Genomic DNA, 144,179 nt, shown 5'->3' with positions numbered 1-144,179 from the left:
GCGGTGCCGCACAGACGGACGCCACTAACCACCCAGGCTTGGGTCAGGAAAGCGCAGAGCAAGCGCACGGCGCCGTACAGGTGGACACAGCAACTGGTAGCTGTAATGTGTGTTACGTGCTGTGTAGCTGTAATGTGTGTTACGTGCTGTTGGATAAGTCGGGCGCTAGATAGCAAACATACACCTTCCGCGAACAGACATTCAATAGGGAGGGTTATTTAAAGAGCGACTTTCACTCACAACACACACACACATATTTACAAGACAATACTAGCGCATGGCCGTGCGGTCATGCGCAGTTTATATAGCTGCAGCACAGGAAACAGCTACAGAAGTTTTGCCCTTTCAGGACCTGCCAAAAGGACCAATGGGATGTGCTGCAGTACCTGAGCATGTGACCCTCGATCTCCAACAGGAGATCTTGCCCTGGGCATGCTCAGTGTGTGCAAATAAGGACAGATCCAGAAACGTCCACTCGCCGCTGCCCAGCACTGGCTTCAATGGCAGAAGCAGGAAAAGCAGCAGTAACTCTTCGCACAGAGTCAGACTGAGCGAGACGCTGGGATTGACGTCCCCGCTGAGCAGACTCCACTGCGGCTGGAGGAGAATGGGAGACCGCAGCGGAGACGGATCGAGATTCCCCCTGTGCAGCAGAGGAAACTCGACTCCTAACACACGAGGCTTTAAAATGTTGCACATTAAACTTCAATTGCAGAAAAATAAAATTAGATTTTGTACTCCACCAAGGGAACGCGACAATGTTTTGCGTTACTTTGGAAAGGCGCAAATAATGAACTAGGAGGCTAAAGCACCTGGATGAGAAGAATCAGACCCACATTGTTAAAAAAAAAACAAACAGAAGAAACCAAATAAAGTTAACTGAAAAATGCACAAATTAAATAATGAATTAAGAGCAAATTTAAAAAAGTATTAGCTAGCACTATTTTCACTCCCCCCCAAAAAAAAAAAAAAGCGAAAGATCATGATGAATATGGGCCAATAAGTGTAATCTCCCTCTGGGATGGCACATACCAGGGCACGTGTTTCGATGAATCCTTGTATGGTACTTGTCTTCCGGTACTTTAATGGTGCAGCTCTAGGAGACAACTACTGCCCCTGTACAGTTTAGTATCTGATACTGTTTATTACATTTGACACTTTTTATGACGATATACTGTAAATGTATATTCATTGGTGCTTTTTACATTCCGGTAGAATGTACCGTTACGGTTATATCGTTGGTGCTGGCCGTTATGTCTATTCTTTTAAGGATTTTGAAACACATTCATCAACACAGATGAAGAAAAGGGGTAGAAATATAATAATATCGTGAAGGCAGCGCATTAATCACTGGGAAGGACAAAATAGGAGAGGTGGTCAGTGTCACCCTTGGAGAGAATCGCCGGCCCAGAAAAATCAGAGCCCACTGGAATAATTCATGTTGGGCTGCAATATGTGCTCAAATGTGGAAAATGTATCATTAAGTATACTGCATAAATGTTAATTAATCACTATCCAAATCAATTTGGATATAACTAAAAGGGTTAAACTACAGACCTCCAGGAGCAGACCATTGTGATATTAGTTGCCATAAGGATGAAGAGCTTGACTGTGAGATGGAATTTTTGAGGAATTTGCTTATTAAGGAAAGCTTGTATGGGTTTTTCTTCAAATTAGTGGAGGTAATTAAATGCGTATCCATAATCTTAACTTTGGGACAAGTTCAACAAATGTGATACATGGGGCCATCAGTAGTGCATCCACAGAAGCAATTAGAGGACAACTGTGGAAAGAATTTGAGTAGTTTATAGAGGGGACCATGTACCATCTCATGAGTAGTTTAGCCCCTTTACCCCTCAAGCCCGTTTTCACCTTCATGACCAGCCCAAATTTTACAATTCTGACCAGTGTCACTTTATGTGGTAATAACTTTGTAACACTTCCAACGAATCCCACAGATTCTGAGCTTTTTTTTTCCCGTGACATTTTGTACTTCATCATGGCCGCAAAATTTGTTCGATATAACTTGCGTGCGTTTGTTAAATATCAGAAATTTGGTAATTTTCAAATTTTAAATTCTTATGCCCTTAAACCAGATAGTTAGGTCACACAAAATAATTCATAAATAACATTTCCCCACATGTCTACTTTGCATCAGCACCATTTTTTTAAAACATTTTTTGTTAGTGGATCGCCCCCGTGGGGGTACTCGGTATGGGGTCCTTCGGTTCTCAAGGGGGATGTCACAGTGGCTGACCCGGTCCGTGGCCCTCGGGAGGTCCGTTGTAAAGGGGAAAGGTCATTAAAGGGGAAATGTTTGTGACGCCACCTGTGGTATTCGGTCAGGGTGACCGATGCTGCTTAGGGGTCCGCTGGGGTGATGCTATGGCAGCTAGATGGTATACCTTTCCACAGGTGAAGTGTGTCCCCAGGGCTTCCCAGAGTGTAGATGGTGGATGGTGTGAGGTGCAGTGAAGAACAAGGACACAAGGTTGCAGTCTCTTTACCTTTTTACTGAAGGCTTCAGCATCCACAGTCCAGAGCACCAGATCACAGGGCAGGCAGAGTCCGTCCGGTTTGGAGTCCCCTTATCCAGGTGGAAATCAGTAGCCTTCTCTCTAGCGCCTAGGTGTTGTAGTACCTTACTGCTGAGCCTCTCATAAGGTCCTCACAACTGTTGTAGATGTTCTAGATGTTATGTCTCTTTCTCTGTCCTCCAGATGGATAGGACAAACCCGTATGACTTGTGGCCTGAGGCTTTTTACAGGGACTCTAGCACGCCCCAGCCCCCCACAAGTTGCCACCGTGTCCTGGGTATAGGGCGGATGAGTAACTTGAAATTAGCTGTCCTGCTGGTCTCTGGGGCAAGGCATAAAGGACTGTTGCTCCCTCAGTGTTCCGACTACCGGATCCTGCGCCTCAGAAGGAGGCAGCCTGTGCAGTGCAGAACTCCTTCTGGTTTTCTCTCCTTTTGCTATGACTTCTTCTCACTCTCTACAATACAGTTCTCTGTTCGTGTGAAATGTGTTGTGTGTTGGTGATACCTGGTAGTGAGATCTCCTTTATTGCCTCCAAACGTAACATCACTCCCCCCTAGAGGAGTATGATATTACTGCAATGACCAGGACCCTTGGGTGCTGCATTAGCAAGTTAGAAGGGTTAAAATTTGACCAGCAATTTCTCATTATTCCAACAATATTTACAAAACCATTTGTGAAGACACGGGGGTCAGCGGGTGCTCTAGTCCGCTGGCTCAAGACAGCATGGACCAGGGATCATTCAACTGAACGCACGCTCTCCTTCTACCATGGGTATAATACTGCTCCGACAACAAAAGGGTGAGGGTAAAACAGCATAGCAATACTTTGTTGAACCATGAACCAACAATAACCCATAGAACAGTCCCAGCAAACTAGTCAAGATGTTGAAAAATTACAGAGTTTCACCTTTCCGCTGACTTGCTGGGATTAAGCAGCTGCGACTTCCAATACAAACTACCCCCACCTGTAGCACACACAGACAGGAGGAAACGACAAGCTGAGGAAGCAGACAGTTTATTGAGGTACAAGGCCAGGTGACTGGAGCGTCACAACCTGGCTTCTCTGAACAACTCAATGAGGCCAAGTGACTGGTGGGTCCCAATCTTGGCTTTCCCAAAATGTATCAATGGGGCTCAGGTGACCGGTGGGTCTAAATCCTGGCTTCCCCAAACGCATCCATGGGTTCAGTGATGGTCAATGGAGCAGATCTGTATTTTTGCAGCAGGTGCCGTGGTCCCCTATGCTGGCATCCAGCAGAATGTCAAATCTGTGTCCCTTGTGATGGAGCAATAATGTCCTGGCCGCTGTCCTGTAGAGTGTTTCTGGCTATGGTTTTGTAAAGAGTCTCTGGTTCTTTGGATCTCTTGTCTCAGAGGCATATCCATCTTATATAGTTGTGAACGGTTGTCCTTCAAGTCATCATGCAGAGGTCAAGAGGAAGGTATGATGAGATTAAATACTCAAACAGTGCAAGTTAATCAGTTTGCATAGCTTTTCCCCCTCTGTTTTGTAAAGCCCCCGTCACACATAGCGAGATCGCTAGCGAGATCGCTGCTGAGTCACAAGTTTTGTGACGCAACAGCGACCTCAGTAGCGATCTCGCTATGTGTGACACGTACCAGCGACCAGGCCCCTGCTGTGAGATCGCTGGTCGTGTCGGAATGGCCTGGACCGTTTTTTGATCGTTGAGGTCCCGCTGGGTAGCACAGATCGCTGTGTTTGACACCTTACCAACGACCTCGTTGACAGGACGTCCCATTGAATCATCATGAAATAGCATCGTTGTACAGGTCGCTACAGGTCGCCGCATCGCTGCTGCGTCGTTGGGGAGATCGCACTGTGTGACATCTCACCAGCGACCACATAGCAACGCAGCAACGATCCCTGACAGGTCGTATCGTTGTCGGGATCGCTTAAGCGTCGCTATGTGTGACGGGGCCTTAAAGGGACTCTGTCACCTGAATTTGGCGGGACTGGTTTTGGGTCATATGGGCGGAGTTTTCGGGTGTTTGATTCACCCTTTCCTTACCCGCTGGCTGCATGCCGGCTGCAATATTGGATTGAAGTTAATTCCTGTCCTCCATAGTACACGCCTGCGCAAAGCAATCTTGCCTTGTGCAGGCGTGTACTATGGAGGACAGAGAATGAACTTCAATTCAATATTGCAGCCAGCATGCAGCCAGCGGGTAAGGAAAGGGTGAATCAAACACCTGAAAACTCCGCCCATATGACCCAAAACCAGTCCCGCCAAATTCAGGTGACAGGTTCCCTTTAAGTCAAAAAGCCACAGGGTACCACACAATGGTCAATCAACATATTATCAAACATCTACTGCTCAATTACCCTATGTTTCTATGCCTCAAAGACAGCAGAAAATGAGCTTGCAGCAAAACAAAAACAGATTCATATTCAGGCTAGTATGAACTATAGTCTGTTTAAAAGGAACGAACACAAATTAAAAAGTCAACATAAAGATAATAGTCTATGCCTCCTGACTTAAGGTACCGTCACACTTAGCGACGCTGCAGCGATACCGACAACGATCCGGATCGCTGCAGCGTCGCTGTTTGGTCGCTGGAGAGCTGTCACACAGACAGCTCTCCAGCGACCAACGATCCCGAGGTCCCCGGTAACCAGGGTAAACATCGGGTAACTAAGCGCAGGGCCGCGCTTAGTAACCCGATGTTTACCCTGGTTACCAGCGTAAAAAAAAAAAAACAGTACATACTTACATTCAGCTGTCTGTCCCTTGCCGTCTGCTGGCCGTAAAGTGAAAGTGAAAGCACAGCACAGCGGTGAGTCACACAGCGGTGACTCACCGCTGTGGCTGTGCTCTGCTTTCACTTTACGGCCAGCAGTCAGTGCAGGAACCAGACGGCAAGGGACAGACAGCTGAATGTAAGTATGTACTGTTTGTTTTTTTACGCTGGTAACCAGGGTAAACATCGGGTTACTAAGCGCGGCCCTGCGCTTAGTTACCCGATGTTTACCCTGGTTACCAGTGAAGACATCGCTGAATCGGTGTCACACACGCCGATTCAGCGATGTCTACGGGGAGTCCAGCGACGAAATAAAGTTCTGGACTTTCTTCCCCGACCAGCGATCTCCCAGCAGGGGCCTGATCGCTGCTGCCTGTCACACTGGACGATATCGCTAGCGAGGACGCTGCAACGTCACGGATCGCTAGCGATATCGTCTAGTGTGACAGTACCTTTACAGAAAATAGACGTGTGAATAATTAAGATTAAATGCAGTATTGTCACATCATTATTTTTAGGGACCACAGCACATTTGAAGTGACTTTGAGGGGCCCATATGACAGAAAATATAAAAAAATGACACCATTCTTAAAACTGCACCCCTCAAAACCACATTCAAGTGTATTACCTCTTCAGGTGCTTCACAGGAATTAATGCAATGTGGAAGGAAAAAAAATGAATATTTACTTTTTTTCATAAAAATGTTACTTTAGCCACATTTATTTATTTTCACAAGGGTAACAGGAAAAATTGTACCCCAAAATTTGTTGTGCCATTTGTCCCCGAGTATGCTGATCCCCCATATGTGGATGGTTAACTACTGTGCGCACGGCCGGGCTCGGAAGTGAAGCAGTACTCTTGATTTTTTTTTTTTTAAAAGCAAAAATGGCTGGAATGGAAGGAGGATACCCTGTCATGTTTGTAGAAACCCTGATGTGCCTAAACCCTCAGTCTTGAAAATAAAGAAATCACATTTTTCGCCAAAAAATGTTTTTACTCCCATTTTATTTTTATTTTCACAAAAGGTAAATTGGACAAAATAAAGACTAAGAATGTAAACCAAATCCCAAATTTTGGTCTCCAATGTATAAGAAGGATAAAACTGAACTAGAGCGGGTACAGAAGAGCAACCAAGGTCATTAAGGGAATCGGTGGACTGCAAGACAGGTTATCAAATTTGGGGTAATTTATTTTGGAAAAATAAAGGCTTAGGGGCGATCTAATTACAATGTACAAAGATATGAAGGGACAATAGAGATCTTTCTAATGATCTTTTTAAACGTAGGGTGCAGCGATCACAAGGAGGCATCTTCTACATCTAGGGAAGGAGGTTTACACTATGGGCAGAATTATTAGGCAAGTTGTATTTTAGAGGATTATTTTTATTATTGATCAACAACTATGTTCTCAATCAACCCAAAAGACTCAAATATCAAAGCTTAACCCCTTACCGGCATCGGACGTACTATACCGTCCGATGCCGGCTCCCCTGCTTTGATGCAGGGCTCCGCGGTGAGCCCGCACCAAAGCCGGAACATGTCAGCTGTTTTGAACAGCTGACATGTGCCCGTAATAGGCGCGGGCAGAATCGCGATCTGCCCGCACCTATTAACTAGTTAAATGCCGCTGTCAAACGCAGACAGCGGCATTTAACTACCGCTTCCGGCCGGGCGGCCGGAAATGACGTCATCGCCGACCCCCGTCACATGATCGGGGGTCGGCGATGCTTGTGAATGGTAACCATAGAGGTCCTTGAGACCTCTATGGTTACTGATTGCCCGTCGCTGTGAGCGCCACCCTGTGGTCGGCGCTCACAGCACACGTGCAATTCTGCTACATAGCAGCGATCAGTAGATCGCTGCTATGTAGCAGAGCCGATCGGGTTGTGCCTGCTTCTAGCCTCTCATGGAGGCTATTGAGGCATGGCAAAAGTTAAAAAAAAAAGTTTAAAAAAATGTGAAAAAAATAAAAAAAACATAAAAGTTTAAATCACCCCCCTTTTGCCCCAATCAAAATAAATCAATAAAAAAAATATCAAATCTACGCATATTTGGTATCGCCGCGCTCAGAATCGCCCGATCTATCAATTAAAAAAAAGTATTAACCTGATCGCTAAACAGCGTAGCGGGAAAAAAACTCGAAACGCCAGAATTACGTTTTTTTGGTCGCCGCGACATTGCATTAAAATGCAATAACGGGCGATCAAAAGAACGTATCTGCACCAAAATGCTATCATTAAAAACATCATCTCGGCATGCAAAAAATAAGCCCTCAACCGACCCCAGATGATGAAAAATGGAGACGCTACGAGTATCGGAAAATGGCGCAATTTTTTTTTTTCTTAGCAAAGTTTGGAATTTTTTTTCACCACTTAGATAAAAAATAACCTAGTCATGTTTGGTGTCTATGAACTCGTAATGACCTGGAGAATCATAATGGCAGGTCAGTTTTAGCATTTAGTGAACCTAGCAAAAAAGCCAAACAAAAAACCAATGTGGGATTGCACTTTTTTTGCAATTTCACCGCACTTGGAATTTTTTTCCCCGTTTTCTAGTACACGACATGCTAAAACCAATGATGTCGTTCAAAAGTACAACTCGTCCCGCAAAAAATAAGCCCTCACATGGCAAAATTGACGGAAAAATAAAAAAGTTATGGCTCTGGGAAGGAGGGGAGCGAAAAACGAACACGGAAAAACGAAAAATCCCCCGGTCATGAAGGGGTTAATATTTTTTGAAGTTGAAGTGTTTTTTTTTTTTTTTAGATTTGGCTATCTTAGGAGGATATCTGTTTGTGCAGGTAACTATTACTCTGCAGAATTATTAGGGAACTTTATAAAAACCAAATATATTCCCATCTCACTTCTTTATTTTCAACAGGTAAACCAATATCACTGCACAAAATTTAGAAATAAACATTTCTGACATGAAAAAACAAAACCCCAAAAAATTAGTGACCAATATAGCCACCTTTCTTTATGATGACACTCAGCAGCCTTCATCCATAGATTTTGTAATTTGCTTGATCTGTTTACGATCAACATTGCGTGCAGCAGCCACCACAGACTCCAGACACTGTTCCTAGAGGTGGTCTGTTTCCCCGCCCTGTAGATCTCACATTTTATGAGGGACCACAGGTTCTCTATGGGGTTCAGATCACGTGAACAAGGGGCCATGTCATTATTTTTTCTTCTTTGAGACCTTTACTGGCCAGCCACGCTGTGGAGTAGTTGGGGGCATGTGATGGAGCATTGTCCTGTATGAAAATCATGTTTTTCCTGAACGATAACGACTTCTTCCTGTACCACAGCTTGAAGAAGTTGTCTTCCACAAACTGGCAGTAGATCTGGGAGTTGAGCTTCACTCCATCCTCAACCCGAAAAGGTCCCACAAGTTCATCTTTGATGATACCAGTCCATACCAGTACCCCACCTCCACCTTGCTGGCGTCTGAGTCGGAGTGGAGCTCTCTGTTCTTTACTGATCCAGCTTCTGGTCCATCAAGAGTCACTCTCATTTCATCAGTCCATAAAACCTTTGAAAAGTCAGTCTTAAAGGGACACTGTCACCTGAATTTGGAGCGAACAATCTTCAGCCATAGGGGCGGGGTTTTCGGGTGTTTGATTCACCCTTTCCTTACCCGCTGGCTGCAATATTGAAGTTCATTCTCTGTCCTCCATAGTACATGCCTGCACAAGGCAATCTTGCCTTGCGCAGGCGTGTACTATGGAGGACAGAGAATGAACTTCAATCCAATATTGCAGCCAGCGGGTAAGGAAAGGGTGAATCAAACACCTGAAAACCCCGCCTCTATGGCTGAAGATTGTTCCCTCCAAATTCAGGTGACAGTGTCCCTTTAAGATATTTATTGGCCCAGTCTTGATGCTTTATCTCATGTTTCTTGTTCACAGGTGGTCGTTTTTCAGCCTTCCTTACCGTGGCCATGCCCCTGAGTATCGCACACCTTGTGCTTTTTGTTACTCCAGTAACGTTGCAGCTCTGAAATATGGCAAAACTGGTGGCAAATGGCAGCTTGACGCTTGATTTTCCTCAAATCATGGGCAGTTTTTTTGCTCCTTCTTTGGCCGAACACGCTTCTTGCGACCCCGTTGGCTATTTGCCATGAAACGCTTGATTGTTCGGTGATCACGCTTCAAAAGTTTGGCAATTTCAAGACTGCTGCATCCCTCTGCAAGACATCTCACAATTTTGGACTTTTCAGAGCTCGTCAAATCTCTCTTCTGACCCATTTTGCCAAAGGAAAGGAAGTTGCCCAATTATTAAGCACACCTTATATAGGGTTTTGATGTCATTAGACAACACCGCTCCTCATTACAGATATTCACATCACCTGATTTACTTAATTGGTAGTTGGCTCTCAAGCCTGAACAGCTTGGAGTAGGACAACATGGATACAAAGTATCATGTGATCAAAATACAACTTGCCTAATAATTCTGCACACAGTGTAATCATCAGACGCAAATTCTTTACTGTAAGAGCAGTGAGACTATGGAACTCTCTGCCACATGATGTTATAGGAGATAATTCACTACAACAGTACAAGGAGATATATACATATTAATCCAGTTGATCTAAAGCCACAACAGGCTTGGTCACATTCCGTAGACTAATCATATCAACAAGAGCCATGCAAAAAAATGACACGTGGCTCATGGAATGCAAATATATCAAAATTTATTAATAGTTACATAAACATAATAATAATAATACCAGAATACCTCAAAATGCAACAACACACCGAATGCTAGGGCATTACAATATTGCTAACTTAATGCTACATCTTGCTACTATTGACCAATCTATATACACATCACACTACCTGATGCTAACAATAGTGGCCCTTACTACCCCAGCATAAACTTGAACCAATTGGACCATCTGGACCTAAATGGGAAAAGTGCTGGAGGAACACTACGGTACCAGGACTGATATGCTTAAAGTCAATAGACCAGGCAAGACTCCTGTTGTGAATTCTGTGGCTGAGTTCACTTCTGTGGTCACAAGTGGTATTGCAGTCTCTGGGCTTCCTCCCTCAGGTGTTTTGGTGAGCTCGTTGGCTGCCTTGCTATTTAGCTCCACCTGAGTCTGTCTTCCTTGCTCCTTGTCAATGTTCCAGTTTTGGATCTGAGCTACTGCATCTTTCCTTGGGCCTGCTGCTCTGCTAGATAAGTGCTTCTAGTTTGTTTTCTGTTTTTTCTGTCCAGCTTGCTATTAACTTTTGCTGGAAGCTCTGAGAAGCAAAGGGGTGCACCGCCGTGCTGTTAGTTCGGCACGGTGGGTCTTTTTGCCCCTTTGCGTGGTTTTCGTTTAGGGTTTTTTGTAGACTGCATAGTTCTCTTTGCTATCCTCGCTCTGTCTAGAATATTGGGCCTCACTTTGCTGAATCTATTTCATTCCTACGTTTGTCTTTTCATCTTGCTAACAGTCATTATATGTGGGGGGCTGCCTATTCCTTTGGGGTATTTCTCTGAGGTAAGTCAGGCTTGTATTTCTATCTTCAGGCTAGTCAGCTCCTCAGGCAGTGCCGAGTTGCATAGGTAGTGATAGGCGCAATCCACTGCTGCTTATAGTTGTGTGAGGATAGATCAGGTACTGCAGTCTACAGAGATTCCACGTCTCAGAGCTCGTCCTATTGTTTTTGGTTATTGCCAGATCTCTGTATGTGCGCTGATTACTGCACGCTGTGTTGCCTGATTGCCAGCCACAACAGTACAAGGAGCCACACTAATGATTCCCAATAGAGGGAAAAAAGAAATCCTGACATCATTTTTTTTTCTTAGCTCTGTCTTCAGTCTTTTTTTTCCCCTAGACATTAGAGTGCTTCAGGACACAGCTGTGGACATGGATATTCAGGCTCTGTGCTCCTCAATGGATAATCTAGTTGTAATGTACAAAAGATTCAAGATACTATTGATCAGAAATCGATGCTAGAACCAAGAATTCCGATTCCTGATTTGTTTTTTGGTGACAGAACTAAGTTCCTGAGCTTCAGAAATAATTGTAAGCTATTTTTGGCCTTGAAACCTCATTCTTCTGGTAATCCTATTCAACAGGTTTTGATTATTATTTCTTTTTTGCGCGGCGACCCACAGGACTGGGCGTTTTCTCTTGCACCAGGAGATTCTGCATTGAGTAATGTTGATGCATTTTTCCTGGCGCTCGGATTGCTTTACGATGAGCCTAATTCAGTGGATCAGGCTGAGAAAAATCTGCTGGCTTTATGCCAGGGTCAGGATGATGTAGAAGTATATTGTCAGAAATTTAGGAAGTGGTCAGTACTCACTCTGTGGAATGAATCTGCACTAGCGGCTTTGTTCAGAAAGGGTCTCTCTGAAGCTCTTAAGGATGTAATGGTGGGATTTCCTATGCCTGCTGGTTTGAATGAGTCTATGTCCTTGGCCATTCAGATCGGTCGTCGCTTGCGCGAGCGTAAATCTGTGCACCATCTGGCGGTATTGTCTGAGAGTAAACCTGAGCCTATGCAGTGCGACAGGACTATGACTAAAGTAGAACGGCAAGAACACAGACGTCTGAACAGACTGTGTTTCTATTGTGGTGATTCTACTCATGCTATTTCTAATTGTCCTAAACGCACTAGGCGGTTCGATAGCTCTGCCGTTATTGGTACTGTACAGTCCAAATTCCTTTTGTCCATTACCTTAATGTGCTCTTTGTCATCGTATTCTGTCATGGCGTTTGTGGATTCAGGCGCTGCCCTGAATCTGATGGATTTGGATTATGCTAAACGTTGTGGATTTTTCTTGGAGCCTTTGCGGTGTCCTATTCCGTTGAGAGGAATTGATGCTACACCTTTGGCCAAGAATAAGCCTCAGTACTGGGCCCAGCTGACCATGTGCATGGCTCCTGCACATCAGGAAGTTATTCGCTTTCTGGTACTGCATAATTTGCATGATGTGGTCGTGTTGGGGTTCTGGTGAGGGTTCGGTGACCCCTCCTCAAGGGGGGGGTACTGTTGTGAATTCTGTGGCTGAGTTCACTTCTGTGGTCACAAGTGGTATTGCAGTCTCTGGGCTTCCTCCCTCAGGTGTTTTGGTGAGCTCGTTGGCTGCCTTGCTATTTAGCTCCACCTGAGTCTGTCTTCCTTGCTCCTTGTCAATGTTCCAGTGTTGGATCTGAGCTACTGCATCTTTCCTTGGGCCTGCTGCTCTGCTAGATAAGTGCTTCTAGTTTGTTTTCTGTTTTTTTCTGTCCAGCTTGCTATTAACTTTTGCTGGAAGCTCTGAGAAGCAAAGGGGTGCACCGCCGTGCTGTTAGTTCGGCACGGTGGGTCTTTTTGCCCCTTTGCGTGGTTTTCGTTTAGGGTTTTTTGTAGACTGCATAGTTCTCTTTGCTATCCTCGCTCTGTCTAGAATATTGGGCCTCACTTTGCTGAATCTATTTCATTCCTACGTTTGTCTTTTCATCTTGCTAACAGTCATTATATGTGGGGGGCTGCCTATTCCTTTGGGGTATTTCTCTGAGGTAAGTCAGGCTTGTATTTCTATCTTCAGGCTAGTCAGCTCCTCAGGCAGTGCCGAGTTGCATAGGTAGTGATAGGCGCAATCCACTGCTGCTTATAGTTGTGTGAGGATAGATCAGGTACTGCAGTCTACAGAGATTCCACGTCTCAGAGCTCGTCCTATTGTTTTTGGTTATTGCCAGATCTCTGTATGTGCGCTGATTACTGCACGCTGTGTTGCCTGATTGCCAGCCACAACAGACTCCATCGCAAAAATAAACAAACATACACGTATTTACCAGTGGTTTGCCTTTGCCTCGGTGAATGTCCCACCCCGACGCGCGTTTCGCCTGTTCTTCTTCCGGGGGCGTGTATAGTAAGGGAGGTAGGCGGTCTATTTAAATACCCGGTGGCCAATGATCATTAGTGTTTAGTGCGCAACAGTATCTAGGCAACCAAGGGGACCAATCACCGGTTGGCGTTGTTACTGACGGTCACCAGCTGTCCAGTGTGAGTCACCGCTGCCGAGCATGACGGCGCATCCGGCCCTGAGTCCGTCTCCTAATGGGAGCGTCCGAGCACCGGTCAAGGATACACTGGGTTCCGGAGAGCACAATCGCTCAACAGAAGTCCGGCGCCTCCCCATAAGACCGAAGTAGGACGCTCCGGAGCGGTCCAGAGTGCACGCATGCGCACAGCCCGGCAGGGCAGACTTATAAAATTTCCTAATATCTGGGAAGGGGAACAAAATTAAATAGTGGGGCAACGTGCAACGAAAATATTCTACGATAAAACCATGAATAATAAAGTGCGCAGTGCATTATTAATCGCCATAAATGGCTAGCATCCTAATCACTTCATATGTGAATATTACAACACTGGGATAATAGTTTACCCTTAACCGACCAATATAAGATATAATATATAATATATAAACAATTGTGCAAAATACAATATATATACATACACATATATAGATGTGTATATATATATACATTTATGAACACCTATACATATACAATACAATACAATAAATATACAACAACAATAAAACTACCTGACCCCATATGGAACCGAAGATCAGTACCACCCAAAACACCCATATATACTGTAATAATAATAACCCACACATATTATTGTTTCTTGATTTTTCATCTGCTTGCTTATCTCCTCGTAGTTCTTCATTATAATTTCACTGTAACACCTTTTCACAGGAACTAATAGAGGTATGATTGAGCAATTTGATGAAACCGTCACCACCAGGTAATATAGACCGCACAAAGAACAACTCTAGAAAGATAAAATACTATTAATGCACAGATAACCACAAATAAACCAAATATACATATACATTAAAACAACCCCTCCCCTAAAAGCCTTCATATTCCCAAAAAGGAGACCACAAAAACTAATGCTATTTCCCTACAAAAAAGATCCAAAGCCGAAGCTCTCATTAAGGCCCTGTGGTGCAATTGTGCCCAATCGATAGATCCAACGACTTTCCATTTGTGCCAACACTTTGCCAACATTCCCCCCTCTAATTCCTAGGGATACCAAATCTATACCTTTGATTTTAAGACCATGTGGATTACATTGATGGTACTGTCTAAAATGTCTCGGCAAGGTTTTTAATGCTGACACCTCCTGTGCCGTTTTAGCATTAATAATATCCCTATAGTGTTCCCGCGTCCGAATCTTCAATTCCCGTGTAGTCAGCCCTATGTAAACTTTGTTACATGGGCACGTAGCATGATATATAACACCACGGGAAGCGCATGTGATTCTTTTTCTAATGGTGAACGTCTTTGTGCCATTGAAATTAGAGAAGTTTTTAGTTTTAATGTGGTTTCCACAGGCCTTGCACAGGCCACATGGAAAAAAACCCACTGTCAGTGTTCCCTGTGGGATTAATGCCTCTCCCCGGATCATATAAGCTGTGGACCAGAATATCCCGTAGATTTTTTGTTCTTTTTGCCACGATCATGGGTCTCTCAGGCAAAATTCTCCTCAGGACGGGATCAGATTGTAAGACATTCCAATGCTTGTTTAAAATCTCTTTAAATTGATGCCATTTGTTATGGTAAGGGGTAATGAAACGTACCGTGTTTGACCCATTGGCTTGCTCAGAAGCTTTCCGTTTATATAGAAGGTCATTTCTGTCAATCTTTGATGCCCTCTGGTATCCCCTCCTTATATTTCTCCTGCTATAGCCTCGCTCTTCAAAACGCCTACTGAGGTCCACTGCTTGTAACTCAAAATCTTCCAGATTTGTACAGATTCTTTTTGCACGTAAAAATTGTCCCCTAGGGATTCCTCTAATCGTTGCTGGCGGGTGTGCAGAGGTAGCATGGAGGAAGGCATTTGTAGATGTAGGCTTTCTATACAAATCTGTAAATAGAAAGCCTTTATCATCAGTTTTAATAGATAGATCCAGAAATTCAACACTTCTGCCGCTATGGAAAGTAAGCTTGATGTTCAAATCATTTCGATTCAGTACCTCCATACAGGTGGATAGTTCTTCAATGGACCCCTCCCAAATAAACCAAATGTCATCAATATACCTCATCCAGCCTGAAATCAGGCTGGCATGAGGTATAGGATCACAAACAAAAATTTGTCGTTCCCATGAACCGAGAAATAAATTGGCATACGATGGGGCACAACAGGCCCCCATTGCTGTGCCTTGACATTGCCTGTAGACCACACCCTTAAAAACAAAAATGTTATGGGTGAGTACAAATTCCAGCAACTGCAGCAATAAAGCAACAAGATCACCATCTAAATTCGTAGTTTTTAAACTAAAAAAATCAAAAAATATCAGAGGGATTTGACAGACTATGAGGAAAATAGAATTTTCCGCTGGCAATTCAAAAAAGAAGCAGTGAAAAGATCAAGGCCACGGGAGTCATCTTTTAGCTCAACATCATCCGTGTCAGAACAAAATATGTCTGGCAATGAACGTGAAGTATACCCCTCTACGAAATACAATACCCGCAATGGGGGGAACAAGAGACCGGTGGACTTCTTTAACAAAGGGTTTAAGAAAGGGAAGAATGATCACCTAAAGGTAATCAATTTGTCAAATCATGAGTTAACTAAAACCCAAATTGCAATTCTTGAAAAGGGTCTAACTTTTTCTCCTTCAAAATATCCAGACCCCTTTATAGCTATCAAGGACCTACACCTATTTTCAAGGAAGGTGATTCTGCAGAGGTTACATTCTAAATCTGGCATTGAAGGAACATCGTTATCTGATATGGAAAGGGAGACCTTGGATAACCTGGAGGCATTGGCGGAGGAGAGTGAGTATCCAGTGGCGAGTCAGAGCTTCCCTATGTCTCTTATTAATAAGTCCAAAAAATTTCCCCCACTAAGCATTTGTCCGGCGGTGGAGGTATACACAAGATTGGTCACGGAGGATGTTGAGAAATTGTGCCGTAGTGGATATGGAGCAAGCAACTGTAGCGGGGAAGAGCGAGAGGCCATTTTGAGTTTACAAAATCTGAAAGATGTGGTTTACAAGCCCTCAGATAAAGGGGGGAACCTAGTAGTATGGCCCAATGAAATGTATGAAAAACAGGCATTTAAATTATTGGGTGATAAAAATTGTTATCGCAAGTTGCCATCTAACCCTCTTCATGCATTTCATGGGGAACTAATTGGGATTTTGGAGGAGGCTTTTGAGAAAGGGATAGTCCCCCAAAAAATGGTGGAAACAATTAGAGAAATGCATCCCCGCCTCCCAACACTATATTTGATCCCAAAGGTTCACAAAAATGCCTTGGACCCACCCGGAAGACCCATAGTGTCGGGTAATGAGGGTCTCTGCGAGGTCGTCACCATGGTCATTGACCATTATCTTAAACCATTAGTTAGTGAATTGCCATCATATATCCAGGATACTAACTCTGCATTGCGCAGACTGGATAATGTACATTTAGGTGATGGGGCGATCATGGTGACGGCCGATGTTGAGGCCCTCTATACCTCTATACGACACCAAGATGGTCTAAGGGCGGTGTCCTGGTATTTAAAAACTACGAATTTAGATGGTGATCTTGTTGCTTTATTGCTGCAGTTGCTGGAATTTGTACTCACCCATAACATTTTTGTTTTTAAGGGTGTGGTCTACAGGCAATGTCAAGGCACAGCAATGGGGGCCTGTTGTGCCCCATCGTATGCCAATTTATTTCTCGGTTCATGGGAACGACAAATTTTTGTTTGTGATCCTATACCTCATGCCAGCCTGATTTCAGGCTGGATGAGGTATATTGATGACATTTGGTTTATTTGGGAGGGGTCCATTGAAGAACTATCCACCTGTATGGAGGTACTGAATCGAAATGATTTGAACATCAAGCTTACTTTCCATAGCGGCAGAAGTGTTGAATTTCTGGATCTATCTATTAAAACTGATGATAAAGGCTTTCTATTTACAGATTTGTATAGAAAGCCTACATCTACAAATGCCTTCCTCCATGCTACCTCTGCACACCCGCCAGCAACGATTAGAGGAATCCCTAGGGGACAATTTTTACGTGCAAAAAGAATCTGTACAAATCTGGAAGATTTTGAGTTACAAGCAGTGGACCTCAGTAGGCGTTTTGAAGAGCGAGGCTATAGCAGGAGAAATATAAGGAGGGGATACCAGAGGGCATCAAAGATTGACAGAAATGACCTTCTATATAAACGGAAAGCTTCTGAGCAAGCCAATGGGTCAAACACGGTACGTTTCATTACCCCTTACCATAACAAATGGCATCAATTTAAAGAGATTTTAAACAAGCATTGGAATGTCTTACAATCTGATCCCGTCCTGAGGAGAATTTTGCCTGAGAGACCCATGATCGTGGCAAAAAGAACAAAAAATCTACGGGATATTCTGGTCCACAGCTTATATGATCCGGGGAGAGGCATTAATCCCACAGGGAACACTGACAGTGGGTTTTTTTCCATGTGGCCTGTGCAAGGCCTGTGGAAACCACATTAAAACTAAAAACTTCTCTAATTTCAATGGCACAAAGACGTTCACCATTAGAAAAAGAATCACATGCGCTTCCCGTGGTGTTATATATCATGCTACGTGCCCATGTAACAAAGTTTACATAGGGCTGACTACACGGGAATTGAAGATTCGGACGCGGGAACACTATAGGGATATTATTAATGCTAAAACGGCACAGGAGGTGTCAGCATTAAAAACCTTGCCGAGACATTTTAGACAGTACCATCAATGTAATCCACATGGTCTTAAAATCAAAGGTATAGATTTGGTATCCCTAGGAATTAGAGGGGGGAATGTTGGCAAAGTGTTGGCACAAATGGAAAGTCGTTGGATCTATCGATTGGGCACAATTGCACCACAGGGCCTTAATGAGAGCTTCGGCTTTGGATCTTTTTTGTAGGGAAATAGCATTAGTTTTTGTGGTCTCCTTTTTGGGAATATGAAGGCTTTTAGGGGAGGGGTTGTTTTAATGTATATGTATATTTGGTTTATTTGTGGTTATCTGTGCATTAATAGTATTTTATCTTTCTAGAGTTGTTCTTTGTGCGGTCTATATTACCTGGTGGTGACGGTTTCATCAAATTGCTCAATCATACCTCTATTAGTTCCTGTGAAAAGGTGTTACAGTGAAATTATAATGAAGAACTACGAGGAGATAAGCAAGCAGATGAAAAATCAAGAAACAATAATATGTGTGGGTTATTATTATTACAGTATATATGGGTGTTTTGGGTGGTACTGATCTTCGGTTCCATATGGGGTCAGGTAGTTTTATTGTTGTTGTATATTTATTGTATTGTATTGTATATGTATAGGTGTTCATAAATGTATATATATATACACATCTATATATGTGTATGTATATATATTGTATTTTGCACAATTGTTTATATATTATATATTATATCTTATATTGGTCGGTTAAGGGTAAACTATTATCCCAGTGTTGTAATATTCACATATGAAGTGATTAGGATGCTAGCCATTTATGGCGATTAATAATGCACTGCGCACTTTATTATTCATGGTTTTATCGTAGAATATTTTCGTTGCACGTTGCCCCACTATTTAATTTTGTTCCCCTTCCCAGATATTAGGAAATTTTATAAGTCTGCCCTGCCGGGCTGTGCGCATGCGTGCACTCTGGACCGCTCCGGAGCGTCCTACTTCGGTCTTATGGGGAGGCGCCGGACTTCTGTTGAGCGATTGTGCTCTCCGGAACCCAGTGTATCCTTGACCGGTGCTCGGACGCTCCCATTAGGAGACGGACTCAGGGCCGGATGCGCCGTCATGCTCGGCAGCGGTGACTCACACTGGACAGCTGGTGACCGTCAGTAACAACGCCAACCGGTGATTGGTCCCCTTGGTTGCCTAGATACTGTTGCGCACTAAACACTAATGATCATTGGCCACCGGGTATTTAAATAGACCGCCTACCTCCCTTACTATACACGCCCCCGGAAGAAGAACAGGCGAAACGCGCGTCGGGGTGGGACATTCACCGAGGCAAAGGCAAACCACTGGTAAATACGTGTATGTTTGTTTATTTTTGCGATGGAGTCTTGCCTGGTCTATTGACTTTAAGCATATCAGTCCTGGTACCGTAGTGTTCCTCCAGCACTTTTCCCATTTAGGTCCAGATGGTCCAATTGGTTCAAGTTTATGCTGGGGTAGTAAGGGCCACTATTGTTAGCATCAGGTAGTGTGATGTGTATATAGATTGGTCAATAGTAGCAAGATGTAGCATTAAGTTAGCAATATTGTTATGCCCTAGCATTCGGTGTGTTGTTGCATTTTGAGGTATTCTGGTATTATTATTATTATGTTTATGTAACTATTAATAAATTTTGATATATTTGCATTCCATGAGCCACGTGTCATTTTTTTGCATGGCTCTTGTTGATAACAGTACAAGGAGGCCTGGAGGCCTTTCTTGATGCATACAGTTGGAACCAGAAGCTTACATACACTATATAAAGACGCATCTGCATGTTATTCTCAATATCGGACATGAAATCAGAATACCTTACTGGACAAAAAGTGCACTGCATGGTGGAACCATGTTGCTATTGCCCGTAGGCATTGCTCGGGCAATAAACGGCCGTCATGCTCTGTATATCAATACTGTGTAGACCCAGCCCAGGTAACATGGCAGCTATGGATTACAATGGTTTGTAATAATTTATATAGTGAGGGAAGCATCGATGATCACTTCTAATCCCTCACTTACATGAAATGTTGAATTCTGCCTTTGCCAAAAGTTACTAAGGACACAGTTTTTCGAAAATCAAGATGATTTAATTATCAGAGTATGCAGCGATAGACTGTCATTAACATTCTGCAATAAACCGCAGGGGGCTTCACAGTTTCTTTACAAAAATAATTAAAATATTTTTTTTAGGAACGTTCTTGTAATCAATGAGAGCCACCAAGTGGACAAAGTGTGAACTGCATCTAACCTGGTGGGGCACTTTTATTTTCTGCTTTATAAAAAGTGTGCATCACTTTTCTCTGTGCAATCAATTATATTAGAGCAGTTATCGGATTAAAAGAAAAAATAGAATCTAGTTTTTTTTTTTTGCATTAGCCATTTTTAATATTTGTAGAACACCGAATATATTTATACACACATTAATGTGATATACCATACCTCTCTGCCGTAGTCATGGAGCAAGGATGAGCCTTACCTTAACACCATGGCCACAATTCATTATGACTGGTGATATTTTTGCCGGTCTTGATGAATGTGGTAGTCAGATGCTCCCGCTTCATGAGGGATTCAAGCTTGAGGAGGCTAATTTGCATATTCCAGGTGCCTTCTGGGAAAAGCGAAGTCTCCCTAAGCTAGAAGATCGTTGGGTACAGCCGGGACCAGCTGCTTGGAAAGCATCGCCAAACCAGGGATTCAAGCTTGAGGAGGCTAATTTGCATATTCCAGGTGCCTTCTGGGAAAAGCGAAGTCTCCCTAAGCTAGAAGATCGTTGGGTACAGCCGGGACCAGCTGCTTGGAAAGCATCGCCAAACCAGGGATTCAAGCTTGAGGAGGATAATTTGCATATTCCAGGTGCCTTCTGGGAAAAGCGAAGTCTCCCTAAGCTAGAAGATCGTTGGGTACAGTCGGGACCAGCTGCTTGGAAAGCATCGCCAAACCAGGGATTCAAGCTTGAGGAGGCTAATTTGCATATTCCAGGTGCCTTCTGGGAAAAGCGAAGTCTCCCTAAGCTAGAAGATCGTTGGGTACAGCCGGGACCAGCTGCTTGGAAAGCATCGCCAAACCAGGGATTCAAGCTTGAGGAGGCTAATTTGCATATTCCAGGTGCCTTCTGGGAAAAGCGAAGTCTCCCTAAGCTAGAAGATCGTTGGGTACAGCCGGGACCAGCTGCTTGGAATTTTTGCCTGTAGGATATTATTGCAAGAGAGCTTGGCTGAGTAGATTACACAAGAAGGAAAACACGCAGCAAGTCAGCAGGATCTAGGAGCAACATGGCAGATGTGACAACCTACACGGTGAGCTGCAGCATGTGCTACATGTTCACAGACCGACCAGAAGAATCAAATTTCACCTGTCAGAAGTGTAGACTAGTGGCCCTTTTAGAAGAAAAGGTGCGGTGTCTGGAAGAAAGAATAGCAACTTTGAAACTCATCAAAGAGAATGAAGACTTTCTAGACAGAACAGAAGCATCTCTACTGGTCACAGAAGGTGAAAAAAGTGTCAGAGAACCTCCAAAAGCAGATGAGTGGAAGCATGTGACCAAAAGAAGCAAGAAGACCATGGAGAAATCACCAACCACACAACTGAAGAACCGATATCAAATCTTTGTAGAGGATGAAGATGGCACACCTAAGAATGAAGCAATACCAGCAAGCAAAAAAGAAAAGGGCACACAGCAACAAGTGACAGCAAAAAGTACAGCCAAGAAGCAACGAAGAGTGGTGGTGGTGGGAGACTCACTACTGAGAGGCACAGAAGCAGCCATCTGCAGACCGGACATAACTGCAAGAGAAGTATGCTGCCTTCCAGGTGCGATGATCAAGGATGTGACCGATAGGATACCAAAGCTCTTCAGCTCCAAGGACGTCCACCCATTTCTTCTGATACATGTTGGCACCAATGACACGGCAAGGAAAGACCTACCGACAATCTGCAAAGACTTTGAAGAGTTGGGGAAGAAAGTAAAGGAACTGGATGCACAGGTAGTTTTTTCTTCTATCCTTCCAGTAGACGGGCATGGCACCAGGAGATGGAACAGGATCCTTGATGCAAACAACTGGCTAAGACGATGGTGCAGACAACAAGGATTCGGATTCCTGGACCACGGTGTGAATTACTGGTACGATGGACTCCTCGCCAGAGATGGACTACACCTCAACAAACCTGGGAAACACACATTCGCCAGAAGACTCGCTACACTCATCAGGAGGGCGTTAAACTAGAAGAAGAGGGGACGGGAAGAAAAACATTAGACTTGAACAAAGAAGACCCAGGAAAACATACTCAGATGGGAGGTAAGAACATTTCTAAAGCAATCCACAGCGAGGAGATTGGAACAAAACAAAATCCTCTAAACTGCATGCTCGCAAACGCCAGAAGCCTGACAAACAAGATGGAAGAACTAGAAGCAGAAATATCTACAGGTAACTTTGACATAGTGGGAATAACCGAGACATGGTTAGATGAAAGCTATGACTGGGCAGTTAACTTACAGGGTTACAGTCTGTTTAGAAAGGATCGTAAAAATCGGAGAGGAGGAGGGGTTTGTCTCTATGTAAAGTCTTGTCTAAAGTCCACTTTAAGGGAGGATATTAGCGAAGGGAATGAGGATGTCGAGTCCATATGGGTTGAAATTCATGGAGGGAAAAATGGTAACAAAATTCTCATTGGGGTCTGTTACAAACCCCCAAATATAACAGAAAGCATGGAAAGTCTACTTCTAAAGCAGATAGATGAAGCTGCAACCCATAATGAGGTCCTGGTTATGGGGGACTTTAACTACCCGGATATTAACTGGGAAACAGAAACCTGTGAAACCCATAAAGGCAACAGGTTTCTGCTAATAACCAAGAAAAATTATCTTTCACAATTGGTGCAGAATCCAACCAGAGGAGCAGCACTTTTAGACCTAATACTATCTAATAGACCTGACAGAATAACAAATCTGCAGGTGGTTGGGCATTTAGGAAATAGCGACCACAATATTGTGCAGTTTCACCTGTCTTTCACTAGGGGGACTTGTCAGGGAGTCACAAAAACATTGAACTTTAGGAAGGCAAAGTTTGAACAGCTTAGAGATGCCCTTAATCTGGTAGACTGGGACAATATCCTCAGAAATGAGAATACAGATAATAAATGGGAAATGTTTAAGAACATCCTAAATAGGCAGTGTAAGCGGTTTATACCTTGTGGGAATAAAAGGACTAGAAATAGGAAAAACCCAATGTGGCTAAACAAAGAAGTAAGACAGGCAATTAACAGTAAAAAGAAAGCATTTGCACTACTAAAGCAGGATGGCACCATTGAAGCTCTAAAAAACTATAGGGAGAAAAATACTTTATCTAAAAAACTAATTAAAGCTGCCAAAAAGGAAACAGAGAAGCACATTGCTAAGGAGAGTAAAACTAATCCCAAACTGTTCTTCAACTATATCAATAGTAAAAGAATAAAAACTGAAAATGTAGGCCCCTTAAAAAATAGTGAGGAAAGAATGGTTGTAGATGACGAGGAAAAAGCTAACATATTAAACACCTTCTTCTCCACGGTATTCACGGTGGAAAATGAAATGCTAGGTGAAATCCCAAGAAACAATGAAAACCCTATATTAAGGGTCACCAATCTAACCCAAGAAGAGGTGCGAAACCGGCTAAATAAGATTAAAATAGATAAATCTCCGGGTCCGGATGGCATACACCCACGAGTACTAAGAGAACTAAGTAATGTAATAGATAAACCATTATTTCTTATTTTTAGTGACTCTATAGCGACAGGGTCTGTTCCGCAGGACTGGCGCATAGCAAATGTGGTGCCAATATTCAAAAAGGGCTCTAAAAGTGAACCTGGAAATTATAGGCCAGTAAGTCTAACCTCTATTGTTGGTAAAATATTTGAAGGGTTTCTGAGGGATGTTATTCTGGATTATCTCAATGAGAATAACTGTTTAACTCCATATCAGCATGGGTTTATGAGAAATCGCTCCTGTCAAACCAATCTAATCAGTTTTTATGAAGAGGTAAGCTATAGGCTGGACCACGGTGAGTCATTGGACGTGGTATATCTCGATTTTTCCAAAGCGTTTGATACCGTGCCGCACAAGAGGTTGGTACACAAAATGAGAATGCTTGGTCTGGGGGAAAATGTGTGTAAATGGGTTAGTAACTGGCTTAGTGATAGAAAGCAGAGGGTGGTTATAAATGGTATAGTCTCTAACTGGGTCGCTGTGACCAGTGGGGTACCGCAGGGGTCAGTATTGGGACCTGTTCTCTTCAACATATTCATTAATGATCTGGTAGAAGGTTTACACAGTAAAATATCGATATTTGCAGATGATACAAAACTATGTAAAGCAGTTAATACAAGAGAAGATAGTATTCTGCTACAGATGGATCTGGATAAGTTGGAAACTTGGGCTGAAAGGTGGCAGATGAGGTTTAACAATGATAAATGTAAGGTTATACACATGGGAAGAGGGAATCAATATCACCATTACACACTGAACGGGAAACCACTGGGTAAATCTGACAGGGAGAAGGACTTGGGGATCCTAGTTAATGATAAACTTACCTGGAGCAGCCAGTGCCAGGCAGCAGCTGCCAAGGCAAACAGGATCATGGGGTGCATTAAAAGAGGTCTGGATACACATGATGAGAGCATTATACTGCCTCTGTACAAATCCCTAGTTAGACCGCACATGGAGTACTGTGTCCAGTTTTGGGCACCGGTGCTCAGGAAGGATATAATGGAACTAGAGAGTACAAAGGAGGGCAACAAAATTAATAAAGGGGATGGGAGAACTACAATACCCAGATAGATTAGCGAAATTAGGATTATTTAGTCTAGAAAAAAGACGACTGAGGGGCGATCTAATAACCATGTATAAGTATATAAGGGGACAATACAAATATCTCGCTGAGGATCTGTTTATACCAAGGAAGGTGACGGGCACAAGGGGGCATTCTTTGCGTCTGGAGGAGAGAAGGTTTTTCCACCAACATAGAAGAGGATTCTTTACTGTTAGGGCAGTGAGAATCTGGAATTGCTTGCCTGAGGAGGTGGTGATGGCGAACTCAGTCGAGGGGTTCAAGAGAGGCCTGGATGTCTTCCTGGAGCAGAACAATATTGTATCATACAATTATTAGGTTCTGTAGAAGGACGTAGATCTGGGGATTTATTATGATGGAATATAGGCTGAACTGGATGGACAAATGTCTTTTTTCGGCCTAACTATGTTACCATGTTACTGAATCACCTCCACGCCACAAATCTTACTCCGGTCTCTGACTTGAGTAAGGAAACTCCACGCCCCGTCATGAATTGGATGAGGGTTGGCGTCACGCCCCCAGTGTTCCCATTTTGGCGGAGTTGGGAGAAACCAGTGTGAAAGCGTCAGAAGATGCACAAAAATTGAGAAACTTTTCAAAACATTTAATGTCAGTATTTTTCTGAAATTGCTTTGATGAATCGGGGCCTGTATGTTGCGCTCATGGCAGGAGTGACCTTTTATAATAGACAATTTACTTTTTGTGGAGGCCAAGTGAATTTCCATACACATCAATGTCAGCCAGATTTTCCCAGATCGGCCAACTAATGCCATTTACCGGGTTTCCCAATACTTCCTAATGGTAGACATTAAGCGGAAGGAAGATCAGACAACATAGATGGTCCCGTCCTGAGTATAGCAGCACATTATGCCACGGGTGCTTGACCAAGATTTGGGGAGTCAGAATAGCATTGGTCTGACAACTATCCAGAATGTATGACCACCTTTTACCTACAGCAATAACTAGACATGTAGAGGATGAAGGATTCTGCAATATACTGTATATTTTTATGTCCCCATTGTAGTGTCAACAGACAATTACAAAACTGAAAATTAGTTCTACCTTTCCATAGCATGTATATTCGCCATCCTGGAGGGTGTGGAGCCCACTCCGGATAAAAGTGCTGGACAAGATCATACAGGACTTATCTCTGAATATTATACAAGAAAGGCAATTTCCACATTAAAGCATAGTGGCCCAATATCAATATCTATTGGCCTCCATTCAGAAATAGAGATAGGAGAATCCGAACAGTAAAGTACCAAACACCTACTGTTCCGGCACGGAAGCCAAACATGGACTTCACAAGGAAGTCCGTGTTATTGTTCCGGTTCGCCCCCCCCTTGAACACCGGGTGTTTCTCACACCGTTATGTGCATGACAGAGCGGCAAACACGGACTCTGATCATCGGTAAAAATCACTACCTTCGGTCAGAGAGCCGCGGTTTCCACACTGTCAAATGACGTGAGCCTGCAGCTGTGATTGGAGGTATAAAGGTTACCTCCGGTCAATGGGACTACTACTCCCATCAGTGTACGCCTGCTGCCACTAGTAACAGTGATAGATGACAGCTGATTGGAGTATAGATGAGTGGCTGCCTATTCTCAGTGTTATTAGCAGCAGCAGGCATACGCTGATGGGAGCAGTAGTCCCATCAGCCGACAACGTCAGTGACCGGAGGTAAACTTTTTACCTCCAATCACAGCTGCAGGCTTACGCTGTCATTTGACAGCATGGGGACCGCGGCTCTCTGACGAAGGTAATCATTTTACCGCTGATCAGAGGCAGTGGTTCATGCACGACAGCGGGGCAAACACTGGATGTTCAGGGGTCCCATTCAAGTGAACAGGGTTTAGGTCCGGGTACTGTTTAGGTACCCGAACCCCAACTTTTTTTTTTTTTAAACTGTTCGCCCAAACATCCATGGGTTCGCCCCTCTGTATTCAGTAATCTTCCTATTACGGCTCACCTGGTAAATTGAACCCACTAAGCCGCAGGTCCCGGTGGGTACGCAGGTCCTGACCGTTGGTGCATGATGACACATGGAGAGCGAGGACGAGACACCCTAAATCCTGGGAAACAGCGGGATGGTTGCAGTGAAGTCAGCAGGGATAGAAGCCAGTAACGGGTGTGCACAGGAGGACAGTAACAAACTCAGGTCTTGAATGACAATCCGGAGACACAGGTGTGTCCTAATTGGCTTACAAAGCCGAGAAACCTGCAAAATCCAACGTGGAGTACAACAGAGAGCACCGGACTGGGGCGAAGGGAGGAGAACTCGGACCCAGGACAGGTGTGTAACACTTCCAATTAATCATGATCTGCTGTATAGCCACCCTGGTCATGCAGTGTAACAACCCCACCCTTACACCCCCCCCCCCCCCCGAGCTATAGACCATAACCAGTCTCCAGGTACTTGGTAACAGAGTTTATTGTTACATGAATAACAAAATAAAAGGCACATAACATTAATTTGGTGTCAACAATAGTGAAAGGGAGAAGGCCTTGAAGTCACCCGCTTCCAGAGTGGTTTGCTCTGCAGTTCTCTGGCAGGCTGGTGAAATGGTGAAGAGACACCTGCGGCCCCCGGCTCTGGGGGACCTTGCGGCATATTAAGTGTTCAGGTCTAGAGATTAATGCACAAAATGTACCTGAGTAAGTGAGCAAGGACCAATATTAGGCTTCTCATTATAACATCTGTTTGTCAAAGGTAGCTCATTGCAGTTCCTGAAGCCATGGCAGTATAGCGACAATATTCTACGTCACTAAATGACGGCATGCAGACATGGAGGTCCATTTCCTTAGCATTCAATAGCTGGCCCGTGTCTCTATGGCACACAATCTGAACACTGCACTCATTCGCTTTGCACTTTTATATCCAAAGTCATCTATTTAAAGTAAGGGATGACCACAATGTCCATAAAGAAAACCGTGAGCGTATCTGGACCAGAGGTCACATCTGTGGGACGCTAGTTTTCTACAGTAATTTACCATCTCTCACACTGCATAGAATGAAGCACATGGCTTTTATCACTCACATCAGGAGACCATAGAAAGTGTTTATTTTGCAGCATACGCTTCCTATAAGTGCTGTCACTATGGTAAATGCAGAATCTATACAGGCACACGCTAACACCGCCACCCTAAGAGGCAGGAAACTGGTATATGGGCATGACATATGGTAACACCACCATCCTACAAGGCAGGAAACTGGTATACATGGGCATGACATACGGCAACACCGCCATCCTACAAGGCAGGAAACTGGTATATATGGGCATGACATACTGCAACACGGCCATCCTACAAGGTAGGAAACTGGTATATACGGGCATGACATACGGCAACACGGCCATCCTACAAGGCAGGAAACTGGTATACATGGGCATGACATACGGCAACACCGCCATCCTACAAGGCAGGAAACTGGTATATATGGGCATGACATACTGCAACACGGCCATCCTACAAGGTAGGAAACTGGTATATACGGGCATGACATACACCAACACGGCCATCCTATAAGGCAGGAAACAGGTATATATGGGAATGACGTATGGCAACACGACCCATCCTATAAGGCAGGAAACTGGCATATATGGGCATGACATACGGCAACACCGCCATCCTATATGGCAGGAAACTGGTATATATGGGCATGACATACGGCAATACCGCCATCCTATATGGCAGGAAACTGGTATATATGGGCATGACATACGGCAATACCGCCATCCTATAAGGCAGGAAACTGGTATATATGGGCATGACATACGGCAACACGGCCATCCTATAAGGCAGGAAACTGGTATATATGGGCATGACATACGGCAACACCGCCATCCTATAAGGCAGGAAACTGGTATATATGGGCACTACACACACAACACTAAATTCAGCAGAGCTGTATCTATAATGATGTAAGGTGTAGAAATATTCATTCTTTATATACTAAAAAAAAAGGCTGAACCCCTATAGGACAGTGGTGCTTCAGTCATGATAATGAGTGAAGCGTAGCTGTCGTACGACTGAGCGCCTGTCATGTCCTCAATATACAGAACAAATACAGTGGGTACGGGAAGTATTCAGACCCCTTTAAATTTTTCACTCGGTTTCATTGCAGCCATTAGGTAAATTCAAAAAAGTTCATTTTTTTCACATTAATGGACACTCTGCACCCCATCTTGACTGGAAAAACCCCCGAAATGTAGAATTTTTGCAAATTTAATAAAGAAAAACTGAAATATCACATGGGCATAAGTATTCAGACCCTTTGCTCAGATACTCATATTTAAGTCACATGCTGTCCATTTCCTTGTGATCCTCCTTGAGATGGTTCTAGTCCTTCATTGGAGTCCAGCTGTGGTTAATTAAACTGATAGGACTTGATTTGGAAAGGCACACACCTGTCTATATAATACCTCACACCTCACGGTACATGTCATACCAAATGAGAATCATGAGGTCAAAGGAACTAGCCAAGGAGCTCAGAGACAGAATTATGGCACGGCACAGATCTGGCCAAGGTTACAAAAGAATTTCTGCAGTACTCAAGGTTCCTAAGAGCACAGTGGTCTCCATAATCCATAAATGGAAGACGTTTGGGTCCACCAGAAGTCTTCCTAGACCTGGTTGTACGGTCAAACTGAGCAATCATGGGAGAAGAGCCTTGGTGAGACAGGTAAAGAAGAACCTCAAGATCACTGTGGCTGAGCTCCAGAGATACAGTAGGGAGATGGGAGAAAGTTCCACAAAGTCAGCTATCACTGCAGCCCTCCACCAGCGTGGCCTTTATGGCAGAGTGGCTCGACGGAAGCCTCTCCTCAGTGCAAGACATATGAAAGCCCACAGAGTTTGCTAAAAAAAAAAAAAAAACAAACAAAAAAAAAAACACACACTAAGGACTCCCAGACTATGAGAAATAAGATTCTCTGATCTAATGAGATGAAGATAGAACTTTTTGGTGATAATTCTAGCGGTATGTGAGGAGAAAACCAGGCACTGCTCATCACCTGCCCAATACAATCCCAACAGTGAAACATAGTGGTGGCAGCATCATGCTATGGGGGTGTTTTTCAGCTGCAGGAACAGGATAACTGGTCGTCATTGAAGGAAACATGAATGTGGCCAAGTACAGAGATATCCTGGATGAAAACCTCTTCCAAAGTGCTCTGGAAATCAGACTTGGCCGAAGGCTCACCTTCCAACAAGACAATGACCCTAAGCACACAGCTAAAATAAAGGAGTAGCTTCAGAGCAACTCTGCGACCATTCTTGACCGGCCCAGCCAGAGCCCTGACCTAAACCCAATTGAGCATCTCTGGAGAGACCTGAAAATGGCTGTCCACCAACGTTCACCATCCAACCTGACGGAACTAGATAGGATCTGCAAGGAAGGATGGCAGAGGATCCCCAAATCCAGGTGTGAAAAACTTTTGCATCATTCCCAAGAAGACTCCTGGCTGCACTAGCTCAAAAGGGGGCTTCTACTCAATACTGAGCAAAGGGTCTGAATACTTATGATCATGTGATATTTCAGTTTTTCTTTTTTATTAATTTGCAAAAATTTCTACATTTTGCTTTTTTTCCAGTCAAGATGGGGTGCAGAGCGTACATTAATGAGAAAAAAAATGAACTTTTTTAAATTTACCAAATGGCTGCAATGAAACAAAAAGTGAAACATTTAAAGGGGTCTGAATACTTTCCGAACCCACTGTATATCTCAGCTTTATTCACGACGTCCTGACCAATCTCTCAATCATCTATTCCAAGGTTCACAGTTTTGCTCAGTATGACGCTTTTTCTGCACAACATTTGAAGATTTTTGTATTACAGGAAAAGTTATTCAGCAAAACAGCGACCTGTAACCTTCCACTGTAGGATTTGAACGTGACCTTGTTGGATGACATATTATATGGCTGGTAATTAGACTGCCCTTCAGTATTGTAGTGTACAAGTCGCTGCAGATATCGTACATCACGTTATTGTAATATCCTGAAGGGAACCACATGGCGACATGTCACAGAGAAGGGTTTTACAGGAAACAGTACTGGGCACAAAGGAAGGAGTAGTCTGGGCAGCTCTAGTGAGAAGCTTTCTATGAAGCCAAATTATGGGCTCAGAGACTAATGTATGGACTGGCTGCAGCTCTCCCAACAAAAGATGGATAGCCTCATAGAAATACATGAAACTGCCGCGCTCGAGTTCGGAGAGCCACGTCCAGTCCATGCATTAGCGGTCCGACCTCGAACGACACAAAAGACAGATTCCCTTTACAAAGGAAACACAAAGTAATCTTCAGAAGACACATCTGCATGTGTAATGTGATCGAGGCCTTGATTTCCAAAAGGGAAGGGAGCTACAGACCAAGAACCTATTGTGAAGAAGTTTCCCTATCTTAAAATTAAATGGCATTCTGTGCATTCAGATCAGTGAATTTGCTTTGAACAGTTTTGAAAAATTTCAGTAGCGAAATCTCTGAATAGTATCAAAGTGGTTTTCATCTCTCTATAAGCTTTTATCAGATGTGATCAATGAACACAAGACTTCCGCAATGTGACCTTCACACATGAATGTATGACTTTTCTGAAGATTAATTTCTTCCTGGATTTCCTCTTTACTTACTACTTTGGAAATAAAAGGTAATAAAAAAACAAAGTCCAAAAATTACGGGACGTAACACCACAAACTTGCCTCCGTGTACTGGAGGTGAACAGTGACATGTAAACTACCAACACATGGAAATGAGCGCGTTCATCTGCCACCTACCGGGAGGAGGGCATGATCATGGCGGTCTATCTGACATCATAGCTGGTTATTCTCTACATAGAATCTAAGGGATATCTAAACATCCAGAGTAGAGACGCTCTGCAAGGATATCACACAGGATGTACAGAATAAAATAATATCACCCGTGCAGGGGGTACCCATGTAGACTATTTGGCTTGGAGGAAATTTCGGCACAATCAGAAAGCCTGCTTGTGTTTGCAGCACATGGGCAGCCGGGTATCAAATTCACCCTCACATGCAAGTAAAGTTGGGCAAGTTGCAATACCATAAGTCACCAAAAGGCAAGAGTGGTGCTGTTTTTGGAATAAAATTGCAAGATCAGCATTAATAGAGATCAACCCGACTTAAGTATTCTAAAACACATACTCAAAGGCACTAAATATTAAAATAATGGTGTCAAACGTCACTTGTTAAAATGTAAAAGAACCAATAAAATAATTACCAAAAGAGAATGGGTGGGTCTAAAAAAAGAGTGCCGAGAAGCCCACAGCTGCCATTACTCGCTTGCCTCTCAAACCTACGGTACGTAAAAAAAAAAATAAAGCTGGGTTTTGATTGGCTGCGATGGGCACTAGTTTTCCTACATAAGGCCTAATACAACAGAAGGCACTAAATAGGTACAGAATAGGCAGTCTTAATTTTAACAGTCAGATCTCCTAAAATACAGGTGTAATATTTAAGGATGTGTATAGAATTTATTCTGAGGTCAATGCAAGATGTTGAATCTCATTGGGATGGATTCACACACTGAAGTCATAAGGTACCGTCACACTCCGCAACTTTACAACGAGAACGACAACGATCTGTGACGTTGCAGCGTCCTGGATAGCGATCTCGTTGTGTTTGACACGCAGCAGCGATCTGGATCCTGCTGTGCCATCGCTGGTCGGAGCTAGAAGTCCAGAACTTTATTTGGTCGCCAGGTCGGCGTGTATCGTCATGTTTGACCTCAAAAGCAACGACGCCAGCAACGTTTTACATGGAGCTAACAACCTGCGAGAACGAGAAGTGAGTCGCCGTTACGTCACTGGATCGCTCCTGCATCGTTCTGGTGTTGCCGTGTTTGACGTCTCTACAGCGACCTAAACAGCGACGCTGCAGCGATCGGCTCATTGTCTATATCACTGCAGCGTCGCTGAGTGTGACGGTACCTCTATAAGTTTGCAGTGAATATTTGCAAAACTCTCCCACTTCTCCACCTAAAAAAAACAAAATACACAGCGCACAATATGACCACAATGTGTGAATACAACACTAAGAACCTGTCTATTATTGTAAGTGCACTGCACCTGTAAATGGATGTCATCCAGATAAACAATAGGCATTCTTCAAAGGGCTTTATCCACCCAAAAAAATGCATTTTGAGTCCGAGGTTTTTTTTATCCTTTATGCTGGTTGATATATGCCTCTGCAATCAGGTTAACACTATTAAGGCTATGTGCACACGTTGCGGATTAGGCTAAGGGTACATGTCCACGTTCAGGATGGCCGGCGCTTTGGACGGAGCGGAAAACTCACTCCGCCCCCTTCTGGGGACGCGATGATGCCTGATGTGTTCATAGCACACATCGGGGATCATCGCACCCCACACACCTGTGTTATACCTTGAGGCGGCGCAGCGTCGCAGCAAGGTAAATGGACATGCTACGATCTAAAAAGACGCGCCGCATGTCCGGAATCGCAGGGCCGCCGGATGCGTGTTACCATGCATAGTGGAGACGGGATTTCATAAAATCCCCTCCACTATGCTGTAACATCTGGACGCTGCGGATTGAACGTTGCGGCTCCACCCAGCGTTAAATCCGCAGCTAATCCGGATGTAAAACGGCCCGTGGACACATAACCTTAGGAATTTCTGGTCCGGATTCTGCCTCTCCTGGCAGAAAACACACCTGCGGATTTGTCGCGTTTTTTTGTGCGGTTCTGCAGCGTTTTTTTGTGCGTTTTTGCTGCGGTTTTCTTGCGGATTTGCTGTGTTTTTTACCCCTGCAATTTTCTATAATGGAATGGGTAAAAAAACTCTGCAGATTCACAAAAAAGAAGTGACATGCTACTTCTTTTAAACCACAGCGTTTCCGCATCGGGTTTTCCGCAAAGTGTGCACAGCATTTTTTTTTTCTCATTGATTTACATTGTACTGTAAATCAATTGCGGATCTGAAGCGTTTCTGCACTGCAAAAAACGCTGCGGATCCGCAGACAATCCGCAACGTGTGCACATACCCTAAAAGGGAACCTGCCAGGAAAATTTTACTATCGAAATTAGTGGTGTGGCTGTACAGGTCCTAATACAACAATGAAAACGACGCCTGTCTTGTAGTAATCCGATGTGCCAGCGCTGAGAAATCAAGCTTTGGAGCCACATGCAGATTAATTAAAGGTTAATAACCTGCAAGTGCTTTAGGGCCAAAGTGCTTTAGGGCCCCCAATGCTCCTCAATGCTAATCTGCATGTGGCTTCAAAGCCTGATATCTCAGCGCTGGCACATCGGATTACTACAAGACAGGCATCGTTTTCATTGTTGTACAAGGACCTATACAGCCATACCACTAGTTAGAGTAGTATAATTATCTTGAAAATTCCCTTTAAACAAATCGGGACTCCTACCAATAAAATAATAATCTACGCTGTCTTTGGTAGAACTCGTGAAAAATAAAATTCTATATAAGGTCTGTAAAAATGTAGGAAGCGGAGGACAGGCCTGATCATATAGAACACTAACGCATTCTTACTTCTGTTATTGGAACACTTCGGATTATTGAAATGCTTAGTAAAATAAGGTCAATTTTATTGTTTTGACACATTTCCTTATACATTCTCCTGAATTTTATGGTTGTAGATGTGAAAATTGTGACCAAGTGATTTCCTAATGGGACCACAGTCTTCCTGTGAAACCTGTTTGCTATGCAGACGTAGACCTGCTGCACAGACAGAACCGGCCTATTCCTTAAGGAACAAGCTCGGACGTTTATTCCATCGCTGCATTCACACATCCGTTTTCCTCATTGTGTTGCTCATTTTTAATGTGGACAGCACATTGATCAATTTAGTTTAATGGAACCGTTCATACATCCATTTTTTACTTAAACATCAGTTTTCCACTGATTTATTGCAGCGTGACAATGGAAAAAAAACAGTTCCGTTCGTTTCCATCAGTTTTTTTTTGTTTAATTGAACAAAACATGGGAAAAACCAGATCACAAACTGGAAAGGGATGTGTGAATGCAGCCTTAGACTCATGAGCAAATCCAAAACCGTGACATGACCGCTATGCCCGACCCCGGGATGATACACTGGCATTTAAGTGCTACGATTAAAGTCTGCCAGTTATGACAAATTGTATTTTCCGACTAGAACAAGTATGGCTGAATGACCCGTCATCTCATTAGCAGCTTTATAAAACTCACGGTGTCTAATAGCAAAATGTTTTCAGTCATTCAAAATTTTTAATCTAATTTTAAGAAATGTCCATCTTTTCACACCATGATTTTAGGTTTAAAACTCTGTACTGGGTAAATGCTAAATGTTCGATATGAAAGAATCAATTTGCAGGACAATGGTCCGGTATTTGGTGAGCGCTGCGCCTCTGCCAATTAGCCAGATTGGCAGCAAATTGATTTTCTCGTCACTAATAAATGTACTTTAATATGAATTAACCGTCATTTATCCACGATATGGGGCTCACGATCCCCAGTACTGACACTGCTTGATTAAAGGGTTATGCCCCAGACATCATTTAGCTAGTCACAGAATAAATTGATGGAGATCTGACTGCTGGGACCCCCACTGATAACAAGATGAGGGTCCCATAGTCAACTGTGTGAATGAACAGGTGGTACGCATTGCTGCATTCACTTCTGTTGGTCTATGGGAACGGTAATGTGCGGGTATCATCGTCACTCCCATAGATCGTGAATGAATCCATTGTAGAGCGGAGCATAAAGGTTTGCAGGATCTCGGCCCAGCGGCCACGGTCCGATGATGTCCCGCCGAGGCACTGGGAATGCCGGCACGTAGTTGGACGTTTGTAGGGCTCTAGTCCGGTGGCCACAGACAGGGTCTGGTGGATCTTTTTGCTCAATTCTACACTGCTCGGCCCTATACACACACGCAGGTTTTGGGACCCTCATAATGTTAATCATTGGGGACTCAGCATTCAGAGTCTTTGCAAAAGGTCTATAGATTATTGTGGTCATCTGGAATTCTCTAAAACTATTTCCACAGAAGACAATGAGATGAAATAGAAAAAAATAAATAAACCTATTGCTCATGTGTTATATTTGTCCACCACTTCGGTGTTGAGCTCATTATTTGCATCAGCTATGACTGCTACATTTAAAGCACGACCCCGCTGTGTCCATGTGGATGTGTGTGCAAGACTGGTGGGGTCCATGTAACAGGCGAGCAATCGGGATTTTATCACATTGCCTGCTGTTAGGATAATAATCCAAAAGTCCCAGAAATCCTTTAACATGTGGAACCCATCTCCACCCCTCTAGCTGTGGTTATGGGTAGCCAGGAATAGCAGCTGTAAGTGCAATAACATCATGTAAAGTAGGTAATGAGCTACAGCCTAGGGCCTACACAAGAGAAAACCCAGACATAAAGGGTCAATGTGCTCCACTTAATAGGGATCCACATACCAGCTTTCCTCCAGCACACACTAGTAAGGCCGGGTTCACATGGTGCGATCGAGCCTATTCAGACAGGCCGACCACACTTTTAGTGCACAGAACGATCATTCTGTGTGGTAATTATAGCAGGCCATGAGCGGCTTACAGAGGACGATGTAATGCTCAGAACGACGATTTTTAAGCCGGCTTAAAAATCATTGTATCTGATGAATGCGCATTTTGCTGGTTTGTTGGGGATTTGCCGGCCTGCTTAGACAGGTTGATAATCAGGGTACGAGCGTTCCCTCCTACTAGCACTCGTTTCTAGATGATCAGCACATGTAAGCGGGACTTAAGCCCCTGAATGCTACACTTAATGCTTAGACGCTAAAATAGGCCCAATTTCAGGATACAACCAAAAAAAGTCCTTAGGAAATCTGCTCGGACCAATAGGGAAGGTGTGCATTGGGGGATATGGACAGGACAAAATCTTGGGGCGTAAAATGCCAATTATAAAAAATATTTAGTTCTGCAGATAAAGTAGTCAAGGACTTAATACACAATGTAAAACTATAAAGAGGCATTTCTCTATATTACTAGCTCCTAGTTTCTTGGCTAGGAGGATTCCTAGTGTAGTCAGTCCGGTCTACACAACTGCACAATCGTGTGAACGCGCTGCGTAACTGCAATCCGACATCACTTACCTTGTTTCTGCTACTCAAATAACTAGTATTTCCCAATATATAAAATCTGCATCAACCATCAACACCAAGCGATTTGCTGCAAAGGATATCTGGGTTTCAACAATGAAACGTCACTTGAAGACTGTAAAACGCCCAATACAGACAATGTAGTGTTATCCCAGGAGGGAGAATAGACTGTGTGCCTGTCTCAGCAACGACACTGGCGACATTACCACGATAATGAGACAGCTACAGGAATCTGCAATCTCTTAATTCACAAAGAAACTGGCCGAGACTGCAGGCGGCGGCGCGCACACGAGACTGCAGGAGGCGGCGCGCACACGAGACTGCAGGCGGCGGCGCGCACACGAGACTGCAGGCGGCGGCGCGCACACGAGACTGCAGGCGGCGGTGCCCACATGAGATTGCAGGCAGAGGCGTGCATATTACTCATCTTATGCTCTGCATGTTATGCTGTAAACTACTAAGGAGAATGCTTAGATGATGAACTGTTAATGTTACCTTGTGAACCTGCAAGTAAAACTATAGCAAAGTTTAGCAAGATGTCTCTGCGAAAGGTCCACGTGACTGCATAGAACAATACCTGAAAGAGCTAGAAGCAATCATAGTACTACATATTAGGTGCAAAAACTTCACTTTTTCCATACAGGACGATGTAAGAGGCACATGAAGCCAGCCCTCTACTCGACACGGAGAAGCCTCTGGTTGCCGTTTCATGGGGCAATGAGAATAAGCTAGTGCCGTACCTACAGTACATGGAGGAGGAAGTCTCTCCTATAGTATGGACTCCTCCTCCTCTGTGGTCATGTCTGATTCATACAAGTCTATCAAACAAGGTGCCTCCTCATTGCACGCTAAATCCCAAGTCACCCCAGGCATGGACTTTTGGAAGACTATGAAAAGGCTGCACCGATGGTTATATTTAGTGTTAAAGTCGCTGCAGAGAGACCAATCTTCAAGTTCGAGGAAGAAAATCTCAGGAGCATTACTGGAGGAGAGGAAGACTTGCAGATTTGCCATGAAGCATTACATGTGGACATCACTTTGATCACTTGGCTGTAAAGCTTTCCCTCTTGGTAAGTACAGAGCGATTGTTCCTTGGTCTCCTCCTCACGGTGTGGGACTGCTCATAGGTTTTCCTCTGGTGTCCATCCAGCACCAGGCTGGGTTCCAGGACCAGAGAACGCTCCACTATGGTCTCCACGTAATGCAGAAAGGCAACTGCGCAATAAGGCCTCATCTGTAATGAATGACTGAGCAACACTGAAATGCCGAGGACAGGTAAAGTATGGATGGCACTGCCTTTTCCAATGAAGTAAAAATTGTAGTAGTAAAATACGGAAAGGGTTTCTCAGTAATATTCGGTTACACAAATGGAGCAGAACAGGGATAATGCTCAGACAAGGAGCACCAGGGAAAGAAACCCCCACCCTGCTGGCACTGAAATGGTAAACCTGCGAGCTGTCGTCTATATACACCACGCAGCGAGCGGCAGGGTGCGTGACCTCGGACATGGCTGTTAGTGCTTGAAGCCCTTACACCTTTTGTGTTGAGGTTGTTGATTTGACCTGATGGGATCTGAAGATTAGTGCTTTAGCCACTTGATGTCCGTGTACTAAAAAATGAAAGAAAAAAGTTTCTAAACACCCTTTACCGAACTTTAAAAACAAATATATATAGGTATATATATTTCTTATTATCCGTATCCGCCCGTTCTGTGCTGGGGCTTAGTTATTCTGCTCAGTCTTTGGGGCTGAGGCATCCCGTGGGTTAGTTCTAGGTATACATGGAGTAGATGCATCATCTACTCGCTGCTTGAGACTGTGGGGACATGATGACGTGTGACTGTAGAATCTGACTGTGGCCGTCTGTCCTTTGGCTGGCCATCTGCGTGAGCACTGAAGTGGCCATGTGTTCGGCTGGTGAGCGGAGCCCATTGGGGGAGGCAGAGGACAGTGAGCTGTGCTGGGAGACGGGGGCTGGAGACCCTCTGCTATCACAGCTGTCTTTGAGGTTTTCTGCACAAAAGAAAGAAATGGAGAAAAAGAAAATGAAATCCAGGACACACAAAAGGAAAGTACCAGAGCCCTGACCGGTGGGGCAATCACTCTCAGATGAAAGCCGGCCGCATCCATGCAATCCCACACCTGAGCCATTTCTCCATTCAGGCACGGCGAGTCCCACATGTGTTTTACAGACACCAGGATAAAAGGAATAGTATAAAAATGGTCAGGGGCTAGAATAGATGAGCCCTGCCCCTGATGAAGGCAGACGCCAAAGCGCGTGTCGGGGCAGGGCACATCCTGGGGACTCTGAATATACATGCACAAGGTAATTAACTGGGTGGCTATTGAACGTACTTACTCAAGTGTACTTTCGCTATGGATGTATACATATGCTTTGCAATTATCAGCTCTATTCTAGCCCCCTTATATGATTGAATATGTGTATCTCACTTTAAGGCCGGGGTCACACTAGACCGTAATACGGCTGAGTGCAATGCGATAAAAAAATCGCATTGCACACGGACCAATGTTACCATATGGGGCCGCTCCCACCAGCCGACTTTTTGTCGGCCGTTTTCCTCGGTCCGAGACAATCACAGCATGCTGCGATTGTCTCGAACCGAGGAAAACTCTCAGCTCACTCGCACCCATATAAGCCTATGAGTGCGAGTGAGACAGCACACACCACTCGGATATTATCCGAGTGATGTGCGCTATAAGCGGACCCCAGCAATGGAGGAGATGGAGAAATTCATTTCTCCGCCTCCTCCGCAGCTGTGCTCCGATCCTCCCTGTGCGAGGGAATCAGAGCACAGACGTATGACACTCGGCTCCTGCTCTGCTGCGAGCAGGAGCCGAGGGTCATTAGCATATCGCATCCGATGATCTCACATCAGATGCAATACGCCAGTGTGACCACGGCCTAACTCTTAATATGCCAGTATACATTTTTTACATCTCTTTCTCTTTTTTTGATTAGATCTTGTTGTTTTTTCAGTTCTGTGGCATAATGATTATCTGTTTGGATTTCCTTAATATAACTATATCATGGTATAATATTTTGGCCACACCATATTGAGGTCTAATAATCATTGTCCCCTACGTTGTTCCCTCTTTCTTTGGTATTTTCCCACCCCTCCCTATGGTTTATGAATCCTTAAATAAACATTTTTCTTTATTTGAACATTGGATATCTGTTCGGGTTCTTTTTCGTTGCTAGTTATCTCAATTTCTAAGTTGTCCATTTGCATTGTCCATTTGTGCACTTAGTACAACATTGTCTTGTATCTTTATATTTACCTATTCATTTTTTACATATGTGCACTTTGCCTTGGAATTTGTGTATTTAATATTACCAGCACAGAGGATGGGTTTATAGAAATCCCATGCCCACCGCTTCTATTTAACGCTGCGTACACTCACCCGCAGTGCGAGTTCATGAGCTGCAGCATGTCAGTTTTCTGCAGCATGTCAGTTACTAGTCTCACCCATAGCCATTCACTAGATGCGGCAAATCCGCATGGCTCACTGGACACATGAGGATTAACAGGCACGATTAGAACACAGCATTTGGATGTAGCGAAATACACTGCGTCCAAAACAATGCTATTTACGGATCGTGGACATATAGCCTAAGTGTTTTTTCATCAGCAATAGGTATAATTCTCCTTTTACAGTGCTAAATCCTTGGCTACCCTTCACACAGTACATGAGAAAACGATGCTGCATGCAGTCACCACCAGGGGGAGCCCGATGCACTTGAACTTTTACTTCTGCTATTGAACTCAGTGGAAGCTATGAAAATCTTTATACAGAGCTCCCTCTAGTGGCAGCTGCAGGGAAATGCTATGCCTTTGCAGTGGTTTAGAGCTGGAACCAATTCATCACCATGGGCAGCACACAGTGAAAAATAAAGGTGCCTGGCAGCGGCTTATTTCCCTACCCACATAAAAAACATGCACACTTGTCCAACCCAAGCAGGCATGTGTACAGAAGAGACTGGGAGAATAGCTGTAGGCTGACAGCTGGTGAAGGTACATGAGCATCTCAAAGGGTTATTCCCAAGACTGTAAATTTACCCTAATCCATAGCTTAGGAGATAACGCACTGATAACTGGGGGTCCAACTGCTGGGGACCTCCTGCAATCCCATGAATGGGGCTCTGTAACCCAGGAACCAGGTTCTGCAGTCCCTCCTTGAATGAAGTAGAGTCGCACATACTCATCCTCAACTCCATTCATTGTCTATGGAGCTGAACAAAGCACTCCGTCAGGCCCATAGACCATGAAAAGGTAGCAGGTTGAACATGTGCACCTCTACTCCATTCATTGTGTATGGTAGTGGTGGAGAAAGCTGAACATTGTACTACGCTATTTCCGCCAGACCCGTAGACCATGAACAGAGGGCAGGTTGAGCATACTCATCCTTCACTACATTCATTGTCTAAGGTAGTACTGGAGAAAGCTGTACACAACACTTCACCAGACCCATAGACCATGAACAGAGGGCAGGTTGAGGATGTGCACCTCTACTCCATTCATTGTCTAAGGTACATAGTTACATAGTTATGAAGGTTGAAGGAAGACTATAAGCCCATCTAGTTCAACCCATAGCCTAACCTAACATGCCCTAACATGTTGATCCAGAGGAAGGCAAAACAAAAACCCATGTGGCAAAGAGTAAGCTCCACATTGGGGAAAAAAATTCCTTCCCGGCTCCACATACGGCAATCAGACTAGTTCCCTGGATCAACGCCCTATCAAGGAATCTAGTGTATATACCCTGTAACATTATACTTTTCCAGAAATGTATCCAGTCCCCTCTTAAATTTAAGTAATGAATCACTCATTACAACATCATACAGCAGAGAGTTCCATAGTCTCACTGCTCTTACAGTAAAGAATCCACGTCTGTTATTATGCTTAAACCTTTTTTCCTCCAAACGCAGAGGATGCCCCCTAGTCCCGGTTTCAGGTCTCTGATTAAAAAGATCATCAGAAAGGTCTTTGTACTGTCCCCTCATATATTTATACATTAAAATAAGATCACCCAGTGTAATAACCTATCTTGGTATTGCAGACCCCCCAGTCCTCTAATAACCTTGGTCGCTCTTCTCTGCACCCGCTCCAGTTGAGCTATGTCTTTCTTAAACACCGGAGACCAGAACTGTGCACAGTATTCTAAGTGTGGTTGAACTAGTGACTTGTATAGAGGTAAAATTATATTCTCCTCATGAGCATCTATGCCTCTTTAATGCATCCCATTATTTTATTTGCCTTTGTAGCAGCTGCCTGACACTGGCCACTGAATATGAGTTTGTCATCCACCCATACACCCAGGTCTTTTTCATTGACGGTTTTGCCCAGAGTTTTAGAATTAAGCGCATAATTATACATCTTATTACTTCTACCCATGTGCATGAACTTACATTTATCCCCATTAAAGCTCATTTGCCATTTATCAGCCCAAGCTTCTAGATTACATAAATCATCCTGTAATATAAAATTGTCCTCCTCTGTATTGATTACCCTGCAGAGTTTAGTGTCATCTGCAAATATTGAAATACTACTGGAGAAAGCTGTACACCACACTCCACCAGACCAGTAGACCATGAACAGAGGGCAGGTTGAGCATACTCATCCTTCACTCCATTCATTGTCTAAGGTAGTACTGGAGAGAGCTGTACACCACACTCCACCAGACCCATAGACCATGAACAGAGGGAAGGTTGATGATGTGCACCTCCACTCCATTCATTGTCTATGGTAGTGCTGGAGAAAGCTGTACACCACACTCCACCAGACCCGTAGACCATGAACAGAGGGCAGGTTGAGGATGTGCACCTCTTTTCCATTCATTGTCTATGGTAGTGCTGGAGAAAGCTGTACACCACACTCTGCCAGACCCATAGACCATGAACAGACGGCAGGTTGAGGATGTGCACCTCTACTCCATTCCAGACGGTACTCCAAACCCCTGCTCTTGAGTTTTGGAGCCCCATTCAGGGGCTCAATGAAGGTCCCACTGTTCAAACCCCGCCTCCACCCATTATTAGTAAGTTATCCCCCATCCTATAAGCAGGGGATGATGTTCCATCTTGGGAATAAGCCCTTAAGGTTAGTTTTGATACATCTGCAAATAACACAATGCACAGTAAGGAATGGATCTAGCTTACCTAGTTGGAGTTTTCCCCGTGGATTCCCTAGAGATACAAATGATCAGTCACTGGGACAGGCCACATAACACATCTACTAATGAGAGAAGCCCTAATAACACTGAAAGTGAGCGCCACAGTAATATTCTACATGGGACAGGCAGCGGACGTCCGCCACTACTCACCTAGATAGACCTGGCTTTTCTTCTGCAGCGCAGTGACAGGACAGTCTTTGTGAGCCAGCAACAACTGCTTTAACTGGGCTACTTCATTTCTCAGAAGAGTAACCTCATTCTACAGGAGGAAATTCAGACAAAAGCATGGTGAGCCGAGCCCTCTGGGTACTACGGACCCTCGTTCACGTCTGCTGGACCCCGGAACTTACACTAAGCTGCACATTATGAGTGGTCAGTTCTTCTGCCTTTTTCTCCAGAGAGCAGACCCAAACCTTTCGCTTCTGACGACACCGCGAGGCGGCAGCTCTGTTTCTCTCGAGGAAGCGCTGGCGACGTTCGTCTGGGTCCTCATCTGTTGCCCTCCGCCTCCTGCCCCCAGTGCTCGGAGTGGGCTGAGCAGGAGAAACCTGCAAATAAAAAGTGCAATCAGAAAAGTAAGCGATAAGGGCCGCTGCGCACATTGCGGATTTGTCGCATTTTTTCTGTACAGAAGTCACAAATCCTGAAGGGCTCCCGATGCCTCAAAGTGAATGAGATTCCTGATTCTCATACCCATGCTGCTTATATGGGACTTTACTGCAGATGTGAATCTGTGTGATGTCAAATCTTTCAACGGTTTTGCTGCAGAGTCCACTCGTTCTAATGAGTGGGGGAAAATCTGCAGCAAAAATTCATGTAAAAAAAAAAGCATCAAAAGTGTGAACAAAGCCTTAATTCCCCGATGACCAGAGAGGTAGCGGCAGCAATTCTCAGAACTTCTATACCAGGGAATGGAGGAAGTCGCACACGTGTGGCCAACTTTCCTTTCCTGGATGATGCCGGACAGCTTCTGGTTTCCGCCGTCAGACATGTAGGGCATATCCCTGTGGTCATAATTATAGGAGATGGAAATATCCCTTTGCTGCATTGGTGTCCATCAACTGGGACAATTTCTGAAAATGGGATGGTTTTAGCCCCATCTCCGCACTGACAAATATATGGTTGTGAGGCTTTAATCCCGCAGCAGACATAATACCATTCATTCCAATGACATGACAAGTGTGCAAGAATCTAATTGTTGGGGAAAATCACCTTGTCTTTTTCAGGACACTCACCTGGGGCTGTGCAGGCGACGGTGCATCTGGGTGCTGAACCAATATCTGGCTCTGCTCTGGTCGCGATGCTACCATAGCCATCCCTCCGTTCAGCGAGGATGGCACTTGTTGAGTAAGGGAGGCTTTAAGTCTCTGGGGAAGTAAACGGAAAACAGAAATACGATTTACAACGAAGGTCACATATTTAACTACATGGTGGAAAAAAAGCATCTGATTTGAGAGAGGGGCCCTAACGCACGTGGTCATCAGAGGAGAGGTGGTCCGCAGTCCCAGACACATGCACGGCTCTCTGGCTGCAGCTGGATGCGAGGAGTATCGGTGGGACCTGCATTTACCATACAATTATGGCATATTCTGTGGATAAGCCATTAATGAATAGGTGGGACTACGACTTATGGATATCCAACACAGGTGGTACACACTTACCATGAGAATACCTAGTACAAAGAATATGAAGAATTATAAGTGGTATTCTAGAAAGTAGGGGGCTGAATACCTTATATCCCATCGCTCAGCAGCAACTTTTGGTAGGGGCTTCCATTTTTGAAGCTTCCACGAGCCATATTTTTTAATCTACATGTTAACATACTAAGTGTGAAGGCTTGATTTTCTTGCAGGGTGAGTTGCGGTGTTAAAGGGCACGGGGAGACCAGACAGGTTACCCTTAAACCTACTATATAATATATTCAAAAAGGTCCACCCCTCCGAGTATCATGGAATAAAAAAAATAAATTACTCAATTTGATTTTCTTATTGTGACTAGTAGGATCCCTGGAGGACATAAAGCAAATCTGTCAGCAGGTTCTTGCTATGTAATCTGAGAGCAGCTGGATGTAGAGTCTGAGACCCTGATTCTAGCCACGTGTCACTTATTAGTCTGTGTATTGTGGTTTCAATAAAAAAAAAAAATCAAAAAAAAAAAATCAGTGTTTTATCAGCAGGAGATTATCACTAGAGGACTAGGTGTCTCGTGCCTCCTAGTCAACTCCTCTGTGTAACCCTGCCCCCAACACTGATTTGCCCATGTAGAGTGTACACAGAAAGGTGCCAATCAGTGATATAGGAGGGGTAATACAGAGCTCAGCATTCAGAGAACTGCTAGAAACAGAGAAAGCTGGGATTGTATCAAAATGACAGCGTGAAGATCAGCAATTGACATATCGCTGGACTCAGGGCCCCCTACATCATGCTGCTTTCAGATTACATAGCAAAAACCTGGAATTTCTTCAAGAACAAGTCATTCAATAACTTGGCAGATTTGGGGGCCTTTAGTATAAACACATTTTTATGCATTAATTAAAAAATGTATATTTACATCAAACTGAAATTGTTTCACAACGCAATTATCAGTAAATGACTATTCTCACAATTTACGCCGATTACTATACAGAAACTCACCAATTTGGCTTCTGCATGAGCTGAAAGGCCAGAAGGAGATATATGTCCTGCACCGCCAATTATCGGGGGCCCGGGTATCCCTGGAATATTGGGCACCATGTGCATAGGTCTTGCCAACTAAACAGAGAGCACAAAGTTGTCAGTGGTCCACCGGCTTTTCCCACATGGTATGAAACCACAGCCCGGAGAGATGTCCTTACCGATATAACTGATGGCATCTGTACATGAGGACCCGGGAGGAAAGGGACCGGCGGACCATTGCCCAGATGCATCATAAGGGAAAGAGAGCTGCCCGGGGAACTGAAACGTAGAGGAGAAAACATTCAAAAGGATAACTGAGGGCAAACACTTAAAGCAAGAAAATGAAGCTTAAAAATTGTGCAAGTGGTGTTCACCTGCATTCACCACATGTAGTATTCACTGTGCAGACAGCGACAAGCAGATAGAGATTTCATTGATACTGATGGATTGGTTAATCGAGGCAACAAATGCAACACTCGCACTCATAACAGAAGTCTTAAAGGGGTATTCCTATCTAGACAGTTCCGCTTTCTCGTTAGGATATGCCATTACCTATTGGTTGGGGTCCAATGTCTGGGACTCCCCAGATGTGGAGAATAAATGGGAGACTTTGGTCATTTTGCACAGCGAGGCTCCAGTCACCGGTGGAGCGGGTAATTACAGTTTAGCCAAGTGATCGGTGCCGGCTGCAGCGTTCTGCAAAGCTGCATGGACAGGCGCGGCACTGGCCAGGGACAGCGGACACGGCTCGTTACCAGAGCTCAGGTCATTCTAAGGTTTGGTGACTGCACCAAGTCAGACCTGACATGATCGCAGACTGACGGCATATCCTAGCAATGGAAGATGGGAATACCCCTATAAAACCGATTGATAAAGGCCGATGGAGAATGATATACTTCAAGAAAACAGTAAGAATAATAATCTGAGATTAGATTACAACAAGCAGAATGTAGGATGGAAGGCTCGCACTATAAAAACAAACAAAACATGACAATTGTGGACAGGGAGAGAGTAGAGAGGAGTTAGGGGTCTCAGGCGAACACCACGAGCAGACATTTGCAGACAGTGCAGCTACTGCTTCCTTACCCTAGCTGTCTGTTGGACGGAGGGGCCTGAGTGATGACAGATGTAGGTGAAGGCAGTGTGGGGTGCAAAGGATCGTATCCCAAATGGAGGGGCAGTGAACCAGGCCGTACTATTGTTGGAGTGGGTGTAGAGCTGACCTGAGGCTTCGCTGGAACCTTAACCAGAGTGACAGAGTAATAATCAGCACTCAAAGGACTGAACAACGAGCAAAGTCAACCTGCGTGAGACGGACACAAAGCACCTGCAACATTTTCTCATTACGATTGCACATTCATATTGGATAAAATATGCAGAACCCCGCCTGGTCCTGATGACTGCGATCACCCACACATTAGATAAAAAGAAGGTAAGTCTGACGTTCCCATGGGCCTAATGTCTGGCAAGTGTCTGCCTACAGTTTATGTAAAGTTATGTGCAGCAGACTGTGGGCAGAGAGAGGACCATGGCCAAAAACCTACACCATGAAACGTATGCTCTTTATGCAAAACCAGGCCTAGATCATAGGAGCTGCTACCCCGACAGGGGCCACAAAAGCAGGGAACGTAGGTGAGCGCAATTTGCTGCATTCGTCACTTGATAAGAAGTGTTCATTAGCTGACGGTTCAGCAGTGCGCATGCACATTTTATCTGTGGCACAATATCTAACAGTGGGTGACGGGCATAAAAACACAGATTCTTTAATGAATCGGACATCTTCCGAGCAACAATACTACTTTGGTTGCATCCAAACACTATAGTCTGACATGTTCTTGGACGGGTAAATCATACGATTGTCTGAGCATATAACAACCCACCAGGGAAGTGGTCATCTTTCCACCAACCCTTATGGCACTTGGTAACTACCACAACCCCCCATACAGAATGATGTCCCCACACAGCCCCCCACACAGTTTGCCTGGGTCTGATAAAGAGGCACAAAAAGCGCCTATGGCTCCATATACCTCTCTACAGGCTTCCATGGAGTAATAATCTATATGCTACAATAAAAAAGTATATTTCAAAAGTATCAAATACGGGTTTATCGGAAAGCTTTACTTGGGCATCACTGCCACGTACAAATAGGCATCACTACCTTTTCCTCTTCTAATGAGCTAGGACTGTCTGGAGGGGAGGAATCCACATCTACCGGGTCTTCCTCTTTGATTTTAATATCGGGTGTTGAGGGTAAAGACATGTCCAGTGGTCCCGCACTCTGCAGAAGACAAGAATAAGGAATAAACATCCGACGCCTCACAAAGATTTCATGTACAGACAGGTCTTCATTTTTAATTGTAAACACATTAAAACTGAAAATCTACACAACGAAACTAATTACAGTGGGTACGGAAAGTATTCAGACCCTTTAAATTTTTTACTCTGTTTCATTGCAGCCATTTGGTAAATTCAAAAAAGTTCATTTTTTTCCTCATTAATGTATACTCTGCACCCCATATTGACTGAAAAAAAAAATGTAGAAATTTTTGCAAATTTATTAAAAAAGAAAAACTGAAATATCACATGGTCATAAAGTATTCAGACCCTTTGCTCAGTATTGAGTAGAAGCCCCCTTTTGAGCTAGTACAGCCATGAGTCTTCATGGGAATGATGCAACAAGTTCTTCACCCCTGGATTTGGGGATCCTCTGCCATTCTTCCATGCAGATCATCTCCAGTTCCGTCAGGTTGGATGGTGAACGTTGGTGAACGCCATTTTCAGGTCTCTCCAGAAATGCTCAATTGGGTTTAGGTCAGGGCTCTGGCTGGGCCAGTCAAGAATGGTTACAAAGCAAAAAAGAACCCTAGACCTCTAAAAATTAATCTTTATTTAAATATATTTAAAAAGGTATATCATATAAAAGTAGTTATCCAAAGAGTGCAAAAATAAACAAATTTAAGTAGGAGGGGAGTGATAACTAGGGCTAATCTCTCCCTAGACTGACCCTAATAATAATAATAATAATCTTTATTTTTATATAGCGCTAACATATTCCGCAGCGCTTTACAGTTTTGCACACATTATCATCGCTGTCCCCGATGGGGCTCACAATCTAGAATCCCTATCAGTATGTCTTTGGAATGTGGGAGGAAACCGGAGTACCCGGAGGAAACCCACGCAAACACGGAGAGAACATACAAACTCCTTGCAGATGTTGTCCTGGGTGGGATTAGAACCCAGGACCCCAGCGCTGCAAGGCTGCAGTGCTAACCACTGCGCCACCGTGCTGCCCTAAACAGCAATTAAGGACCATAGCAAAGTCTGAGGTCCAAAGCACTGTTTAAGAGGTTTTCATCCAGGATATCTCTGTACTTGGCCGCATTCATATTTCCTTCAATGGCAACCAGTCATCCTGTCTCTGCAGCTGAAAAGCACCCCCATAGCATGATGCTGCCACCACATTTCACTGTTGGGATTGTATTGGGCAGGTGATGAGCAGTGCCTGGTTTTCTCCTCACATACCGCTTAGAATTATCACCAAAAAGGTCTATCTTCATCTCATCAGATCAGAGAATCTTAATTCTCATAGTCTGGGAGTCCTTCGTGTGTTTTTTTTAGCAAACTCTAGGTGGGCTTTCATATGTCTTGCACTGAGGAGATGCTTCCGTCAGGCCACTCTGCCATAAAGGCCCGACTGGTGGAGGGCTGCAGTGATAGTTGACTCTGTGGAACTTTCTCCCATCTCGCTACTGCATCTTTGGAGCTCAGCCACAGTGATCTTGGGGTTCTTCTTTACCTCTCTCACCAAGGCTCTTCTCCCACGATCAGTTTGGCTGGACGCAAGGTCTAGAATGACTTATAGTGGTCCCAAACTTCTTCCATGTAAAGATTATGGAGGCCACTGTGCTCTTAGGAACCTTGAGTATGGCAGAAATTCTGTTGTAACCTTGGTCAGGTCTGTGCCTTGCCACAATTCTGTCTCTGAGCTCCTTGGCCAGTTCCTTTGACCTCATGATTCTCATTTGGTCTGACATGCACTGTAAGCAGTGAGGTCTTATATAGACAGGTTTTGCCTTTCCAAATCAAGTCCCATCAGTTTAATTAAACACATCTGGACTCCAATGAAGGAGTAGAACCATCTCAAGGAGGATCACAAGGAAATGGACAGCATGTGACTTAAAGGGAATCTGTCAAAATCGTATATGAGCTAAGGCCACCGGCATCAGGGGCTTATCTAGAGCATTCTGTAATGCTGTAGATAAGCCCCGATGTATCCTGAAAGGTAAGAAAAACAGGTTATATTATACTCACCCAGGGGTGGTCACGCTGCGGTCTGGTCCGATAGGCGTCGCCATCTGGGTCCGGCGCCTCCTATCTTCATACGATGACGTCCTCTTCTTGTCTTCCTGCTGCGGCTCCGGCGCAGGCGTACTTTGTCTGCCCTGTTGAGGGAAGAGCAAAATACTGCAGTGCGCAGGTGCCAGGAAAGGTCAGAGAGGCTCAGCACCTGCGCACTGCAGTACTTTGCTCTGCCCTCAATAGGGCAGACAAAGTACACTTGAGCCGTAGCCGCGGCAGGAAGACAAGAAGATGACGTCATTGTATGGAGATAAGAGGCGCCGGACCCGGAACCGCAACGCCCATCGGACCCAGACCTTTCCCGGGTGAGTATAATATAACTTGTTTTTCTTATCTTTCAGGTTACATCGGGGGCTTATCTACAGCATTACAGAATGCTGTAGATAAGCCGGTGGGCTTAGCTCATGTATGATTTTTGGGGTGACAGATTCCATTTAATATGAGTGCTTGAGCAAAGGGTCTGAATACTTATGACCATGCGATATTTCAGTTTTTCTTCTTTAATAAATATGCAAAAATTACTACATTTCTGTTTTTTTCAGGCAAGATGGGGTGCAGAGTGTACATTAATGAGAAAAAAATAAACTTTTTTGAATTTAACAAATGGCTGCAATGAAACAAAGAGTGAAAATTTTAAAGGAGCCTGAATACTTTCCGTACCCACTGTAAAGTGCTATAGTATTTAGTACATAGCAATCCCGATAAGAAATTTGTGGTAGATGTAAATAATGTGTTACCCGTCCAAAAGTTTAAGACCTCCCAAAATAGAAATGTAAACACTGAGCCCCCAGTTCCAAAAATTGGACCTACAGTAAAAATATTTTTTCCTATAATTCCTGTCAATGGGAGCGATTTTATAATACTGGTAGCAGCAATATCTCGCCCCACAAAGTGTGCAATACACTTACCAACAGGACACATGGGGCTAAAAGTAATGCCAAGCCGGACCCATAGTTGTGTTCTGCCACATTTATAAGTAGGATCTTAAAAGACAATCTTCGAAAATTAGTCAGGGCAACTCTAAAGCACAAGCCACTTTACCCAAGGTACGTGAGTGCATTAAAAAAAAAAAAAAAAAAAAAAGTGCAAAAGATTAATAAACCCCCCCCCCCCCCCCCCAAAAAAAAAAAAACAGGTTCTGATTTGAACATAATATTTTCAATGTATTATGGCCACAAATCTGCCACACCTAATCTAAGGCATCAGAACTGGCTAACAGGAAAACAGATATTGGGGCCCAGAGCAACCAATCACAGTGCGGCTTTCATTCTACCACAAGAGTTTAAGACATGAAAGCAGAGTTCTGATTGGTTGCTATGGCTAACAATACTATCTGTAACACTTTTAATATGTAAGGCCTATTATTCTATATATCCTTTAACAAGTTCAGGACCAGTTACCTCGCCAAGACTTCCTGACTAGGTCTATTTTCGGGTTATGGTCTAACATCACAAGACTGCTGGGTCCAGAGGAGAAAGCAATGTCAGTGATTCCTAATCTATATACACAGTTCTTTTTCAGCGTGGTGTATACTAGGAGGCAGAGATGATCATAAACCATGGCTGTCTTCTCTATGGGGAGGCCGGCTGTGTCTGACAGCCGACTCCCCATCCCTACAGCTAAACAAACATGTTCCAGAACATCAGTGCAGAGTAAAGTGCTAAATGCCCGGACATATAAAGTCTATGGGTGGTCAGGAACTGGTTATTAGTGATGAGCGAATATACATGTTACACTCGAGATTTCCCAAGCACGCTCGGGGGTCCTCCGAGTATTTTTTAGTGCTCGGAGATTTAGTTTTTCTTGCCGCAGCTGGATGATTTACAGCTACTAGCCTGCTGGATTACATGTGGGGATTCCCTAGCAACCAGGCAACCCCCACATGTACTTATGCTGGCTAATAGCTGTAAATCATTCAGCTGCGGCAATGAAAACAATCTTCGAGCACTAAAAAAAATACTCGGAGGTCACCCGAGCGTGCTCGGGAATTCTTGAGTAACGAGTATATTCGCTCATCACTACTGGTTATACAAAGTGTAGATCACTTTTACATCTTCACTTTTTAAAACAGGCATAAAACCAGGAGGTTCAACAATGAGTAATAGTTAATGGCAGCCATCACCTTTTTGTCATCCTCCTCTTCGGTGCCTTTCTTGAACTCATGTTCAAAAGAGCTGGCTAACTCATTAAATAAACCGACCTCCTCGCAATTCTTCAGAAAGCGTGTAGGAGTGGGAGTCTGATCTATGAAGAAGGGAGAATTTTTCATATCAGACATTCAGCAGGTATAACAGTCATTAAAATCTAAATGCACTGCAATAAATATTAAAATATATTAAGGGAGTTGTCCAGGACTGGCATATTGATGACCTCTCCTTTGGAGAGGTCATCTCATCAATATCAGACTGCTTGGGGGTCTGAAAATCAGCATCATGAAAGATCAGTTGTTTGCACCTGACACCGATACTGGGTGTAGACGGTGTATGGAGCCGGAACTTCGCAGCTCAGTAAGGTCTGCCCTCGGATCCCCACTGATCCGATGTCCATTAGCTACCCGATCAACCCATTTACACCAAATCTACCCTGTACACTGGGGTTACACCTCAGAATGGATTACTTCACTCCCCTTTAAGGTACATTTAGTCACCGTAGTTTTGTTGCAGACATTTTTTTGTGGCTGAAAAATCTTTGCCATACATCTTAATTCTCTATTTGCTTTAAATTCTAGCAAAAAGAGAATGGAATTTTGTCTGAAATTTTGGGAACAAATATGCTCATAGGACCACCGGGGCATACAAGAAAATTCACTATGAAGTTCCATTCCAGTGGGCTTTTTATTTCACTATATATTTTCTATAAATAATCAATATTTAACGTAAACATTGCTAATTATGCAAATTGTTTCTTCAGAGAAGAAGAGAGCTAGAACTCTAGTGCCACCTATTGGACGGTAGCAATCCTACAAGTCAATGTTGACCCTTTAACCAGCCTTGTCACATTACTTAGGATAATAGCCACACCAGAATCTCAATTTGCAGACACTGTGTTTCGTGGTACTGCCCCTCATCAGTGCAAAGCAGAGATCTGGTTTGGCTGAATGAGAGGCATCAGACCGTTATCCAAGAAGCATCATTTCTCCTTACAGAGTCCGACATGCTAAGCATGCCAAGATGAGGAGACTTAAAGCCGCAATGCTCCTCTGGGTAATATGCTAATTATGCAAATTGTCTCTTCAGAGAGGAAGAGAGCTTGAACTCTAGTGCCACCTATTGGAGGATTGAGAGATCTCCGCTTTGCACTGACGAGGGGCAGTACCCCGAAACACAGTGTCTGCAAAATGAGATTCTGGTTTGGCTATGATCCTAAGTCATGTGACAAGGCTCGTTAAAGGGAACCTGTCACCCCAAAAATGCAAGTTGAGCTAAGCCCACCGCCATCATGGGCTTATCTACAGCATTTCAGAATGCTGTAGATAAGCATTCTGAAATGCTGTAGAAAAGCCCCCGATGTATCCTGAAAGAGGAGAAAAAGAGGTTAGATTATACTCACCTGGCGGGCAGTCCGATCCGATGGGCGTCGTGGTCCGGTCCAGCGCCTCTCATCTTCTTGCGATGATGTCCTCTTCTTGTTTTCACGCTGCGGCTCCGGCGTACTTTGTCTGCCCTGTTGAGGGCAGAGCAAAGTACGGCACTGCGCAGGGAAAGGTCAGAGAGGCCCGGCGCCTGTGCACTGCAGCACTTTGCTCTGCCCTCAACAGGGCAGAGAAGTACACCTGCGCAGGAGCTGCAGCGTGAATATAAGAAGAGGACGTCATCCTATGAAGATGGGAGGCCTCGGACCGGACCGCGACACCCATCGGACCGGACCGCAGTGGGACCGTCCCTGGGTGAGTATAATATAACCTCTTTTCTCATCTTTCAGGTTACATCGGGGGCTTATCTACAGCATTACAGAATGCTGTAGATAAGCCCCTGATGCCGATGGGCTTAGCTCAACTTCCATTTTGGGGGTGACAGGTTCCCTTTAAAGGGTCAACATCGACTTGTAGGATTGCTACCTTCCAATAGGTGGCACTAGAGTTCTAGCTCTCTTCAACTATGAAGAGACAATTTGCATAATTAGCATATTAGCCAGAGGAGCACTGCGGCTTTAAGGCTACTTTCACACTAGCGTCGTTTTGAATATGTCGCAATGCGTCGTTTAGGGGAAAAAACGCATCCTGCAAAGTTGTCTGCAGGATGCGTTTTTTCCCCATAGACTAACATTAGCGACGTATTGACACACATCGCAACCGTAAGGAAAAACAGTACTTCTTGGATAACGTATACATTAAAATTCTTACCGGTTGCTGTCTTCTGCCGTTTGCAGCGCTGCTCCGATCCTCTACTGCCTCCTGTGCTTGCAGTCCTTTCTGCCCAGCTCACACCACATACCGTTAGCTCCTTTCTTAATATAAGTCTATGATAGAAAGTGACGTACAGCCATACATGAAACGCTGCAGTGATCTGGCTGCTCACCACTGCGGCCACGTGATCCAGGAGAGGACCGGAGCAATGCTGGAAATGGCAGAAGAGCGCGAATGGTAAGCATTTTAATGCATTGTACAAATGTGAGACCTGCACATACTTCACTAATATCAAATGGATGGGGAAATAAAAAAACAAATCTCTTCACTGGGACTTTAAAATTGTAGATTCTGTTGTGAATAGGAACAAGAGTGTGATGTGAACATGGCCCTACCTGGCACATGAGAAAACTGCATATTAAGCAATTGCATAAAAAACGTTGAATCAGGTCTGTTAGCTTAATATTGTGCCCTGATACAGTGACCGGTCCGCTCTCCTGCAGCACCGTTTGGCTACCAGGAGCACTGAGTCTGGACTGTTCAGGAGGAGAGCGCCTCGTTATAGCGGTCTATGCACAGATATACAGAAGTCTGACCGCCATCGGCCTGTTAGGCAGGGGGAGGTGGGACATAGGTGAAAGGAGCGCGTCCCTCACTACACTGGACAAACTATGTGCCTGGTGTAGCCTTTCTGCCCTTCTATAGGGCAGCATATTAAGCCGACAGACCTCCTTTAATGTTCTAATACATCCCAAATCACATGTATCCTGAATGGCAGCAGGTGAGGGCAGCCATAGTGAAGACTGTGTGTATTCTGCCACTGGAGGAGGCGGAAGAGCTTCCCACCTGCTCCAGGGATGGGCAGACACCACAGGGTCCCTGTGTATGTAGGATATTGCCCACTCCCTGCAAATACACACCAGTCCTTATGAACGGGCTCACTGAAGTACGGGACGGCCAATTCGTTAAGAGGCGCTCACCACTTAATGAATTTGGTGCACCTCCTAACTAGCGTGCATTGCCACTTCAAATGTACTGCAGCCAGGAACTGGAGTACGTCACTGGTGACATTTTCCCCACTAAGGCGTCAAGTTTAATTAAATAGATATGTAGGCTTTGTCACACTTGTCCTACCCAGACTCGGCCCATATTGGAGTAGCTGGCAACACTAGTGTGAAAAAGGCCAAAACACAATATCTTTGTACAACTTCAGAGTTGTGCAAAAATTTCATTACTTAAAGGGGCTCTCCGAGAATTAGATAAAACGGCAGCCCACCCTAGTCACACCGAAACGTGACGATTGAATTATATCCAATTTATCTCATTCTTGTAAAACCCCTTTAAGGCGTTATACTCTATAATTCTGGAGTAAAAACGTTAATGAATCCAACCCTTAATTCCCCACGACTCAGTCCCATGACAGTTTATGCAGACCTTAGAAGACCACTTACCGTGGCAATTGCGGGTGACCATCAGAATGAATTATCACTGCAGCTTACTATACACAGACCCTTAGGACAATCCGCCATTAATAGTGGGCCATGAAATTCATTATCTTCATCCTTTATGAGAAACCTACTAGTAGAAGCTTTTAAGTAGCCATGGGCTCTCCCCCCTGCTGGGTCCTTGGCAGCACAAAAGGTATAACCTGCGGCAGTCCATTACACAAATCACACCGGTAAAGAGGGCACTTGGCGAGATAAACATTTAGGTGAATAATTAGTACAAGAATCTAAGAAACCTGCCCAACTGTCCATGGCAGCCAATCTGAGCTCTGTTTCCATTTCTTAGACCATTCTATAAGAAATATATAAAAGCAGTGGTGGGTTTGGCGACATTACCTTGGATGATCACGGAGTCGGTCCTTGCAGGCCCAAACTTCAGGGTCATCTCATGCTTGTGTTTGTGTACAGCCAAATGGTCTTCATTCGTGAAGCGCTGCAATAAATGGAAGAAGCGATTAATAGTAATAATGGACCTAGACATAAAAGAAAGCAAAAAATATGCAAAACTAGTGCTGCCCAACCTATGCCACAAAATACGCCACTATGGCCTGAGACCGAGTTTGTAGCTTCTGTATCTCTGCAATACGGACATGAGGCATCTCACTATGCACCGAGACCCACAGACTGGACAGTGGGTGGGCTACGAGTCTACGCTAGGACTCGCACAGCGACCCCGGCAGCTACCACTGAACCCATGGTTACATCAGACGAGCGACTCCTCAAGTGTGACACTTCCATTAGCATTACAGGGAAGAGGAGACTTCAGGCGCATTTACATCAAATGCTTATTGAGAATTGCTGGTTTCCCAATAATCGGGCCATGTAACTAGGCTGCTGATCACCTGACGAACAAGCAAAAATGCATGTTCGTTGGGTGAAATTATATTTTTGGGGTTGCCTAATAGATCATCGTTCTTGACAGCACATTCCCTGTGTATGTAGGACTTGAGCTGCGGTGAACAATGGCTGCCTATGTGCACTGAGCGATCTATTACACTGTTCTGTATGCATCTGAAGTGCGGACTACCAAACCGGCTATAAAACGTCAGCTAAACGGAAAACATGTCGCCGGTTGGCAGCCATTTAATACCACACTGTGCAATGTGCCACATGTCCGATTTGGCGTGGGTAATTGTTCTGCTACTCTAAGGATATGTGCACACGTAGCGTACTTATCTCAGATTTTGTCTGCAGCAAAAATACACACTCATTTGTGTTTTTCCTCCCTTTCTTTTGAATGGGGGAAAAATATTGTAAAAACGCTGAGGATTTAAAAAAAAAAAAAAAAAAAAAAAAAAAAAGCTTTATAGTCCATATATGTAAGGAAAAAATAAGCAGTATGTGCATGAGATCTCAGGAATATTCAATCTGCTGGTGCTGTAAAATGCTGCATTTTTTTCCTCGCTGCAAAAACGTGCGGAGAAAAACAGGACAAAAGCGGAGTGTAAGAACACTTCATTCACATCTCATCCACTTTGCTACTAATCGGCTCCACTTGAGACTGCTGGTCCTCAAAGTCGGGTGAAAAATGAGATGCAATTCTGTCCCTAAAACAAAGTGAATGTACAAACTGGAGATGAATGGCTGCCAAACAGAGCAATGAGCGGCTGTAGACAAGTCTGCTGAAGGGAGGAAAGGAAAATTTGCTCAACAATTGTACAATTTTTAGTGATCGGTCAGCTGGGCGAATGCTGTGACTGCCTTTAACTTAAATATGGAATATTAAAAACAGATAGGGGAAGCAGTTGTACAGCAGCGTCGCACTGATAACTTGGGAGGGGGATTGAAAAAAAAAAAAAAAAGATGGGGAGTTCTTGCAACAGCTGAGAAATGCATTCCAGCAGCCAGGAAAAGTGAATAAAGGGCACCGCACCCCCTCTAGTCCCGAGCTTTAGTGCCAAAACAACCTCAGGAAAACTAGGCCCCTGGAAGCCGTGTCCAAGCCTGGCACGCACAGCCTGCGGAAACATGAGAGCTATGGGATTACTGCACACATACAATCACACAAGCATGTTCCTCCACTTCCTCTGGGCTGGAGGAGAGCGAGCATATGTGTGCGGGGAGGGGAGGCAGCTGGGGAACGAGGAAAATGCCCGATAGGATATTATGTGTGATCATCACCCACTATTCAATGAGTATAAGGAATTACAGGGTGGGGGCTTCACCCCCTAAGGAAAAGGACAAGTTTGGACCTAAGGACCACAGGAATGTTTCTTTTCCTCTTGGCATCCTAATATTTTCACATCCATTCGGTTTAGAGGCATGTTGATTTTGGAACGTTTTACTCACTTTAGACTTAATTTTTAGGGAAAAAATTGTATTACTATAGTATTTCTTGCTAGTGTTGTACACGTGTAGTTACTGCTATGGGGACACTGAACATTGCCTATATCATATATCAAAGCAGAAATTAATTTATGCTAAAATGAGACAAAGAGCCCCTTAATGGGGTTTAGCCCTTCTAAGGGGAGATTCAATGCTCTTTCAATGGTCACTTTGCATAAATAAGTAGCACTGGTGAATCTAAGAAACACTGTAAAATATCTTATGAGAAAAAACTCCTTTCTCCATTTACAAGCCACTTCTTTCTTCCCCTACTTGGGAACTCCCCTTACACCCACAATAAAAAACCCCAAACAAAATAGTTCAAATCTGCATTGAGAGCAAGACGTGGACTGTCAGCGCAGTGAGGTGCCAGGTTACAGGGTCTTTTAAACTCAGGGGTGGGGAAGGAGGAGAGAGGAACAGAGTGGATAAACAAGAAGAGGCAGAGTGTGCTATAGTTAGTGATTGATTTACCTAACACAGAGCTGGATTCACATCCACACCACTCAGTACTGCTGTCTAAATGCCATGTATGCTGTTTCTCTTACTTCTGAACATGTCCCTAAAATAGTAATAAAGTCAGGAATCTGTTTCTGTGCATAAGAGACATCCACCATAGCAGCTAATCTTCATCCAACAGGAAACTCAAAATTAAAGATAGAGCTTGCAGAGGAGAAAGCTGGTAAAAAATGCAGAATACAAATCATATAATAGCCAGAAATAGTGCTATTCCTCATGTAAGCACATGACAGCTTATCACGAAAAGTTACCTGAAATGACAGCTAGGCCACATTCACACACTCAGTATTTGTAAGCCAAATTCAGGAGTGGGACAATGAGAGGAAAGGTATAATAGAAACAAGTGCTCCATTTCTACATTTTTCACCCACTCCTGGTTTTGGATTTAAAAAAAACAGACGTAAAATACTGACCAAATACTGAATGTGTGAACGTGGCCTTACAATTCCATGCTGAGGGGAGTCACACTTGTGAGCAGTCTGGTTACACTTGTTGGTGACAGCAGGGGGCACGTTATAAAAAGGAAATACTCGGTGCATCAGTGGGTATGACTCAGACGAGTACCGCGTAACCTAGACATGGCCACCATAAGGAGGACTGTGACTCATCTCGTCAGTGAATGGTATCCCCCGTCACTTCTAGTCCCACGCAGTCAGACAAGATCAGGATTTGCCTAAATAAGAATAATGATCCTCTTTAGTGCGGTGGCGGTGAGTGCGCCCCTGTACAATAGAGCCGGCTTACATAACGCTGGAGTATAGTACTCGTCACATCATGCCACAACAAATCACAGAATTGACTGGAAGGATGCAGAATTTCATTGTGTTCGACAAACATCTTGGCAGATGTATCTGTAGTTTAACAAACCAACTGTTTAAAAAAAAAAGGAAGAAAAAAAAAAATCTAAAAGAACAGTATGTAGGTTTGGGCGGACATGACGATTCTTGCCGCTTGTGATGAGTCATTACACATGTGGGGCTGCGGAGTATGTGCACACGAGCTTTACCGCACAAGTGTTGGAAAGTCCCTACGTGGAAGAAGGGAGCCGTGAGACGAATGGTGCGTCTACACCAGCCGATAATGGTTTCATGGGAATAGTCGCTCCCAATTATCCAACGGTGTCAGCAATCTGTCGGAGGAGTAAGGGTATGTGCACACGTTCACATTTTTTCCCAATGCATTAAATAGCGGGAAAAATGCGAACAATCCGCAAAATTAATGAACATGCTGCTTTTTTTTACCGCGATGCCTTTTTTTCGCGGAAAAAAAACGCATCATGCGCACAAAAATTGCAGAATGCATTCTAAACGATAGGATGCATATGTATGCGTTTTTATCGCAAAAAAAAAAAAAAAACGCAAAAAAAAGTGAAAATTCAATCTTGGGGGTAAATTAATCCCCATAAAGTTGAAACTATTTGATAAACTTGTATATGAACTGTTGAATTGTAAAGTGCTGTGCAATTTGTTGGAGCTATATAAAGATTATTATTATTAATATTTTTATTAAGCTTGGGCTCCGGTGTCCTTCTGCTAGGACCCCGAGCAATGAGTTGGTTAGGCTACTTTCACACTAGCGTCGGAATCTCCCCGTCGCAATGCGTCGGGGAGAGATTCCGACGCTAGCATTTAACGCATTGCACAATGGAGGCAGCGGATGCATTTCTCCGGCGCATCCGCTGCCCCATTGTAAGGTGCGGGGAGGTGGGGGCGGAGTTCCGGCAGCGCATGCGTGGTCGGAAAAAGCGGTCCACCAGGAGCAAAAAACGTTACATGTAGCGTTTTTTGCTCCCGACGGTCCGCAAAAGCACGACGCATCCGTCGCTCGACGGATGCGACGTGTGGCAATCCGTCGCAAATGCGTCGTCAATACAAGTCTATGGGGAAAAAACGCATCCTGCAAGCACTTTTGCAGGATGCGTTTTTTCTGCAAAACGACGCATTGTGACGGATTGCAGAAAACGCTAGTGTGAAAGTAGCCTAAGTCTGACACAGCGCTCCTGTTCTCATAATGGCAGCTACTGGTGGAACATGTGAACGGACCTGTGAACCAGTCTCCTCCAGTAGAAAAGTAGCTAGGAGCAGCGGTGTTGACTTGCAGACAATTAGCGGTGACACCGCGCTCGTAATTCATGTTCTCCCATCCACACGATCGCGGTAACAGGATTACTGGGACGGCTAGTCTGGAGAAACCAGTGCCCTCTCGACTAGTCTGAATGATTGAAAATGTATGATACTGTACAGAGGGTTTGTTAGCCAGGGTTTTACCAAAGAAAAACACATGCTAGAAGTTGGGTCGTCAGGTTCTCTTTAAAGAAAATTGACAAATGTGTTGAAAAATCCATGGGAGCACTACCTGGAGGTAGGTGGGATGTTCTGTACACTGCTCCATGGTTTAACGCAGAAATGTTCTCACCCTCGGTAAAACCTGTTTGCATATACTTGCTGAGCTCTATGGGGAGGGATCAGCATATACCTGGCTTTGTATCACATGAAAGGTGCCCAGGATCTGACGAGACTTGTCACAAACATCTCATGCAGCAGCGATGGGATTAAAGTCAGGATTTCTATTCACCAAACACAAAGGATCATTCGTCCAACAGAAAAGCCTTATCATTCGTATCACAGAAAAGCCTTACTGGAGGATGAGGATTGTTCCCCGATGTTGTAGATGAAGGTTACATAGGAAAAACGTCCTAATCCCTTAATTAAGGAAACAGGCAGTTCTCATTTTTTGCGTTTTCATTATTTCCTCCCTTTTTCCAAGTAGCTGTAACGTTATCTTTTTGCTGACGCAGACGTGCGGGGGATCGTTTCTTCACGTGACAAGGTATAATTTTGAAAGACACCATTCAGGTTACCATGTAATGAATGGAAAAATATAAAAGGCGAGGTAAAATGGTGAAAATTGAAACATTATTACGCCATTATTTTTTGGTTTTATGGTGTCAATTGTGCAGTAAAAAAAAAATGACCAGAGATCAGGATTCTTCAGGAGAGTATGATTACAGCAATAGCAAAAAAAATTGGTTTGCGTCCCCATTTTCTGAGACCTGCACATTTTTTATTTCTCCATTGATGTTGCCATGCAAGGGCTTGGTTTTTTGTTTGCCGAGCTGTAGTTTTATTGGTGCCATTTTGGGGTAAATACTATGTTTTCAACGTATATTACTAGATTTTTTGTGAGTTGTGGTCATCAAAAAACAAAAACACCACCATTTTGGACTTTAGATTTTTTTTCTCCTTTTCTACACAATTTAAAGGGAACCTGTTAACCAAAAAAAAAAAAAAAAAAACCCCCGCTACTAACCTGCAGATATGGGGTTAATAGAGTTATTAACCAGCCTGATGCCCACACTTTGAGCCCCACTGTGGGAGAAAATTAACTTTAATTCCCTTGGTAGTGCTCCGGTTTTAGCTATAGGGGCGACGCTGGTCCTGACAGAGCCGGCCCCAATGCAGAGCGAGAGTCAGTCAGGGCCGGGGCGCGGTTACAGCGGTCACTCAGCAGGCTCATACTGAGAATGGAGACTGAACCAGCACCAGTGCCGCCCACATAACCAAAACGCTGATGGGGATACACCAATAAAGATCATTATCTCCACACAGGTTCGGCTAAGTGCAGGCATCGGGTAGGTTAATAACTAGTGATGAGCGAGTGTACTCGTTGCCCGAGCTTTCCAGAGCACGCTCGGGGGTCCTCAGAGTATTTGTGAGTGCTTGGAGAATTAGTTTTCATCACGGCAGCTGAATGATTTACAGCTACTAGCCTGCTTGATTACATGTGGGGATTCCCTAGCAACCAGGCAACCCCCACATGTACTCAGGCTGGCTACTAGCTGTAAATCATTCAGCTGCGGCCATGAAAACTAAATCTCTGAATATTAACAAATACTCGGAGGACCCTCGAGCAACAAGTACACTCGCTCATCACTATTAATAACACTATTAACCTGCAGATTAACCCCATACCTACAGGATAATAGCATTTTTACAGGTGACAAGTTTCCTTTAAACAACTTCAAGCTTTGCTAGATTGGATATTCAGGACCATGGTAATAGCAAATATATTTAAAGGTCTTTACTTTTCATTAGGTAATTAGATTTTTTTTTTGTTTTTCAGAAAAAAATTTTTTTTTATTTTTTTGTTTTATTACTCCTTATAGTGAACTTGTAACCTGTGGATATATGGAGATATATATATATATATACATATATATATATATATATATATATATATATATATATATATATATACACACATACACACACACACAGTACAGACACACCTCATTTAAAGATTTTTCTGTATTTTCATGACCATGAAAATTGTACATTCACACTGAAGACATCAAAACTATGAATTAACATAACACATGTGGAATTATATACTTAACAAAAAAGTGTGAAACAACTGAAATTATGTCTTATATTCTAGGTTCTTCAAAGTAGCCACCTTTTGCTTTGATGACTGCTTTGCACACTCTTGGCATTCTCTTGATGAGCTTCAAGAGGTAGTCACCAGGAATGGTTATCACTTCACAGATGCACCCTGTCAGGTTTAATTAAGTGGGATTTCTTGGTACTTCACACTAAGCGAGTTCGCTAGCGAGATCGCTGCTGAGTCACAAGTTTTGTGACGCAACAGCGACCTCAGTAGCGATCTCGCTATGTTTGACACGTAGCAGCGACCAGGCCGCTGCTGTGAGATCGCTGGTCGTGTCGGAATGGCCTGGACCTTTTTTTGATCGCTGAGGTCCCGCTGGGTAGCACACATCGCTGTGTTTGACACCTTACCAACGACCTCGTTGACGACTCAGACACCGACACATAGGCGTGCATTTGCGTTGCCTTTTCCCCACCCCTCCGCTCCGATTGGTGGTCGCTACTGCGTTCTGATTGGCGGTCATGCCTTCAACAGAAGGCGACATAGTAGCGCTTCCATCCTTTGTACCTGACCGCGTGGTGGTTTGCAGATCGTTGTAGAGTTCTCCGGCCTGCGACTCCTCTTCGATGCATCTATTCTTCAACGGTTCTTCTGACACCTATATTTTGTGCACGGTAGGTATCGTTTGGGGTCTCAAATGCGTTTCCATTTTTTCTTAATCTGCAAACCACCAATCGGAACTGAATGGGCGCAGAAAAGGCAACGCAAATGCACGCCTGTGTGACTACAACGTCACACAGGACGTCCCTCATCGAGGTCTGAATCGTCATAATAGCTGCCATGTGACAGGGTCACAACGACCAACGACATCGTTTTACAGGTTGCTACAGGTCGCCGCATCGCTGCTGCGTCGTTGGGAAGATCTCACTGTTTGACATCTCACCAGCGACCACATAGCGACGCAGCAACGATCCCTGACAGGTCGTATCGTTGTCGGGATCGCTTTAGCGTCGCTAAGTGTGACGGGGTTGGGACCATCAGTTGTGTTGAGCAGAAGTCTGGTGGATACACAACTGATAGTCCTACTGAATAGACTGTTAGAATTTGTATTATGGCAAGAAAAAAGCAGCTAAGTAAAGAAAAACGAGTGGCCATCATTACTTTAAGAAATGAAGGTCAGTCAGTCTGAAAAATTGGGAAAACTTAGAAAGTGTCCCCAATTGCAGTGGCAAAAACCATCAAGCGCTACAAAGAAACTGGCTCACATGAGGACTGGCTCACATGAGGACTGCCCCAGGAAAGGAAGACCAAGAGTCACCTCTGCTTCTGAGGAGAAGTTTATCCGAGTCACCAGCCTCAGAAATCGCAGGTTAACAGCAGCTGAGAGAGACCAGGTAAATGCCACACAGAGTTCTAGCACCAAACACATCTCTACAACAACTGTTAAGAGGAGACTTTGTGCAGCAGGCCTTCATGGTAAAATAGCTGCTAGGAAACCACTGCTAAGGACAGGCAACAAGCAGAAGAGACTTGTTTGGGCTAAAGAACACAAGGAATGGACATTAGACCAGTGGAAATCTGTGCTTTGGTCTGATGAGTCCAAATTTGAGATCTTTGGTTCCAACCACCGTGTATTTGTGCGACGCAGAAAAGGTGAACGGATGGACTCTACATGCCTGGTTCCCACCGTGAAACATGGAGGAGGAGGTGTGATGGTGTGGAGGTGCTTTGCTGGTGACACTGTTGGGGATTTATTCAAAATTGAAGGCATACTGAACCAGCATGGCTACCACAGCATCTTGCAGCAGAATGCTATTCCATCCAGTTTGCGTTTAGTTGGACCATCATTTAGTTTTCAATAGGACAATGACCCCAAACACACCTCCAGGCTGTGTAAGGGCTATTTGACCAAGAAGGAGAGTGATGGGGTGCTACGCCAGATGACCTGGCCTCCACAGTCACCAGACCTGAACCTAATCGAGATGGTTTGGGGTGAGCTGGACCGCAGAGTGAAGGCAAAAGGGCCAACAAGTGCTAAGCATGTCTGGGAACTCCTTCAAGATTGTTGGAAGACCATTTCCCGTGACTACCTCTTGAAGCTCATCAAGAGAGTGCCAAGAGTGTGCAAAGCAGTCATCAAAGCAAAAGGTGGCTACTTTGAAGAACCTAGAATATAAGACATAACAAAAAAGTGTGAAACAACTGAAATTAAGTATATAATTCCACATGTGTTAATTCATAGTTTTGATGCCTTCAGTGCGAATGTACAATTAGTTTAGGGTCACCCAGACAATTTTGTGTTTTCCTTGAAAACTCATACTTTTATTAATCAAATGTTGCCAAATGAATTTAAAATCTAGTCCAGACATTGAAAAGGTTCGAAAAAATGATTTTTATTTGAAATAATAATTTGCTCCCTCAAACTTTGCTTTTGTCAAAGAATGCTCCCTTTTTAGCAGTGGCCGCGCTTAGTAACCCGATAGGGTCATTCCATATCAAGTGATCCAAATATGAATATTTTTTTTACCCGACGTCTTTAGATTTTTTTTATTTTTTGTTTTTATGAAGTACAACTTTTGTTAATTACAAATTAAAACTTTAGAATTTTTTTCTTCATCAGTTAATTTTTTTTTTTTTACAGATTTTTAAAGATTTGAAAAAGTGCGGATTTTGGCCTGGTATGGCTTTTACATTTTTTATCATATCTCGGGCTAGAATTAAGATAAAGAGGTGGGAGAGGCATCATTGTTCTCAGAACGGTGCCAGCTTTCATTTGATATGTCACAAGACTATGTTTCTTGATATTTCGTTTTGGAAAAATCAAATTAAAAATTTTGATGCGCAATGGTGAAAAAAACGTATGTTTTAAAATTGTGAAAACATGCATGTGTGTTACTTGTGTTCTTGTTTATATTTGCACAGGGATTCAACTTGGGATCTATCAAATTTGTATTTTTTTAAGCCTTGAATTATCTGATTTTATGTTTGTGCGAGTTTCTTCCCATTTTCTTTTCAAATTACAACGTATTGAACTCAACATTTATATGTAACAATAAAGAAACACAAAAAACAAATCCCGAAGTGCCAGAATAAATACATCTTAATCATCAAAACACAACTTGCTCAGCATTTTCAACCTGAATTCATTGAACAAACCAAAAGAAAAAAGGTGATCATATCCTCAAGTGTGATTTTCCAAATACAGTCTCATCCTAATTATATGTTAAAAACAAGATTAAAAGAACCAATATTTTTACCACCTATTTATACATGGAACAATTCATCACTAAACATGTCATTTATGAAGTGTTTAAGAAGAATAGTACAGTAGTTAAATCCTCGTTCTATAAAATATGAACTAATCAAACAATTAATAGTAGGTTTTTACACTGGCCTTTTATCATCAATGTGTCCCTTGTAGTGGGTGAAATGTCATCTTGTCCATAAGCGCTTACTAGCAATGGCCGTTTCCTTCTGTGTCAGAGTATGTGCGGACGGTCATGGTGCTCGGCTCTACCTGAGTTATATCTGATTTTTGCTCACTTTTACAATGTCTGGTTTTCTTGGATACACAAAGGACGGCACTGGACCAGAAAGTGCAGAAAAGTCCTTTCTACTTCTTCATTTTCACAATCTTTGGAGATTACAGTAGCCGCCACCAGCGCCAGTCATATTCACAGGTCACATAGCCAGTTATGCCATCCATTGCCGATCTTGTGCCGCCTTCTACCACTCTCTTTGCTGAATGAAAAAACTCTTGTTTTTATTTCTGTTTCACTACATGGGATGAGAGTCCGATATTGCCGAGTCCCTGTGATGGGTTCTGCTTCCTGTAACTGAGGTTTTCACAAACTCTCCTCCTCCTCTTTGTAGTCCTGGTTTGTACAATACATGAACTGGATGGTAAGAATATTTTTCTCCCTCCATTTGAGGAGTTTCCTGGGTGGTAAGATTTGGTGTGATTGTGGCCTCTGGAGGCTCGAGCTGCCGGCCAGTCATCTGCTCTGCAGTCACCGTCTACCCATGGTCATTCTCAGCCCTAACAAAGCTTCTCCTCTGTCCTCTCCTGCTTCTAAGCTGTAACATAATAAAATAATACAGTAATATCCAGCAATCATGGATTATTTGGTAAATATACACCCCACACTGTTAGACCACAGGCCGAACTGATCTGAATGCGAGATTTTCGAATTGACACTTGTATTTGGTACAGATGTGGCTAGGAGCATAGCAGGCACATGTGCAGTTTTTGAAATTTTTAAATTAAACGTTTTTTCGGAAATGTGTTTTAAAGTTTTGCACTTGCGTTCGCATAGGTAAAATATTATCAAAGATACTCTTGTGACATATCTGGTGAAAGCCTGTACATTTCTGAGTAGAATGTTGTTTATTTTGTATCTCTATCTCTTTTCTAGCCTGAGTTATGGGGAGAAAGGTAAAGGCAGGCAACACCGAAATTCGCACTTTTTCCGAACTTTGAAAATCAATAAACAAAAACTAGAATTTTTTTTTCAATCACAATTTGCATTCTCTGACACACTATTACCAAATAACAAAATCTCAAAAGAATTAAAAATATAGTGGTAAAAATCATTGGTTCACTTGACATGGAATGACCCGATATTTACCCTGGTTACTATTGTAAAAGTTAAAAAAACAAACAAAAAAAAACAGTACATACTCATATTCCGATGTCTGTCACGTCCCCCGCCGTCAGCTTCCCGCACCGACTGTCAGCGCCGGCCGTAAAGCAGAGCACAGCGGTGACGTCACCGCTGTGCTCTGCTTTACGGCCGTCGCTCACAGTCAGTGCAGGGAAGCTGAAGCCGGGGGACATGACAGACATCAGAATGTGAGTATGTACTGTTTTTTTTTTTTTACTTTTACAATGCTAACCAGGGTAAACGCAGCGTGGCCCTGCGTTTAGTAACCCGATATTTACCCTGGTTACCAGTGAACACATCGCTGGATCGGCGTCACACACGCTGATCCAGCGATGACAGCGGGTTATCAGCGACCAAAAAAAGGTCCTGATCATTCCCCAGCGACCAACGATCTCCCAGCAGGGGCCTAATCGTTGGTCGCTGTCACACATAACGAGATCGTTAGCGGGATCGTTGCTACGTCACAAAAAGCATGACGTTGCAACGATATCGTTAACAAAATCGTTATGTGTGAAGGTACCTTAAGTGGTGATCCATCAGTAAGAACAATAGAGATACAAGTTGGTAGCTGTCGCTGTGGCCATGTAGTAAGTGGTTAGTGTACACAGGCAATCTCCGTGCAGGAGAAAGTGCACAAATGATCCCTCTTTTCCCCCCATTGGAATTTTGTCAGAGACAACAAATTCTAATTCCCTTTTTGTGATCTTTGAGCAGAATCAACAGACAGTGTAACCTGAGATGTAGAGGAAAAGGTCAGATACCGGCGCTGTTAAAACATACACATGCTAAAAATATTGTCACCGCAGCCTGATAAGAGAAGGGCGCAGAGCAGGCGCATGACGGACAGCGCACCTGGATGTTTCCTCCTACACGCGACATGTTGGGGGAGCTGAGGAATATACACAACGAGCCGCTTGTCAGTTTTATAAAGAATCCAAATCCTGGCCGAATTCTGCACTGTATGTGGTGACATGACTGTGCTTCCTACAGTCCCGGGCTGTGAGCAAAAGTCGCATAACATGTACGTGTGAAACTCGTAATGTGACAGACGCAATACTAAAAAAGTGCAAATGTAGAGGGTTTGTAGGAGAAGGAATCTGAGATATGTGGAATAAGCCCATTATGCAGCTTTTGTGGTTACACATTCTTGACTTGTAAATGAAACACCCATTCTAAAAATATTGTATTTTTGTACTTGCTGAATTCTACTAGATTATGCAAGTAGACATTGCCTTAAAGGGAATCTGTCCCCAGGTTTTTTCTCATCTGAGAGCAGCATAATTTAGGCAAAGAGACCCTGATTCCAACGATGTATCACTTAGATTACTGGGTGCCGCCATTATGACCCAATCAGAGCTTTTGGATTTAAAGGGACTCTGTCACCACGTTTTTGTGACATGTAAAATTATCATTCAATTTAGGGTCCCTTATGCATTATACCAGTACTTTTGATACCCCTCAACTCCCCACCTATGATCCATAAATACCGTTTATATTCCTACCGCGGTGTATGTAAATCTGCTCGGTCCGGTCCGATGGGCGGGACTTATTGTCCGTCTCTTCCCTCCCTCCTGGCTTGCTCTAAGCATTTCTTTTGGGTAATTCCTGAATTTGCATAGAGTTACCGCGCGTGCGCATTCAAATGTCCTCTCGCGCATGCACAGTATGCTTTGCCCAACTGTGGGCAAAAGCATAAAATCAGTATTGCGCTTGCTCCGGCATACGCCATTACGTTCTATGGCCCGGTGTAAAGTGCAGGACTTTTGACAGACTTCTGGCGTGAGGAAACACACAATTTGCATCACAATACTTCCGGGCCATAGAACCTAATGGCGTATGCCGCAGCATGCACAATACCGATTTTATGCTTTGCCCACAGTTGGGCAAAGCATACTGCGCATGCGTGAGAGGCCATTTGAATGTGCACGTGCAGTAATTGTATGTGAGCTGTGAAATTCACGGAAAATAATACATACAGCGAGCTGAGGAGGGGAGGGGGGGGGGGAAACGGACAATAAGCTACTCCCATCGGACTGGACAGAGCAGATTTACACCACGGGAGGAATACAAACCCTGGCAAAAATTATGGAATCACTGGCCTTGGAAGGCAACCTTCTGGCTTTAAGAAACACTAAAAGAAATCAAGAACAAAAAATTTGGTAGTCAGTAATGGTTACTTTTTTTAACCAAGCATAGGGGAAAAATTATGGCCGGTGATTCCATAATTTTTGCCAGGGGTTGTATAAACGGTATTTATGGATCAAAGGTGGGAAGTCAAGGGGAGACAAAAGTACTGGTATAATGCATAGGTGACACGAACTTGAAGGATATTTTTACATGATATCCCCAAAAAAGTGGTGACAGACTCCCTTTAAAATGAAGCGGAGCTGATAAAGCTAACCCCGCCCACATCACAGCTAACCCTGCCCCCATCAGTCTCTCAGTGCACATAGCCAATAGACAGTGAGCTTCTTATCACGGGAGGGGGCGTAGCTGGACTAGTGTAGTTCTTAAATGATACTCTCTTAGGCTGGTTTCACATTTGCGGTTGGGTCCGCAGCGTATCGCAAACAAAAACGCCTGCATACGCAGCAGTTTTTAACCGCATCAACTTACGCATGACGCCAAAAAAACTCAGCATTTGCATGCGTTTTTTGCATGCGTTTGCGCTTTTTATGCGCATGCGTTTGATATTTCCAGGAGGGCATGTCTCAATGAGAATATCTAAATCAGTTTCTGGACATGCGCAGTCCGAAGTACGCAAGCACATCGAACGCATGCGTATGCAAAGACATGAGTACGCAAAGACATGAGTACGCATGCGTTCCCATAGACCGTAATGTGTTTAACGCAATCATCAGCATACGCATGCCTGCGCATATTTGACGGAAATTTGCAGCCTCAAAAATTCCAACATGGTGCATTAGTCGTGCCCGCCGCACACCGTAAAAAAACGCATGTGTAAGCAAAGAACACATGCAAACGCATGCACCTGCGTCTACAATGTTAAAGATAGGAAATCAAGATGCATGCGGATGTATGCGTCAGAAACACTGCGGACACAACAGCAAATATGAAACCGGCCTAAGTGATGATATATACTTCAGTTAGTAACCAACAGCAGCACTGTGACAAGTGACACATCCCTGAATTCTGTGCCTCAGCCTCTATCTCCTGCTGTCTTCACATTACATAACAAAAACCTGTTGACAGATTCACTTCCAAAGGAGTATTCAGCTTTCACTGGCAGTCCCATAATCAACAAACAGAGCGGAGGTCGGACATGCGCTCCTCTGTACAAACCAGATATCTGGATCACTGGAGGTCGCTGCAGTTAGACCACCGGTGACTAGCAAGTTCTCTCTTTTCCTATGGAAAATGAGTAACTTTCAACTGTGGGGCCACCCCTTTAATACAGTATTCCTCTCTGAAACTGACAGTATATGGCTACTACTGATCATGGGGAAGGAGGTGTGAGGCCCTCACCCCCTGCCCCCAATTTTTTCCTGCACAGCGGCATCCCTTGGGGAGCTGTGGCAGACCCCAATCACCTGCGCAGGGTTGTGGTGCCCCTGTGCTGCAGTTCCCCTTGCACAGTACACAGGTGGGCACCACGGTGTGGGGAATGACTGGCAAGAGGGTGTAGTGCTGGATTAGATCTGTTGCCCTATTATTTACTAGATGGTGGCCCGATTCTAACGCATCGGGTATTCTAGAATATGCATGTCCTCGTAGTATATTGCCCAGCCACGTAGTATATTGCCCAGCCACGTAGTATACTGCCCAGCCACGTAGTATACTGCCCAGCCACGTAGTATACTGCCCAGTCACGTAGTATACAGCACAGAGCATATTGCCCAGCGACGTAGTATATTGCCCAGTTACGTAATATATTGCCCAGTGAGGTAGTATATTACACAGCGACGTAGTATACAGCACAGAGCCACGTAGTATATTGCCCAGCTACGTATGTCACAGGTTAAAAAATATAAAATAAACATATACTCACCTTCCGATCCGAGGGCCCCTTGTAGTTCTGTCGCCAGCTTCCGGTCCCAGGGTGTGATGATGTCGTGGTCACATGACCGTGACATCATGGAAGGTCCTTGTCGCATACCATCCTTAACACCCTTAGGGTACCGTCACACAGTGCAATTTTCATCGCTACAACGGTATGATCCGTGACGCTCCAGCATCGTAACAATATCGCTCCAGCGTCGTAGACTGCTGTCACACTTTGCAATCTACGACGCTGGAGCGATAATTTCATGACGTATGTGCGATATAGAAGCCGTTGGTTACTATGCGCACATCGTATACGATATATGTTACACCATGCGATCATGCCGCCACAGCGGGACACTAGACGACAAAAGAAAGTTTCAAACGATCTGCTACGACGTACGATTCTCAGCGGGGTCCCTGATCGCAGGAGCGTGTCAGACACTGCGATCTCGTAACTATATCGCTCGAACGTCACGAATCGTGCCGTCGTAGCGATCAAAATTGCACTGTGTGACGGTACCCTTAGACAATTATATAATAGATTGGTGAGGTCCCAGAGATGAGACCCCCAACAATGAAAATGATAGCAGATCTTTTCAACATTTTATCACTTTATTGCATAGTAACACTGTTTTAACAAGGCATGTGACCATCTTTCCTGGAGAAATCCCAGTGGTTGGAAATGCTTGTGGCCCAGCAAGACGACTAAACCTGCCTCAAAGCAATGAGGTCAATGCCGTCAGCCATGGAGTGAAAAGTCTGTTGCCCGGTAAGAGCATGTAAACTATTCTTGCTGATCTATTCTGAAGTGTCCTTTCAGGAGTCTACAGCAGGATGATCAGTGAGTGTTCGGCCTGGGGGACGTGACACCACACCGCGCTCCACAGTACAATATAGGACGTGTCATGCCCTAGGTGACGGCACAATGTATGTGATCCAGCACAGTAGGACAATTCACAATAGCTCTCATTTACCTGACTTTTTTTCCTGTGCTTAAATAAAGTGTCTTTTAGTGCTTCGGTCATTATTTACAGTGACAATTAAAAATTACAACTTGATTGGTTGCCATACACACATTCTCAACTTTCCTTTGCACAAGTCTGGAGATAAAGACCTTTTTTTTTTTTTAACACTTTCCACAGCATAAGTGAGAACCTACAGATTGGTGAGTGCCCGACTGCTGGGATCAGAGTTTATTGGCAGAACAGAGAACTTTTATCCCCGTTACTAAATGCTGCTGCCGGTCGGATGTCTGGTTGCGGCTCCATTCATTCTCTAGGTGCTGCTGGCAGAGTCGAGTGCACGGCCCGGCATGGGCATCGACTCCATTCTAATGAGGATAAAAAGCCACCCCTGCTGCTGATCGGTGCGGGCCCAGCGGTCAGACTCCCACCGATTAACAAGTTATCACCAAGCTTTTGGACTGGTGATAAAGGGTTTGTCTGGTGAAAATACATTAAGGGCAATTCCCATGAGTTATGATCTGTGATTAGTTTCCGTCAGAAGAGCGGATATTAGGACAAGGGCCCATGTTAGGGGTGTTATTTGGAGCACAAGGTGAAAAAGTTAGAAAGATTTAATAGTATTTCTTAGAAGTGGAAACTTCAGATGTCTTTGGTAATGTGGTGGAATTAGGAGTCTCCTCCAGGTTTTACAGCGCAGTGATTGGATTCATCCAAGACGGACCCTCGACACAGTAACACGTTATGGGGTCTGTTCTCTCCAGTTATTTGTACAGTTTGTACTTATTTCATTCAAGGTTTACTATTAATGTTCCCATCAATATTGGCTCTCCAGTGTAGGTCGCTGTGACCAGCCCAACATTAAAAAGGATATTTTATACTAGCAAAGTAAAAAATGACTGATGAAAGTCACTCCGCCATCCTATGTGCAGACTTCTGCAATCATGAAAAAAAACTTGATAAAAGCTTTTGGAAGTCACATGGGGACAACCTTAAATGGAATCTGTCATCCCATTTTAGGCCTATAAGCTAAGGCCTCCGGCATCAGGGGCTTATCTACAACATTCTGTAATGCTGTAAATAAGCCCCCGATGTATCCTGAAAGATAAGAAAAAAAGGTTATATTATACTCACCCAGGGGCGGTCCCGGTGCGGTCTGATGGGCGTCGCAGCCGGGGTCCAGCACCTCCCATCTTCATGTGATGACGTCCTCTTCCTTGCTTCTGTCGTGGCTCCGGCGTACTGATTTGCCCTGTTGAGGGCAAAGTACTGCAGTGAGCAGGCGCTGGGCCTATCTGGCCTTCCCTGGCACCTGCGCACTGCAGTACTTTGCTCTTCCCACAACAGGGCAAATCAGTACGCCTGCGCCGGAGCCGCGACAGGAAGCAAAGAAGAGGACATCATCACATGAAGATGGGAGGTGCTGGACCCGGACCACGACGCCCATCAGACCGCATCGGGACCGCCCCTGGGTGAGTATAATATAACCTGTTTTTCTTACCTTTCAGGTTACATCGGGGGCTTATCTACAGCATTACAGAATGTTGTAGATAAGCCCCTGATGGCAGTGGTCTTAGCTTATAGGCCTAAAATGGGGTGACAGATTCCCTTTAATCAATATAGACAAAAAACATCCTTTGGAGTTGGAAAGGGCCATAAAAGAAAAAGGTAGCCATCTTTGGTCTTTGTATATTGAGTGGTGGCAAATTTGTAACTATTGAATGGGGTCCAAAGATCATTAAAAACTAAACAAAAAAAAACTATATCCCCTGCAGCAACTACTTGTCAGTGACACACGACTGCTGCAGCCAATCCCCCACCTCCGGGATGCACAGTACCAGACCACTGACGTCAGCAATCGGCTCCAGCGGTCACATGTGCACACTGGCATATCACTGCTGCAAGCAAGGAAACAAAGGCTAAGTGATGGAGCAACAAGGATATAGCTTTCACTATTGCTTTCATCACATACACTGCATTTGGACAATTTTTTTATGCTCTTGGGAGAAGTCCTAGAAGAGGATCCTCTGTTCTATGGGGCTCAAATGGCTAGAAACTACATACAAAAAGTGTCAATCTTAGTAGCCGCCACTAGGGGCATTTTTCTGCAGTTGTCTGCTATTGAGATCAATAAATCGCTTCTATGTTGCTCCACTCGATCTCAGAAGATTTCTGGACAAATCTATATACAGGTGCTTCTCACAAAATTAGATCATCAAAAAGTTAATTTATTTCAGTTGTTCAATAGAAAAAGTGAAACTCATATAGAGTCATTACACACAGTGTGATCTATTTCAAGTGTTTATCTCTGTTAATGTTGATGATTATGGCTTACAGCCAACGAAAAACCCAAAGTTATCTCAGTAAATTAGAATACTTTCGAACACCAGCTTGAAAAATGACATTAAAATCCAAAATGTTGGCCTGCTGCAATGTATGCTCAGTGAAAAAGCACTCATTTACTTGGTTGGGATTCTTTTTGCATCAATTACTGCATCAATGCGGCGTGGCATGGAGGCGATCAGCCTGTGGCACTGCTGAGGTGTTATGGAAGCCCAGGTTGCTTTGATAGCAGCCTTCAGCTAGTCTGCATTGTTGGATCTGGTGTCTCATCTTCCTCTTGACAATACCCCATAGATTCTCTATGGCAGAGGTGTCAAACTGCATTCCTCGAGGGCTGCAAACAGGTCATGTTTTCAGGGTTTCCTTAGTATTGCACCAGGTGATGGAATCATTCTGTGCAGGTGATTAAATTATCACCTGTGCAACACAAGGAAATCCTGAAAACATGACCTTTTTGCAGCCCTTGAGGAATGCAGTTTGACACGTCTGCTCTATGGGGTTAAGGTCAGACGAGTTTGCTGGCCAATCAAGCAGCACAGTGATACTGTTGTTTGTAAACCAGGTATTGTTACTTTTGGCTGTGTGGACAGGTGCCAAGTCCTGCTGGAGAATTAAACTTCCATCTCCAAAAAGGTTGTCAGCAGAGGGAAGCATGAAGTGCTCTAAACTTTCCTGGTAGACGGCTGCGCTGACTTTGGTCTTGATAAAACACAGTGGACCTACACCAGCAGGTGACATGGCTCCCCAAACCATCACTGATTGTGAAAACTTCACACTAGACCTCAAGCAGCTTGGATTGTGGCCTCTCCAGACTCTGGGACCTTGATTTTCAAATGAAATGCAAAATTTACTTTCATCTGAAAACACCTTGGACCACTGAGCAACAGTCCAGATCTTTTTCTCCTTGGCCCAGGTAAGACGCTTCTGACTTTGTCTATCGGTCATGAGTGGCTTGACACAAGGAATGCGACACTTGTAGCCCATGTCCTGGATAACTCTGTGTGTGGCGGCTCTTGAAGTAATGACTCCAGCAGCAGTCCACTCCTTGTGAATCTCCCCCAAAGTTTTGAATGGTCTTTTCTTAATCTCGTCAAGGCTGTGGTTATCCCAGTTGATTGTGCACCTTTTTCTACCACACTTTTTCCTTCCACTCAACTTTCCATTAATATGCTTGGATACAGCACTCTATGAACAGCCAGCTTCTTTAGCAATGACCTTTTGTGGCTTACCCTCCTTGTAGAGTGTGTCAGTGACTACCTTCTGGATAGCTGTCACGTCATCAGTTTTCCTCATGATTGTGGAGCTACTCAAACTGACTAAGGGACTTTTCAAAAAATGCTTAGAAAGCCTTTGCAGGTGTTTTTGTCAATTATTCTAATACTAGATGGTGGCCCGATTCTAACACATCGGGTATTCTAGAATATGTATAGCAGTATATAGCACAGCCCACGCAGTATATAACACAGGCCACGAAGTATATAACACAGGCCACAAAGTATATAACACAGGCCACAAAGTATATAACACAGGCCACAAAGTATATAACACAGGCCACAAAGTATATAACACAGGCCACAAAGTATATAACACAGGCCACAAAGTATATAACACAGGCCACAAAGTATATAACACAGGCCACAAAGTATATAACACAGGCCACAAAGTATATAACACAGGCCACAAAGTATATAACACAGGCCACAAAGTATATAACACAGGCCACAAAGTATATAACACAGGCCACAAAGTATATAACACAGGCCACGTAGTATATTGCCCAGCCACGTAGTATATTGCCCAGCCACGTAGTATATAACACAGGCCACGTATTATACAGCACAGCCACATAGTATATAGCACAGCCCACGTAGTATATAGCACAGCCCACGTAGTATATAGCACAGCCCACGTAGTATATAGCACAGCCCACGTAGTATATAGCACAGCCCACGTAGTATATAGCACAGCCCATGTAGTATATAGCACAGCCCACGTAGTATATAGCACAGCCCACGTAGTATATAGCACAGCCCACGTAGTATATAGCACAGCCCACGTAGTATATAGCACAGCCCACGTAGTATATAGGAATGTGGGCACCATATTCCTGTTAAAAAAATAATTAAAATAAAAAAAGTTACATACTCACCTTCCGGAGGCCCCCGGTTCCAGCCCAGGCGCTTAGCGATGCTCCTCGCAACGCTCCGGTCCCAAGAATGCATTGCGGCAATAACACGTGAGACCGCTACGTCATCATCTCGCGAGACCGCTATGTCATGTCCGGTCATTGCCGCAATTCGTTCTTGGGACTGGAGAGTCGCGAGGAGCGGGAAAGGCGCCGGAAGGTGAGAATATAATGATTTTTTTTATTTTTATTATTTTTAACATTAGATCTTTTTACTATTGATGCTGCATAGGCAGCATCAATAGTAAAAAGTTGGTCACACAGGGTTAATAGCAGCGTTAACAGACTGCGTTGCATCGCGTTACGCCGCTGTGTAACGCAGTCCGTTTAACGGACTGCTAAACCGCTATGGGGGCACTGACTGGGGAGTAGGGAGTGGGCACTGACTGGAGGGGAGTAGGGAAGGGCGAATTCGCGGCCGGACTGTGTCCGTCACTGATTGGTCGCGGCCGACGCGGGATTTCCGTTACAGACAGAAACAGATGGAAGTATCCCTTAGTCAATCGGGTATTCTAGAATATATATGTAGTTTATTTATGAAGATTTTAGAATAATACACTGAATACACAGAATTCGGCAGGCCGGGCGCGACCATTTAGTGAAGCGTGGTTCAAATCCCGCGCCAATTCGCGTCCGGAGTGCACCTGTCGCTGATTGTTCACGGTCGGCAACGTAGTATATAGTACAGCCACGTAGTATATAGCACAGTCACGTAGTATATAGCAGCCCACATAGCGTATAACACAGCCCACGCAGTGTATAGCACAGCCCACGCAGTACACTGCACAGCCCACGCAGTACACTGCACAGCCCACGCAGTACACTGCACAGCCCACGCAGTACACTGCACAGCCCACGCAGTACACTGCACAGCCCACGCAGTACACTGCACAGCCCACGCAGTACACTGCACAGCCCACGCAGTACACTGCACAGCCCACGCAGTACACTGCACAGCCCACGCAGTACACTGCAAAGCCCACGCAGTACACTGCACAGCCCACGTAGTACACTGCACAGCCCACGTAGTACACTTCACAGCCCACGTAGTATACTGCACAGCCCACGTAGTATACTGCACAGCCCACGTAGTATACTGCACAGCCCACGTAGTATATTGCACAGCCCATGTAGTATATAGCACAGCCCATGTAGTATATACCACAGCCCAAGTAGTATATACCACAGTCACGTAGTATATTGCAGAGCCGACGCAGTATATTGCAGAGCCGACACAGTATATAACACAGCCCACGCAGTATATAGCACAGCTGCGTAGTATATTACACAGCCACGTATTATATTGCACAGCCGATGTAGTATATAACACAGGCCACGCAGTATATAGCAATGTGGGCACCATATCCCTGTAAAAAAAAAAAAAAAAAAAAAAAAAGAATTAAAATAAAAAAGTTACCGGTAGTACACTGCACAGCCCACGTAGTACACTGCACAGCCCACGTAGTACACTGCACAGCCCACGTAGTACACTGCACAGCCCACGTAGTACACTGCACAGCCCACGTAGTACACTGCACAGCCCACGTAGTACACTGCACAGCCCACGTAGTATACTGCACAGCCCACGTAGTATACTGCACAGCCCACGTAGTATACTGCACAGCCCACGTAGTATACTGCACAGCCCACGCAGTACACTGCACAGCCCACGCAGTACACTGCAAAGCCCACGCAGTACACTGCACAGCCCACTGCACAGCCCACGTAGTACACTGCACAGCCCACGTAGTACACTTCACAGCCCACGTAGTATACTGCACAGCCCACGTAGTATATAGCACAGCCCATGTAGTATATACCACAGCCCAAGTAGTATATACCACAGTCACGTAGTATATTGCAGAGCCGACGCAGTATATTGCAGAGCCGACGCAGTATATAACACAGCCCACGCAGTATATAGCACAGCTGCGTAGTATATTACACAGCCACGTATTATATTGCACAGCCGATGTAGTATATAACACAGGCCACGCAGTATATAGCAATGTGGGCACCATATCCCTGTAAAAAAAAAAAAAAAAAAAAAAAAAAGAATTAAAATAAAAAAGTTACCGGTAGTACACTGCACAGCCCACGTAGTACACTGCACAGCCCACGTAGTACACTGCACAGCCCACGTAGTACACTGCACAGCCCACGTAGTACACTGCACAGCCCACGTAGTATACTGCACAGCCCACGTAGTATACTGCACAGCCCACGTAGTATACTGCACAGCCCACGTAGTATACTGCACAGCCCACGTAGTATATTGCACAGCCCATGTAGTATATAGCACAGCCCATGTAGTATATACCACAGCCCAAGTAGTATATACCACAGTCACGTAGTATATTGCAGAGCCGACGCAGTATATTGCAGAGCCGACGCAGTATATAACACAGCCCACGCAGTATATAGCACAGCTGCGTAGTATATTACACAGCCACGTATTATATTGCACAGCCGATGTAGTATATAACACAGGCCACGCAGTATATAGCAATGTGGGCACCATATCCCTGTTAAAAAAAAAAAAGAATTAAAATAAAAAAGTTACCGGTATATACTCAACCTCAGCCCAGGCCTTTCCCGCTCCTCGCGCGCCGCTCCGGTCCCAAGCAGCAATAACACGTGATGATGAAGCGGTCTTGCGAGATCGCTACGTCATCTCCGGTCATTGACGCAATGCATTCTGGGAATCGGAGCGGAACGCGAGGAGAGGGAAGGGCCGGGGCTGGATCCGAGGGCCGTCGGAGGGTGAGTATATAATGATTTTTTTTTATTATTATTAATTTTAACATTATATGTTTTTACTATTGATGCTGCATCAATAGTAAAAAGTTGGTCACATACAGAGTTAATGGCAGTGTTAACGGAGTGCGTTACACTGCGTTATGCTGCGGTGTAAGGCAGTCCGGTTAACGCTATGTGGGCGCTGTCTGGGGGGGAGGGGGAGGGTAGGCACTGACTGCAGGGGAGGAGGGAGGGGCCAATTCGCAGCCAGACTGTGCCCGTTACTGATTGGTCGCAGCTGCGACCAATCAGCGACGAGGGATTTTCGTGACAGACAGACAGACGGAAGTGACCCTTATACAATTATATAGTAGATAGATACTAAGATAATGACTTTTGGGTTTTCATTGGCTGTAAGCCATAATCATCAAGATTAACAGAAATAAAAACTTGAAATAGATCACACTGTGTGCAATGACTATACAGTCATGGCCAAAAGTATTGACACCCCTGCAATTCTGTCAGATAATACTCAGTTTCTTCCTGAAAATGTTTGCAAACACAAATTCTTTGGTATCATTATCTTCATTTAATTTGTCTTAAATGAAAAAACACAAAAGAGAATGAAGCAAAAAGCAAATGTAGAAGGACGTAGATCTGGGGATTTATTATGATGGAATATAGGCTGAACTGGATGGACAAATGTCTTTTTTCGGCCTTACTAACTATGTTACTATGTTACTATGTAAAACATTGATCATTTCACACAAAACTCCAAAAATAGGCCAGACAAAAGTATTGGCATCGTCAGCCTAATACTTGGTTGCACAACCTTTAGCCAAAATAACTGCGACCAACCACTTCCGGTAACCATCAATGAGTTTCTTACAATGCTCTGCTGGAATTTTAGACCATTCTTCTTTGGCAAACTGCTCCAGGTCCCTGATATTTGAAGGGTGCCTTCTCCAAACTGCCATTTTTAGATCTCTCCACAGGTGTTCTATGGGATTCAGGTCTGGATTCATTGCTGGCCACCTTAGAAGTCTCCAGTGCTTTCTCTCAAACCATTTTCTAGTGCTTTTTGAAGTGTGTTTTGGGTCATTGTCCTGCTGGAAGACCCATGACCTCTGAGGGAGACCCAGCTTTCTCACACTGGGCCCTACATTATGCTGCAAAATTTGTTGGTAGTCTTCAGACTTCATAATGCCATGCACACGGTCAAGCAGTCCAGTGCCAGAGGCAGCAAAGCAACCCCAAAACATCAGGGAACCTCCGCCATGTTTGACTGTAGGGACCGTGTTCTTTTCTTTGAATGCCTCTTTTTTTTCTCCTGTATACTCTATGTTGATGCCTTTGCCCACAAAGCTCTACTTTTGTCTCATCTGACCAGAGAACATTCTTCCAAAACATTTTAGGCTTTTTCAGGTAAGTTTTGGCAAACTCCAGCCTGGCTTTTTTATGTCTCGGGGTAAGAAGTGGGGTCTTCCTGGGTCTCCTACCATACAGTCCCTTTTCATTCAGACGCCAATGGATAGTACGGGTTGACACTGTTGTACCCTCGGACGGCAGGGCAGCTTGAACTTGTTTGGATGTTAGTCGAGGTTCTTTATCCAACATCCGCACAATCTTGCGTTGAAATCTCTTGTCAATTTTTCTTTTCCGTCCACATCTAGGGAAGTTAGCCACAGTGCCATGGGCTTTACACTTCTTGATGACACTGCGCACGGTAGACACAGGAACATTCAGGTCTTTGGAGATGGACTTGTAGCCTTGAGATTGCTCATGCTTCCTCACAATTTGGTTTCTCAAGTCCTCAGACAGTTCTTTGGTCTTCTTTATTTTCTCCATGCTCAATGTGGTACAAACAAAGACACAGGACAGAGGTTGAGTCAACTTTAATCCATGTCAACTGGCTGCAAGTGTGATTTAGTTATTGCCAACACCTGTTAGGTGCCACAGGTAAGTTACAGGTGCTGTTAATTACACAAATTAGAGAAGCATCACATGATTTTTCGAACAGTGCCAATACTTTTGTCCACCCCCTTTTTTATGTTTGGTGTGGAATTATATCTTATTTGGCTTTAGGAAAATTCTTTTTGTGTGTTTTCATTTAAGACAAATTAAATGAAGATAATACCAAAGAATTTGTGATTGCAATCATTTTCAGGAAGAAACTGAGTATTATCTGACAGAATTGCAGGGGTGTCAATACTTTTGGCCATGACTGTATAATACATGAGTTTCACTTTTTGTATTGAAGAACTGAAATAAATTAACTTTTTGATGATATTACAATTTTGTGAGAAGCACGTGTACCTGTAACTAGAATGGAAAGAATGGCTTTATTCGATCATAATAGCAAAAAGGTCTACCATGCATGATTAAAAAATAATAACTAGATATAGAAAGATGTTACAAAAATGTTTATAACTGTCCTATATAATGTGCAATCAGAACTGCTGCACACATTGGCAGGCAAAGAGATATGCTCTATGAATAGACTACAGACACCTATAAACTAGTGTGCACTCTAAAAGGGGATAAATTATATATTAAGGTGATAAATGATATAAACTGAGCTAGAGGTTGTTAAAGGGTATCTCTGTTAGAGGGTCTTTGCTATGTAATCTGAGAGCAATATGATGTAGGGGCACAGACCCTGATTTCAGCGATGTGTCACTTACTGGGCTGCTTGCTGCAGTTGTGCACTGTTTTCTCTGCTGCAGATCTTGCAGTTCTCTGTATGCTGAGCTCTGTATAACCCAGCGCATACTACTGAATGGCAGCTTTCTGTGTACACTGTGCATAGGCAGAAAGCGGACAATCAATGGCGTGGTCGGGGCTATAGAGGGCTCAGCATTCAGAGAACTGACAGATCTGCAGCAGATAAAACAGTAATTGTAACAAAAGTGCAGCAAACAGCCCAGTAAGCGATACATTGTTGGAATAAGGGGCTCAGTCTGTACAATATGCAGCGCTCAGATTAGATGGCAATACCTTAATGACAGATTCCCTTTAAGCACCAGGAGGAGTTTCTTTTTTCTTTAAACCAATTTTCCTTTTCGTTCCTTAAAAAAAACAAAGCACATCTCAGAAAACACGAAACTCATTGAGGTCATCGATGATGGAGGTGAAAATCCTGGCAATTGCCTGACGCTGTCTAGTCACTTTGGTGCCATACAGTCCATTAAACTGCGGTTATGCTTGGAAAAGATAATACCAAGTTAAATAAAAAGAAAACAAAATCCTGTGTATTGCACCGTTCATAAGACGTGGTTGTGTCCGGTTCATTTCATAGCATGCAAACCCGGATTTTATAGAAAGAATTGTGCAATCTTAGTTTCATTAACACATTCATAACTACAAGGGCTTACAAGTTTTTTTAGAACTATACTTCGCTATTTTTTGCATTAGGGTTTGTAAGGAACCCAACCCTTCATTCTGTTATACAATTTACAGATTACATTCTAGGAAATGCAAAGATTGAATTTGTCCTCACTTTAGAGGATTAGAAATCTAATTAGTGACATTGATGAACAGTTATACATATTTATGGATATGGTGGAAATGCTGGTGTAGGACACACAGGAGGGGACATTAAGGGCTGTTGTAGACACGGGTTGACTGAGGTAGGATTGCTTTGCTGGTGATCGGAGAGCCAAGTCCAAAAATAACAGCAAGAAGAGACCTAGCAACCATAAGATGTTTATATCTCTATCCAACACTGCCCTCCTCAAGGGACAAATGATCAGAATGTTCTGCGAAGAACCAGGCGGGAGGCAGCGAAAATTCCAAAACTTTCACCCATCTTCAGCGCCTGCACCCGCAGATACAGTTTATTGGATTTACCTACACTTTATCCTGCAGCGCAACCAGTATAAACCCAACAAAAATATATTGTTTTCTAACAAAAAAAAAACATGTATACATTCTTGTATTAATAGCCATCACTAATCTCTATAGAACAGGTGTTATATCCACCGTATACTAGAGGTGAAAAGTTGGTTATGCTTATGAATCTGAGGAAATCATAAAGTAGGGACAGAGACCCCGACTCTAGTGGTGCGTCCTCTACTGGGCTCTTGTTGCACTTTTGATAAAATCAGAGATTTAGGCTAAGTTCACATTTGCGTTGTGCGGTGCTGCGTCGGCGACGCAACGCACAACGCATGCAAAAACGCATGCAAAACGCAGCTTTTTGTGACGCATGCGTTCATTTTTGCATGATTTTTGGCGCAGAAAAAAATGCATCATGTAGCGTCCTCTGCGCCCTGACAGTTGCTCCAAAATGACGCATGCGTCACAAAACGCAAGACAACGCATGTCCATGCGCCCTCCATGTTAAATATAGGGGCGCATGACGCATGCGTCGCCGCAGCTGTGCCCGACGCTGCCCCGCACAACGCCAATGTGAACGTAGCCTTACCTGCTGCAGCTCTGCTAGTCCTCTCAGTGATGAGCTCAGCCTAACCTTGCCCCCCACCATTGATTGACAGCTGTCTGCTTGTACTGTAAGAGGCAGAAAACTGCCAATCAGATATGGCAGGACAAGGATAGCCGCAGTTCATAATTACCAAGGACATCTTAGCGGGAGCTCATCACCAAAAGGACTAGCAGAGCTGCAGCAGAAAAAAACCCCCAGGGTTTTATGAAAACTACAGCAATAACATCAATAGGTGACCCAGCATTAGAATCAGGATCTCTGCCCCTACTTTAGGTGGATCTGAGATGGGGCAGGAAAAACCTGGTGACAGATTCTCTTTATATAATATAGAAAATAATTTAGATTGTGAGCCCCATTGGGGACAGCGATGATAATGTGTGCAAACTGTAAAGCGCTGCGGAATATGTTAGCGCTATATAACAATAAAGATTATTAATATTCACAAACCAAGATAATGAAAATCTTGTATGAATCAAAACTCGACGGTAATGTTAGGTGTCATTTCCAACAGCGCTACAAAAACTAGCCAGGTAATCAATATAGTAACACTGTAAAGCACTATTCCCATCATATTGCTAGCATACGTCATAGCATTCTGACAGGTGGGAGTCCAACCGCAGGGACCCAAACATATCCTGAAAACAATGGCACGGAGGTCCCTTCACCAGGTCTCCTGCACAATAATGGTGGGCGCCGGGAGCTGCGCCATGGCTCTGTTCAAGTGAAAATGAGAAATTCCATCGCTATTCCCAGGAGACTGAAGACACAGATCACTGATGCAATAAAAAGAAATTAGCCGCTACTGTAGTACGGCTCATCTGAACACGGCCTCCTGGGGCTGCTCCGACATCAGCCGGGCTGGGAAGGCCTCGTATGACTACTAAGTGATCCACACCAATCACACAAGACACAGGTCTGGCCACTCCTTATGGCTAGTATGGCCAACCAGGAAAATTTTGAATCTGTAAATGGTAGATGGATATTAAGAAGATCAAAGCTAAAAGTTACTTAAAAGGGCTATCCAGGACTTTGTTTTCTTTTATGACTATGGGGCCAAGAACTTAGCAGGTACTGTAGTTGCCATCTACCTACCTGTCATACGACGACTGTTCCAGTTCATAGTGGTCATGGACGGTTCCTGCTGGTGATTCCCATACTTCCTTTGACCGCTCATCAAAAGAGCAGCTCTATCACTTCTTCTCTGCTGACGTCATGCTGATTGACAGCTAGCTCCTTCACATTTAGCGACGCTGCAGCGATACCGACAACGATCCGGATCGCTGCAGCGTCGCTGTTTGGTCGCTGGAGAGCTGTCACACAGACCGCTCTCCAGCGACCAACGATGCCGGTAACCAGGGTAAACATCGGGTAACTAAGCGCAGGGCCGCGCTTAGTAACCCGATGTTTACCCTGGTTACCATGCTAAAAGTAAAAAAAAACAAACACTAGATACTTACCTAACGCTGTCTGTCCTCCAGCGCTGCGCTCTGCTTCTCTGCTCTCCTCTTGTACTGTCTGGGAGCCGGAAAGCAGAGCGGTGACGTCACCGCTCTGCTTTCCGGCTCACAGCCAGTACAGGAGGAGTGCAGAGCGCAGCGCTGGAGGACAGACAGCGGTAGGTAAGTATGTAGTGTTTGTTTTTTTTTACTTTTAGCATGGTAACCCGATGTTTACCCTGGTTACCAGTGAAGACATCGCTGGATCGGTGTCACACACGCCGATCCAGCGATGTCAGCAGGAGTCCAGCGACGAAATAAAGTTCTGGACTTTATTCAGCGACCAACGATCTCCCAGCAGGGGCCTGATCGTTGGTCGCTGTCACACATAACGATTTCATTAACGATATCGTTGCTACGTCACAAATAGCAACGATATCGTTAACAATATCGTTATGTGTGAAGGTACCTTAAAGGTAGCGGTCAATCAGCATGCTGTTGGTAGTGATCCCCCGTCAACACAGCAGAGCAGAAGAAAATAATCTGATGTCGACATGACTTCATAGGAAGTGGGAGAATCGCCGGTAGGAGCTGTCCATGACCACTGTGAACCGGAACAGATCGGCACAGAGCAGAACATGCAGGTAGTTAGGTATATCATATCCTGTTGCAGGGGAAATTCAGCTTCTTGGTTCCATAGCAGATCTGACCGGACCTCGTAAAACCCAGCAGAGTCCAGAGTGCTTCTGACTGTATATACAAGCACTAGAGCAGTGCTTTGTATACAAAGATCGAAAAGGTAATTATGGTAATAAACATGGCTTGTCTACCCTGTGGGGAGTCTGGCTGTGTCTGACAGTCGGCTCACCAACTGCTTATAATGCACCAAGATTTTAGCATCTCAGTACGGAGTAAAGAGTGGACTGCCTGGATGTTTATATAGTTTTTGGGCAGTCCAGAAGTAGTTAAAAAAGTATATACATCACCCATACCAAACAACATCTCATCAATTGAAGCTCATTTGATGACAAGATTACGTCCGGGATTAAGAATGGTCTTAACAAATGTCACTATCACCTGATAAAACAATGGATGTTCTGTCACGGATTCATATGAGGAGAACAATAGCAATGAACTACGGAGATGTGAACAGAACCTACGTTTAATGCTGCAGCAGGGAAAAGTGATGAATGGCTGGACATGTCGCACCTATATTAACAATAGTACTGTCCCTTTATTAAAGTGGACCTGTCACTAGGTCAACAGTGGGCTGATTCTGCTCTTATTTTATTCCCACCACTCCTCTCAGTAATAAAGGAGGCTCACATGAGTCAGGCGGAGGGGTTAAGGCCCATAACTAGGGTATCATATGGCAGGAATGGGATAAGAGTAAAAACTGCCCAATTTGACCAGGTGACAGGTCCGTTTCATAATTTCTGAGCAATGTGAATGGTTACTAAGCCTGTGGGAAGCATAACAGACAAGGAACCTCTTCATCAATCACAAACAAAAACTACAAATAAAAAGAAGTGAACAGTGTCTCTTACCTGTCCGCAGCCCGGGGCGCTGCACACAAAAGGACGATCGTCTCCCATTACTTTTTCTACAGAGGGAAAAAAAAAAAAAAAGAAATAGTTAACTACAGTGTGTAAAATAAAGTATCACTTTCCATAAAGAGCGCTGCCAGTACAGATCCAGCTGTAATTTAGAATAGTATGGAAAACTATAAAACGGCATGTTCACGCTCTTTTTTTATTACATTTTATACGTTGGTTGAGTCCAGTGATTGATTTATTACTGTAGTCATGTGCTGAAGTTACAATGTCAATGGCAGGACGATTGTAACATGAAAAACCCTTTAATTATAGGTAAAAAAAATAATCAACTTTCATTTCATAATGAAGCTTTGCAGTAAGTGAATATTACTTTCTGCTGATACATCTGCAGCGCATACAACGATCATATTAAGGCCCAATTACACAGGCTGACTATTGGGGAACAGGCATCTGGAGGGAAACCAAATGGTGTTTGATGTTCTGCTGAAAACATGCTATTCTGCCAGCAAAGAATGATCATATTAACCATCGATCATGGCACATAAAATTCTGGTCAACTTGACGAAACTGGCCAGCAGACGGCTGACAATCGGCTTGCGTGGAGCAGATCAGTGGATCGCAGATATAAACTCAGCAATTGAGAGTTGAAGAACAAGTAGTTATACAAACACAACGTCACAGTTATAACCCATTTAGACAAGCCCATAATTAGGAAACAAATGTTTGTTATTAGACAGCTCGCTCCCAACTTTCAGCTTATCTCATTTGACAAGCAAACAAAACGCTCGTTTATCAGGTGCGATCACTTTAAAGAAGGCTTAAAATAAATCATGGTTCTCCGCACCACATCATCCTGCACGCACAGAACTGTCCACTAGACAGTCTACCACCAGTCGACTTGTATATAGCAGATCGGTGGCTGATCAACGGCGCGGATTGTGCCACGTAGACAAAGTATTGTCCGCCCAAACAGAGTACACTAAAACACAGCAGGATAGGACAACACTTGCTGCAGGAAACAAAGAATGGCCGCAGAGTGTACTCGCCTTATTCAAGCTTTTGCTATCTGGCGTCTCATTTCATAAAGGGGCATGTGGGATCAGACTTGTCCTCGGCTAAGGTCCAAGTGCCGCAGTGATGAGCGCTGTACAGCCACTCAGGAGATCTGCCCAGTCAACCTTGTTTGGGGTCAAACAGGTGGAAAAGTTGGAAGTCGCTCACCAATCATTTCACCACCCTCACTGTTGCCACTAAATGCAATCCTATCAGCTCCTAACTCATTCCTCCTGCCTTCCATCTACCAGTAGTTGTCATCTCCAAGGAACAATCTTTGACAGCAAGATATCACATTAACTTAAAGTGAACCTGTCACCAGGTTTGGCCAATAAGAGATACGGCCATCACCTTTCAGGGCTGATATATATCATTCTATAATGCTGTATATCTGCCCCCAACCCGACCTGAAAGAGAAGAAAAATAACTTTTTATACTCACCTGTGGGGCGGTCTGGTGGGTGTCGCAGGTCTTGGTCCAGCACCTCCCATCTTCTTACGATGCCCGTCCTCCTGCTTGCTTCGTGTGGATAACGCGTGCCTTCGTCATTCACGCAGTCTCCACGGCACAGTGCTCCTGCGCAGGCGCATGTAACTGCCCAGTCGAGGGAAAAAGCGCAGTGCCGAGGAAACACGTCATCCACACGAAGTAAGCAGGAGGGCGGCATCGCAAGAAAAAGGGAGGCGCCAGACCAAGAAGAGCAACGCCCATTGGATCAGACCGTCCCCACAGGTGAGCATAATAGAAGTTATTTTTTCTTCTCTGGCAGGTCGGGCTCTGAAAAGTGATGGCCGCATCTCTTATCGGCAAAACCAGGTGACAGGTTCACTTTAAAAGGGTTTTCCGATGTCAGGAGAAAAGTCTGCAGGCTCTCTATGTGACTGCAGAACCAGGACAGTGTGCAATGCCTACATAGTCAAGATCCTCCTGCATTCCCAGTGTCATGTGACTGCCCAGCCATGCCAGGAATAGAGAGGAATGATGACAGTGTGCAAATGTGTATACTGTCACAATTCAGCTGTCTGCAGACTTTTCTTCTGAGACTGGACAACCCTTTTAAATCGAACATCTGACCATACAGAAATCCGGATAATCTGCAGATAGTTTCTGACACAGAGCTCTTAGGTCTCACATACCCCAAGTAGCCACGCAGAAGACTCCACTTTTGAACAACAGAAGAGGTTATTTCCAAATTAACAATTTAACCGCTGAGATACCCATGATATCGAGAAGAGGTGATGTAGAACCCCATCCTAGACCTTCGGAAAAAGCAAAGTAGAGCTTTCTGCCATTCAGAATGGAAAAAAGATAACTACGCTGTAAGTAATCATGTAGACGCTTTAATGTTATCTTCATTTCTCTTAGGCCATGTTCACACCTTGCGTCGGGTCCCTGCGGGTTCTCCCGCAGCGGATTTGATAAATCTGCAGGGCAAAACAACTGCGGTTCTCCCTGCAGATTTATCGCGGTTTGTTCCGCGTTTTCCGCTGCGGGTTTCCGCCTATACTATTGATGCTGCATATGCAGCAATATGCAGCATCAATAGTAATGTTAAAAATAATAAAAATTGGTTATACTCACCCTCTGATGTCCGGATCTCCTGGGCGCTGCACCCGGCGGTCCGGTTCCTAAGATGCTGTGGGAGAAGGACCCTTCGTGACGTCACGGTCATGTGACCGCGACGTCACCGCAGGTCCTGGTCGCACAGCAACTCTGACCGGACGGCCGCGTGCAGCGCCCAGGAGCTCCGGACATCAGAGGGTGAGTATAACCAGATTTTTTATTTTTTAACCCCAAATATGGTTCCCAGGGCCTGGAGGAGAGTCTCCTCTCCTCCACCCCGGGTACCACCCGCACATTATCCGCTTACTTCCCGCAACGTGGGCACAGCCCCATGCGGGAAGTAAGCGGTTCAATGTATTCCTATGGGTGCAGAATCGCAGCGATTCTGCACAAAGAAGTGACATGCTGCGGGTTGTAAACCGCTGCGTTCCCGCACGGTTTTTCCCGCAGCATGTGCACAGCGGTTTGCGGTTTCCATAGGGTTTACATGTTACTGTAAACGCTATGGAAACTGCTGCGAACCCGCAGCATCAAAATCGCGGCGGTTCCGCGGTAAAAACCGCTAAGTGTGAATATAGCCTAAGATGTTACATCATGTGTTCTTCTATACTCGCATCAAAGGCAAAGAATAAATAACGAGTAATCAGTGTACGACTTCAGATAAAAACAAACATCCAATTAGGCCTTTCGAACATCTACATACTGTGTACCACCGATTTCATATGGAGTTTTATTTCTCTCAGATTCCAAACGAAAAGAAATGGAAAGCAGTGAGTACATAACCATTCTCCTCCAAGTATTACTGGTTCCGGGGCGAAACAGTTGCAGGAGCGGAGAATAGCTCACTATGTATGGCACCTGATAAAGCATTTGTTTGATGGCACTCAAGTCCCTACAGAATTAAAGAGGCCATCCCATGAACAAAATACATTTTAATTAATAGATCTTAGAACAATAAGCTCCACAACTGGATGTGTTAAAAGTAAAAAGTTCAGGTCAGGAAGGGAGCCATAAGTCGCTTATGATAAGTAAGTATACATACAAAGCAGCAGGGGCTCTCAGCTGCTGCTTTCTGAGATAACATTTCCCTGCCTGAGGTAACACATATACGGAGACTGCTGTTTATACATCACATACGATGCACCAAAACTGCTATATGTACATCATAGGGTCTGCGGTATACACATCACGTAGGACACAGAATGCAATGTATACAGTACATAGGATGCAATGCGACCGCTATATGTACATCATAAAGGATACACAGACTGCTGTATATACATCACATAGGATACATTGAGACTGCTGTGTATATATTACATAAAAGGAAAAAAAGGTTTGGTACAGCGTTAGCCAGTTGAAAAAAAGTTTGCTCAGTTGGAAAAACAAAATAGTCTTGTAATTATACCTTTTAATGGCTAACAAAAATGAAATAAATTATGTTGCAAAGCAGGCTTTTGAGACTGCTTAGGTCTCTTCATAAGGCATGGTACAAGTGAGAGAATTATGTCCCCTCTCCGGAGATGTCATTATGGATTTTACAATTTTTCTCTACAACACAGGTTTTTTTATTTTAATGTCCAAATAAGCCGCAAAATGATGCAAACTTGACAAAACAGTTACCGTAATAAAAAAATGATTTTGACTGACTATATCTTTCCCATTTGTCTATGGATACAATGCAAAATACTTCCCACAACATAGAAATTGCATCACGAAGAAGGAAACTTTGTTCAACTATTAAAATCAGAAAATCATGTTGATATGCAAATTATCAAAAAATGGAAACAAAATGTTTAAAACATCTGAATCTATTTAGCATCAAGTATGAGCACCACATGCAGAAGTCCCTGCATGGACAAGGATATGTCAGTAATGTAAGTAGTGGACAACTTCTTTAAGGCCACACTGTTTGCTCACAGTAACACGAACAACATGCGACCTTGTGTTACTGTATTGAAAAATAGCTCCTGAGACACTTTGGAGAGAAGATCGTACCACTGGTTCCACCATCAAACCAAAGAAAGGCTGAGCTGCCCGTGCACCTAGAATGAAGACTAAAGGGGTCTGACTCCCATACATTATGCCACCCCACATCATAATCCCAGGAGTAGGACCGGTGTGACATTCTCTCGTGAAGGCCTCTTTATGTCATTGTCCACATGGCCTGCAACCAGAGGCTAGAATGGAGGTTGATCCTTCTAAGCAAGTAGTCCCGCTTTTGCCTTGTACACAATGGCAGCCAAAGACTGGTCTGGAGAGACCACATTAGACATTAAGAATGCCGTGAGGACAAATTTACAAGGGATCCTACGCCAGGGATTATGGTGTGAAGTGGCATAATGTACAATAGCCGGAACCCTCTAATGTCACACTGATCCTACTCCACGGATTATGGCGTGGAGTGGCATAACGTACAATAGCCGAACCCCTCTAATGTCACACTGATCCTAGTCCTTGGATTATGGCGTGGAGTGGCATAATGTACAATAGCCGGACCCCTCTACTCTTCTTTCCAGGTGATCTAGCAGTTTGGAGTTACATTTACTTTGACGTGGAACCAGTGGTACAGTCATTTCTCCGTGTACCAGGACCCGTTTTTCAACACACCACCAGGCTGCATGTTGCTCATGCTGTTAGCAGCTTGCGTGGGCCTAAATGTGCTACCATGGCCTACAGCATCTGTGGACTTATAGCCCATCACCCACATCTGGGACATCATCGGTTGGCAATTCCAAAGGAAGCTGTCAGCAATGGATCTTGATGAATTTTAAAAGTGCAGAATATTACTCACACAACCATTAATAACCTAACTGATAGCAGGCAAAGGTGTGTAAGTGGAGGGGGGGATTACTTGATACAAGATAAAATCAGGAGGTTTTGAAAATGTTATTTCAATTCTCTTGATCATTTTCATGTCATATACATCCAGATTTATTCACTGTATAAATGAAGAACCGATTAGAAGAGGCGCGTTAGGGAATTAGCAAGCTTGTTTAATTATTATTTAGAGTCTGCAGAATGTTGTTTTTTTTGTTTGATGTATAAGCAATTTCAAGGTTTGAACAACCCCTTTAGTTAAAAGCAACTCCAGAGCTTCCTACAAGTAACTTGTAACCATCCTAGACTAAACAGCATTTTAGGTGGTAACCCACTAGGCCACCAGGGCTTTCATCAGTAATATTATCACAAACTCCTAAACCACCGAATCCAAAAACAAATGATGCAGTACAAGTGAGCGTAGTGGTAGCCTAGGCATCGGGCCATGTTTGTCATGGACAACAACAAAATTAGTGAGGTCCCTTTGTAAATCTTGCCATGCTATAATGCCTGGATATTAGCTGTAGCATGTACTCATCCAATCTCATCAGCAGAACGGCAGGAAAGACACACATGCACAGCAGCCAACATGAGTTCTGCACATTTTCAGAACGGAATGTAGTAATCATCTTGTCTTACAAGCCTCTGTCCCCCAGCATTTCCTGGGAAAGGCTGGTGGCCGCAGTAAGGATTCGGAGCCCATAAGACGTGCATGTGTATCTTTTTATTATTATTATTTAGAAATGAAGCGTGAAGGGAAAAAGCAATTCCACTCTGCAGCAGCTCGGAGCCTGGGACATGGTCCAAGTCGGCAGCAATCCACTCAGTGGATCTGCTGGGAAGCCGAGATACACTATGAAAAGCCGTCGTGTCAGCAACGGGCCTCAGGCAGAAGGTTTTACTCTGTATAACTGGAAGCTTTTTAGCCGGGGTGCACTGCAATCAGACTGGAAATCAGAAGTAATGTTATGCTTGGAAAGTAGTTTAATACGACATCTGCTCATTTCCACACTGGCCTCCCAGTGGGCCTGGGAAAACTGGCAACGTGTAGCTCTGTATCCCCCCAAAAGGTGCTGTTCTTGGAGGTGAGGATGGACACCTTCCTGAGTTACAAATGCAATGAAAAAATACTAGTAGCTAAGCTAATTTAACTCTGAAAATTGAGGTACAACTCTGGGCTTAAGGGCTTTTGTCCTCAATTTTGGCATCGCTGAAGGATTTCGTTTTGCCTTTCAGTAGAGCCGTATACCACAATACTCAAACTATGCTTACGTCTGACCATCGCTGGTCGACCAAGCCAGGTAGAAGTATGTCTATCTGGGCTATGGCTCAGCTAAGTACTACGTTCTGTAATCTGTTTTGTGCTTTTCAAGAACACGCACTTGGAGGATGACGAAAATTGCAATGTGTGCGGCACCTTGGGAAGGCTGTAGGCCTCAACTGAATACAATAACCTGAGCTGTTGAGGGACGGCTCAAGAAACCTCTTTTAATCAATTTATTTGTAGAGTGCTGAAAATATTACCCAAGACAGTCCAAATCAAATAACCACCTAAACACGTACCACCCTACACAGGTTCAGACATCATTGCACCCCAAGAAATTCTTATTATGAAGTACCGCGGTCAGCTCAGTTTGTGTAATAGGTGGCTCCTTCAATCAGTAATGCCCCCAGGCATCAGATGTAAGAGTTGCTGATACTTGTGATTCTACATTCAGGCAAGAAAGGTCAGACCCACATGAAGGTTCCCCATCTGCTGATTCCAGGAATCCAATGCAGTAGAAAATAAGAACTATTCTCCGATTGTGAAGACGTTTGAAATAGTCGCCAAGAGGACAAAGGCCGACAACGATAACATTTTGGAATCTAGACAAAATGTCATTTTTAAACACTTTTTAGAGTCTGGATAAATAGGAATGTGTAAGAAGGAGCCTGCAAGCTCTACAGATGTGATGTCCTGTTGATATGTAGGAAAATGACTACTGAGGTTATTATTTATTTATACATCACCATTAATTCCTTGGTGCTGTACGTGTGAAAACTGAGGTTATAAGTATCTAGAATATATTTTATGAATTAAAAAAAAATAAAATTTAGATTTCTGAGATAAAAAAAAAATTCTCTTTGATTTGCTGAATGATAATGTGAACAGACTCAGGGGTGTTATTCTGAGTTTATTTTATATTTTTCACATGATATTTAGGCCACAATTATCAAGTTTAGTGTTTTGCATGCCAGTCTTGACATAAGGTACTCTGGAGTAAGATGTGCCAAATTCATTCAGAGACATGCACCTCTTGATGAATTTGACACATCTTCCAGTAGCCAAGTGCCAGTATGAAAAGTTTACTCCATTCAGGGCTGGAGTACATTTCAGTGGTCATTCATGTGGTGTAAATTATGATGAATTTGTAGGTTGTGTTTGGACACCACCCTCCCTGCCAAACTCCACCTGCTTTTCAAAGAGTAGCAACAAAAAATGTTACAACATTTCAATGAGTTTTAAGCCAGAATTCTGGCAAGAGACATGACTTTTGGGTCTGAATGATGAGCTGTGAAATCTAATAAATTGTGACTACCATATCCAGAGCGGTCCTTGTGCTGCTCGAGTTTCTCATTAAATCTAAATGCCAGGAGAAAAGTTCATCTCCGTAAAGGGAACCTGTCACCCTAACCCCCCCCCCCAAGGCGGTTTTAACTGAAAGAGCCACCTTGTGCAGCACTAATGCTGCATTCTGTCAAGGTGGCTCTTTTAGTTCGGGTTCCTGCAAACGCTGCAATAATCGCTTTTATGATTTGTCCCTGATACCTTGAAATAGACCTGGGGGCAGGGCTTTCCCCCGGCTAGCCGTCACTCAAGGCCTCTGCGCATCGGGCGCCGCCTCCTCTTCCTTCATTAGCGTCTCCGGCGCCGCCAGCGCTGGAGCTCTACACCGTGTGGGTTCCATGTCCTCAAGCGACTTAGTACGCTAAACAGCCCCAAACCTGCATATTGCCCACTACTTTGGTGACAACCCACTTCATCAGGGAGACCAATTTACAGATTATACATATTGACCCAGCCATCCAGATAAACTGAACTCTTCTGAGGAAGGTCCACTTAGGACCGAAAACGTTCAACAACTATTGGTTCTGTGTCTGGACGCAAAATAAATTGAAAATTCTTTTCTTCACAAATGATTGAGTGCCAAGATATTTTTGACATTTGCTATTAGGGTTGGATACCCTACTTGGGCACCAACTTCTACGTCGCTGCAGTGTGCCGTATTTGTGCTAATCATCTGATCTAATGTCATTTTAAAAAAACACCGCTTGAAACCATTAAACACAGCGCAACGATCCTCTGTGCCCTGATATATATTGACAAAGACTGAGTAAGGTTGAAATATAAAATTTACACCTGTACACCTATTGGATTTACCAAATAAATTATCACTTGTACCAATATACCCTACTGGATAATATTTTGTGCCGACTCTAACCTCTGATATTACACGACACTGGTCATTTCTTCTAAGCACAATTCATCTATTGGAAGTAGTACAGTACTAGCTTATCTGCCAATAAGAGTATGTTAACGCAAAGTTTTTTTTAGGTGCTAACAATAAGCAAAAGAATAAATTAACTTCTATGTAAAAACAACTTACTGTTCATATGTTCAGCAGCTTGAGCGTCTCTTAACGGATTCAGATTTGTAACCCCCTTCCGACACATGACGTACAGTTATATCATATGCCGGCTCGCTGACTTTGATGCGGGCTCAGGATCTGAGCCTGCATGTTTACCGACAGATGATGACTGCGATGCTCCACCTGCGGCTGCTAACCCGCTAAATACCAGGGTCAATCTGTGACAGTGGTATTTACAGCATGTCGGCTGTAAAAAATATATAAAAATTAAAAGCCACCCCTCACCACCACCTCCTTCCCTCTATAAAAACTGAAATAAAAAAAAAAAACACATGTGATATCGCTACAGCTGTAAAAATCCAACCTATCAAAATATAAAACGAATTAACTCGATCAGTAACTATCATACCAAGGACGTGGGGAGGGGGAAACAACAAGTGAAAACTGTTTTTTTTTTCCAGCTGCTGCAACATCACAAAAAAGGAGGCGATCAAAACACTGAAAATGGTATCAATGAAAAATGCCTTGGCCCAGCTTCATCACCTGAAAACGTTACAAGACCTGGAAAATGGAGATTCAAGCAAAATACTATCTGAGTTTTTTCACCATTTAAGAAAAAAAAAAAAAACTATGCAATGTCTGGCATCACTGTAATCCTACTGACCTGGAATATTATATATTTCAAGAACATTTTGACTGTATAATAAATGCAGTAAATAAAAATTAAAGAAAAAATTCTGGAATTGCACTTTTTTCGCTATTTCACTGCACTTGGTATTTTTCTCTCCCTCGCAATCCAGTATGGATGGAATCAATCAAAACGCGTCGTGCACAAAATAAACCCTGAGGCGCGTAGGTCAACGAAGAAAAGGTTATAGCTCTTGGAAGAAGGGGAGGAAAAAAATAAAAGTGCAAAAACGAAAAAATGCCTGGTCTGGAAAGGGTTAAAGACGCCAAGTGGTTTAAAAGAAAAAAAAAAAACCTGACAATTCTTCAGGTGTTTTCCCACTATGAAGATGTTTTATTACTTTACAATATAAATCGATGAGGAGCTTCAACAGATGCAGCTTTTTTTTCAGGCATTTTGTCAATGTATTACAAAAAAAAATTCATGTTTAAAGCAAGCTGTAATTTCATTAGCATACTACTGAATGCAAAAATGTAACCACTGTGTAATGTAGCCTACAGAAGGGTGCAAAAACAGGAGAAAACATTGAAAACCCATGTAAAATTCATACATGAGGCTTTTTCTGGTACTTTGCAACTGCACAAGCTTTTTTTTGGATGACTATCTTAATGTGCAACTAAAAGATTTTTTTAAGAGATTTTTTTAAATAAATTTCTGTTAACTCTATAAAGTTTGCTGAACTGTAGAAAAAAAAAAAACCATGGGACTGCACATCCAAGAATCATAAGCAACTATAAAGTTATGTTGAAGAACCCATGAAGAAAACACAAAGTCTGAAAATGGGCATCCCTACTTTACAGATCCACGAGGAACCGATGCAAGAAGTGTAATGGGAATTTGTATGGGCCCCTAAACCAGGGCTGTGAAGTTGGTAAGCCAAACCTCCGACTCCTCAATTTTCATGGCACTGATTGACTCCACGACTCCGAATCCACAGCCCTGCTTTATACGAGTCTCGCAGCCCTGGTAATGGTCTGCCGTACCATTTATGCTCCGAGTGCAATTACCGTATATATTTCTCCATAAAATAGACTGCGGCCATTTGGCCACCAACGTGCAAAATAGAGCTATAAACCAGCTCCAGCCCCGAGGTGACAGCACAGACCTTGCTATGAAGACACAAAGGTGATGCCTGCACATCCCCACAAAGCTGAAGCGCTGGCACAGACCAACCATTCTTTTTCACATTTCCTATTCTGAGGCTGCTGTTAGAACAACAGAGTCCCACCGGCTTGGCGAGCTGCCTGCTGGGGAGAGGCAAAGTCAACTGTGGAATGCGAGAGGGAAAAAAACACCACAGACTTTTGGGGCCGAGCTTGGATTTCCTTCATTTCAAATTCTAGAAGTTTGGTCTAACAAACAAAAACGTAGTGATCAGAAGAAATGACAAACCATTCTGTGTCCTCCTCCTTCTCGGAGAGGCCTACAATCCCCAACTCTCCAACTATTGTGCCATGAAACCCACAAGGTGCCCACTAGAAAGCCACGGGCTGCGGCCTGAGCCATGCCCAGCAGCCAGTGCCATGCCAAGCAGCCAGTGCCGTATACATTGCACTCACCCCGGGTAACGTCCTTCCTTTTCCTGTGCAGATGTCGCAGCATGAAGCAAAGTTTCCATACATCTATGACCGAGAAGACCAGGACACATGAAGCGCTTCGCCTCCTGTACGCTGCTTTTCTGAAGAAGAGATGGTTCCCACTTGTCTCAGACATAACACATAGTAATAAACCGTCCGGCTGAAATCATTTCTTACCTGCTGTCAATGGACAGACTTGTACAGCTCATGTTATTTTCTGCGCCTCCCCCCACATGTGCGGAGGAGAGATTTGTAGGGCTGCTGCCCACTCAGTTATGCTGTGCCTTGGCTAGACTGTGTGTGTGGGAGGGAGAATCACGACGGCAGTGACGATCACACAGTAAGTTCCTGAAAGTGCACCGAGCGTAGTCAGAGGAGTATTGTCCTCATGGAGAATTGTGATAGTATTACTAGAGGAGTAGGAGCGTCCCGGTATGGTGAGGAGCTCACGGCCGGCCGTGCAATACACATATTCGGTTTGGTGCCTCACACCGCGGGCTACAGAGACAACGGCTTCATTCAATCGTTTTTATTTTTGCAAACAAGAAAAAAGTAGTAATTGTAAATCAATGTGCTGGATACAATTTTCAGTCATTTTCCTGCCATAAGTCCAATTTTTTTTTTTTTTTTAAATCTGTGATCATCTCCCCCTACCCATTAAAAAGCAAAAAACAGACAACACATTACTGGCGCCCGTGTGCTGCCTTTTACTTATATTTTTCCATTTCAATGGTCTGGACAATTTTTATCATGGATCCATAAGCACATTTTTTTCTTTGCTTTTTCTGTGGAATGAATGTTTTGCAAGCGTAAACAGCCCTATAGATTGCTGACTGCAAGTTCTGTCCATGAAACGCATGAGCAGAAGAGTTATGTGAACTGCACACGTGTGAACGAGGCGTGAGGGTAAATGCACACAATGAGGATATGTAGAAATCACATCTCACACTTCAGACCACAACAAGCAGAGTCCAGTATAGTCATCAGACAGAGTTGGCCGTGATCACATCTGTGCCAATACTCGGAGCCTCTGTACACAACTCCATCACATTGGAAAAAACGGACTTCATAAAAAAGGCAAGTGTAAATCAATGGCGTCCGTCGGGCGGCAAATGCCAAACCTCAGTTATAAAAAAGAAAAGATGGAGGCAGCACTCCGTTTGTAGTGAAAAAAAGCTTATTTCATCAGCCCAGAAAGCGACGTTTTCGGTCCCAACAGGAGCCTTTCTCAAGCTTGAGAAAGGTTCCTGTTGGGACCGAAATGTCGCTTTCTGGGCTGATTAAATAAGCTCTTTTTCACTATAAACGGTGTGCTGCCTCCTTTTCTTTTTTATTGCATACATTTTTCACATGTGAATTGACTTGCTGTACAGACTTTAAAATCCGCAGAATATAAAAAATCATTTTTTAAGTGGACTTTGTATTGCCCAAGATAAAATCTGCAACAAGATCAGCACGTCACACTTGAAAATCTACAGTGAAAAATCTATAACTATTCAGCAACATTTGCATTTACCCAAAAACTCCTTAGGGCTTGTTCACACTTTTTTTTTTCCCACTGCAAAAAAAAAAAAGCAAAAGTGTTTTCACTGTACCAGCAAAGTCTATGACATTTCTGAAATCTCATGCATGTGCTGCTTTTTTTTTTTCCTTGCAGATGTGACGCATTTTCCAATCTGCAGATTCTTGCATTCTCTGCTGCTGTTTTCACTAATGGAAATGAATGGTGAAAAAAAAGCCCATCAAAAATGCATCCAAATAAACTCAAAATTGGATGACGTCCTCATAAGGGATAAATGACAGTATGGGGAAAAAACAAACAAAAAAAAAACACAACAATTGATCTTGTGACCTGATGTTGGATACAGCAACTACAGCACTCGACCAGAAAACCTCCAACATCAACTTTGTGACCGATAACGGCCATGGGTCAGACCTGCTCATGGTGTTATTTCATTACTATGCTTGGCCTACATGACACCATCATATTCCACAGCGCTGTATAGACAACATTGCTGTCCCCATTAGTGCCCACAATCGACTTTCCCTATCAGTATGACTTTGGAGTGTAGGAGGAAACCGGAGAACCCGGAGGAAACCCACGCAAACACGGGGAGAACTTTCAAACTCCTTGCAATAGTTATCTTTAGTTGGACTTGAACCCAGGACCTCAGAGCTGCAAAGCAACCATGCTAACCACTGAGCCACCACGTAGGAAGGTATCCGTCATTTTTGTATGAATCGGACTCATCACTGTCCAAAATCTGTAGTGTTTAGCCAGATTATTGTAAGAGAAAGACTATGTGCACACACTGTGGAAAGGTGTGCGGATTTTTCCGCGCTGATTTTGGTAAATCCGCAGGAAACCTGCACTGAGGAATTACTTCGGAATTACCGTGGTTTTTGTGCGGATTCCACCTGCGGTTTTACATCTGCGGATTCCTATTGCGGAACAGGTGTAAACTGTTACGGAATCCGCACAAAGAGTTGACATGCTGTGGAATAAACAATGCAGCGTTCCGGCGCGTTTTTTCCCGCAGCATTTTGTTTTCCATAGGTTTACATGGTACTGTAAACTCATGGAAAATTGCCGCGAATCCACAGCGGCCAATCCACTGCGGATCCGCAGCAAAATCCGCAACGTGTGCACATACCCTAAGGGGCGATTAGAAAACCTCAATAGTGCTGCTTAGACACATGCTATGACAAGAAACAGAGAGGGAGGAAAATAAACAAATGGTAAACTTTCACTTTCCAGCAAACTTTGTGACGCACACACTCTCTTCCCGCTACACGGACAGTCACCCTGAGTCACTGTTATATACAGGCACATATCAAGGTGGGACACGTGCAGTCATAAAACAAGCTATTACGGTCACATTTACATCTGTCACTCAGCCGACAGGCAGGGCAGGGAAAGGTAGACGGCCTAAACTAAGAGAATGGAACAGTTCCCTGTATAGCCGGGAGGCAAAAAGTGTTCGTGAATATGGAGGAATTAAGAGTGAAACCGAGCGCTGCACCCACTTCATTCTCAACATCACTGGGGGTCCATGAAAACGGACATCACTGACGCTGATTTTGTATCATATATTTTTCCACTGTAAGATGGGAAAAAGCCCTTCCGAGGTGACCTGTCCTGTGCACTATGCTGCCCTCGCCTGCACCAGTCACTTAGGTTTATTTGTGCGAGTTTTGTAGAAATTACATTTTACCCGTCGGACCACAACAAGCAGAGTCCGCTGCGTGGGAAAGGTCCAATATATTCATCAGACAGATCTGGCCGTGCTGACATCCAGGGAGTCAGTAAGCCAAACCTCCGACTCCACAGCCCTGCTCACATTTGTGCCAAGGCTCACAGCCACGGCTCACAACTCCGTCAGGTTGGAAACACCGGACAAAGGAGTACAGTATAAACAAATGGGGTCGGTCAGGTGATGTATCGGGAACGGATTGTGATTAACACAGCCTTAGGCTGCCGTCACACTAGCAGTATTTGGTCAGTATTTTACATCAGTATTTGTAAGCCAAAACCAGGAGTGGAACAATTAGAGGAAAAGTATAACAGAAACATATGCACCACCTCTGTATTTATCACCCACTCCTGGTTTTGGCTTACAAATACTGAGGTAAAATACTGACCAAATACTGCTAGTGTGACGCCGGCCTAAGGCAGTGGCCCCAACCTTTCTGACCTGGAGAGCCACATTCAGCTCAGAGAGGGTCGCGAGCCACATCCAGCTCCCACTCACGTCACAGTTATGGCAATCAAAGACCCCATTACTGGTATAATGACAACAAAATCTTTTCTACAGAAATCACCCGAAAGCAGTATACCAAGATCCAGGGGTTCCCACAATACCCCCATTCAATATTCTACCAACCTATTGTCGCACCCAGCTTCATGTGTCTCTCCTGATAGGTGGCATCGTCCTGTCTCCAGGTTACCATAGTTAAATTATCTCTAGAAATATGTGTATCCAAATCTGTTCTTCTGTGCAGAGCTGCTCACAAAAGTCACCATTTTGAGATGTGCTCTTCATACCCATTTGGTAAACCTGGAGCTAATGCACCAAGATGGCAGACAGCCGCGAGCCGCAATTCATGGGACCGCGAGCCACATGTGTCTCCCGAGCTACAGGTTGGGGAGTCCTGGCCTAAGGCCTCATTCAGATGTCAAGGTTTTCTTATACAAGTGAAGAACTGACCAAGTGCTCACAGATTTTTTTCACTGGCCCCTAGCCTTGCATATTTTGATCTGACACTTGGATCAATATTGGACATTTCTCCATGATCTTGCATGGACCACTTGGTCTTAGGAAAATAATCTGACATGCACGGCCCCCGAGATTATCAGAATTACGAGTGCTGGCCATTAAAAAAAAAAACAAAACCTGACAGCACTCATACATGAAAAGCTCACATATGAATGAGCAGTCTAGAGCCAGATTCTGATTTTTGTGCAGGAGTCCTACCCCTGTGATTTTCACAGATCGCACTCATACTTGTGATCGTCTATGGGGCCATTCATATGTCAGTAATTTTTCAAAAATAGAGGAGACATTTCCAATTTCGATCTCACGGTCAGATCAGAATCGGCAATAAAATCTATGAAAAGAATTCATGCATCAGCGTGCAGTTCGATTTTCATAGACTGTAAGAATGGAGGTGGAGACCATGTTTTTGTTTTTTTTTCCTTCCACGTACAAGAAAATTGGGTGACACTTGGACCACACTCTGATTGGGAAAATTGGAAGGTCTTAGTCGTATGTCTGCCAGTTGCCGCTGGGAACAGTCAACACTTGTTGTCAGACACGCCCGTGACAGTTGGGTTGTCACTATGTCTATTTCAATATTGCAATTCAGAAATACCATTAAGTTTCCATGGAAAGTGGGGGATGGGGCCAGTGCCACCTATTTTTGGGTATAACAGGATCGGACTGGATGAACTCTAACTTGCCCAACGACTGAGCGCGTCCTCAGACATGAAGGTGTAAGAAGACCCTATGTTTATCGTGTCGGCCGGCTGTAATATCGGTGTAATTTAGCAGACATGACCCAAGTATTTCCTCTCGAACAACCCAATCCTATAGGGTTACCGGGTTATGAATGAAAAACAGCCGTTGCTAGACAAAGTCAATAACAATATGTAACGGATACATATGCTGACATAAGTCAGCACTACATCCGCCATAATTAGTGCTATTCCCGGCTATTTCCATGGTGGCACATTTTCAATAGTCCTGTTTTCCACCCTCCGCCGGCTATTCACAGTGTGCATTGATGGCTGTGGACACATGGTCAATCCCATCAGCTTTGTTCCCTCCTCCACACTTTTATATCCAGACCGGTGCGCTGAAAATAGAATTCCCACAACTGTTCCTACGGCTCAGCTATTTTCTGTCAGCATTAAACACATCCTCAGGAAAACCTCATCTTACTTACAACACAATACAACAGCGGCCGTTGTGTCTCTGCCAGCTCTGCTCCTGGTAAGATAGCCACCATGAGTACTGGGGAGGAGAGGGACGGAAATGCACGTCTGTCCTGGGGGGGCACAACAGTGAAGATGGGACCGGCCGCTAAACACACTGATTTGTCCAACTTACGAATATTTTCCCATTTTAATGTAACTCTTTACTTAACCCTATTTATACAAATGTGCCAAAACATGGTGAAGCTACAGAGCCAATATGATGGTAGTAGGCGCCCTGCTGCTGGACCGCCTGAAATCTGCACTAATCTGTGCAGTGATCCAGCAGCAGGGTACAATTTCCCTGCAGCACCACTTTAGAAGAAGGAAACATTACACAGGATTCCCTGAAAACCAAGGGCTGTGCAAATAATGCAACATATGTGGTCCTCCATAGCCCCCATTACAGCTGTTTTGGCTAAAAATTGGGGGTCCTGAATGGGTGTTTCTTCATGGGCGGTCTCTAGACGACCCCCTCCTCTACGACATGCATGCGTCCTAATAGGGCAGTGACTAATAGAATGGTATTTAACAGGGAGAAATGCAAGATTCTACATCTGGGAAAGAAAAATAAAAATAACATCTACAGAATGGGAGGACTAGAACTAAGCAACAGCACGTGTGAAAAAGACCTGGGTATACTAATAAATCACAGACTGCACATGAGTCAACAGTGTGATGCAGCAGCAAAAAAGGCAAACACAGTTATAGGATGTATTAAGAGAAGCATAGAGTCTAGATCACGTGAAGTAATTATCCCCCTCTACTCCTCCTGGGTCAGGGCTCATCTGGAATACTGTGTCCAGTTCTGGGCACCACATTTTAAAAATGGCAACTGGAGCAAGTTCATAGAAGAGCGACCAGAATGGTGAGCAGACTGAATAGTATGTCCTAAGAGGAACGGTTAAAGGATCTGGGAATGTTTAGCTTGCAAAATAGAAGGCTAAGATGAGATTTAATAGCTGAATGGATGTCACACTGTAGAGGGATCATCATTATTCTCATTTGCACATTGAAACACGAGAAGCAATGGAATGAAACTGAAAGGGGGAAGATACAGATTAAATATTAGAAAAACATTTTTGAGGGTGATCAACGAGTGGAACAGGCTGCCACGAGAGGTGGAGAGTTCTCCTTCAATGGAAGTCTTCAAACAGGCTGGACACACATCTATCTGAGACAGTTTAGTGAATCCTGCATTGAGCAGGGGGTTGGACACGACGACCTTTGAGGTTCCTTTCCAACTCTAAGGGTATGTGCACACGATGCAGATTTAGTGCAGATTTAATGCAGAACTGCAGCAGATTTTTCTGCAGCAGAAATGCTGCAGAACTGCACGGTGATTTACAGTACAATGTAAATCAATGTGAAAAAAAGCTGTGCACATGGTGCAGAAAATCTGCGCAGAAACGCTGCAGATTTCAAAGAAGTGCATGTCACTTCTTTTGTGCAGTTCTGCAGCGTTTCTGCGTCCCTCCATTTATAGAAATCCACAGTGGTAAAATCTGCACACAAAAAAAAAAACACACACCTGCGGATTCAGCCAGGAGATGCAGATTTAGTGCAGAAAATTCTGCACCACATTTCCTACGTGTGCACATAGTAACATTCCACGATTCTAACAGAATATACAGGTGATTCTCACAAAATTAGATTATCATCAAAAAGTTCATTTCAATTCTTCAATACAAAAAGTGAAACTCATATTATATAGAGTCATTACAAACAGAGTGATCTATTTCAAGTGTTTATTTCTGTTAATGTTGATGATTATGGCTTACAGCCAATGAAAACTCAAAAGTCATTATCACAGTAAATTGGAATACTTTATGATACCCATGTTTGTAAAGACTATATAATATATGAGTTTCACTTTTTGTATTGAAGAACTGAAATAAATTAACTTTTTGATGATATTCTAATTTTGTGAGACACATCTGTATATTTAAAGCAAATCTGTCACTCCCTGAACCATTTTGATCTATCACTATGGGCATACAGGTAATAGAAGGGTTTAACAAGTCTTACTTGTATGCCTCATAGTTGAAATGTAGATTTTGAGAAATTAATTTCTAATGTTATATGCTAATGATTTCTTCCAGACTCCGGGGCGTGAAGTGCCTGGAAGAAATCACTGCCTCCTGACGTCATTATAATGAAGAGACTTGCTGATGCCTGCACACAAGTTCAATGCAGACACTGCCCATAGGACGGCAGACAGGGTTTGCATAACCGCGTGCGTGCATAGTGCATGTGCAGGATTACAGCGCTGATCAGGTCAGTGTGACGCTGAAGGGAGGGGGTACTGTTATAATGAGGTCAGGAGGCAGTAATTTCTTCAAGGCACTGCACACCTCGGAAACTGGAAGAAATAATTAGCATATAATATTATAAATTAATTTCTCAAGATCTTCATTGCATCTGATTTAACCATTCTATTACCTGTATGCCCATAGTGATAGATCAAAATGGCCCACAGCGTGACAGATACCCTTTAAAAAAATCATGATGTCCAATCCGCAGACAGGATGAATGAAAGTCTGGATGCACAATTGCAGCTGGGTAGATTTTAAAGGGAACCTGTCACCCCGAAAATCGCGGGTGAGGTAAGCCCACCGGCATCAGGGGCTTATCTGCAGCATTCTGCAATGCTGTAGATAAGCCCCCGATGTTACCTGAAAAAGGAGAAAAAGACGTTATATTATACTCACCCAGGGGCGGTCCCGCTGCTGGTCAGGTCAGATGGGTGTCTCCGGTCCGCTGCGGCGCCTCCCATCTTCATTACAAGACGTCCTCTTCTGATCTTCAGCCACGGCTCCGGCGCAGGCGTACTTTGCTCTGCCCTCTTGAGGGCAGAGGATAGTACTGCAGTGCGCAGGCGCCGGAAAGGTCAGAGGCCCGGCGCCTGCGCACTGCAGTACTTTGTCTGCCCTCAACAGGGCAGAGCAAAGTACGCCTGCACCAGAGCCGTGACTGAAGATCAGAAGAGGACGTCTTGTAATTCCATCCATTTTGACTAAAGCCCAAAAACCGATCCCAAATCAAAATGCTGCCACCACCATGCTTCATTTTGGTTATGATGTTCTTTTAGTAATGCACAGTTTTGGCTTTGCGCCAAAGATATCTTTTGGAATTATGGCCAAAAAGTTCAACTATGGTCTCATCAGGCCATAACACGTTTTCCCACATGCTTTTGACAGACTTAATGAAGGTTTTGGCAAAATATAGGCGGGCTTAGATGTCTTTCTTTGTAAGAAACAAATCCTGTCTTGCTCCCCTTCCCCACATGCCAGACATATGAAGAACTAGCTGAAGAGCCCGGCGTTGCCTGGGCATAGTAAATATCTGTGGTTAGTTATAGCACCTCACTTCTCTTATTTTCCCATCACGCCTCTCATTTTCCCAATCACATCTTTCATTTTCCCCCTCACATCTCTCATTTTCTCCCTCACACCTCTCATTTTCTCCCTCACTCCTCTCATTCCCCCCTAACACTTGTCATTTTAACCTCACATCTGTCATTTTCTGATCACTCCACTATTTTTCCTCACTTCTCTCATTTTGCACTCACACCTTTTCATTTTCACCTCATCACCTCAGTATATACATGTTTGTCATCTCCCTTATATATAGTATACATCTGTATGTCATCTCCTGTATATAGTATATACCTGTATGTCATCTCCCCTGTATATAGTATATACCTGCTGTGTGTCATCTCCCCTATATATAGTATATACCTGAATGCCATCTCCTTCTATATATAGTATATACCTGTATGTCATCTCCTCCTGTATATAGTATATACCTGTGTGTCATCTCCCCTGTATATAGTATATATCTGAGTGTCATCTCCTCCTGCATATAGTATATACCTGCATGTCATCTTCTATATATAGCATATACCTGTATGTCATCTCCTCCTGTATATAGTATACCTGTGTGTCATCTCCCCTGTATACAGTATATATCTGAGTGTCATCTCCTCCTGCATATAGTATATACCTGCATGTCATCTTCTATATATAGCGTATACCTGTATGTCATCTCCTCCTGTATATAGTATATACCTGTATGTCATGTCCTCCTGTATATATATGTACCTATATGTCATCTCCTCCTCTATATAGTATATACCTGTGTGTCATCTCTCCTGTATATAGTATATATCTGTGTGTCATCTCCCCTGTATATAGTATATACCTGTGTGTCATCTCCTCCTGTATTAGACCTCGTTCACACGTTATTTGCTCAGTATTTTTACCTCAGTATTTGTAAGCTAAATTGGCAGCCTGATAAATCCCCAGCCAACAGGAAGCCCTCCCCCTGGCAGTATATATTAGCTCACACATACACATAATAGACAGGTCATGTGACTGACAGCTGCCGTATTTCCTATATGGTACATTTGTTGCTCTTGTAGTTTGTCTGCTTATTAATCAGATTTTTTTTTGAAGGATAATACCAGACTTGTGTGTGTTTTAGGGCGAGTTTCGTTTGTCAAGTTGTGTGTGTTGAGTTGCGTGTGGCGACATGCATGTAGCGACTTTTGTGAGATGAGTTTTGTGTAGCAACATGCGTGTAGCAACTTTTTGTGTGTCGAGTTACATGTGACAGGTTAGTGTAGCAAGTTGTGTGCAGCAAGTTTTGCGCATGGCGAGTTTTGCGCGTTGCGAGTATTATGTGTGGTGCCTTTTGAGTATGTGCAAGTTTTGTGTGAGGCAACTTTTGCATGTGTTGCAACTTTTGTGCATGTGGCAATTTTTCCGCGTGTGCAAGTTTTGCGTGTGGAGTTTTTCATGAGGAGAATTTTGCACTTGTGGCGAGTTTTGCAAGAGCCTAGTTTTTGCATGTGGCGAGTTCTGCGCGTGGCGAGTTTTGAGTGGCGACTTTTGTGTTTTGACTTTTATGTGGCGAGGTTGGTGTATTTGTGGTGAAATGTGTGTTGAGGGTAATATGTGTTCAAGCACGTGGTAGTGTGTGACGCATTTTGTGTGTGTTCATATCCCCGTGTGTGGTGAGTATCCCATGTCGAGGCCCCACCTTAGCAACTGTACGGTATATACTCTTTGGCGCCATCGCTCTCATTCTTTAAGTCCCCCTTGTTCACATCTGGCAGCTGTCAATTTGCCTCCTACACTTTTCCTTTCATTTTTTCCCATTATGTAGATAGGGGCAAAATTGTTTGGTGAATTGGAAAGCGCGGGGTTAAAATTTCACCTCACAACGTAGCCTATGACGCTCTCGGGGTCCAGACGTGTGATGGTGCAAAATTTTGTTGCTGTAGCTGCGACGCTTCCAACACTTTTCCTTTCACTTTTTCCCCATTATGTAGATAGGGGCAAAATTGTTTGGCGAATTGAAACGCGCGGGGTTAAAATTTCACCTCACAACGAAGCCTATGACGCTCTCAGGGTCCCGACGTGTGACTGTGCAAAATTTTGTTGCTGTAGCTGCGACGCTTCCAACACTTTTCCTTTCACTTTTTTCCCCATTATGTAGATAGGGGCAAAATTGTTTGGTGACTTGGAACGCGCGGGGTTAAAATTTCGCCTCACAATATAGCCTATGACGCTCTTGGGGTCCAGACGTGTGACTGTGCAAAATTTTGTTGCTGTAGCTGCGACGCTTCCAACACTTTTCCTTTCACTTTTTCCCCATTATGTAGATAGGGGCAAAATTGTTTGGTGAATTGGAAAGCGCGGGGTTAATATTTCACCTCACAACGTAGCCTATGACGCTCTCAGGGTCCAGACGTGTGACTGTGCAAAATTTTGTGGCTGTAGCTGCGACGGTGCAGATGCCAATCCCGGACATACACACACACACACACACACACACACACACACACACATTCAGCTTTATATAGTAGATATGGGGGATTGTGGTCACATGCAGTACATAACCAGTACTAGTTGCCACCTCTTTAAAGGGAACCTGACACAGCGCGCGATCTGCGCTGTAATCCCTTGCATCGGTGGGGGCGGCCATCTTCCTGTGGCCGCGCGAGTTTGCATCTCGGCTTTGGGAAAATGGCCGCCGCGATCTCTAATGCGCACGCGCGGCTGCCCGCGGCCATTTTCCTGAAGCCCCGTGCAGCAGAGTACTCCATCTGCGCACGCGCGGCCACAGGAAGATGGCCGCCCCCACCGATGCAAGGGATTACAGCGCAGATCGCGCGCTGTGTCTTCACGTGGGCGCAGGGAAGTCGGAACTCTGGACATGCGCACACCACTACGCCACCAACGGAAAGCTGGGGAAGAAAAGAGCGCTGTGAACACGCCCACCTGACCAGACCAGCCTGATTGACAGGCGAAAACGGCGACTTTGGTAATGTATTTCTCAGCATACATGGGGAATCGGGGTACACTACATACACTATAGTAACGCACAGCGCAGGCCCTATTTAACAGTATTTATAGCTCAATCTCAAAAAACGGGGTGACAGGTTCCCTTTAATGTTGCTGAAAGGGACTCTGTCACCTGAATTTGGCGGGACTGGTTTTGGGTCATATGGGCGGAGGTTTTGGGTGTTTGATTCACCCTTTCCTTACCCACTGGCTGCAATATTGGATTGAAGTTCATTCTCTGTCCTCCATAGTACACGCCTGCGCAAAGCAATCTTGCCTTGTGCAGGTGTGTACTATGGAGGACAGAGAATGACCTTCAATCCAATATTGCAGCCAGCATGCAGCCAGCAAGTAAGGAAAGGGTGAATCAAACACCCGTAAACTCCGCCCATATGACCCAAAGCCAGTCCCGCCAAATTCAGATGACAGAGTCCCTTGAAGGCCTCTTGGTACTTTCAAGACAAATTTTCTTCTTGCCTTTTCATTAATTTTTGGTGGGACTGCCATTTCTATAGGGAATGCCACAGTTCGTCATGAGTTAGACAAGATGTGACATCCTGTCCTGCCCATTTTGTCAGAGCTGGGAGAAACCAAAAGTTGCAAAATTTTGCAAATTTTCAAAGCTTTTACACCACAATTCTAGCTTGAAAGGTTTGATGTATAGGGCCCCATGGCTTTTGCTGTAGAAGGCAACTAAGAAAAAGGAAAATCCTACTAGAACAGCTAAACATTAAAAATCACAATAAATGAAACGGCGCTTGAGGGTGTGTAATAAGGAAAAAACACAGAATAAAACGCAATAGAATAGTCGCTTAGTAGTACGGTATAGTACACAAACGTGTGGCTCCTTTAAATTTAGCTGAGACACTACATGCTACCGCTGCAATTGCCCAGTACGAACTGGTGCAAATGACGTAGTGCCCAGAATGTGAATGTATAAATTCAAATGGCAGTCACCACTTAATGCAAAAAGATGTCGCCCCTTTAAATATACACCATTTGTTGGGGTCACTGAGGTGGGCCAGTTGATGAGATGGTATAGATGAAGCAGTGCCCAAGATTTAGATTCAAGGGAAAAGTACAACAAGAGTAGAATAAAAACAGATTTTTTTTTGCACGTTTTTCTTTGGTGTTAATTTACGGACTGTTTTTCTGTATATATGGACAAACAAGATGTAAAACAAAATAATAATAATAATAATAATAATAATAAAAAAAAAAAAAGAGATGAGGGATTAGCAGCATTGAACAACTTAAACTCCAGATCTTATGACTCCAAATTTAGAGTAAAAAGAAAAGGGAAATTCTAAAACTAGGATCAAATCTAAATCGGGAACAAAACAAAAAAATAAAAGATTTTCAAAATGCTCCCTCCTGAGACTGCACCACTCCGGTCTTTGTCCAATATTTCAGACCAGTCCCAGTCGGGCCTCAGGAGTAGGTAAGGCCCTTTTCACACATCAGTTTTTTGCCATCAGTCGCAATCCGTTGAATTTTGAAAAAAAAAATGGATCCAGCGACTGATGCCACCAGATTCGTTTTTTTTCTCATAGACTTGTTGTTCCCCTAAACGGCGAAAATTGTTTGTCCGGCGGCCGGAGACAAAAGGACATAGTAACTTTTTGGTGTCCGTCGAAAAAACGGACAGCGACGGATCCATCGCCGTCCGCCGTTTGCTAGAATGGAAATGACGGAATCCTGCGACGGATTCAGTATTTTTTAATTGAGCATGCTCCGATCCAATTAGCCAGATCCGCTAGTTGGAGCCGTCCAAAAATCGGATCCGTCGCATCAGTTTTTCCACAATCTGCAACGGATCCGTCGATCCAACGGATTGTGACTGACGGCAAAAAACAGATGTGTGAAAGGGGCCTAAGGCAACGTTCACATTAGCGTTCCGCTAATGTGCGTCGCTGTTGCGTCGGCGACGCAGCGCCCCTATGTTTAACATGGGGGACGCGTGCGTTTTTTTTGTTGCGTTTTCCGACACGTGCGTCGTTTCCGACGCTAGCGTCGGACGCAAGAAAATGCAACAAGTTGCATTTTTCGTGCGTCCGATTTTCGTCAAAAACGACGCACGCGTCGCAAAACGCGTTTTTGCGTGCGTTTGCGCGCGTTTTTGTGCGTCGTGCGTTGCCGACGCAGCGGCGCGCAACGCTAATGTGAACGTAGCCTTAGACATACTTCCCAGACAACATTTATTCACGTAGATTTCAATTTGACATAACATAATTAGTAATAACAAATGTAATGCTGAATATGGTAATATCAGGCTTTTCATCAGCATAAAATATCATTTTAGGAAGAGGCAGCAGATGTTTCATCCGAAATGAGTGAGTGTGAAGCAGCCGCTGATCGGCTGCAGGACTCATGTGGTATAACGTCAAGCAATCCCCTGCACCAGAGGTGAGCACAGGTTGTTTTTTTACATGGTGGAATATGGCGATTGAAAAAAGGTAGTCTGAATAGTGGAAAACCCCTTTAAATAGAGCGAAGGACCACAGGAAAAAGCGACCCAGTCTAATTAAATCAGTGTCATGTGATACCAGAGGACTACCTATCACTACACTGCTCGTGTTTGTTACTGTACGGATATACGGTATAGCCAAGTTGGCAAAATCTGCCTAGTAGCTCTGGCCTAATGAACATTTTTGGATATAACCAATTTCTACTTCTTTAGGACAAGTTAATGTTTTAACAAATGCAGTTGCTCAGGGACTTGTTGTAAAGGGAGAGTTCTCCTATTCTGTAATTTTTTTTTAATTTTTTTTTTTGAGTGGGCAGTCCCTCTCCTTTAGCATTCCCCCTGCACTATTGGTGCCGGAACTACCTTTTCCCTCACTTCCCAGCGTACAGTTTGACAGACAGGGAAGCAGTGAGACTTGACTCTACTTCATGTGAAAATTGTCTAAAAGAAGAATTTAAAATAAAGCAGCTATGCTGAACATGTGGCACTACATAAATCACAAAAAACAGACTTTCATATCAACTTTTTACTTGAAGTAGAATGAAACAAGTTTGTGGAAGTCAACATTTTACTCAAATGCAAAGTACACTCGGGGGATCATCAAGGAATGTTATCACACCGTATATAGAGCGAACTGCCCTGGGATTGCTGGACAACGTCATAGAGAAAAAGAAGAGAAATACAGTCTTTCATCGAGTTTCTCACTGAGGAAATCAGCAATTTCTTATTAAAATAAATGCACATTCAGAGAATAAAAATTATAAATTTTGAGATCATTAAAAAGTGATCACCCAGCAATGGTATGTCTTTGAATCTAGGGCGAGGAATAAAAACTCAATTACTTAACATATCAAAGATCACTAAGAGCTGCCACCAACAGTAGTAACTCCAGCCCGGGCCTCGCTGCAGGACGCACATAGTAACTCCAGCCCGGACCTCGCTGCAGGACGCACATAGTAACTCTGGCCCAGGCCTCGCTGCAGGACGCACATAGTAACTCTGGCCCAGGCCTCGCTGCAGGACGCACATAGTAACTCTGGCCCAGGCCTCGCTGCAGGACGCACATAGTAACTCTGGCCCAGGCCTCGCTGCAGGACGCACATAGTAACTCTGGCCCAGGCCTCGCTGCAGGACGCACATAGTAACTCCGGCCCGGGCCTCGCTGCAGGGCACACATAGTAACTCCGGCCCAGATCTCACTGCAGGACGCACATAGTAACTCCAGCCCGGGCCTCGCTGCAGGACGCACATAGTAACTCTGGCCCAGGCCTCGCTGCAGGACGCACATAGTAACTCCAGCCCGGGCCTCGCTGCAGGACGCACATAGTAACTCCGGCCCGGGCCTCGCTGCAGGACGCACATAGTAGCTCCAGCCCGGGCCTCGCTGCAGGACGCACATAGTAACTCCGGCCCAGGCCTCGCTGCAGGACGCACATAGTAACTCCGGCCCGGGCCTCGTTGCAGGACGCACATAGTAACTCCGGCCCGGGCCTCGCTGCAGGACGCACATAGTAACTCCGACCCGGGCCTCGCTGCAGGACGCACATAGTAACTCTGGCCCAGGCCTCACTGCAGGACGCACATAGTAGCTCCAGCCCGGGCCTCGCTGCAGGACGCACATAGTAACTCCGGCCCAGGCCTCGCTGCAGGACGCACATAGTAACTCCGGCCCGGGCCTCGTTGCAGGACGCACATAGTAACTCCGGCCCGGGCCTCGTTGCAGGACGCACATAGTAACTCCGGCCCGGGCCTCGCCGCAGGACGCACATAGTAACTCCGACCCAGGCCTCGCTGCAGGACGCACATAGTAACTCTGGCCCAGGCCTCACTGCAGGACGCACATAGTAGCTCCAGCCCGGGCCTCGCTGCAGGACGCACATAGTAGCTCCAGCCCGGGCCTCGCTGCAGGACGCACATAGTAGCTCCAGCCCGGGCCTCGCTGCAGGACGCACATAGTAACTCCGGCCCAGGCCTCGCTGCAGGACGCACATAGTAACTCCGGCCCGGGCCTCGTTGCAGGACGCACATAGTAACTCCGGCCCGGGCCTCGCTGCAGGACGCACATAGTAACTCCGACCCAGGCCTCGCTGCAGGACGCACATAGTAACTCTGGCCCAGGCCTCACTGCAGGACGCACATAGTAGCTCCAGCCCGGGCCTCGCTGCAGGACGCACATAGTAACTCCGGCCCAGGCCTCGCTGCAGGACGCACATAGTAACTCCGGCCCGGGCCTCGTTGCAGGACGCACATAGTAACTCCGGCCCGGGCCTCGCTGCAGGACGCACATAGTAACTCCGACCCAGGCCTCGCTGCAGGACGCACATAGTAACTCTGGCCCAGGCCTCACTGCAGGACGCACATAGTAACTCCGGCCCGGGCCTCGCTGCAGGACGCACATAGTAACTCCGGCCCAGGCCTCACTGCAGGACGCACATAGTAACTCCGGCCCGGGCCTCGCTGCAGGACGCACATAGTAACTCCGGCCCAGATCTCACTGCAGGACGCACATAGTAACTCCGGCCCGGGCCTCGCTGCAGGGCACACATAGTAACTCCGGCCCAGATCTCACTGCAGGACGCACATAGTAACTCCGGCCCGGGCCTCGCTGCAGGGCACACATAGTAACTCCGGCCCAGATCTCACTGCAGGACGCACATAGTAACTCCGGCCCAGATCTCGCTGCAGGGAGCACATAGTCGGATCAACATCATTCATGCACAGGTAAAATGTGCTACATGACTCCTCTCTATATCCTTGGTCTCAGACTTCAGTTCACAGCTGTTCGTCTATTGCTCCTGTTCACACAATGATATTGGAAGAGAAAAAAATACTAAAATCAGTAGCAGTCTCTTGGCCACAACATGGCAGAAGCAATCTGCCAGAATAAATTGCATGTTATTTAAAGCATGTTCACAGTTTTTGGGGGGTGGATTTTTCCTACTTGTTTTAAGCACTTGACTGTTTCAGAACGATGAAGTGGTGAAAAGAAGAGACAAAAGACTGAACACATGCACAGCATTGTCATTTTTACATTGCTGTGGGGGTGTGTTCATTTTTTTTTGCAATGGTTTCGCAACACTTTTTCAGGCGAGTTCCAGGAGGAATCCATCTGAAAAAGACAGTGTGCACATATCTTTATTCTTCATGAAAAGCTGCTGGATAAGGGTAAGTTCAGATGAACGTATTTTTGGTTCATGTGCAGCAGTGTTTCCCAAATCCAGTCCTCACGGACCCCAACAGGTCATGTTTTCAGGATTTCCTTAGTATTGCACAGGTGATGGAAGTATCAGGAGTTCTCTCACTTGTGCAGCACTATGGAAATCCTGAAAACATGACCTGTTGGGGTCCGTGAGGACTGGAGTTTAGGAAATACTGATGTACAGTTTTTGTGGAAGAATGATCCAAACGGATCCAATGTTAGCCTGTGTGTTAGTTCACACGGGCCGTTTTTACAGCAAGTCCGTGCTCTAATCTGGTCTGATTTATGGATGAGATGGCAGCTATTTACATGTGATGCGGATGAGACTGGTTCGATAAATTGCGTGGATCATGCGAATAGCCTAAACCACAGTGAATGGCCCTAATCCTCGTGGGTTTTGGGGGTAAAACAACTGCTCTGCTGAACAGGTTACTTTTGCAGCTATTGAACTGAACTGTCAACTTTGTGAATCTATGAAAAATAAGCATATTTGGCATTATTAGATTGTTATTATAATTATTTTGCTTACACGGTACATGACATAGGCAAAAAACTCTACAACAAAAATGTGTAAAAAAAAAATCCTTTTTTAAAAAAAAAAAAACGAAACAAAAAAAAACACAAGACCATAATTTTGGAATTGCCGTAAACGTATTAAACTACAGAATCAACTATCAGGTTTCTTACAGCAAAGTAAAAAATGCTGTAAAATTGAAACCCTAAAAAACAATGGTGGATTTTCTTCTCTCACCACTTCACTGCCGGTAACGAGTCCCTTTTTTTAGGTTGTAATACAAAGTGGCCGTATATGATAAAATTTTGGCCAAAATAACAGATTTTGGCGAGATCAGCTGACAATCTTAGGTACATATCGGCTCCTGATGTAGTGGTGGAAATGGATGGGGCATCTTAGATTTCATCATGACTGATCTTTTGTTTGATTCAGAGAAGTTGCCAAACTGAAAACAACAGTCAGCCGATAACCATTGAGCTGGGGCATCAGTCAATAAGCTGCAGTTGGTGCTAACTGTCATAAGCCCAGCTGTCAAATACTGTAGATGCAATTTTGCCCCTTTTCTTAATTTGGGAACCGTTCCTCAACATGCCTATATGGAGAAATCATGCTGCAGTATGTATAGTGATATCGCACGCAGAAGGAGCGGAGCTCTGCTTTATACTCCAGATCAGCTCTGTGCACTATTGCCTCACTTCCTATGGCAGAACCCACAGCAAGCCAATCACTTGGCCACCAGTTTACGTATTGTCTTACAATACCTGGCACTTGTCCTGATAACGTTTAGAAGTGGAGAGGAGTGGCATCTCTCTGCCCCAACGTGCGTTTCACCCAGCGTTTTTGGTATATACCTAATTTTATTCCTTATACCATTATATATTATATCTTACCTTTCATACATTGGAATTCCTCCCTAGGTGAATACTTTGTCAGAAACCAAAGGCACTTACATGCTGCAGTATACATGTGGCAGTTGTGGTGCAGTGACCCCTGTGGTAGCTAGGGGGCGCTGTGTGTGCTCTTTGGGATGTGCATGGAGGCATATCTATTGTGATAATGGTGGTGAAACAGTGACTGGCAGAATTGTGAGTGGCCAATATGTGTCGCAGAGGGAGTCTGCGTGGTAAGTCTGATGCAATGTTGTTGTTCTGGGACCTGTAGTCCCTCAAGAGTGTGTATATGTATGGTGTAGTTGTAAGGGAGACTTACTAGGCTAGTTGTGTGAGATGGGTGGGACAAACTAGCCACACAATAACACTCCCATCCAGGGGAGTGGTTAAGGGTATATAATGTGACCAGGGTGTGGGTCACATGTTCTTGTGTGGTTCCAGTGTTTGGACTTGAGTGATGAAGGTCCTGGAAGTATGTGTTGGACTTCCTTGGAGTAGGAGTCCTGAAGAGCACACTGAACAACCTGTGTTGGATTTCCTGGGAGTAGGAGTCCTGAAGAGCACATGGTGGGGCTTTGGACTTGCTAGTGGCCTGGGGTGTTGGTCTGGCGTCCTGAACAGCATCTGGACAGGTCATATGCCTGGGGTATTGGACTGACGTCCTGAATAGCACCTGGACAGGTTATATGCCTGGGGTGTTGGACGAGGTCCTGAATAGTACCTGAACAGGTCATATGCCTGGGGTGTTGGACGAGGTCCTGAATAGCACCTGGACAGGTCACATGTGCGGTTCATGTGAGGAGGAGATGTGTTATGATCTGGTGGCCTTGGAGCAGCATGAGACGTACTCTGGAGAAGGTGGAACCTGTACTGACCGCAAACCCTGAACTTAACAGCGCAACTAGAAGTAGCTGTGGGGGGTACCTAACACTCCCTAGACCCCTCGACACAGCCTAAGAAATAACTACCCCTAAAGACAGAAATAGGAAACCTATCTTGCCTCAGAGAAAATCCCCAAAGGAAAGACAGCCCCCCACAAATATTGACTGTGAGAGGAGAGGGAAATAACATACGCAGAAATGAAATCAGGATTTAGCATAGGAGGCCATACTACCTAAAAAGAAAGAATAGAACAGAGTACTATGCGGTCAGTATTAAAACACTAGAAAATATCCACCACAGAAAATACAAAATACCACATCTGACTAAAGACATGGAGGGTGTATCTGCATCTCCAGAGAAATAGCTAGGCTGCAAAAAATCCTTCACAGACTAAGCTGGACAAGACAAAAACATGAAAATGCACAGAACTATAAGGTCCACAGCAGGTGGACAGCAAAAACAAAGCCAGGACTTATCTTTGAAGAAAAGCACAGCAAACAGGAGAGACCAGAAGGGATGTGAACCCTCCAAAAACAATGGACAACTGGCACTGACTAAAAGATCAAGCAAGGCTATATAGCCCAGCCCAAATTGCAAAAAATAGATACACCTGATAAATGCTGCGATCCAACTACCGCAGCACTACCACTCATAACCACCGGAGGGAACCCAAGAGCAGAATTCACAATAGAGATGCCAGTGTGTTAGATTTCCTGGGAGTAGGAATCCTGAATAGCACACTGGGCAACCTGTGTTGGAAGAACTGGGAGGAGGCTTCCTGAAGAGCACATGCTGGTGTGTTGGGAGGTCCTGGGAGTAGGACCGGATCCCTGAATAGCGCACAGAAAGACTGATTCTGGATGGTCTATGTGGGGGAAGCTACCGTCCTTCAGTGGGCCTGGATTGACTAGGATATGCCACCCAGGCAAGTTAGTGATCCCTGTGAGGCAGCTTTCCCGGAGGAGTGGACTGACAAGGAGTCAGCAGGTGGAGCAAGAGCTCTCGTCAGGTACCTATACAGACTGTTGGTGCTTGTGATGTTCCATGAACTGTGTTGTCTCCCACGGTGACTGAACGGAGTGAGGTTCGGCGTGTTTAGAGACCGCGACCCAGTGTCATATGCGCTGTATGTGACTTGGGACATTGGTGAACTGTACGGCGTACGGACACCCATGGTAACTGGGCAAAGTGAGAGGTCCAGCATGTTTAGTGTCCGTGAGTCAAAGCCGTAAATGAAGTGTTAAGATGAAGCTGCACGTTAATATCACCAGTTGGTGCCTGTTGTGTTTCTAAGAAATGTACATAATGAACTATGCATAAATCGGTTTATGACCCTTTAATAAACCGCATGGACTGTGTTTAAGCGAAAAATCGTACCTGACTACGTTAATCCCGTGCCAAGCGAGTGTCCCCCAATACACTTAGTGAGAGCAATTTTACACAGTACATAATCCTGCTCATAAGGGTCATTCCATGGTAGTTTATGTTACAACACAAAATAGAAACTTACGTTACAAAGATGATGGTAACTTACCCTACAATAAGTTTAATCCAATGGATGGTAACATATTGTAACGTAACAAAAGTTACTATACTATGCGGTAACGTAAGTTATCTATATTTCTTGTAATAAAAACTGTTGCTTTTAACTTGAGAGGTTAAAATAAATTTTTTTAACGTTTCTGGGACTATGGTGTTTAAAAATAGTGCTTCTCCCCTGTTTACCAGAACAGAAGATTTGGCAGACTCATGAAGGACAATTGCCTTTCTTTTTTTGACACGTAAGTTACCAAGTAATAACACTGTATTTTGTATTTAAAGGGAACCTGTCACCCTGTTTTTTCAATATGAGCTAAAAATAGCGTTCAATAGGGCCTGAGCTGTGCTTTACAATAGTGCCTTTATTATCCTCTGATTCTCCACCTTTGCTGCCAAAATACCTTTGTAAAGGTCCGATGGGCATTGCCAAATCGCTGTCTCTCCCCCCGCTCCTCGGCGTGTCAGACGTAACACGATCTGTGAATAGCACAGATTGCGCTCATTTTTGGCGGTTGCGCAGTGCATTAGGCACTAGCGCATGTGCAGTATGTATTGCCCAACTGTTGGCAAAGTATACAACACATCATTGCACATGCGCTGGTTTTCACTGTAACCTCTGTGCCCCGGAAGTCAGTATATGCACAATTTGCATATGCTGACTTCCGGGGCACAGAGGTTACAGTGTAAACCCGCGCATGCGCAATGATGTGCTGTATGCTATGCCCACAGTTGGGCAAAGCATAATGCGCAGGCGTGAGATTACACTGTAATGCGCAGGTGCGAAATACAACGCCAACGGCGGGAAGAAGTTTCTTTGTGAAAACCCGGAGGTGGTGAGAATCGGAGATTAGCCAACGCCTATCAGACCGGACCGGGGTGATTGACAGCCGAAAACGTCGAGTTTACAAAGGTATTTTGGCAGCAAAGGTGGGGAATCAGAGGATAATAAAGGCACTATTGTAAAGCACAGCTCAAGCCCTATTGAACGCTATTTTTTAGCTCATATTGAAGAAACGGGGTGACAGGTTCCCTTTAATTTAATTGTTGAAAAATCAAACGGTGTTGAAATCTCTTGAGATTAGTTTAATGTAAAATAAACATTCACTCCTTTTTGTGCCTGCCTTCAAAGAACAGTCTGTAGCCAGTTTTTGGCTTGTGAATTTAATGAAAGTTACCATGGAATGATGCATAAGGAAGATAACACAAAGCCCTCGGTAAGCTGCATGGTACATGCAAATTAATCTGAGCCCTTGTTGACCCATAATAGAATTTCGTACCTTTGTCATGCAGTTTGCATGTAATATAATACAGAGCCCTTAATATGCTGCGTCTCAAATGTTAACCAGATTCATAGTTTACCTATAACACAACTAAGAGCCATTGTCATGCTGCATGTTATATGCTTAACTAGTCACTCCTAATAGTGCTTAAGTGCTTTGCATCTAATCACCTTAAATAATGATAATATCCTGTTATTGCAGTTATTATAGGGAAGGAGAATACAAAGTTCTTGCGTAAAACCAGTATCTGGTACTCCTGCACTATTAATCCTGCACTTTACAAGCATTGCACTTTGTAAGGCTGCTTTCAGCACTGCATAATTGATCTCTTAAATTAGAGGAAATTATATGTCAATGAAGAATCCTCTTAACATATAGCAGGACTTTTTTCTGCCAAAGGCATTACTTCTCTTTCTGTGGTAGCAGGATTTACTAGAGTATTGCTTTACATTAGCATCATATGCTCAATACAATACTGTACCCTAAAAATTCTGCAGTCCTAGTAGGAGAGCGCATTGATATTTTCACATAACTTGGCTGTCCTGTTACTTACATTGTCCCGCCATTTCAGAATTGTTTTTTTTTAACTTTTACTGTTTTTAATTTTATTCTAATAAATAAATGCATTTTAATTACTGTTTGCAGCTCTTTGGTGTTATTGGGCTTACCACAGCCCACCCTTGGAGTTGCTATGTTCAGTTATCAAGTGCCGACCTCCTACATGCTCTACAACATAGTAGGATATTAGTGATAATTAGTGATGAGCGAATATACTCGTTACTCGAGCATGCTTGGGCGTCCTCCGAGTATTTTTTAGTGCTCGGAAATTTATTTTTTCTTGCCGCAGCTGAATGATTTACATCTGTTAGCCAGCATAACTACATGTGGGGGTTGTCTGGTTGCTAGGGAATCTGCTGTGAATTCTGTGGCCAAGCTCCCTCCTGTGGTCGAGAGTGGTACTTCGGCTGGTTCTGTCTATGAGCTTCCTTTGGTGGATGAGAGTAGTACTGCGGCTTCCGAGTTTCCTTCCTCAGGTGATGAGGTTAAGTCGTTAGGTGCTGCTCTATTTAACTCCACCTGGTGCTTTGATCCTGGCCTCCAGTCAATGTTCTAGTATTGTTCTTGCTTCCTCCTGGATCGTTCCTGTGGCCTGTCCATCCTGCATAAGCTAAGTTTTGCTTGTGTTATTTTTGTGTGCTATTTTTCCTGTCCAGCTTGCTATATTGGTTTTTCTTGCTTGCTGGAAGCTCTGAGACGCAGAGGGAGCACCTCCGTACCGTTAGTCGGTGCGGAGGGTCTTTTTGCCCCTCTAAGTGGTTGTTTGTAGGTTTTTGTGTTGACCGCAAAGCTATCTTTCCTATCCTCGGTCTATTCAGTAAGTCGGGCCTCACTTTGCTAAATCTATTTCATCTCTGTGTTTGTATTTTCATCTTACTCACAGTCATTATATGTGGGGGGCTGCCTTTTCCTTTGGGGAATTTCTCTGAGGCAAGGTAGGCTTATTTTTCTATCTTCAGGGCTAGTTAGTTTCTCAGGCTGTGCCGAGTTGCATAGGGAGCGTTAGGCGCAATCCACGGCTACCTCTAGTGTGGTGTGATAGGATTAGGGATTGCGGTCAGCAGAGTTCCCACGTCTCAGAGCTCGTCCTTTGTTTTTGGTATTTGTCAGGTCACTTTGTGTGCTCTGAACTTCAATGTCCATTGTGGTTCTGAATTACCTGTTCATAACAGGAATCCCCACATGTACTTATGCTGGCTAACAGATGTAAATCATTCAGCTGCGGCAAGAAAAAAATAAAACTCTGAGCACTAAAAAATACTCGGGAGGACCCGAGTAACGAGTATATTCGCTCATCACTAGCGATAATCTAAAGCCATGTGAAGGCCACAACACACGGAATAGTCATGGGTGTCCCGACCTGAACTTTGCAGACTCACTTATGCGTATGATGAGGCTGTCGACTTCGGGTCAGACATACATGAGGTCGTCTAGTTCAGGCCAGGAGAGGAGTCCGGTCTGTGCATCGGGGTCAGTTCTCAGACAGCTAAACAAGGACGTGTGAATCTATCCTCGTGGTAGGTCCCCAGTATATGTAGATTTGTGGAAAAAAAAATCTGCTAAATATTATAGGTCGAGTAGTGAAGGACAATTCACAATCCTGTGCACACGCAATTTTCCAAAAAGTCTACAACCGGTTCCCTTTAAGAAGCACGACAGTGCACATAGTAAGGGCATGATCACACGTAGCAGCATTGCTTTTTTTTCCCGTCATGTCCAATACTGCACTTTGCAGCAACATGTATAAGATTTTTATAACCTCAAGCACGTACTTTTTTCCCTTGCGGTTTTTAACCTGTGGTGTGTTTGTTTCAAATTCTAACATGTCACCTCTTTCTATGTTTTTGCAGCAATTTTTATCCATTATTTTAATGGTATATAGAAAAAGTATATAAAAAAGCGCATAAAAATAAGCATAACACAGCGTTTTTTATGAAAACACTCATGCAGAAAAAGACATACCACAAAAGCTACATGTGAACGTACCCTAATAGTTCCCGTTCATCGTTTTACAGATTTCTCGTCCGTTATGGTGGTCCATTTCCCATCAAGGAAAAGCTTGGGCAGGTCGCCTCTGTTCTGACCGGTGTTTTGCATAATTATGTTGTTTTAGAGCCATGAACGGTTGGATGACTGACGACAATAGTTACATCCACAAACAGTTTTTACCCATCATCAAAAAAATGAACCTGACAACTGGGAAGAAAATGTAGTCCCATGGCAGACAAAGGAAGGGATTACCAGCCGCAGCCCTGAATACCCCATTATTGAAGCAGGCTTCAAAGCATCTTTGTCAGAGCTGAATGCTCTTGAAGAACACGGAGTTTGAGTAACCAGTAGAGCCGGCTTGTTCTTCACTTCTGTGCGGCAACAATGAAGGACCTCAGAAGTGACAGACTGCAGGCATGGGACACAAGTAGTCATATAAGGCAAGGGAAAGATCTAACACGCCGATGTGTAAGAACCCTCTAGAAATTACGGGAAACAGCTTAATGCATCCACTAGTGTAAGGTCACAATAAATCAGAATATGGAGCAGAAGACCTGAGGAAACCAGCACGTGGCCACATCCCAGTAACTCTGCACTCCGGGGTGGAGATTGTCTCATTCATCACTACAGGAGCCGATAATGAACTTCATGGATAGCCACAGAAAACATACAACTACTTCTGTTTCCGGGTATGTGCACACGATGCAGATTTAGTGCAGAATTGGTGCAGAACTGCAGCAGATTTAGTGCAGAAATGCTGCAGAACTGCACTGTACAATGTAAATCAATGTGGAAAAAAAAAGCTGTGCACATGGTGCAGAAAAATCTGCGCAGAAACGCTGCAGATTTCAAAGAAGTGCACGTCGCTTCTTTTGTGCAGTTCTGCAGCAGTTTTTTCTGCACCATGTGCACAGCTTTTTTTTCACATTGATTTGCAAACTGCACAGAAACTGCACAGAAACTGCACAGAAACTGCAGATGCAGAGTTAGTGCAGAAAATTCTGCACCACATTTCCTAAGTAAAATCTTAGGTGTGTTGGGAAGTGAAGCAGGAGCAATGGGAGATAAGATCCTATAATAAAACAATTGTGTCTAGAGAACTACCGCAATTTCATTTTGGGTATTCTGGCCAAAAAATTGCAACCTACTCACTGGATTGGTGATGAAAATGGTTTCAGTCAGGATTTCCAACAACTTGTTCTCCGGCACATTACTAAAACGGGGGACTCTGCCCCACATCGGCAATGTTTCTGGCACTGGAATAGGATTGAGTTACCATGGTCATTTATCAGTGTGAGTCGGAAAAGCTTAAAAAATGAAATTGGACTAAAAATTGCAAAATATATATGCTTGCTAGTGATGAGCGAGTATACTCGTTTCTCGGGTTTTCCCAAGCACGCTCGGGTGGTCTCCGAGTACTTGTGACTGCTCGGAGATTTAGGTTTTGTTGCCTCAGCTGGATGATTTATGGCTGCGAGCCAGGCTGAGTACATGTGGGGGTTGCCTGGTTGCCAGGGAATCCCCACATGTAATCAAGCTGTCTACAACCCGCAAATCATGCAGCTGTGGTGACGAAAACTAAATCTCCGAGCAGTCACAAGTACTCGGAGACCACCCGAGCGTGCTTGGGAAAACCCGAGAAACGAGTATACTCGCTCATCACTAATACTTGCCTCACAAATGGCCCAGCGCCTTTGCTCCATCTCCACATGCGCTGATGTAACTTTAGTGGCCACAGGAAATGCTGCTGCGTGGACAGACATGAGACAGACGGGGACCAGTGGCAATCCGTCACCACGTTTTTGCTACCTCATCTGAGAGGAGCATGATGTAGAGACCGAGACTCTGCTTCCAGCAATGTGTCACTTACTGGGCTGCTTGCTGTTATTCGGATTACCATAAATAATTTTTCTGTGCTGGGGATCTTCTCAGTTCATACTGTACACTGTGCATAGGCAGTAATGTACTAGTGGTGGGGGTGGGGTTATACAGAGCTCATAAATATGGTGGACTACATGGAAGAAGGTTAACTAGTTCTGTAGTGATAATCTCCTGATGAAACAGGTATTTTATTAAAACTACAGCAAGCAGCCTAGTAAGCGACATCACTGGAATCGGGGTCTCTGTTCCTACATTATGCTGCTCCAAGACTAGATGGAAAAAACTGGTTACAGATTCTCTTTAAATGCTAGAAATATATATAAATATATATATATATATATATATATATATATATATATATATATATATATATATATATATATATATATATATATATATATATATATATATATATATATATATATATATATATACACACACACACACAGTACAGACCAAAAGTTTGGACATACCTTCTCATTTAAAGATTTTTCTGTATTTTCATGACTATGAAAATTGTACACTCACACTGAAGGCATCAAAACTGTGAATTAACACATGTGGAATTATATACTTAACAAAAAAGTGTGAAACAACTGAAATTATGTCTTATATTCTAGGTTCTTTAAAGTAGCCACCTTTTGCTTTGATGACTGCTTTGCACACTCTTGGCATTCTCTTGAGAGCTTCAAGAGGTAGTCACCGGGAATGGTCTTCCAACAGTCTTGAAGGAGTTCCCAGAGATGCTTAGCACTTGTTGGCCCTTTTGCCTTCACTCTGCGGTCCAGCTCACAACAAACGATCTCGATTGGGTTCAGTTCTGGTGACTGTGAAGGCCAGGTCATCTGGCGTAGCACCCCATCACTCTACTTCTTGGTCAAATAGCCCTTACACAGCCTGGAGGTGTGTTTTGGGTCATTGTCCTGTTGAAAAATAATTGATGGTCCAACTAAACGCACACCGGCTGGAATAGCATGCCACTGCAAGACGTATTGGTAGCCATGCTGGTTCAATATGCCTTCAATTTTGAATAAATCCCCAACAGTGTCACCAGCAAAGCACCCCCACACCATCACACCTCCTCCTCCATGCTTCACGGTGGGAACCAGGCATGTAGAGTCCATCCGTTCACCTTTTCTGCATCACACAAAGACACGGTGGTTGGAACCAAAGATCTCAAATTTGGACTCATCAGAGCAAAGCACAGATTTCCACTGGTCTAATGCCAATTCCTTGTGTTCTTTAGCCCAAACAAGTCTCTTCTGCTTGTTGCCTGTCCTTAGCAGTGGTTTCCTAGCAGCTATTTTAGCATGAAGGCCTGCTGCACAAAGTCTCTTCTTAACAGTTGTTGCAGAGATGTGTCTGCTGCTATAACTCTGTGTGGCATTGACCTGGTCTCTATTCTGAGCTGCTGTTAACCTGCGATTTCTGAGGCTGGTGACTCAGATAAACTTATCCTCAGAAGCAGAGGTGACTCTTGGTCTTCCTTTCCTGGGGCGGTTCTCATGTGAGCCAGTTTCTTTGCAGCGCTTGATTGTTTTTGCAACTGCACTTTGGGACACTTTCAAAGTTTGCCCAATTTTTCGGACTGACTGACCTTCATTTCTTAAAGTAATGATGGTCACTAGTTTTTCTTTACTTAGCTGCTTTTTTCTTCCCATAATACAAATTCTAGCAGTCTATTCAATAGGACTATCAGCTGTGTATCCACCAGACTTCTGCACAACACAACTGATGGTCCCAACCCCATTTATAAGCCAAGAAATCCTACTTATTAAACCTGACAGGGCACACCTGTGAAGTGAAAACCATTCCCGGTGACTACCTCTTGAAGCTCATCAAGAGAATGCCAAGAGTGTGCAAAGCAATCATCAAAGCAAAAGGTGGCTACTTTGAAGAACCTAGAATATAACACATATTTTCAGTTGTTTCACACTTTTTTGTTAAGTATATAATTCCACATGTGTTAATTCATAGTTTTGATGCCCTCAGTGTGAATTTACAATTTTCATAGTCATGAAAATACAGAAATCTTTAAATGAGAAGGTGTATCCAAACTTTTGGTCTGATATATATATATATATATATTCTGAAATAAATTTCCCCACAACGTGCAGTAGTTTTTTAATCTATATGATGTGATATGAAGTCAGTTTTGTTCTCATGTAAACAGACTATGCACAGTTGCACTTGAAAGCTTGAGAACTTTTCAGAATTTTCCTTATTTCTGCACAAGTTTGTCCTAAAATTACATCTCATTTTCACATACTTTTGTCACAGCAATATTAGATAATTTCTCTTTTAAAAAAAAAAAAAAAAAAAAGATAAATGTGAATTTTTTTTTAACTTTTCACGTGATGTCAGCACCCCACAGCCAATGTCAGACAACAGGTGCTGCAATGGAGCCTCACCGATGGACTTGGGAAGGAGAGTACAGAGCGGATGTAACATAGTAACATAGTAACATAGTTAGTAAGGCCGAAAAAAGACATTTGTCCATCCAGTTCAGCCTATATTCCATCATAATAAATCCCCAGATCTACGTCCTTCTACAGAACCTAATAATTGTATGATACAATATTGTTCTGCTCCAGGAAGACATCCAGGCCTCTCTTGAACCCCTTGACTGAGTTCGCCATCACCACCTCCTCAGGCAAGCAATTCCAGATTCTCACTGCCCTAACAGTAAAGAATCCTCTTCTATGTTGGTGGAAAAACCTTCTCTCCTCCAGACGCAAAGAATGCCCCCTTGTGCCCGTCACCTTCCTTGGTATAAACAGATCCTCAGCGAGATATTTGTATTGTCCCCTTATATACTTATACATGGTTATTAGATCACCCCTCAGTCGTCTTTTTTCTAGACTAAATAATCCTAATTTCGCTAATCTATCTGGGTATTGTAGTTCTCCCATCCCCTTTATTAATTTTGTTGCCCTCCTTTGTACTCTCTCTAGTTCCATTATATCCTTCCTGAGCACCGGTGCCCAAAACTGGACACAGTACTCCATGTGCGGTCTAACTAGGGATTTGTACAGAGGCAGTATAATGCTCTCATCATGTGTATCCAGACCTCTTTTAATGCACCCCATGATCCTGTTTGCCTTGGCAGCTGCTGCCTGGCACTGGCTGCTCCAGGTAAGTTTATCATTAACTAGGATCCCCAAGTCCTTCTCCCTGTCAGATTTACCCAGTGGTTTCCCGTTCAGTGTGTAATGGTGATATTGATTCCCTCTTCCCATGTGTATAACCTTACATTTATCATTGTTAAACCTCATCTGCCACCTTTCAGCCCAAGTTTCCAACTTATCCAGATCCATCTGTAGCAGAATACTATCTTCTCTTGTATTAACTGCTTTACATAGTTTTGTATCATCTGCAAATATCGATATTTTACTGTGTAAACCTTCTACCAGATCATTAATGAATATGTTGAAGAGAACAGGTCCCAATACTGACCCCTGCGGTACCCCACTGGTCACAGCGACCCAGTTAGAGACTATACCATTTATAACCACCCTCTGCTTTCTATCACTAAGCCAGTTACTAACCCATTTACACACATTTTCCCCCAGACCAAGCATTCTCATTTTGTGTACCAACCTCTTGTGCGGCACGGTATCAAACGCTTTGGAAAAATCGAGATATACCACGTCCAATGACTCACCGTGGTCCAGTCTATAGCTTACCTCTTCATAAAAACTGATTAGATTGGTTTGACAGGAGCGATTTCTCATAAACCCATGCTGATATGGAGTTAAACAGTTATTCTCATTGAGATAATCCAGAATAACATCCCTCAGAAACCCTTCAAATATTTTACCAACAATAGAGGTTAGACTTACTGGCCTATAATTTCCAGGTTCACTTTTAGAGCCCTTTTTGAATATTGGCACCACATTTGCTATGCGCCAGTCCTGCGGAACAGACCCTGTCGCTATAGAGTCACTAAAAATAAGAAATAATGGTTTATCTATTACATTACTTAGTTCTCTTAGTACTCGTGGGTGTATGCCATCCGGACCCGGAGATTTATCTATTTTAATCTTATTTAGCCGGTTTCGCACCTCTTCTTGGGTTAGATTGGTGACCCTTAATATAGGGTTTTCATTGTTTCTTGGGATTTCACCTAGCATTTCATTTTCCACCGTGAATACCGTGGAGAAGAAGGTGTTTAATATGTTAGCTTTTTCCTCGTCATCTACAACCATTCTTTCCTCACTATTTTTTAAGGGGCCTACATTTTCAGTTTTTATTCTTTTACTATTGATATAGTTGAAGAACAGTTTGGGATTAGTTTTACTCTCCTTAGCAATGTGCTTCTCTGTTTCCTTTTTGGCAGCTTTAATTAGTTTTTTAGATAAAGTATTTTTCTCCCTATAGTTTTTTAGAGCTTCAATGGTGCCATCCTGCTTTAGTAGTGCAAATGCGTTCTTTTTACTGTTAATTGCCTGTCTTACTTCTTTGTTTAGCCACATTGGGTTTTTCCTATTTCTAGTCCTTTTATTCCCACAAGGTATAAACCGCTTACACTGCCTATTTAGGATGTTCTTAAACATTTCCCATTTATTATCTGTATTCTCATTTCTGAGGATATTGTCCCAGTCTACCAGATTAAGGGCATCTCTAAGCTGTTCAAACTTTGCCTTCCTAAAGTTCAATGTTTTTGTGACTCCCTGACAAGTCCCCCTAGTGAAAGACAGGTGAAACTGCACAATATTGTGGTCGCTATTTCCTAAATGCCCAACCACCTGCAGATTTGTTATTCTGTCAGGTCTATTAGATAGTATTAGGTCTAAAAGTGCTGCTCCTCTGGTTGGATTCTGCACCAATTGTGAAAGATAATTTTTCTTGGTTATTAGCAGAAACCTGTTGCCTTTATGGGTTTCACAGGTTTCTGTTTCCCAGTTAATATCCGGGTAGTTAAAGTCCCCCATAACCAGGACCTCATTATGGGTTGCAGCTTCATCTATCTGCTTTAGAAGTAGACTTTCCATGCTGTCTGTTATATTTGGGGGTTTGTAACAGACCCCAATGAGAATTTTGTTACCATTTTTCCCTCCATGAATTTCAACCCATATGGACTCGACATCCTCATTCCCTTCGCTAATATCCTCCCTTAAAGTGGACTTTAGACAAGACTTTACATAGAGACAAACCCCTCCTCCTCTCCGATTTTTACGATCCTTTCTAAACAGACTGTAACCCTGTAAGTTAACTGCCCAGTCATAGCTTTCATCTAACCATGTCTCGGTTATTCCCACTATGTCAAAGTTACCTGTAGATATTTCTGCTTCTAGTTCTTCCATCTTGTTTGTCAGGCTTCTGGCGTTTGCGAGCATGCAGTTTAGAGGATTTTGTTTTGTTCCAATCTCCTCACTGTGGATTGTTTTAGAAATGTTCTTACCTCCCTTCTGAGTATGTTTTCCTGGGTCGTCTTTGTTCGAGTCTAATGTTTTTCTTCCCGTCCCCTCTTCTTCTAGTTTAACGCCCTCCTGATGAGTGTAGCGAGTCTTCTGGCGAATGTGTGTTTCCCAGGTTTGTTGAGGTGTAGTCCGTCTCTGGCGAGGAGTCCATCATACCAGTAATTCACACCGTGGTCCAGGAATCCAAATCCTTGTTGTCTGCACCATCGTCTTAGCCAGTTGTTTGCATCAAGGATCCTGTTCCATCTCCTGGTGCCATGCCCGTCTACTGGAAGGATAGAAGAAAAAACTACCTGTGCATCCAGTTCCTTTACTTTCTTCCCCAACTCTTCAAAGTCCTTGCAGATTGTCGGTAGGTCCTTCCTTGCCGTGTCATTGGTGCCAACATGTATCAGAAGAAATGGGTGGACGTCCTTGGAGCTGAAGAGCTTTGGTATCCTATCGGTCACATCCTTGATCATCGCACCTGGAAGGCAGCATACTTCTCTTGCAGTTATGTCCGGTCTGCAGATGGCTGCTTCGGTGCCTCTCAGTAGTGAGTCTCCCACCACCACCACTCTTCGTTGCTTCTTGGCTGTACTTTTTGCTGTCACTTGTTGCTGTGTGCCCTTTTCTTTTTTGCTTGCTGGTATTGCTTCATTCTTAGGTGTGCCATCTTCATCCTCTACAAAGATTTGATATCGGTTCTTCAGTTGTGTGGTTGGTGATTTCTCCATGGTCTTCTTGCTTCTTTTGGTCACATGCTTCCACTCATCTGCTTTTGGAGGTTCTCTGACACTTTTTGCACCTTCTGTGACCAGTAGAGATGCTTCTGTTCTGTCTAGAAAGTCTTCATTCTCTTTGATGAGTTTCAAAGTTGCTATTCTTTCTTCCAGACCCCGCACCTTTTCTTCTAAAAGGGCCACTAGTCTACACTTCTGACAGGTGAAATTGGATTCTTCTTCTGGTCGATCTGTGAACATGTAGCACATGCTGCAGCTCACCATGTAGGTTGTCACATCTGCCATGTTGCTCCTAGATCCTGCTGACTTGCTGTGTGTTTTCCTTCTTGTGTAATCTACTCAGCCAAGCTCTCTTGCAATAATGTCCTACAGGCAAAAATTCACGCGCCGTAAGGCGCGCGGTTTGGTGATGCTTTCGAAGCAGCTGGTCCCGGCTGTATCCAACGATCTTCTAGCTTAGGGAGACTTCGCTTCTCCCAGAAGGCACCTGGAATATGCAAATTAGCCTCCTGAAGCTTGAATCCCTGGTTTGGTGATGCTTTCGAAGCAGCTGGTCCCGGCTGTATCCAACGATCTTCTAGCTTAGGGAGACTTCGCTTCTCCCAGAAGGCACCTGGAATATGCAAATTAGCCTCCTGAAGCTTGAATCCCTGGTTTGAAGCTTGAATCCCTGGTTTGAAGCTTGAATCCCTGGATGTTTAATAATAATAGCCTGCAGCTGGGTACGGACATTTACTAAAAGGCAACAACCCCCTTAAGCCAGTCAGACTCTGTATCAAAGGGCTCATACTCACTTGCGAGAAACTCGGATGAGTCTCGCACGTCAATACCCGGCACTAAGATCGGAGCGTGCGGCCACATAGCAATACATGCAGCCGCACGCTCCGCTCCTGAGTGCCGGGTATTGATGTGCAAGACTCATCAGAGTTTCTCGCAAGTGAGTATGAGCCCAAATGCACAGACTGCTAATGTCCTGATTACACAGGGCGATATGCTGCTGAGAACGATTAACTTTTAATCAAGCCAAAAGTTGATTTCACCTGACGAACGAGCGGTGTGCTCTTTTGTTGAGTGATTGGCAGTCTGTACTTACTGACTGAACATTGACATTGAGGATTTCACGGACTGCTCCCTCCCTATAAGGCTATGTGCACACGTAGGTGGGATGTCTGCAGATTTTTCCGCACCTGTTTTTGTAAATCTGCAGGTAAACCGCACTGCGGATTACCTGCGGAATTACCTTTGTTTTTTGTGCAGATTCCACCTGCGGTTTTACACCTGCGGATTCCTATTATGGAGCAGGTGTAAACCGCAGCAGAATCCGAAGAATTGACATGCTGCGGAATGTAAACCGCTGCGTTTCCGCACGTTTTTTTCCGCAGCATGTGCGGATTTTGTTTTCCATAGGTTTACATGGTACTGTAAACTCATGGAAAACAGATCCGCAGTGTGTAACATAGTAACATAGTTAGTAAGGCCGAAAAAAGACATTTGTCCATCCAGTTCAGCCTATATTCCATCATAATAAATCCCCAGATCTACGTCCTTCTACAGAACCTAATAATTGTATGATACAATATTGTTCTGCTCCAGGAAGACATCCAGGCCTCTCTTGAACCCCTCGACTGAGTTCGCCATCACCACCTCCTCAGGCAAGCAATTCCAGATTCTCACTGCCCTAACAGTAAAGAATCCTCTTCTATGTTGGTGGAAAAACCTTCTCTCCTCCAGACGCAAAGAATGCCCCCTTGTGCCCGTCACCTTCCTTGGTATAAACAGATCCTCAGCGAGATATTTGTATTGTCCCCTTATATACTTATACATGGTTATTAGATCGCCCCTCAGTCGTCTTTTTTCTAGACTAAATAATCCTAATTTCGCTAATCTATCTGGGTATTGTAGTTCTCCCATCCCCTTTATTAATTTTGTTGCCCTCCTTTGTACTCTCTCTAGTTCCATTATATCCTTCCTGAGCACCGGTGCCCAAAACTGGACACAGTACTCCATGTGCGGTCTAACTAGGGATTTGTACAGAGGCAGTATAATGCTCTCATCATGTGTATCCAGACCTCTTTTAATGCACCCCATGATCCTGTTTGCCTTGGCAGCTGCTGCCTGGCACTGGCTGCTCCAGGTAAGTTTATCATTAACTAGGATCCCCAAGTCCTTCTCCCTGTCAGATTTACCCAGTGGTTTCCCGTTCAGTGTGTAATGGTGACATTGATTCCTTCTTCCCATGTGTATAACCTTACATTTATCATTGTTAAACCTCATCTGCCACCTTTCAGCCCAAGTTTCCAACTTATCCAGATCCATCTGTAGCAGAATACTATCTTCTCTTGTATTAACTGCTTTACATAGTTTTGTATCATCTGCAAATATCGATATTTTACTGTGTAAACCTTCTACCAGATCATTAATGAATATGTTGAAGAGAACAGGTCCCAATACTGACCCCTGCGGTACCCCACTGGTCACAGCGACCCAGTTAGAGACTATACCATTTATAACCACCCTCTGCTTTCTATCACTAAGCCAGTTACTAACCCATTTACACACATTTTCCCCCAGACCAAGCATTCTCATTTTGTGTACCAACCTCTTGTGCGGCACGGTATCAAACGCTTTGGAAAAATCGAGATATACCACGTCCAATGACTCACCGTGGTCCAGCCTATAGCTTACCTCTTCATAAAAACTGATTAGATTGGTTTGACAGGAGCGATTTCTCATAAACCCATGGTGTACATACCATAACAACGCGCTGTAAATGCACCTTAACACTATGTTCACATAGGGCAGACAGAATCCGACAGGGCACTTGTTCATTCACACATAAGGTTGAAAAGTTCATAGCAAATTGAAAACCTCATCCACACTCTCCAGAAAAAAGTCTGCATGGAAAGGACATGAAGTCATTCAAAAGTGTGCAATGGATGGAGTGAAATCTGCAGAATAGACACTACCGATTTTGATAATTTTTTTTTTTTAGTTTGAGTATACCATTAGAGAATCTGGAAGTCATGGAAGGAAGACCCCCCCCAAGGTTCTTGCTTGCAGCAATTCATGGACCACCACAGTTGGGCTACATAAACCTGACTACAGGCCACTACATCTATAAAGCCACTACATCCAGACCAAACCATGATGAGCAGACCCCTTAGTAATAATGCACCCTTCGGTCACTACAGCAGGGTCTTTACTTATTGCCTTCGTTCAGGTGGTCCCTTGTCAAATACTGCACAGTTCACTTTTAGGACCCTCAATCCAGTGTGACAGAATTGTCACACTGAGCCCGGCTCGTGAAGTCACTACAGGTACCAAAAATCATAGGTCACAATGAGGAGCGACCACAGGAGGCGTCACTGAGACATAGCCATGATGAGCACAAAGATCGGCTCCTCTGACAGCTCCGCTGTCCGTGATGGCATGCCCTATTGTAGTCATTCAGGGTAAACTTCCCATAACTCTGCATTGTGCCGTTCCTCTGTTACGCCTCTGGAAATATATGAATAAATTGACACTTGGGCGTTACGAGCTGGGGGTGCGTCCGTACACACTGACATTGTCCAATCAGTGCTGACAGTTTCGGGCTGTACGTGACAACTCCCAGTTATCAATTTATTCAGACATTTCCAGATGTAAAACCAAAGGACCAGACCAACAAAGTATCCATGAGCAGTTTGTTTAAAAAAAACTGGCTTTACTCACCTTCCCCAGGTTCTGCGCTGATGCCTGAGAAGCCTGCTATTGTCTGCAGTGCTGACATCACATGGACAGCCAATCAGTGAGCTCAGAGACTCTGCCCATACAGACTTAATGGGCGACTGAGCTCACTGATTGGCTGCCACACTGCTGACATGACGTCAGCACTGTAGCCAGGAACAGATGTAGTGGTGGAGACTCAGCGAGGCGAGTAACGTAGTTTAGGGTTTTTTCTAAGTGACAACCTCTATAAAAGGGAATCTGTAACAAGTTTTTTGCCACCTAATCTGAGAGCAGCTTAATGTAGGGATAGAGACCATGAATCCAGTGATGTGTCACCTGCTGGTGCTGTCTGCTGTAGGTTCGATTATCTACTGCTGATAAAACAGTGATTTTATCATTGGAGGGACCAGTAAATGTGCTGCCATGTCGTCCTCCATATTTGTAAACTCTGTATAATCCTGCCCCCACCACTGATTGGCAGCTTTCTGTGTGCACTGTGCATAGGCAAACAGTTGCCAATCAGTGGTGTGGATGAAGATATACCGAGCTCATGAATATGGAGGACGACATGGTAGCAGATTTACTAGTCCACCAGTGATAATCTCCTGCTGATAAAACAGCAATTTTTTTTAGTCAAAACTGCAGCAAGCAATCCAGTAAGTGTCATACCACTATAATCAGGGAATCTGTATCTACATTATTCAGATTAGGTGGCAAAAACCTAGTGACAAATTCCCTTTAATGGAAAAATGCAAGTATTTACTACAACATGGGAGGAGAATGGAAAGCACCTTATGAGGTTTCTAACTAAAAGAGCAAAATATAAGACCCAAAGCAAATGTTACAAGGGTTAAAGCAGTGTTCCCCAACTCCAGTCATCAAGAGCCACCAACAGGTCATGTTTTCAGGATTTCCTTATTTCACAGGTTATGGATTTATTGCCTGTGAAAGTGATGCAATTATCACCTGGGCAATACTAAGCAAATCTTGAAAACATGACCTGTTGGTGACTATGAGGACCGGAGTTGGGGAACACTGAGTTACAGGCTCAAGACATTGATGGTTTTTAGGACAGACCATTATTATGGGATCAGGGTATGAAACTGAGGACCCCCACCAATCTACTCTGTACAAACTGTATAAAGGGGCTTACACCAGCACTGACCCTTTCAGACACCTCATCGGCAGAGGAAGCCAAAGCCTCCTGATCAGATATAGACGGCGTTTCCGAATAACGGGCTCATGTGTCCTCCGGTAAAAATACAATGCCTTCACAATCCTCTCATGATCTCACAGACCCCTAAAAAAGCCACTAAACGTCAAAACATCGATACACCAGACTGTTAGGAACACCGCATCATCTGTCAGACAGAGGGGAAAACCATGAACAGGCACCACCAGCATGGTAGTGAGCAGAACTACAACACTGCGCAGGAGGTCACAGCACACTCAGACGTGGGCAACATATGTCTGGCACAAGGTACTCAACATTGGGCACCCCTGGGCGAGAGCAGACCTCTGGGCCGGTTGCTGGTGGGGAGGAGACATTTGGGACCGACCCACGGTGGGTGGGGCAAGTCACAAGGGAAGAAGAAACTCGGGGATGGCCCGTAGTGGGGAGGAGACCCCCAGAGTCGGCGGCCGGCAGGGACCAGACAGACACTCAGTATCAGCAGACACTCGTGGGCTGACCCTGGCATGGGGCAGAAGACCCCCGGCCAGCCACTAGAGGGAAGTAGACACTTGGGGTTCCGGGGACAGTAGAACAGCAGACCCCCAAGGCTGGCAGGATGCACACTCTTGGGGTTGTGTGAGCGGTAGACCCCCCACGGCAGACCCCTGGCAGGGAGCAGACTCTTGGGAGTTGGAGCAGACACTTGGGGTTACAGGGACCGCAGTCTCCTGGAGCTGGCCGCTGGCAAGGAGCAGACACTCGGTGTCGTGCGGGCAGCGGACCACCCGGGACCAGCCCATGGCTGGGAGCAGACACTAGGGGTCGTGTGGGCAGTGGACACCCGGGACCAGCCCGTGGCTGGGAGCAGACACTAGGGGTCGTGTGGGCAGAGGACCCCCAGGCCGGCCCCTGGCAGGGAGCAGACACTCGGGGTCGTGTGGGCAGAGGACCCCCGGGACCAGCCCATGGCTGGGAGCAGACACTCGGGGTCGTGTGGGCAGTGGACCCCCAGGACCAGCCCGTGGCTGGGAGCAGACACTAGGGGTTGTGCGGGCAGAGGACCCCCAGGCCAGCCCCTGGCAGGGAGCAGACACTAGGGGTCGTGTGGGCAGTGGACCCCCGGGACCAGCCCATGGCGGGGAGCAGACACTAGGGGTCGTGTGGGCAGTGGACAACTGGGACAAGCCCGTGGCTGGGAGCAGACACTAGGGGTCGTGTGGGCAGAGGACCCCCGGGCCGGCCCCTGGCGGGGAGCAGACACTAGGGGTCGTGTGGGCAGAGAACCCCTGGGCCGGCCCCTGGCGGGGAGCAGACACTAGGGGTCGTGTGGGCAGTGGACCCCCGGGCCGGCCCCTGGCGGGGAGCAGACACTAGGGGTCGTGTGGGCAGAGGACCCCTGGGCCGGCCCCTGGCGGGGAGCAGACACTAGGGGTCGTGTGGGCAGAGGACCCCTGGGCCGGCCCCTGGCGGGGAGCAGACACTAGGGGTCGTGTGGGCAGAGGACCCCTGGGCCGGCCCCTGGCGGGGAGCAGACACTAGGGGTCGTGTGGGCAGAGAACCCCTGGGCCGGCCCCTGGCGGGGAGCAGACACTAGGGGTCGTGTGGGCAGAGGACCCCTGGGCCGGCCCCTGGCGGGGAGCAGACACTAGGGGTCGTGTGGGCAGAGAACCCCTGGGCCGGCCCCTGGCGGGGAGCAGACACTAGGGGTCGTGTGGGCAGTGGACCCCCGGGACCAGCCCATGGCGGGGAGCAGACACTAGGGGTCGTGTGGGCAGAGAACCCCTGGGCCGGCCCCTGGCGGGGAGCAGACACTAGGGGTCGTGTGGGCAGTGGACCCCCGGGACCAGCCCATGGCGGGGAGCAGACACTAGGGGTCGTGTGGGCAGAGGACCCCCGGGCCGGCCCCTGGCGGGGAGCAGACACTAGGGGTCGTGTGGGCAGAGGACCCCCGGGCCGGCCCCTGGCGGGGAGCAGACACTAGGGGTCGTGTGGGCAGAGGACCCCCGGGCCGGCCCCTGGCGGGGAGCAGACACTAGGGGTCGTGTGGGCAGAGGACCCCCGGGCCGGCCCCTGGCGGGGAGCAGACACTAGGGGTCGTGTGGGCAGAGGACCCCCGGGCCGGCCCCTGGCGGGGAGCAGACACTAGGGGTCGTGTGGGCAGAGGACCCCCGGGCCGGCCCCTGGCGGGGAGCAGACACTCGGGTCGCAGACACTTGGCCGGCAGCGCAGACAGACATGTAGTCTGCTGAGATTGGAACACTCTGTCCCGGGCCTCTTTCAGATCCCGCCTCCTGCTGCTTCCTATTGGGTGTCCTACCTGTCACTTGTTCATACTCCGCCTCCTATTGGCTGTGCTCTGCAGCCCTCAGGACGGGGGCGTCTCCCCGGTCTGGGCCTCTCTGAACCTCTGGGGTATTTGGGGCGTTGTGTCGGAGAATCCGTACGTGACATGCAGCGTGTGGGTTACGGACGCCTCAGCTCTCGGCCGCGGTCTCTCACCGTGTCAGGTTTCTGTTCCCTCCGAGTCCCGGCCCCGTTCTCCTCCGGCAGCAACCTACAGCAGCGCGGGCGCCCCGATCGTCGACTCTCGCGAGAACAACATGGGCGGGGCAGGCTCCGGCCTCGTGACGTGCAGCACTTCCAGCTGACTGTCAGGGGATGGGGAGGGGCCAGACGCTGACATCTAAGGGGGCGGAGCTATGATGACTGACAGGAATGTGAGTGGGTGGAGCCGAGGGTCCGCCGTGGTATGTGGGCGGGCTGTCTATGGGAATCTCGGCGTCAAAAGATGCAGAGCGCCCTCTGCTGGTCATGTGATATTACTACATGTATGTGCTATGTGTACGAAGTGGAGTTCTGCTGCTGAGATGACAGAATAGGAGACCCCCAACTGTGAGATAGGAGAGGGGGCTCCGGCTGTGGAGTGCGCCCCCACAGGATGACGCCCTCACAGCAGCAGCCCTCTTACCTGGCCTGCAGCCTGCCCTCTGTCATGTGATGTCAGACTGTCACATGACCTGGCGGTCCTTCTGATTTGGAGCAGGACATGTTCCTTGTGCGCCTCTGACTCCTGAGGAAACAGATGCGGCTGAACTTGCGACAAATTCCTGTTTTTAGATTTTTTTTCCCCCAATTTTTATGATTCTATGATTCCTTACAGAGCCGTGAGTCACATTAAGTTAAGTTCACACTGGGCATTTTTGCTGCTTTTTTAATGCTAATTTTCAGCTACTTTGTACAGTACCACCAAAGCCTATGGGATTTCAGAAATCTCATGCACACACAATGGTTTTTTGCGTGATCAGTATTTTGTGCTTTGCAGCGTTTTTTCCCCCATTGACTTGAATGGATGGTGAAAAAACGCTACAAATACACTAGGTTGTCTTTTGTAGCGTATGTGCTGCAGAAAAGTCAAGGACACCCGGATGTGACGTCACACTCGGCTCCGCTACATCTAGATGGCAGGCTGCATGATGCGTCTATACAGCCTGTCATCCAGCAGAGCGGACGCGATCCCCATTCACTTGAATGGGGGGTCCGACCTTACAGTGTTTGACACACTGTCATATGCATGACAGCACGGCTAACACCGCTTCTGATCGGCGGGGAAATCCTTCCTGCCGGTCAGAGAGCTGCGGTTCCCACGCTGTCAGAAGTCAGCGTGATCACTCAGCTGTGATCGGAGGTGTAAACTTCACCTCCGATCACTGGTGTCAGCTGATGGGACTACTGCTCCCATCATCTGACACCTACAGCCGCTAATTACAGTGAACGCAGGAGCGGCAGATGGGAGTTTTCATCCTCCACACCTGCGCTATAAATAAATTAAAAAAAAAAAAAAGCGTGGGTTCCCCCCTAATTTTGATAACCAGCCAGACAAAACTCACAGCTGGGGGCTGCAACCCCCTGATGTCAGCTTCAGCAAGGCTAGTTATCAAAAATAGAGGGGTTCTCACGCTTTTTTTTAAAAAAAAATATTTAAATAATTTTAAAAAACGGCGTGGGGTCACCCCGACTTTTGACAACCAGCCTTGCTAAAGCTCACAGCTGGGGGCTGGTATTCTCAGGCTTGTAAGGGGCCATTGATATAGGCCCCCCAGCCTAAAAATAGCAGCCCACAGCTGCCCAGAAAAGGCACATTTATCTGACGCTTTGCCCGCCTCTTCCCACTTGTCCTGTAGCAGTGGCAAGCAGGGTAATGAGGGGTTAATGTCACCTTGCTATTGTAAGGTGACATTAAGCCTGCTTAGTAATGGAGAGGCGTCAGTAAGAGACCTATTTATTACTAATCCTATAGTAATTAAAGGGTTAAATAAACACACACACACACACACGTCTTTTAATGAAATAAAACAACACAGTTTTTTAGTCTTTTTATTGTTCTACTGTTCCAAAGCAAAACCCTCGATCTTCTGTAATAAAAATAAAATAAAAAAACAAAAGTATACTCCCTGATCCGTCGCAGCCCAATATAATGAGTGTCCCACGCAGTATCTGGGGGAGATAAAGCTAACAACCGGGGGAGATAAAGCTAACAACCGGGAGCGATGCTAATGCGACCGCTACTGGGGAATGAATGAGACCAGGACGGATTATAGTGCGGTCAATCTGGGCGGTAGCCCAGGGCCCAGTGGTGGGCCCAGATTGACCGCCGCCATCAGGGCATTGCTGCCATGACTGGCGTATTGGCTCGGTGGGCAGAGGGGGGGCGGATCAGGCCCCGTCTCATCTGCTCTATCGGCACTGCGGCAGTTTAACGCTATTGACGTGCGGGCCCGCACCTGCACGTCAATAGTTAACAACCGCCAGCCAATCGGAGGCTGGCAGCTGACGTCAGCCGCAGCGCACACGTCGCCGGCATCTGATGTCATTGTCAGTCACCGGCGAGTGGACACATTGGGGGCAGAGATGCTGGACACATTTGGGGCAGAGATGCTGGACACATTTGGGGCAGAGATGCTGGACACATTTGGGGCAGAGATGCTGGACACATTTGGGGCAGAGATGCTGGACACATTTGGGGCAGAGATGCTGGACACATTGGGGGCAGAGATGCTGGACACATTGGGGGCAGAGATGCTGGACACACTGGGGGCAGAGATGCTGGACACACTGGGGACAGGACTGGAGACATGGGCAGAATGTAGATACGGGGCATGATTGGAGACACGGGGCAGAATGAAAGACATGGGGCAGAATTGGAGACAAATCGTGCAGAATCATGGGGCAGGATGGATATGATGGAGACTGATGGGGCAGGATGGGGAGATCATATGGGGCAGGATGGATACTTACGAGGGCAGGATGCGAGAACATATGCAGGAGCCAGGAAAGAGATACATGGGGCCAGGATAGGGGATATTATTATTACCATAGGGGCTAATTAAGGGATATTATTACTGCAGTGATGTATTTATTTTATTTTTTGAGTATACTGTTTTAAATGGGGGGGGGGGCGGTCCTGTTACTGTGCAGAGTGACACTGTCGCCTTTTTTTCTTCATGTGGTGTAATGTAGAAGTTGGGAAAAATGAAGTAATGTGTTCTGCAAGCGGAGCTCGAGATAATTGTGTTATTTCCTGCAGAGACAAGTCCAGGCTGGATGAAGTGATGGCGGTCTGTGCTGGATGAAAGATGAAGGACTTCACCTAGAGACATCACTGGTGAGTCAGTGTGTTACCTATACACTGACACTATACACTGTATACTATATACAGAGCTCCTGTGTATAATGTCACCAGTGATCACTGTATAACCTCTACACACCTATAACCTACTGTATTCTCACCCATCCCTTGTAGATTGTGAGCCTTCGCGGGCAGGGTCCTCATTCCTCCTGTACCAGTTATGACTTGTATTGTTTAAGATTATTGTACTTGTTTTCATTATGTATACCCCTCCTCACATGTAAAGCGCCATGGAATAAATGGCGCTATAACAATAAATAATAATAATAATACACAGACACTGCATACTGAGTACAGATTTCCTGTGTATAATGGCACTTATGGTGCTAGTATTGTGGGGGGGGGGTTATTACTGATCAGTATTGCAGTATTAGGTCATTATGTGGTGGTAATAAGTGGTCTGGACATGGTGTTGTGGTATTTGTTCCTTGTAAGTGCTATTTGGTCACTTTGTAGTGGTAATATGTGGTCTGGTCATGGTGCAGTGGTATTTGTTCTTAGTATGTGCTATGATTCGGTCACTGGTGGTAATATGTGGTCTGGTCATGGTGTTGTATTCCTTGTATGTGATATTATTGGTCATTTTAAAAATGGAAAAATAAATAAAAATATACCTAAATTGTATTGCATATTTTAACAAATATTTAATAGGTTATAATAGAGTAGGGCCCGGCCAAAAGTGTCTATCGTGTTATGGTGGCGGCTTGAAAAATCTTTTGGCCAAAACAAAAGCTGCCAGCTATATGTGTGATCTGGTGATGGGAACTGTTAATGTGTGATAGGTGAGAAGTGGAGTTTCACTCAGCAACTATTTTTCTGGAATAATCTGGTTCAGGTATATGATGACCCCGTCGCATGACCCCGTCACATGATCGGGGGGCCCACAGAGTCTGAACAGCCGGGGCCCTGGCTACCCTTAATCTACCCCTGAATGAGACAATGATGGTTGAGCCATCTTCAGTGGGCACAGGCTCAGTAACTAGCGGTGACGTCACCGAGCCTGCGCTCCCTCATAGCCTGACCTGAGGTAACCTCTGCACCGTGGGAAAATGCCAGGGAAGAGGTTACCGCAGGTAATGTATCTATTCTATCAATCTATTCATTCTATCTATTCTATCAATCTATTCTATCAAGCTATTCATTCTATCCTATCAGTCTAGCTATTCTATCTACAAGAAGTTGATTTTTTTCCTCTGTGTCCACTCAACTTTATTAGCATGCACAAAGAGAAAAAAAAACATGAAAAAACATCACCAAAAACGCTGCAAAAACACACCAAAAACTCAGCTAAACCTGCGTTTTTGGCGCAGCTTCTTTCCTGCCAAGATGATCAGGTTTTGCTGCAGAAAAAAACGCAGCAAAAACGCCCTGTGTGAACTTACCCTAACATGTTTTAACCAATTTAAAAAAAACAAAAACAAAGTGCCACCTTTAAAAAATAAAGGGTTAAATTTTTCTTCTGACTTCTGCACATAGGAATTTTTACCCCAAAAAATACAACAGAAAAGTGTTAGAAGCCGGAGTTATGGCTGCCCTCCTGACAGAAACTGTTACCCATTAGTCGCAAAGACC

General features: G+C 44.5%; 1 protein-coding gene across 2 annotated transcripts; it reads right to left on the bottom strand.

Moving 5' to 3' along the window:
* Positions 1-34,370: 34,370 nt before the first annotated feature.
* On the bottom strand, positions 34,371-139,515 carry LOC138670945 (cyclic AMP-dependent transcription factor ATF-7-like). 2 transcript variants are annotated; one of them, XM_069758742.1, is made up of 13 exons: positions 139,239-139,515; positions 87,534-87,589; positions 56,315-56,411; positions 52,251-52,372; positions 47,928-48,047; positions 46,856-47,010; positions 45,949-46,048; positions 45,749-45,865; positions 44,351-44,482; positions 43,466-43,663; positions 43,266-43,374; positions 43,102-43,128; positions 34,371-38,939 (listed from the first exon to the last, which is right to left on the bottom strand). In XM_069758742.1, the coding sequence occupies exons 2-13, from the start codon at positions 87,579-87,581 to the stop codon at positions 38,722-38,724; spliced, it is 1,443 nt and encodes a 480-aa protein (XP_069614843.1). In that variant the 5' UTR covers positions 87,582-87,589; positions 139,239-139,515; the 3' UTR covers positions 34,371-38,721. The 2 variants fall into 2 exon arrangements, with proteins under 2 accessions (XP_069614843.1, XP_069614844.1); XM_069758743.1 differs by having other exon boundaries at positions 139,421-139,515.
* Positions 139,516-144,179: the final 4,664 nt, after the last annotated feature.

This window comes from Ranitomeya imitator, chromosome 3 (assembly GCF_032444005.1).
Source record: "Ranitomeya imitator isolate aRanImi1 chromosome 3, aRanImi1.pri, whole genome shotgun sequence".
In the NCBI taxonomy this organism is placed as follows: Eukaryota; Metazoa; Chordata; class Amphibia; order Anura; family Dendrobatidae; genus Ranitomeya; species Ranitomeya imitator.
This window is presented reverse-complemented; position numbering and strand designations above follow the sequence as displayed.

Coding starts and splice junctions, on each gene's coding strand:
- LOC138670945 (XM_069758742.1), bottom strand. CDS start 87,581: ATGGGAGACGATCGTCCTTTTGTGTGCAGCGCCCCGGGCTGCGGACAG. Junction 56,412..87,533: donor GCGCCCCGGGCTGCGGACAG/GTAAGAGACACT, acceptor CATTTATTGCAG/CGCTTCACGAATGAAGACCA. Junction 47,011..47,927: donor GCTCATTAGAAGAGGAAAAG/GTAGTGATGCCT, acceptor ACTCTGGTTAAG/GTTCCAGCGAAGCCTCAGGT.